Below are 144,179 nucleotides of genomic sequence, written 5' to 3' on the forward strand. Positions count from 1 at the left end.
AGTGAGAGGAAATTGACACAGGAGGTTAGATTAGCATGGTAATATTCTATGTTTAAAATTCAACTATAAATGACTTTGTAAATCATTGTGCCTTAATAAAAAATTTTAAAACATAAAGATAGAAAAGGTAAAAAATCCCCACTAAAGATGTTTCAAAGGTAACACAGACTCAATATGTCAAAATTAAACTACTTGTCTTGCTCTTGAAGACTGGGCTTACTTTACTGTATCTGTGAGTGGTGACTCCCACTCATTGAGTTATGCAAGCTCCAAACTAAGGGGTTATTTAGACACTTTCACCTCTCTCATACTCCACAACCTATCTATCACCATGTTCTGACAAGTCTGCTTCTTAAATGCCATTCAAATCTGCCCTCTTCTCTTCTTCTGCCTTCATTCCAACCATGCAGAGATCATAAATCCTCTGTCTCTGACTTCTGCAGGTCTCCGCTTATCCATTTTGATTTTATACAATCTGTTCTCTCCAGATCAGCCAAAAAAGATCATTTAAGATGCAAAGTTTGGGGCCAGAGCGATAGTACAGTGGATTTGCCCAGCACCAGCACATGCTTAAACCTGGTTCGATCCCTATTATATAACATTGAGTTGTCTTTGTTCCTCCTGCAGGGAGCTTAAGGTTTATTGAGCTACTTCCACAACAGTGCCCCTGAGGCACACCCAATTCTATCAAGCACTGATAATCTATATTGCTTTTCTTTTTCCTTTATGTCATTTGCATGGTTTATTTAGCAGTGTCCTATTACTACAGACATAGAAGAGAATTGATGCTACGCTTTCAAAACATGGGAGTTAATTGACTCCAAATAATATTTACTCCTGGGCATCCATCCATATTTATTTGACTAAAGCCTCAGTAGCCCTTATTTCCTAGCACTCCAAAAGCAGGGTGCCGACAAAGGAACTGGATGGGCCCAGGGCAAATGATAAGCTACCCTGGCATCAGAAAGGGACAAGCTAAGTGCCATAAGAAGTATAATAATTTAAGAGCATGGTCATGGGACAAATTCTGTCATTACCCAAAAAGAAGTAACTGAATAAGGACCTTCTGGGGTTAGGAAAGAGTAACTTGGCCTGAGGACTGTAGCCTGAGATATATAGCAATAAATCCCCAGGAAGAGCCAACCTTTAAGCTTAACATATATCTTACTGTGCTCATACAAAATCACTATAAATATTATCACTGTCAGTCACTGTCATCCCGTTGCTCATCGATTTGATCGAGTAGACACCAGTAATGTCTCCATTGTGAGACTTGTTGTTAAGACTTGTTGTTACTGTTTTTAGCATATTAAATACATCATGGGTGGCTTGCCAGGCTCTGCCCTGAGTGCAAGATACTTCAGTAGCTTGCTGGGCTCTCCAGGAGGGGCAGAGGAATCCAGCCCAGGTCAGCTGCGTGCAAGGCAAACGTCCTACCTGCTGTGTTATCGCTCCAGCCCATAAATATTATAAGAAGTAAATTTATATGATTGGTTAAATGGATTATTAGCTGAGGAAAGGAAAAAGCAATACACCTTAGATGGAATCCTGCCCTTGAGCAGATCTCCTAGTAATCTAGAGTGCTGAACCCTCAGATGAGATCTTGTCCTTGAGTTAATCTCCTAGAATTTCCCCTGATGTAGTGGCTTTACCTCTGCTTGTTGTTATGAAAATGTTCAACCCCACCTATGTGTACCTCCACCCTTCATGATTTCTATATAACTGTGCTGTAAGGGGATAGTGGGGACTATGAGAAAGAGAAGGACTAGGTGAGAACCAGAATGGAGTGAGGACTATGAGGACTGGACCATGACTAGAAGAAGAGGAATTTGAAGTATATAAGGGGACTAGGATGATGGAATATGATGACTGGGACTATGACCAAAACTATGACTATGTTTGTACTATAAGGGGAGAGATCGGACTACGCTGGGGAGGAGAGAGAAATAAACTGACTACCAACAAGCCTGGGGCCCAGGCCCTGTTTCTCCATTCCCCTGGTCCTTTATCAGTCTGTCATATGGGCTGGCCAGAGGAACAGTTCTTGACCATGGAATGCTCGAGTCACATGTGCCCATGTTTTTTCTTTGAAACTCACAGACCCCTAACACTATATAAGTCCCCCGAGACTGCTAAGAGTATCTATGAATGCAGAGCAAGGAGTAAGCCCCAAGCATGGACAGAGGTGGCATCTAAAGTAAAATAAAGAAATAATGGAAAGAGAACAAGCAGATAAAGCACCTTTCTTACATGTGGCTAACCCTAGTACTTCATATGCTCTCCTGAGCATGGAGGCAAGAATAGCCTCTGAGCACTATTGATATTCCCCCCTTCCCATTACAATTTAAAAAAAATAAATGTTAAATGCAAGTTTCTCCCTGGCATCTCTGCTGTTCTTAGGAATCAACCTAGGAACATGTGGGCTTTGCCTCACATCACTAACCTTCATACTGTCTCTGTCCTCCTCATTCTGTCCATCTACCTCTCCAGCCTCTCTTTCAAGCTTTTATTTTCTATCTGCCTGTTCCCCTGTCATGGGGTTTCTGTCCTTCACCCTGGAAGCTTTACTCAATGAAGCTTATTTCCAATTCACAGTTTTTGATGAATTCTTATTCAGTGTTAGCACAAAAGTATTTGTTAAGTCTTATTGTGATTTGAAGGGGGAATTCCTAAGTTAGATTTCCCACACACTCTTGGCTGAGTTTACTCAAATATCAGCATTCTAAGTAAAATAAAATGTCAGCACTATGGAACCTGAGAGATAGTACAGCAAGTAGGTACTTGCCTTGCAAGCAGAAGACCCAGGTTCAATGCCTAGCACCACAAATGATCCCCTGAGCCCACCGGGAGTGATTCCTGAGCACAGAGCCAAAAGTAAGCCCTGAGCACTGTTGGGAAAGGGCCCCAAAACAGAAATGAATAAATAAATAAATAAAACATCAACTTTATGATTAACAGAGCGCTTAGCAAAAGTAGATGAGACTTAGCTATACAGAATCATCAGTATCTACAACATATACAAATCATGCAGCCTAATTCACCTCATTGCCGCTGCACTAGAAAACTCCACAACCAAGCCCCTCACAGACTCACGTACTGAAGGAAGAATATGTGTTGTGCGAGGAGAGGAAAAAGGGATCAGACTGTGAGACTTTTACCACATAGTTTTCATTTTCTTTGCTGTGGGGAGGGGCATTTCCATTTGTGCTCAGGGCTCACTCTTGACAGTGCCCAGGGGACCACATGGTGGTACCAGAGATGGAAGCAGGGCTCAGTCTTGTGAAAGGCAAGTGACTTCACTCCTCTACTATCTCTCTGACCTGCTGCCACTATTCTTCACGGCCTTTCCCATATTTCACCCCTGAAAGGAATACGGTGAGGCCAGCTGTGTTGGAAAGATACAAAGCTTTGTTCTCATACAAAGCATAGGAGTGGATAAGAAGTGATCTATTCTTTTTTTTTTTTGCTTTTTGGGTCACACCCAGCGATGCTCAGGGGTTACTCCTGGCTTTGCACTCAGGAATTACTCCTGGCAGTGCTTGGGGGACCATATGGGATGCCGGGATCGAACCTGGGTCGGCCACGTGCAAGGCAAATGCCCTACCCGCTGTGCTATCACTCCGGCCCCAGAAGTGATCTATTCTTAACAAGTTATAAGCAGTTGTATATAGGGATAATTTAATGAATGAACATAGACCAGACATCCATCAAGTGCTAGGCATCACACTAATTATCACAGATTCAAAGACAAATAAGGAATTAGAACATTTACCAAATATTTGTAATACAGGTAGTTTTTGTTTTGTTTTGCTTTGGGGCCACACTGGCTCTACACTTAGGAATCACTCTTGGCAGTGCTCAGGAGTTCGTATGAATCAAACCTGGGTTGGCCATGTGCAAGGCAAGCACTCTACCTGCTGTTCTACTTCTCCGGCCCAGATATACCTAGTTCTTTTGTAAGTGCTTCATATTCATTTATCTACTATATTGAACCTATTAATATGTTTTCCTATTTAATTTGATTACTAATATAATTTATCTCTATGTAGCAAGCATTGCACTGTAGCACTGTCATCCCGTTGTTCATCAATTTGCTCGAGCTGGCACCAGTAATGTCTCCATTGTGAGACTTATTGTTACTGCTTTTGGCATATCGAATACGCTACAGGTAGCTTGCCAGGCTCTGCCATGCGGGAGGGATATTCAAGGTAGCTTGCCGGGATCTCTGAGAGGTATGGAGGAATTAAACCTGGGTTGACCATGTGCAAGGAAAACACCCTACCCACTGTGCTATCATTCCAGTCTATCTCTGTGTAATTTATTAAAATTTATATGCTATATTTGTATAGAGGTCTGTTTTATATTATAAGTAATATAAAGTCTTTATAATTTTTTAGCACTTGCTATACATTCAGAGTTTTACTCCCACAGTAAAACTCTGTGAGGTGTAAGCTGTGAGTCCTGACCTTCATATTTTTGTTCCACAGGACTGATGTGATGGAGAGTGTATGAGGAGATATTGTGCATACTCACCTCAGTCATTTCTCTTTCTTTTTTTTGCTTCTGCCTGCCCACAAAGAAGATGAATTCTTTGCCCTGCCTGAGTAGCACACTCAGTGGGGTAAATGAAGTTAAGTTTTATGAATTTCATTCTCTTTTTTTTTCAGTCAAAAACATCCTAGCAGGCCAATCAAAAACTTAAGTTCTCATACTGAGTAAAACTGTCATTGAGCATTAACTAAATGTGATTCTGCAAGATTCAGCCATTTATTTAAAAAATCTCTTTGTCCTCTGCATTATTTACATTTTTGATAAACAGCATTATAACTGATTTTGATTATTCTATTTTATTTACTTTTATTTTCGATTATTCTATTTTATTTACTTTTATTTTAAGTACTGAGATTTATAGTACTGCTAATAAGAGGATTCCATGCATCCAACATTCCTGCACCACAGCCTCTGCCAGAGTAGCTGCTCCCCTCTACCACTGTTTCAGGGTTCCTTCCCAATGCTCCCTCCACCAGTGGTTTTGGTCATTTACAAAAAATTATAGTGAATGTTCTTAAGGTTGTACGAAAAATGTCAAAGATGGACAAATCAATAGACTGTTGTGCTGAAAGATCAAATTAATTTAGGCAAATAGATGATATAATTAAGAAATTATTTGTCTGCTTTCTTTTAAACTAAATAAATTTTTTATGATATTTATACATTTTATTTTCATAAAGTAGTTCATAATAGCTCATTACAGATAGTAGTCAAACACCTACCCAACCAATGAGCATCTTTCCACCATAGTGTGAAGGTTGTTGATTTCAATTGGGGCCCATTTAAGCCTGTATAAGAGAATACAAGCAAGTATGTTAAAACCAAACACATGTGTGCTGCTTTAGATACATCAGTGGGCTAGAGTATAAGAGGTCCCGTTTGTGGCCTATACATTTGTGGCCACGCACTCCAGGAAATTCTGCATGGCTCTCTTCTGGGAGCTTTGTTTTATAGTCTCTGGATCTTGGCTGTTAATGAGATTACATGACGCTGGGGGAAGTTTGTGGGTGTGACTACCAAGCTATTGGAAAACTGGGGATCTGGGTGGAGGAGGCTCAGTCCCGATCCGAGCAGGCTTAGAGATCTCAGCCATGGGTTCCGCATACCTGGGTTCCTCTGTCGGTTCTTTCATGTGTGAGACTCATCATAGCATGTGAAGAGTAGCCTTGAGCATGGCTGTGGTTGGGTTCTGGATGTTTTCGGCAGTGGGGTTCTGCTTGTGGCAGGAAGGGCGACTCAACCCACACCCCTCTGAGGGGCCCCAGTGAAGATAGCCTGGCACAGGGCAGGAGATTCTGCCAAATGAAGTCTTTCAATCAGTATGATGACTCCTATGTCTGCAATGAGCAATAAATTTAAGCAGATGAGTTTTTTAAAAAGAAATTTTAACTTTTAGAAGCTATAGAAAAGCTCAATCAATGCAACAAAGAATTAGCAACCATGACCTTTTTGTCTTATTTGTTTCCAGTCCAAATGGGAAAAATAGAGGTTGTCTAGGCTGTAATAGAAATTAGAAGACTATCCAATTGCTCACAGAGAAAAATAAAACGTTCCCTAAGCATCTTTTGTTTCTTACAAAGATATTCCTTGCACATATGAATATACATGTAATATAGTCTCCATTTGCTTTTATTTTCACAAATAAAAGATCATGACATGCAACATTCTTTATCTTACTTTTTACAATTAATATTTCTCAGAAACTGGTGGAATAGTCAACTTTTGGGGCTTTGTTTTGTTTTTGGACCACACCCAGTAATGCTCAAGAGTTACTCCTGAATCTCCACTTAGGGATTGCTCCTGGTGTTGCTCAGTGGACCATATCCTTGGTCCATATGGGATGCCAGGGATTGAACTTGGCTTGGCCACATGCAAGGGAATTGTCTTACCCACTGTACTATTGCTCCAGCCCTGAAAAAGGTATGTTTTAAGTCTAACCAGAGAAAGTACTTCTTAGATGTCATGATGATAAAGTTCCAGAATGAATCACTCAAACTGGGAATATCAGTTTCAGCTCTTAAGACTGTTGGTACAACCAACACACAGACTGAAAGGGAGATTAGTGTGCAGGTATTTTATTGTGAAGTGCTCTTGGGATATACACCTCGGAAGAGATGGTGTATATCCCAAGGTAAGGGAGCAGAATGACATAGGAAATTGATAAGTTGCAGAGTAAGTTCAAAGGCTTCACTTACCCTTAGAGGAACTGATGTTAGAATGTCCCTGAGTCAGGAAAGAGTCCAGGCCTTTGCCCTCATACAACAATCAATCACTGCATGCATACAGCCCTGGACAGTGAGCCTGGGACTCTGCAGTGTCTCTTCATCTAAGACATTTACAGAGAAGGCCAACAGCTCAGGGTTATCTGTCAGTGGCATTTCAAAACCACTGGGGGAATGAGTTCATCCTGAAAGAAGATCAGAGCAGGGTATCTTAATATCTACCATTAAAGTCTTTGTGAACCATAAAGTTTAGTACTTAGGAGTGCAGATTTATAATACAAAGAGCTAATTTACAAGTGGTCCAGGAAAATATATTTTTGAGTGTGAGAGACGAAAAAAAGACAAAGCAAATTTACAAAATGCTAAACATGTATAGCTCTGAACAAAGAATATATGGTGTCTATAATAGAGTTCTTATTATTTTTCTAAGTCACTGGCTGGTGTGATCCAAAAAATTTTTAAAGAAGGGCAGGAACAATAGTACGTTTGGTCAGTCGTTTTTGCCTTGCATGTGACAAACCCAGGTTTGCTACCCAGCACCACTTATGGTTCCCCACTTCCCACCCATCATGATCCCTGAGAGCAGAGCGAGGAGAAGTCCTGAGCAGCGCTGAATGTGATCCAAACCTCTGCAAAAAAAAATTGAAAATAAAATTCTTTGTTATTAAAAAAAAGTATAAGTACAAAATAAATGCATTAGTTAAGAAGAGGATTGAAATAGATTTTTTTAGAAAATCAACAAAAACAAATGCTTAGGGGTATTCGCTTCTCTGAAGAGACTATAGAAATAGATTGTCTACTGGGAAACTGTCGGTAAACTAATACCATATTTAAAATATTAACTTTTCACAGAGAGGAAGGACTTTATCTCCAAGAGAACAAGATGGCATTTTAAAATTTGGGTTGATTACTGGAAACACTGCCTGGCCTAGAGATAAATATTAAATTATAAAATGGTCTCCTCGGGGAAATGGTGAAAGGCATCCTCCAAAATATTAAAAATTAAATCAGATAAAGCATTAGACAGGCTGATTGTAGGAAATGGTCCTGCTCTGTTTTATTTGGAAGGTGGTGGAAAAGGAGACTGGGAGGTTTATCGGGGCTTGTCTATTATTTATTCTACAGATCCTGCCAAGAAGCAAAGCCCACATGCTCCATTAAAATGGCTTATCTTCAGAGCAATTGCTGCTCTGAACTCAAGTTCTGAAGTGCCTAAAGAAACTAGTGGCTGTTTATCTTGGGGCAAGGGTATGTTTACTTTGATATTGAGGCCACACCGATTGTGCACCTTAACTCCTGTACTATCTCTCCAGTCCCCAGAAACAAGTGTTTTATTAGGGGTTAGAGGAAGGATTTGGGGGATCTACTCTGACACTTAAATCAGAGTCCCTGGAATCCTCAAAACCTGTACTGCCAAGATGCCTTTATTTTCTGTTTTCTCAACCACCTGAAGAGATGTGCATGTGACCTTAAGAAACACATCAAGATTGTTTTGTTTTGTTTTGTTCTGGAGCCATGCCTGGTGGTGCTCTGGGTTTATCCCTGTCTCTGTGCTAGGAATTACCTCTTGTGGGACTCAGTGCTCAGGAGAACATATGCAGTGCTGGGGATCAAACCAGGGTGGACTGCTGGCAAAGCACCCCTGTGCTATCTTTCCAACCCCCCAAACACATCAATATTTATCTGTGATGGTTATATTATGGTTCCAGAGTTACTTCTAAAGCTTAAGTTTCTTAGAGGCATGTATCTGAAACATGCTTCTGGGGTAACGTAGTTGGCTACACTTCATTATTTTATTTATTCCACTCTTTTTTTGATGAACAAAATTTTCCTTCTGCCAAGCAAGGATGAGGTGCCTGTAAGTGGAGCAGGGATATGACTATAAAAAAGGCATAGGAGGGTAGAGAGCCGCAGGGTCTGGCATTAACATTGACTATAATCTGAACAGTGCCATGGAGCACTAATCACAATAGAATTGGATATTCCCTCTTTCCAAAGAGTAATGTTCTAATAGTGGAAGAGAAGAGAAAAACTGGGTGGATAGATACATTAAAAACTTAATGAGGGGCTCTAAGGGCTGGAGAGCATGCATTGCATCCTGGAGGACTTGGTTCAATCTCTAGCAATGCATGGTCCATTGAGCACTACCTGGAAGCCACCTCCCAGTGTCAAATAGAAAATAGCCCCTGAGCATCATTAGGAATTGCCCCAAAACCAGCAATAACGAATAATAGTAACAATAATAAATAAAAATAATATAACCTCAAAATTTTGATAAACTATGTAGGAGGGGAAAAATCTGGTGAGAAACAGGAAGCAGCTAAGGTAGAGGTGCTTGAGGTGATGGAAGAGCCAAAGTCTGTTATAAATTGCATAGCCAGAGAAAGGGAAAATGGGATCAGAGAAGAATAAGGGACCAGAAGAATGGCAGGGGCTGAAACAGAAAAGTAGGGAGATCTATAAGATTTGAAATAGTGAGCAGGAGGTCTGCGAGTTAGACAGAACCCAGATCCTGTGTAGCCTCTTAAGCTACAGTAAGGTGTTTGGACCTAAGCATGCAGATGTTCCTTAGAGAAGAGCAAAAGTTATGATTTACATATGTAAAGAATCATTTCAGTGACTATCTGAAAAATGGACTTGAGAGGGGAAGAGCAGAAAGGCTACTTAGAAGCTATTGAATAAATTAAACCGATTGAGAAGGTAGCTAAGATTGGGCAGCAATAATGGAGATCTTAGACTTGTGGATTTATTTTTAATTTATTTGAGAGGGGTGTATATCCACTGGTGTTCAGGGATTGCTCCTGACTCTACACTCAGGAGTTATTCTTGGAGGAGCTCAGTAGACCCTATGGGATACCAGGAATCTAATCCCAGTTGGCTGCATGCTAGACAGGAGTCCTATTTGCTATACTATCACTCAGATCCCTTGGAATCAATTTTAAAAAGAGATTTGCTGTTAAATTAGTCATTATAAGGAGGTGGTGGTGAAAGAATATGGGAAATCAAGGCTGATTCCTACCTTTCAAATTGAGTAAATGGGCAGATGAATGGTGGTAATTTAATGAGATGAAAAATGTTGGAACTGAATAAGAGTAGGAACAGAAATGGAAGAGACATCAGTGGTACAGTGCATATGTTAGTCTGAAATGCTTATTATACATGAATCTACAAGTCTGGAGCCCCAGGGACAGAGTTGGACTAGAGACTTGGGTATCTTAAAGTTAGATTTTAAGCCTCAGTATAAGAGGTCGGCTAGAGAGAGAATGGGTATAGAATAGAAAAGAGGTTACAGGCTGAATGCCAAACATTCCAGGTTCAATTTAAAGGTCTGAAAGTTATCCCAACAAGAGAAGCAGAATAAAAAAGAGAAAAATCACAATTTCCAGACTCCAAAAAGAGTGGATACTTGGAAAGACTGAAGACTAGCATCTAATGCAGCTGGGAGGCAGAGTAAGAAGAGGATGAAAAAGGTGCCCTTGGCTATGCAACATGGAAATCATTGCTAATCAGTGGAATAGAGGAAAGAGAGACCCATGTGGTGTGTGAGTGTGTGTGTGTGTATGTGTGTGTGTGGTGAATTAAAAAGTCATATACAGTTGAGGAAGGAGAGGTCCTGCACATGGAATCAAATTTGTGTTTGAGGGAAACATAATAGTAAAATGGGTTGTGAAGCACACATGTGGTCAAGAAGGACTTTTTTTTTCCTTTAAAGAGGAGATGCTGAAATTTGTGTGAATAGTGATGATTATGACACAGAACTAAGTTCTAAAGAGAGAGGGAAGCCTGGGAGATAGAACAGGGGCTAAGGTGCTTGCCTTGCATGTGGTTGACCTCAGTTTGATCCCCAGCACTGCCAGGAGTGACTCCTGAGCACAAAGCTAAAGTCACCCTGGCACCACAAAGTGTGGTCAAAATCCCTAACTCCTAAAACAAAAACAAAAACAAATCCCTGAGGGATGGGAATCCCAAAAATAGTTAAATAGCTTATTTTTGTTTCTAATTGCTGAGGCCACCAGAGCCAAAACAGCGATGGTGTGGATCAAACCCAGGATGTTAAGCCTAAAAGACAGGTGCTCTACCACTTGAGCACCTCACCTGGCCTAGAGGGCTATCTTTCAATAGGGGCAGAAATACATTAACAAAATTCATAAGGGTCTCATTGAAGTTCAGAAAAAATTTGCAGTGACACCTCCCAGGCACCAGATGGTGATGTTCAGCTGTGGTCAGTTTTCTCTCACCTGAGAGCACCTTTCTTAGGAGCAAGTGGGGGTGGGATAAGGGAGTGCTTTTTGTTCACCCAAGTTGGACTGAGTTGGCCCCCTGGCAATTGAAATTGTAGGTGACTTTCTGGTTTGACTTTTTAAGTGGAACTGCATCTCCTGGCGAGGAAAGAATAGAGGGCTTGTGCATTTGAAGCTAGCATGCAGTTCGATACAAAGCACAAAGTGTAGGAATCACTTTTCAGGATGAGGGGTAAAAGTCATCAATACTTACTCCCCAAAAGAAAGGAGAAACCAGCCAGACAATTAAAAAAACACTGAAAACCAGAGAGGAATCCCGTGTGTTCATTAACCAGGAAACACTGACCGAGTCCGAATTCCTGCTCTGCCGTAGGACAGGGTGATGGCAGCTGCAGGAACTGGCCTCTTGGCCTGTAACCTTTCATGACTTATAAGTGGTGGCTGGAGTGTTCCCAGGCCATCTGACCCTCAGCAGCAGCTTGGGGCCAAGCAAATGGCATCTGCGCCATCTCCACTGGTTCTCCTACTGGGCCTCTGAATTTGCACTAGTTGTACTGAAATAATCTCTTCATCACATCCTTCCTTCCTTACATCCCGGCCCCAATCTGACCTCCTGGGAGGGCGTCCATCTGAGCAGCACAATAACCCAGCCCGCCCCACCCTCTCCTTGGCTGATAGTCATGGCATTTAACTACGTTCACATTCACGCACCACTTGACAGTATCTCCCTTGGGCCTTCCCACTTTTAAAAACTTGCCTTTCAACAATCCAATCCTATCACGTCTGATTTTGTTTGTTTGTTTATTTGTTTAGTTTTTGCTTTGGCAAAGGTGGTTCCTATTTCCTCGTGAATCTTTTAAAATTATCCCAGCTGAATAATATTAGGGGGATCTTGATTTTATTTTTAAGCAACTATCTTCCCCTTAATATAGTCCATAAATTTTATGTATACTGAGTTCTCCTCTATTTTAAAAAAGCATCATTGCTTCAGCTGCAGCTCCATTTTGACCATTCTACTTTTTGCCTTCCTCTTGCTGCTAATTTTCCCTTTTTCTTCTTTAAGCACTTTGAAGTTGGGCTGAGAGATAGTACAGTGGGTAAAGCACTTGTCTTGGCCACAGCCAACCTGCATTAAAACCCCAGCCCTCCGTACGATCTCCTGAGCCCTGTCAGGAGTGCTCCCTGACTACAGAGCCAGAGTATGCTCTGAGCACTGCCGGATATGCTCCCCCTCCCCCCCTCAAATAAATAAACTATTCAGAGCCTCTCTCTGGAAAATTCTTACTGTGTCTTCTGCAAGGTGAAACAGATCTTTGCCAGTCCTCGTGTTCTTGAGTCACTATTTTGCTGAACTTTCCTATATCACTTAATACACTGATCACCCTTCCCTTCTGGAAACGCTCTCTTTCTTGCTCTTTTTCTTTGTCCTTTGGCTTGCCCCACACTGGTCTAACCTGATTCCTTTTGCACCTGTGACCCTTTCTTCTCTATTGCCTCACATGACTCTTCTTCCTGCTTCTGTCTTTGGAGAGTAGAAAGATCAGTCTCATCTGGGAACCCAAGCCATTCGTAAAAGGCTCCTTCCTGATTTCTCTTTGTGATCTGATCCTCCTTCAAAATTATCCGGTTTATTTTTCTAATACACCGTAAGTGTTTCTACTGAGCTACATAACTTTAATCCCAACTTTAATGTTTATTTTTTAAATGTCTCATCTTGGGGGACCGGAGAAATAATACAGTCAGCAGGGTGTTTGCCTTACAAATGGTTGACCTAGGTTTGATCCCTAGCAATGCATATGGTCTCCTTAGCCCCTCTAGGAGTGATTCCTGAGCACAAAGGTAGGGTGATCCCCCACTCCACACAAAAAAATGCAAAATAAAATAGAATGAGCCAGAGAGATAACTCAAAGGACTGGAGGACATGCTTTCCATATGGAAACACGGGTTTGATCCCTAGCATTGGATAATACCCTAAGCATCACCAATCCTAGGGTCAGGAGTAGTGCCCAGGCACTGACAGGTGTAGCCCAAGAGAAAAACCAAAAAATTTAAAAGTCCCATCTTTCCATTGTTCTCTAAAATCAGTTCCTCTCAACTTCTGTTTTCCAGTGTTGTAGCTTCATTGTTTTACAACTTGCCCAAGTATAACATTTTGAAGTATTTATGCTCTTCCTTTGCCAGATGTAGGTTTTTAATTTTTATATTTATTTATTTATTTGCTTTTTGGGTCACACCTGGCTATGCACAGGGGTTACTCCTGGCTCTGCACTCAGGAATTATTCCTGGAAGTATTAGGGGACCATATAGGATGCTGGAAATCGGACCGGGGTCTGCTGCATGTAAGGCAAATGCCCTACCCGCTGTACTATTGCTCCAGCCCCAGATGTAGGTTTTAATCCCGGTTCTCCTAAATACTGGTGGTATGGCTTAGAACACATTAAATAGCCAACCTGAACAGCAGTCATCTCATTAAAATAATAAGAATAATAGTAAGGGTTGTTATGGGAAATAGTTAAAATGCCCTGTATAGCACTTTGAAGATAAAAAGTGTTCCAACACTAAGGAACCAAAGTGATTATACAGTGGGCAGGGCACTTGCCTTGCCCCAGCATCCCATATGATCCCCCAAGTCCTTTTAGGGCTGATCCCTGAATACAGAGCCAGGAGTTATCCCTGACCACTGCCAGGTGTGGCCGAAAAACAAACAAAAGTTTGTTGTAACACTTTTTTTTTCTTTTTTCTTTTTGGGTCACACCCAGTGATGCACAGGGGTTAGTTACTCCTGGATCATGCACTCAGGAATTACTCTTGGTGGTGCTCGGGGAACCGTATGGGACACTGGGAATCGAACCCAGGTCGGCCGTGTGCAAGGCAAACGCCCTACCAGCTGTGCTATCATTCCAGTCCGCTGTTGTAACACTTTTGTTAGCAATTCTTCTGAATTCCTCACAACAGCATTCTGATGATGATGATGATGATGATGATGATGATGATGATGATGATATTTGGTTTTTTGGGCCCCAACTAGTGATGTTCAGGGCTTACTCCTGGCTCTATTGTCAGGGATCACACCTGGTGGTACTCAGGACATCATATGAGGTGCCAAGGATCAAATCAGGACCAGCCATGTATAGGGCAAACTCCCTACCCACTATCTCTTTGGCCAAACAGCCCTCTTACCTATTACTTATCTTATCAATCATAGGTTTATTTCCCTCATATCTAAAATATGAATAGATTCCAAATCAATTTTCTGTATTCTAGCCTCTATCGCTTTCAATTCATCATTGTAGATTTTTGCCCAATTAATCGTTTTTGAGCATTGTTTTCTATGATGTTACTCCTAAGCTCCAACTTTTTTCAGTGTGGTGGGGTGGGGAGGTGCACATCTGGATGTGCTCAGGGCTTATACTCCTGGCTCTGCACACACTTAGTGTTGAACTGTGATAACTCTGTGTATTCTAGATACAAGTAACTTAAAAGAGATATTATTTGAAACTATTTCTCCTCTGCTTAACAGTTTGATGCTGTCTTTTGACATATGATTAATTTTGATAGTCATATCAAAATTTTGTATGTACATATCAAAATACTGTATATCATATCAGTATTTTGTCACTTTCGCTTTCCTGTCTTATTGTTTTTGTTTGGGGACTACATCTGGCTGTGTTCAGGGCTTACTCCTGGCTATGTGTTCCAGGGTCATTTCTGGGTGTGCTCAGGAGACAAATGTGATGCAAGGGACCAAACACAAGTAGTCTTACCAATAGTACTATCACTCTGGTCCCTGCTTTGCTGTTTCAACTAAGAAGACACTATTGCCTAATCCAAGGTCACAGACATTTTCCCAGGAGAATTTTATAAGTTTCAGATTTTACGTTTAGGCTTGTGATCCACTTCAAATTAATTTTCCATGTGTGACAAAAGATGAGGTGTTAAGTTCATTCTTTTTGCATGTGGATTTTAAGTCATCTGCATAAGATAAACATTCCTTTATAGCTTGCAACCATGTGCTTCTGTCTTCATATCTGTTTCAGTATCATGCACCATGCTAAGCACTCAAATAGTTACCTTTTTCATGTGAGTATGTGTAAATATTTCATTTTTTTGTCAAAGGCCAGGCATTTCACAAGACTACATGATGTTTAAATTTATAAGTCAAAGGAATTTTGAAAATATGCCACCTGCTATGATTTCTTGCAAAAACTTTCCATAATCTAGAGCAGCAAATACAAGTGGTATGTATCTTTTTCTTTGAAGCAGAGATTTCATTGTTATCTTAGGGACCTGTAAAACAGCCTCTGCCTTAAAAATCTTGCTTCTCGTTTGCCTGTCCTTTTATTGCTTTTCACAATCAAAGCCCACTTCTATCTATAAAGTCACCGTTGCAACCTCCCTTCTCATTTCTAGTTCATTTCCCAGGCTCCTTGATTTCTACCTATTTTGTAAGTTTACAGTATGTTCCCAAATAAGCAGAGAATCCTGCTCACCTGGTATTTGGCAGGAATAATTCATTGCACTTCATCTTGTTAGACTCACATTATTTTTAAATCTTTCTCTCCCAACCAACTTCTCTCTTTCTCTCTCTCTCTCTCTCTCTCTCTCTCTCTCTCTCTCTCTCTCTCACACACACACACACACACACACACAAACATATAACCTTTTTATTATTATATTTGCTTACTTCCTATCTTTTTCTATCAAACCCTGAGTTATTTTGTATTAACCTTTAAGAAACATAAAACACTATTTAAGTAGGCTCAGAGAAAACACTGAAATCAACCTGGGGCTTACCAAGCCAGCAGGCTGCATTTGACGGCAGATCTGTGAGGTATCATTTGGTCTAAATCGAAGCCCAGTTCTTGGTACCTTATTTGGATATTGCTGCTTTCAGTGCTTGAGCTGTTCTTCCAAACAGTGGAGCTCTCTGCTACTTTTCAGTATGATGTAAGTACCACAAGGATTGCATTGTCTTAGAGGTTTTCTGGGGGAATTCTATATAAGATTTCACATTTGAATATGCTGAAAAACATTAAGCAGGATGTTAACATTAAGAAATGCACTTGAAGGTCTCATTTGAACAACTAGAAAAAGAATTTTAGTTTCAGAGATTTGAGTGTTACCTGTTTAATTTTCAAAACCAGTGAAAGCTTCGAATACTCAAATAAAGGTCTGTCAGCAGTCATTCTACTCTGATCTGTTCCTCTAATGTTACCTAAGGAAAGGTCTCTGCCTTCCTGTGCTTTTTACTGTCCAAAAAACAAACTGCCAGTCTTCTAAAGCTGGTCAGATTCCTTCAAAAGCTGAGCATCAAGTTATAGCAATGTTAAGAAATGGGGCTATCGGGCTGGAGCGATGGTACAGTGGGTAGGGCATTTTCCTTGCATGTGGTCGACCCGGGTTTGATTCCCAGCATCCCATATGGTCCCCTGACCACCTCCAGGAGTAATTCCTGAATGCAAAGCCAGGAGTAACCTCTGTGCATCACTGGGTGTGACCCAAAAAGAAAAAAAATGGGGCTATTCTTTACAGCAGTAAAAATTCTTTGTCATCTTTAAATGTAGGGAAACTTAACATAAAATGGGCTATGATTGTAGGCACTATGGTGAGAAATTGTTCAGAAAATAATTCACTGGAAATTGGGCAAAGAGAAAGAATGAAACTGAGTATTGAAAGGGTACCTGAGACATGACAGTTGGCATACTTGTCTGAATGGAAGGAAATATTCAGAGAGCGCATGGTATTTCTGGTTCTATAAAAGCATATTTGAGAAGCTGTGGTTATTTGGAGCTTAGTGGGGCACTTTCGTAGGTCCTTAAATGTGCAATTCTTAGCTTTGTTCCTTGTGTCATTCATGTTATAGTTTATTTTGGGGTGCTTAGTGGAGCACTTTTGTAGATCTTTCAGTGTGCAATTCTTAGCTTCATTCCTTGCTTCATGTTATAGTTTATTTTGGGGTATCAGGACTTAAACCCAGGGCCTCAGTCTACAAAGCACCCGCTCTTCCACTGAGCAACATTCTCTGCCTGGCTTCATTTCAGATCTTGCTTCTTCCACTTCTGCCTTCTGTTTCTGGTTTAGTACTATTCACAACGAAAGCGATCTCAAAAATCATACAATTTTCCTGACATTTGTATTGACATGGTACAAATTAGTTCTCATTTTTTTTCAGTGCCAAACTATGTAAATTTGTGAACAACACAAAGAATTCAAAGTCCCTGCTCTAAAAGAACTCACATTTTAGTTGAGGGTATTAAGGCAAGCATGCGTGTGCATACACACCCCTGAAAATTTGCCAGGAGTCCAGTAGCTATTCTATCAGTTGTATGTATCATTGTAAATGTAATGACACACAAGAGAAACTGAGGTGTTGGATACTATTCAAAGCTAGGAAAGTCCTGAATACAAAGCTTTGGAACTCATAGAAAAGAAAGAAGAAACACAATCCCTATGATGTTAATAAAGACAACTTAACATTTTGGCTTATTTCCTTCCACTTTTTTTCTCTGGATATTTAAAACCAGTAAGTTTTGGGGCCGGAGCGATAGCACAGCGGGTAGGGCGTTCACCTTGCATGCGGCCGACCCGGGTTTGATCCCGGCATCCCATATGGTCCCCCAAGCACTGCCAGGAGTAATTCCTGAGTGCAAAGCCAGGAGTGACCCCTGAGCATCGCTGGGTGTGACCCCTAAAAAAAGCAAAAAAAAAAAAAAACAAAACCCAGTAAGTTTGTGGCTTCACAATTCTATCTACAATGTTTTATTTACATTGTTGGTGGTGGGGGCAGCAAGGCAGGTTTGGGTCACACTCACTGGTGCTTAGGATTTTCTCTGAGCTGTAATCCTGGATGAAACTGGGGTTGTTTGCATGCAAGGCCAGCGCCTTACCCCTTATACTATCTCTCCAGCAGTATTTTAATGTTAGTAAGCAATGTCCTGTTTTACTTAATATGGTTTTTTTTGGATTATTTTTAACAGCACTGCACTCACACATGCAGTCCTGTTTGACTTTGCTTCAATAACTAGAACTTCCAGGAGCAGAAATAGTGAGGGGGTGGAAAGACTAGAGACAGAAGCATCAATTTCTCCATGATGACTAGCTGAAAAGACTGTCTTGGTGGTTTTCCCTATTTCTTTAGTGCCAAACCTCTGGCTTCTGGCTAAATTTCTCTGCTTTCCTTTCATTCCTTCAGGGGACCCACCCCTTTCTTGAGGCCTCTAACCCTGTTTCCCAATTGTATTGTGGAACAAAGGCTTTATTTGCCCTGTGGGATTCTCTTCCAAGCAATTGCGGCAGTTCAAGCAGTTTGAGTTTTTAAATGGGTCTTTTATGGGTCTTGGGCTCCTATACGTTTTGAGCCGCACATTTATTTAGGAGCCCTTAGTAGCTTGATATTTGCGAAAGGAGCCTCATCCACGGAATTGCAGAGTGGGCGCTGAAGTAAAAGGGGAAGAAGGAGATGGGGAGTGTTCTCCATCACTAGGTCGCTAGCTGCGGGTACCGTTCTTCAGCATTTCCTCGTTACCTGCGGGCATCATTCCAGAGCTATTAAAATTCCTTCAAGGTGTGGTTAGGGTGCGGTGGAGGTTGTAGATCCATGCAAATGCATCAGCATCCAGTTAGTTCTACGTTGCACCACCGAAAACCCGACACATACGTCTGAAGAGCTGGAGAGGCCGGAGAAAAAGTTTGAATCAAACTCATCGCGCGGATTTTTTATTTTCTCTCCGATGTAAAGAAGAGCATCGTAGGGCGCACTGGCCTCTCGCCGGAGTTCCCGAATGGGTTAAGAGCGACGGGCAAACTCCTGGGAGTCCGGTAGGAGTTGCCGATTGCGCCGGACATTGCTGGCAAAGCAAGTTTTGTGGTTCGCCTCCCTCGGCGTGTTCTCATTCTTGGGTGGGATGTTCGTGAAGGCTGGGCACAGAGGGCTTCCCTCCTCCGCCCCCCCCCCCCGCAGTGTTCCAGTCCCCAATTCCGCTCTCCAGCTTCCGGAGTGCGGCACCTCTCACCGCCCCGGGAATTTTGGACTCGCTCCCGGATTAGGGAAGGGGCGGAGGGCGTGGGGTGAGGGGACACACGCGCGCGCGCGCACACACACGCACACATACACGCACACACACGACTTTGTTCCCTGCAAACGACCTTGCCCCGGGAATTTCCTGTGGCCCGTTTCTCATGGACAGCCTCCCCACCCCTCCTCCTCCGGGGCTGGAAGCCCAGGCGCCCACTGCCGGGGACCCGCGCGGGAGACCAGCGCCCGGCCGCTCCCCCGACAGCGCCCCGGCGGGGAGGCCGCCAGCCCGCGCTCCCCTCGCTCCCCCTCCTCAGGTCCCGCCGCCGAGAGCCCGGATGTTGGATGCAATCCCGACGCCGGGTCCTTCATTTCCATAAAAGGGCAGCGGTTCGGCGGGACCGAGATTGCCGCCGCCGCGGGCGTCCCCCGCCGGGCCCGCAAGGCTCCCACCCTCCACGCGCGCGCGCTGCCCGCTCCCCGCCCCCCCCCCGTCCCCGCCAGGCCCGGGACCCGCGCGCCGCCCCCCCTCCCCGCCCCCGGCCCGGAGCGCGGCCCCGACTGGGACTGGGCGAGCGGGGGGAAGGGTAGGGGAGGGGACGGGCCAGGCCGACCCGCTGCGGGCCGCTCGGAGGGGCGGAGGAGGAGGGAGCGGGAGCAGGCGCGCCCTGGCGGAGCCGCACTCGGACTCTGGGGGCGGGGAGAGAGGGGTGGAGCGCCGGGAGAAAGGCGAGGGGCCGTGACGACCGGACTCCATTAGCCGCTCGGGCCGGGAGGCAGCTGGTCGTGGGCTGAGGAGGGAGACGACGACGCGGACGCCCCCCGCCCCGCCGCCGCAGCCGCCGCCGCCGCCGTCGCCGCCCCGCGCCTGTTGCCCAGCCAGCTCCGGGGCGGGAGTACGAGGAGCGCGCGGTGAGGGGCCCGGGGTCCGTGAGGGGGGTGGGGGTTCCGGGGGGCCGGGATGGGGGGAGGAATGCGCCACCCCACCCCACCCCACCCCCGCCGGCGGCGGCTCCCCGGCCGGCAGGTGAAGCCCGCGGCGGTCCGCTAGGCGGGCGCCGCGCGCGGGGCGAAGCGGAGGGGCCCGGCGCGCCGGCCGGGAAGGGGCGCGGGGGCCCGGATCCCGCGCGCACCCCCGCCGGGCTGCCCCCCGCGTCCCACCCCGCGCGCGGCCGCGCCGCCTCGCCGAGTGCGGTGGGATCTGCCGGCCTCTGGGGGAGTGACGCTTGACGAGGGCCATTTCCTCCGTGCTCGCAGGAAGGAGCCATGGCTCTGGACGGGATAAGGATGCCAGATGGCTGCTACGCGGACGGGACGTGGGAACTGAGCGTCCATGTGACGGACCTGAACCGCGATGTCACCTTAAGGGTGACCGGGGAGGTGCACATCGGAGGGGTGATGTTGAAGTTGGTGGAAAAACTCGGTGAGTAGCATCGCCCGCCAGACTGAGGGACTGGAGGGAGTGGAGGGAAGGAGGGGAGTGGGGGGGTGGGGGTGGGGGGGAGGGGTAGAATTTTTTGGAAGTCCTGGTTGGCATCCGCAAATTCTCTCCGACTTTACATAGACGTGGTCAGTGTTTATGCAAATAAGCCCGTTCCGCTTAGCATCTTGCTTTCTCTTATTCACTTTGGAATTTTCAGAATGTCCCGTAATGATTTCCAAGCTCCGAAATCTAACCTTAATTGAGCAATTATCCGGGAAATCCTCACATATGTTTTTTCTTACCTTTAGCGGCATTTAAAAAACCGGGAAAAGCTGCGCAATTAACAATTGTTAAGCGAGGCGGTTACAGAGCTTGTGATTTCAACAATTACTTATTAGTGTAATGTTTGATATAGAGGATGATAGGAAATCTATTTAAGCTTCTGGAAGATGTGCGTCTTCTGGCGCCAATTGGGGGGTTCTATAACTGTTACTAGTACGTGATGGAGGGTATTAAAATGTTCCAGTCATTCTCCGTTTCGAGGGGTGGGGCAGTGTTTGACTATCTTTAGTGCATGCTTTAGGTAAGCTATTTCAGTCATTCCTGTTTGTATTAGTAACAAAGCAATGAACAAAATTTGTGTTAAAAAGCTCGTTTAAAATTTATCGTTAAACTGATATTAGGTGAACAGTATTTGGGTACCAGAACACAGTGCATTGATTTAAAACGAACTCAGTTTTAAGTAAATGGGGCATCAAACAATATGAAGGGCGAGAGAAATTTGCAGCGCACGTTTTGTGATGAATGAACCCGTAGTTATCTACAAGGATCAATAAAGTGTTTCAGTCCGTGATTTTATTCAGAGGACCGTTTACTAGAGCTTCAGTATGTCGTGCCTTTTTTTTTTTTTAAAGTGTTCTTCAGTTTGGGGGTGGGGGCGAGTAGAGAGGCAGCTGTTTATTAGAAAATAGATTTGTTACGGGGGAATTGTTGTAGTCCTACTGTATCAACTTACTGAAATAGTGACCTATGCAATTTGCAGAGAGTAAGTGGTAAGTTTACTTTGTATCCCTGTGGGGAGTTTAATTATTGAAAGGCCCGAAGAAGCTCCTTACAAGGTAGCCTCCTCCTCAAGACTGTGTTTGATTCTCTGAGACAGTCCAGGGGAGTACAACTTTGAAAATAAAGTTTGACTTTATTAAGGATCAATTTTAAAAAAAATCTGACTTGATTACATCGGTCACTTTGGAAAATATTGCTGTCTTTTTTGTCCAGCATTAGTGTGTGATTAGTTCAGAAACTGTTGTCAAATATAACTTCATATTTTATTTTCAAAGGAAGATCATATGGTTAAGGAATTTCTTTATAAGGTCATAAATGAACCATATTGATTCAATAGTCTCAATAGGAGGTCTTTTTGCTGTTAGGAGCTGTTGAAGGAGACAATTTGTAGTTCTGAAAAGCTTTATCTAATGAATAAATAATGACATCTATATTTATATCACATTGGTTAGAACTGTTTATTACAGAATCATAGGCATAAGTTGAAATACAGAAAATAAACTACTTGTAGACACAATCAATACTAATTTTAAGTCCCCATATCCTTAATCTTTCAGTGTTGGTAATTTTTAAATGTTTAATGCAATGAGAAGCTGTCTAGTGTGGCACCATGATTTGATCCTTTAATATTTTGAATTATACAGAGAAAGTACTTTTTCAGCATAATAATGACTTATTTGCTAAAGGAAGAGTCAAAACAATTTTTTGCTTTATTTTATGATGGACACTTTAAATGGCCAAATATTTCATTATTTGGAAAGTAATTGAAGGAGAAATTCAGCGAGGCAGTATTTACAACTTACAAACTATGCTAGCCAAATCAGAACTTTTATCATTCTTCAGGGTTGCTTCAGATTGGGATGAAGCCCTGAGTTGTGTCTCTGGAGGTATCAAAGGGCCAACTAGATGGTTGCTTGTCAGCAGCAACTCAAGTAGGTGGAGGTAGCTTTTAGAGTCTCCATAGTTAAGAGATGGTTAAAGTGGTTATGAGGGAAAGGATACGATGACACAGGCCCTCATGTCTCGAGATTACAGAGCCCCCTTTTGGGAAAAGTTAGTTACAATTATTTCAGAACAGAAGGTGCTGTATTTACCTGGATCTTCAAAGTTCAGTGCCTCTCTAGTAAAACCCATATTCTCATAGAATGTCAAACATTTTTTTAAGGCTGTGTTTCCCTAAAATCAGTTTTAGCAGTTATTTCCACGGGATTGATAGTTTTCTTTGATGATTCCGGCTCTCAAACATTGTATAAAAACTTGTGTGTGCCCATGTGAAATTTTTCTGGGAAGAGGTTTGTGATCTTTAATTTTCTCAGAGGTCTTTGATCAAAAAGGTGTTAGGATGGAATTCTTTGGCTCAACTCTGGAGGCTGATGGGACAGTATTCATCCGAGACTTAGAAATTTTAAACATTAACTTAAAACAATTAATCTTTCTTAGTATGTGTTAAGTTTTCTTAGTATATGTTAACAACATATTTGTATTTTAGAATTTTATAGAACCAGAGCAATAGTACAGATGAGTAGGGCGCTGGCCTTGCATGCCGCAGATCCGGGTCCCATTTCCAGCATCCCATATGTTCCCCAAAGCACCGCTGGGGTGATCCCTGGAAATAGAGCCAAGAGCAAGTCATGAGCACCCCTAAGTGTGGCCCCCTTCCCTAAAAAGAGACCCTTACAAAGAAATTTGATACTTAAGGTTACTAAGCAATGATCCTTAATTAAAAGATTTTAAAGTTCCCATTTAAATCTAGTATAAACGATATTTGTCATTCTGTAAAAATCTTTTAAAACAGTCTGTGGCATGAAGAATCCTTTAAAGGCTTTAAAGTGTTATATTCTGATTATCATTGAAACTTCTTGCTCCCGTGATTTAGTCAAAGCTGATACTAGGCAGATAGTCTCAGCATTTTTTCTTTCAGTGTTTGTACTAAATTCTGCAAATAAAAATGTTCTTACTTTCTTTAATCTCTAAAGCCTGGATCTAGAGTGTTAAATGTATTTAACATTGAGAATTTATTGTACTTTTGTAATCTAGTGTGGTATCTTTTTTTTGGTTCTAGAGAAGAGTTTAAACATCAGTAGAATTATAAAATAAGACACACATTTAAAAACTTTTTTTAAAATTAACAAAATTGGGAATTCCAATTTTGTAGAATTCCCTAATACTCTTGTGGAGATGATCAGGAAGTATTAAAACTTTCACTGAGAACTATTCAGAGGTAAGGTAACTTTGTGGATATAGAATACCAAAGAGATGTTTTATTTTACTGTTTTGCTACTGTGTTATAAAAAAAATCTCAAAAAATTTTCTGTGTGCAATTGGAAGTTTTTTTATATTGTTTGGAAAATAAGAGAAAAAATATGCACATTGGGAGACTCAGGAATAACTAAAGACAAAATATGTAGAGTTGACTTTTAAAAATGAATCGAGCACTTTCAGTGTTTACTTAAAATATGTTGTGATTAAGAACATGAGAACTGGTAGGAAGTAGGAAACATACTACCTGAGGGAATTGGGAGATCTGTCAGGAGGGATCAAGGACTGTGGTGGGGAAGGATCAAACTGGAGGAGGAGGAGGTGGTGCTGAAAGGTGGTAAAGTATTAGTATGAACCCTATTTGCAACAGTGCTATAAGCTACAATGCGAAAACTTACATGTTTTTAATTAAAACGTCTGCATTGAAGAGGCAGATTGGTAGGTGGGAGGCAAAGGGGGCAAAGGCGAAGGGTGTTGGGAATTGATGGAGGGGAAGTGGACCCCAGTGAAGGGATTGGTGTTGAAACAATGTATGCTTGAAACACAACCATGAATAACTGTAATTTCAGTTGACTAAAAAAAAAATGGCAATTAGGCAACATGATTTGGATATGAACCAAAAAAATAAATGTTAGAAATTTTTTTAAAAGTGTATTGTGATCTTGCCATTATAATGAAAGAGTACATTTATTGGTATTAGGTGGTTTGTTTTATTTTTGGTTTTGGAGCCATACCAGGTGGTGCTCAGGGTTTACTCCTGGCAAATAAAAAAAATGATTTATTTGCATTGCTCAGGGGATATATGGAGTGCCAGGAATCCAAACTGGGTTGGCCACATACAAGGCGAGTGCCTTAGCTTCTGTACTATCTCTCTGGACCACATTTATTTTTATTAGAATTGCATAGTAGAATTAAACTAGTTTGTGAAATAACATGACAAAAAAGGAAATAAAATTGTATATTTTACTTTAGTTGCATTCTACAGATGTGCAAAGTACCTGGTTTCTCCTTTTGAAGTTCCCAAAATGCCTTTAGTTGAGAAACAGATAAAGCTCTCTTACATTTGGTACTTTGTTATACAGAACTGCCTTAAATACTGGGATCAAAGCTTGGCAAGATGTAGGCATTGAGAGAGGCCTGTGTAACTGGAGTGCTGCCTTCTTAGTCCTGTAGGTCTCCAAGGGGGGCATGATTATTTAGTGGAATAGTGTCTATACTGTTGGAGCCTGAATTGGAAAGTTTAGGGTTGAATTCTTGGAAATAAAATGTCTACATGATGTGGCCTTACTTCATTCATAGTAAAATATGTTGGTTAGAAGAAACTTAAAACAATCTTTTGGAATGGGAGGAAGAGAAATAGATCAGAGGACTGCTTGAAATGCTGTTTTTCGTGCAAGAAACCAGGGTTTGAGTCTTGGTACTGTATGATATCCTGAGCACTGGGGGACATGCCCCAAAATCTTTGGAATGGGATAGAATAAACAGTGGTGAAAAAATGAATTGAATGTTAAATACATATTGTCTGATAACAGGTGTGTTTTGTATTTAGAAAACTCTGATCTCTGGGAACTGGATGTTGAATTTTGTCTGTTCCATTGCAAATTTTAAGCCAAGAAAAGTAAAAAGGACATTATATAAATTCTACTAAAAATGTCATAGTGTTTTGTAAAGTATGTGTTACCCCTAAGGTATATTTTTAGATGTATTCCTTTATTTTGTTTCTTTGGTCCACACCTGGCAGTGCTCAGGGCTTGCCCCTGGCTCCACTTTCAGGGATTACTCCTGGCAGGGCTGTGATGGTGGATAGTTGGAACCGAGATTGGCCCAAATTAGCCCACATGCAAAGCAAGCACCCTGACTGCGTAAAACTATCTCTCTAGGCCAAGATGTATTATATTTTGTATGTTGCCTTGGTTTCGTACTGGTTTTTTTGTTTTGTTTTGTTTTTAATCAGCAAATACTATTTGATTCAAACCAGAGTTAATTTGTTTGCATCTTGTTTTTTGGGCCATTCTTTTTGTGGGGCTTGGAACCATATGTTGTGCAGATGCAAGGCAAGCACCCTACACACTGTACCATCTTTCTGGCCCCTATCTTGTTGGAAATGTTTGGAAATTTTCAGGTATTGAATAAAATTTTAAGGATGTTATTTTCCTTTTTTAAAAAAAATTTATTGATTCACCGTGAGATATAGTTACAAGCTTTTATGTCTGGATTACAATCACACAATGATCAAACACCCATCCCTCCACCAGTGCACATTCCCCACTACCAATATCCCGAGTATACCCCACCTCTCCCTCCCTCCCACTGCCTCCATGGCAGACAGTATTCCCCATACTCTTTCTATTTTGGGGCATTATGGTTTGCAATGCAGATACCGAGAGGTTATCATGTTTGGTCATTTATCTACTTTGGGCACACATCTCCCATCTTGACCAAGTCCTCCAATCATCATTTTCTTAATGATCCCTTCTATATTCCACTGTCCTCTCCCCGCCCGCTCATGAGGCAGGTTTCCAACTATGGAGCAGTCTTCCTGATCCTTCTATCTACTGTCCTTGGGTGTCGGTCTCGTGTTATGTTATTTTATACTCCACAAATGAGTGCAGTCCTTCTATATCTGTCCCTCTCTTTCTGACTCATTTTACAATAGCATGATACTCTCCACGTCTATCCACTTATAAGCAAATTTCATGACTTCATCTCTCTTAACAGCTGCATAGTATTCCATTGTGTAGATGTACCAAAGTTTCTTTAACCAGTCATCTGTTCTTGGGCACTTGGGTTGTTTCCAGATTTTGATTACTGTGAACAGTGCTGCATATTTTACTTTTTAATCTTTAATTCTTTATCTTTTGAAATTTTAAACTCTAAACTCAATAATTCAAGTGAACCCTATATAATCTTTACCTAGATAAACAGTTAGCATTTTCCCATTTCTCACATCATTTTTAACCATTTGAGCAAGTCACAGGCATCATACCCTTCTATTTCGATACACCTAAAATATGTATCACTTAAGAGTAAGGGCTTTAACATACTGTTTTACAGTGATCAAATTAATGAAATTTAACATTGGTACAATATTGTTGTCTAATAATTATTTGTATTCAAATTTACCAGTTGGTCTGAAGTAATGGTCTTTGTTTTGTTCCATCTATAGTTGGTCCATATTTAGTTACCACTAAATTTGGTTAATTTCTTAGCCTAGAATATACAGAATGGCTGCCTAGCCAGGACCCACGGGATATTATGGTTTGTTAATATTATGTTAATGTATATGTAAAATTATAATGCCTGTTTCCAGATTACATACTACCCTATAGAACAATTCCTTAGTCTTTGTTTTTCAAGATTTTTTTTTTTATCTTGTTTTATTTTTTTGGTCCAACCTGACAGTTCTCAGGGCTTATTCCCAGTGGTGCTCAGGGAACTCTAGGGAGTGCTGGGATCTAATCATGGTAGGCTGCATTCAAGGCATGTGCCCTACCCTACTATATTCTCTCTGTGCCCTGTTTTTTAATTAATTAATTAATTAATTAATTTTGTCTTCTTGGGTCACACCTGGTGATGCTCAGGGATTACTTACTCCTGTCTCTGCACTCAAGAAGAACTCCTGGCAGTACTCGGGGGACCATATAGGATCCAGGAGGATTAAACCTGGATAGATAACATGCAAGGCAAATGCCGCTATACTTACTGCTCCGGCCCCTCTTTTTTTTTTTTTTTTAATTTTATTTTATCACCATGTGGAAAGCTACAAAGTTCTCAGGTTTATGTCTCAGTTATACCATATTCAAACACCATCCCTTCACCAGTGCCCATATTCCACCACCAAAATCCCCGGTATACCCCCTGCCCCCCACCCCAACTGTATAACTGATGAATTTCACTTCATTTTCTCTTCACCTTGATTACGTTCCATATTTCAACACAAAACTCACTATTGTTGTGGGAATTATACCCCCAAACAAGATAACCCTATTAAGGAAGCATTTGATAATTAGTTTTCCATTAAAAGATTGTATGTTTTCAGGTTTTAGAAAAGGTTGCGTGTCCGTGTTAGCGGCCGCGCGGCTCGGATGTGTCCCAGTCCCGAATCCCGGAGGCGTGTTAGTTGCTGCTCAGTGTCGCTAGAGCTCCATCTGGAGAAGATGTGCTGGCTGCACCTCCTCCTTCCAGCTCCCCGGTGTTGTTGGCCCCAATTCGGGTCCGGAGCATTTTCCAGGCCGCGTTGCTCACCAGAATGCCTGGCCGCTTCTCTGTTCAATGTGGCAAGATGGCCCCCTCCTTTTTTTTTTTTTTTAAATGATAGTGTTATCAATGAGAGATTTACTTCAGAATGTTTTTATAGGTTCCCCCCCCATACTTTTACTTAAAGTTTAGCTATTAGATAAGGTACTGATAACAGTTTGAGATATCTACATCGGGGTAGGATTCCCATGTTGACTCTCTTCAGAGTATAGTAGATGTTACAATAGATGGGCAGGGTAGTAAAAAAACAACTTTCTGGCCCTACACTTTATTGGTTTGTGTGATCATGAACGATTTGCCTTACTTAGCAGGCTTTAACATTTCTAAAATGGAAATGAAAGATCTGGAGAGACAGTACGGCATGTAAATTATCTTGCCTGTGGCTGACCTGAGTTCAGTCCTTAACTCTGCTTATGGTCTCTGAGTACTACAAGGAGTGATTCCTGATGAAAGAGCCTGAAGTAAGTAAGTTCTGAGCACTGTGAAGTATGGCCCAAAAATGTGTTTAAAAGAAAGAAAAAACTTTTTGATAGGTTTTGTTGAGATATAAAATAGTATGTAAACCACCTTATGCTATACGATGTTTATTTTCATCTTAGCATTTAAAATGTTTCTGAATATATTTAACTAGGAAAAAACCAAGGATTTTGTTTTGACAACATGTAATCAAGTCACTTAACTTCATTAGGTTGCATTTTTGTATCTTCAGTGGAGAAATTGTGCTCTCAGAAAGAGCCTAGTTTGAAACTGGTTTGTGTTATTACCCGCTAAAGGACAAGAAAAATAGCTGTCATTCCACCTTCCCTCACTTTCAGATACACACCTGCCTCTGTAATGTGCAAGGAGCTATTTAACTGTTGTTTCTGAGATTTCTAAAATGGAATGGACCAGTAAGTGGATGATGGTATTCCAGAGATTTGAAAAATTTATAACCATGACAGCTTCAGTAGTAAATTAATTCTCTTTTTCTTTTTTGCCTTATCTTTCTTTCCTTCTTTCTTTCTTTCTTTCTTTCTTTCTTTCTTTCTTTCTTTCTTTCTTTCTTTCTTTCTTTCTTTCTTTCTTTCTTTCTTTTCTCTCTCTCTCTTTCTCTCTTTCTTTCTTTCTTTCTTTCTTTCTTTCTTTCTTTCTTTCTTTCTTTCTTTCTTTCTTTCTTTCTTTCTTTCTTTCTTTCTTTCTTTCTCCTTCTCTTTCTTTCTTCCTTCCTTCCTCTCTTCCTTCCTTCCTCTCTTCCTTCCTCCCTTCCTTCCTTCCTCCCTTCCTTCCTTCCTTCCTTCCTTCCTTCCTTCCTTCCTTCCTTCCTTCCTTCCTTCCTTCCTTCCTTCCTTCCTTCCTTCCTTCCTTCCTTTCTTAAATTTTATTGAATCACCGTGAGATAGTTACAAGCTTTCATGTTTGGGTTACAATTCTTAATATATTTCATAAGAGCAATATTTTTATTCAATTATAATAAAGGAATGATACAACTGTATTCCTAGGCATATGAAAACATTGATCCAATAGAAACTAATAAAAGTGATTTCAGAAAAGCTACTGTGAACAATATTTTATTATTTTTTTTCTTTTTGGGTCACACCCGGTGATGCACAGGGGTTACTCCTGGCTCTGCACTCAGGAATTACTCCTGGTGGTGCTCAGGGGACCATATGGGATGCTGGGATTCGAACCCGGGTTGGCCTCGTGCAAGACAAACGCCCTACCTGCTGTACTATCAGTCCAGCCCCCTAATTGCTTTTTAACACAGATATACAGTCACAAAAAATTACCACAAGTAAAAATATTGAACTTTTCTAATACTTCAAAAAGTTTACTTGTTTTTCTTTTTAATCACCCCATGCCATAGCCACAACTTGTGAAAGTCATTGAAGCCTTTGGTTTTTGCTTTTTAATTTTCGTTACTTTTTGGGCCACACCCAGTGATGTTAAGGCGTTAGTCCTGGCTCTGCACTCTGGAATTATTCCTAGTGATGCTCGGGGGACCATATGAGATGTCAGGGATTGAACTCAGGTCTGCAGTTTGCAAGGCAAGTGCCCTTACCCACTATACTATCACTCCAGCCCCAGAGCTGCCTTTTTCATTAGTGGAACTATACTTACATGGTTTAAAGTCTTGTTTCTTTGATTTAGCATAATATATTTTATTTAAAATAATTGTTTTAGCATAATTTTTAAATCCATATGTGTTTGTGTATTGGTGGTTTTTATTGCTGAGTCTGTTATATAGAATGTGTGCCAGAATTAATGTCTGTTGAGGGCATTTGTGTTTCCAGGTTGGGGAGATTATGAATAGGTCTTCTCTAAACATTCTTGTGAATATGTATTTTCTTTTCTCGTTGATGACTACCTATGAGTAAGATTGCTGGGTGGTAGTATTCTAAGTATATGCTTAAATTTTTAGAAGCTGCCAAACATTTCCAAACTTCGGTATCATTTTGCATTCGCACACTATGAGAACTAAAACCAAAAAAAGCTGTGTGAGAGTTTCAGTTGTCTTGAGCCCTGCCCCAGCCACTGGTTTTGTCAGGCTTTTTCTTTAAATTGCTTCTCTGATAATTAGCATGCAGTGATAGCTTATGATTTTAATTCACACTTCCCTAATGAAGTTGAAATTTTCTAAAATTTTTATTTATTTATTTTTGGTTCTTGGTTTTTTGGGTTTGACTTGGGGGTCACGCCTGACTCTGCTTAGGGATTACTCCTGATGGGCTGGGGATCAAATTTGAGTGTAAGGGCCAAGGCCACTGTACTGTCTCCATCCTCCGATGTCAGGAAGTATTTGCATGTGCTTATTATGCCATTGGGGTATTTTTTGTTTTGCAGTCTCCCATCCCTCCCCTTTGTTGATGACAATGTGATGACCAGGACCTGTGCAGTGTGCCTGACAGTGGTGTTTGCAGTTTTTCAGCTGTTGATGCTTACCCCAGGGTTGCCCCTTGGGCTATGGTGCTTGTGAGATTTGTCTCCTCTTACATGACTTGAACGTTTAATTAAAGCACTCAAGTTGAGGTTGTGGTAGAACTCAGACTTCTTGGCCAGTGTGCTCACACTAAGCGTTAGTTGTGCGTGCTGGGGGGTTGTACTCCTTTTTTGTATTGCTTACACATACCTGCTGTAATGTGACTGGCAGCCACTTGTGCTGGGGACCACAGATTGCAGAGTTGCCAGGTTCAAACAGCTGTCTGCGCCACTCTTGGCATGTATATAACACTTAGGATTTGAGCACATGACCATATATTTGCTTGCAGGGCAGGCACTGAGCCATGGTGCTGTTTCTCTAGGCCCTTAAATGTCTTCTAAATAAAGTGTCTTCATAAGGTTCTGCCTGTTTCTTTTTTATGTTTTGTTGTTTTCTTAGTTGCTTTTAACTTTTCATAATTTTAGACATAAATCCAGTATGTGGCTTGTCTTTTTTTTTTGCTTTTTGCATCACACCTGGCGATGCACAGAGGTTACTCCTGGCTTTGCACTCGGGAATTACTCCTGGCGGTGCTCAAGGGACCATGTGGAATGCTGGGAATCGAACCCGGTTCGGCCTTGTGCAAGGCAAACGCCCTTCCCGCTGTGCTATTGCTCCAGCCCCGCATCTTTTTTTTTTTTAGTTGGGGAGAGTATAGAGCCACACCAGGCAGGGCAGTTCCTCAGGGGTCACTACTAACAGTGCTTGAGGGACCATATAGCTACAGAAATCAAACCAGGGTCAGCTGCAGGCAAGGCGAGTACCTTCACTTCAGTGTTGTGTCTCTGGCCTTAAGTTATATCTTTCAATGTTTTATTTTTAATGATTCTGTTTCTAAGTGAATTTCTGTTTATAGAAGAAGATAAGTTGTACGTGATCCAAATGAGAGGTTTAATTTAGATTTCTTTTCCTTTTTGTCAGTTTTCAGACTCCGTTTCCTGCTATCTTTCCATGTACTTAGGGACCAATCAGCTTTAATGAATCTTTGGAATGAACTTTGTGCAGTTTTCAAGGTTAGGAACGGAAAGCCTCCAGCTCAGAGGATGTGACATCTGGTTTTAGAATCTATAGTGAATCTTTTCTTGGATATTTAACAACACTATTTCATCTTATGCTGTAACTAAAACACAAGTATTTTAAGGGTCAATTGTAATTCCAAATCATCAGTGCAATGATTTTGATATCTTTTTTTTCTTAATGGAACACTTTAGCTTATAAATAAAACATCAAAAAAGTGCCAGAATTATTGATTGTAGATGAAAATGTCTGTTGGACATTTGCCTCCCAGCTTAATGCTCCTTAATGTGGTTACTGGTTTAGATTTAAGAATTTTATAACCTTCAGAATTAAAAATAACTGAAATAGTGCAAGAAACTGCCAAATTAATTTTAAAAGTTTCATGCAGAGTGTGAGGAGTTCTGTGGCCATGATAGACTGTTGTGGTGGAGCAGAGGCCTGTGTTTGTGGTGGGCAGCCTACTGTGTGACTGTCCTGGTTAGTCTAACTTTATGCCATGGGACCTGTGCCTGTTTCTGGCTGCTCTAAAATGGGGATAATAGCAATTGCTTTATTTTGGAATTTCAATAAAGGAGTATGTTAATATCACATGTGAAGAGCTTATAGTACCCTGTGTAATTATAGAGTAATGATGATATGGTCCAGGTTCTTTTAGTAAGATGTATTGTTCTTTTACTGCATTTTTTTCCCTTTCTGGTTTTTGGGGCTATACCCGGCTATGCTCAGGGCTTAGTCCTGGCTCTGCGCACTGAGATCACACCTGGTAGGACTCAGGGGATTGTACAGGGTTCCATGGATTGAACCCGGGTTGGCCACTTGCAAGCCAAACACCCCATTCTCTATACTATCTATCCGTAGTCAAAGAAAGTGTCTTTTATAAAGGCAAGCACTTCTTCTGTATGTAGAAATGTATTTCAATTTTGTTGTGCTATCTCTTGTTATTATTGGTAGTATAAAATATAATGATGTTTCAAAAGAAGTAGATTTTATTCTCTAGTATAAATGAATTATAAACTATGCTAAAGTGGATTGTATTAGATAATTTTATATTCTGTTTTAATCAGATACCTTCACTAAATGATGAGTTGGGGTGGGGGGGAATGGGAGTGGAAAAGTGAATTTTTTTAGTATTTAGAACTTAGTTGAAGATATCACTATGTAGATAAAACTTTGGCATGCTATTTTAACCACTCTGAATAGTTTTATTTTATTTATTTATTTTTTGAGATGGGGCTGAGTCACACCTAACAGAGCTCAGGGCCTATTCCTGACTTTGTACTCAGGAGTCACCCTAAGAGGTGCATGGGGGATCATATGTGGTGCCAGGAATTTGAACCAGTGTTGGTGGGATGTAAAGCATGGGCCTTAGCCCCTGTACTCTCAGGCCCTAAGCACTCTTGAATTTTCTTTCTCATGTAAGGAACCTTAGTTTGCTACATAGTCCTTGGAGATAATGTAAAAGCTAAGTATGGCATTATTGGCATAACCATAGTAATATGGTTGACACTGTATAAAATTTTATCTGTTATCTTTCAAATAATATGAAAACCTATAGCATAAATTTGAATTGTAGATTGAAGCATTAATATTTTTCTTTTTATTCATTACATTTCACTGTGTAATCACTGTGGAATTTGTGCCATTTTGGGGGCAGAAAAATGGGGTGCAGTTATTTCAACAATTGTATGAAACCTTACTTTTAGGTGGTAGTAACTGGTGTTACTTTAGAAACAGTGAAGTGGTTATGCAGTGGTGATGATTAGTTGATGAAAAAACCATATTTCTTTGCACAGTCTCACAGATTTTATGCCAGTTTTTTTCCCTCCAAAATGGGGTGACCATTATGTGACATTTTGGGTATGGGACTTCCAAGTGATGCTCAGGAAGCCTAAAGACCTGTGATGCTAGGTATCACTCTAGCCACCCTAGGGGTGCTTCTGTACCTCCAGAGCTATACTAGATGATGCTCAGAAGGCTAAGTGGGGGCAGGGAGCATACATGGCTCAGTTCATACCTAATATATACTGTCTCTTTGCCTCTTAAAAAAATAATGTGCTGGTATTACTTAAAAAAATTATTACTGGCTGGAGCAGTAAGTAGTACAGTGGGTAGGCCACTTTCCTTGCACATAGCTGACCTGGGTTCAATACCTGGCATCCCATATGGTTCCCCAAGCACCACCAGGAGTAATTCCTGATTGCAGAGCCAGGAGTAACCCGTGAGCACTGCCAGGTGGGGTCCAAATATTAAAAAAATATATTACTAAATACCATTATATTTAATAATAGTTACTAAACTATTGTCACTGTCACTGTCATCCCGTTGTTCATCGATTTGCTCGAGCAGGCACCAGTAACGTCTCCATTGTGAGACTTTGTTACTGTTTTTGGCATATCGAATACACCATGGGTAGCTTGCCAGGCTCTGCCCTGTGGACAGTATACTCTGAGCAGCTTGCCCGGCTCTCCAACAGGGAAGGAGGAATCGAACCTGGGTCGGCTGCATGCAAGGCAAATGCCCTACCCACTGTGCTGTCAGTCCAGTCCTACTAAACTATTACTATAAATAAATCATTTATTACTAATCTTTGGTGCAAGAGTAGAATACACAGAATACTTGTGGATGTATGTAAAATCAGGTAGTCTTAAGTTGATGCACAGCATCTCTTTGTGAGAGTTTAGGGAAAATTTTTCTGGTTAAAAAATGGTTAACACCAGTTAACATTGATTTGTGCTTTTAGTGGGTAAGTAACATTATACTTAAGAAAAGTTACTTCAGTGTTGCAAAATTAGACTAAAAAATGTCATTTTTGTGTTTGAAGAATCTGCATGACCATCATTGGTTTTATCTGATACACCATCCTCAGCACCACTCGGTGTTTACTTTGTCGTTTTCTAAGTGTGTCATCTTCATAATAGTGGATTGGAAATTCCTATTTTTTTGAAACTTTTATTGACTGTTCTGTGTTGTTCAGGATCCGAAGTCTTACATCTCTCATGTGCATAATGGTGCCAAGGATGGGCACTTAATGTTTCCAGCAAGTGTCAGTTGATGATTTTCTACATGAGTAGGAACAATTCAAGTGGTCTTTAAAGGCTTGTTTTTATAAAAATCCAGTGGCTGCAGGATAGATGTTAGGCCCCCAGGAATAACTACCTGCTCTGCCTGATTTTTCTGGGGAAATTGCTTCATTTCCTTCATGATGTGATCTTGGAAACTTTCTAAAATGAGAAGATAGTGAATGAAATGTCTATCTTTGGCAAATGAACAGTACAGTTTCACTAGAGGGGGAAGATGGGAGTCTTTGGGCATACTCATGGCCTTTGTGAAGACATTTGGCTGAGTGCAGTGGTAGTTAATACTGCAGCACTCTAAACAAACATGCAAGTCATCTTTCAGAAATAGATTGACATTGTGGGTGAGCTGAGAATTCTAGGTTTATGGCTTACAATATGGGAGAGGATATGCACGTTCATGTGCCTGTGGAAAGTATCTTTGTTTGTTTGTTTGTTTGATTTTGGATCATACCTGGTGGTGCTTAGGCTTACTCCTGACTTTGTGATCAAGGATCACTCCTGATAGGGTTTGGGGGACATATGAGGTCTGGCATCAAACCTGGTTGACTGTGTGAAAGGCAAACGCACCCCACCCACTGTACTCTCCAGTCCCTGCTATTTCCTTTTTTTGTTTGTTTGTTTTGGGACCACATCATCTGGCAGTGCTGGGGCTAGAACCATGTTGTGTGCAAGGCAAAAGCCTTCCCCCTGTACTATTTTTCAGGCTTCTGTTTATCCTTTTAAGCAGAATGAAACCGTTCAATGGTGACACAATAACAGCTCATAAATCAGGTGAGTTTGTTTTGTTTTGTTTTGTTTTCTGAAGAAACAGGGTACAATGATGATTCTATTCTGGCCACCAGCAGTTTTGTGGTGAAATCTGGTAGTCAGTTTTGTTGTACTAGTCCTTTCCTCATCTACCTAATATTAAAATGAGAGCCTAAAGAATGATATGACGGCATGAAGAAATGAACTAGAACTCATTCTTTACTTGCACTCAATCTTTGGAGCAAGACAGTCTTATCTTAAGTAAGAACTATAGGGACTGGAAAAATAGTACAGCAGATAGGGCACTTGCCTTGCACACAGCCCACCAGGTTCAATCCCTAGCATCCTATATGGTCCAATGAGCACTGCCAAGAGTGATTTCTGAGTGCAGAGTCAGGAGTAACCCTCGAGCTTTGCCAGGTGTGGCCCCCAAACCAATAAGTAAATGAACAACTAAGAGCTATGTTATGAAACAGTAGTAGAAATATGTTGATATTTGAAATATTTCTGGATGTTTAGAAGAATTTCACCAAGTCTATAATGAAGGATTTCTGATGGAAATTAAGCTGAGAGCTAAGGGTGGATTAGGAAGTAGCCAGAAGAGTAGTAGAGTTGGTTAGCATGGGATGGATAAAAAGATTGGGAGAAGGTGAGAAGTTCCTACCTGAGAGAAGCAACATGAGAGGGTGGTCCTTGGAGGAACTCAGAGAAGTCTAATGATGGAGGAGCAGTTTTGAGAACTAGTGACTTGATAGGCTTAAGGAATTAAGCAGATGCTTCAAGTGCTTTTTGTAAACCAAATGAAAAGGTTTAATTTTTTCCTAGAATTATGAGATGCCATTTTTTTAAACAGGGAGAGACATAGTTCTACAAATTTGAAGTTCATCTGATATATATATATATATATATATATATATATTTGTTAATAACATAAGATAAAGGCAATAATGAGGCTTTGGATCCCAAGATATTTTTAGTACTCTGCACTCCGGTTCCATATCAGAATTTATTAGTACTTTTAAAAATAATTTTAAATGTCAAAGTCGGTAAAAATAATGCTGTGTCATTCTTTTTGTATGCTAGAAAATTACTTTTTATCTAAGTAGCTACTTCCCTAGCTACTGCCTTGATCACATTTAAAAGAAAAAAAATCACTGTTTCTGTAAGGCAAATACTAAGTGATAAGTTCAGCCCTGGTTTTATTCTCTTAGAATTTGTCAGATGTTAACATTAGATCACTCTGAGTCTAGCGTTCTAGGAACTAAGCCAAGTTGAACCAAATTAGTAGTAAAGTTTGAGTATAAAAGCACCCTCCCTGTGCAAATGAATAATTGCATACCTTCTCTTTGTGTATATTCTGTAATTGCACTCCTAGCTTATGTGATCTGATAAAGCTTTCAGCTGATTGGACTTAATATCCTTTTGTATTAGTAAATTGAAATAGACTTCTTATATTGAGTTTGTATCTCCAAAAGGGGCTTTTTAAAATTTAGTTGATTATACTTGGTTTTGACATTTTAATGAGTGAATGTTTCAGTGATGTATGGGGGAAAAAATACCCATTTGTCATGATTCAGTGCTAGAATGAGGTGCTGTTTGGACTTTGCTGTACTGGGGACCATTCAGGACTTCTAGGACTATACCTTGCTGCTCAGGAGGCAATATTGTGCCAGGGATTGAACCTAGGTTGATCTAACCCTTGTACTATCTCCCAATTTGTCTCTGTTTACCAGTTCTATTTCCAAATGTTTTAGATAATTAGTGGGTCTATCTGCTTTAGACATATGAACCTACTTATAATCTAAAATCAAGTAGGATACTTAATTTGAAATATGTCAGCAGTTTGGACATGATGTAATGTGTTGAAGCAGCTTATAGTTTCTAGCAGATTAGAAACATTTTATTTGTGGAGGGTGCCACACACGACAGTGCTCAGGGCTTGCTCCTGGCTCTGCTCTCAGGATCACTCCTGGACTGCACAACTAACTGTATAGGGTGCTGGGGATTCAACCCAGGCTGGCCTCAAGCAAGACAAGCTCCCTACCAATTGTACTATTGCCTGTCCTGAAGTATTTTTTTTTCTTTTTGGGTAACACCTAGCAATGCCCAGGGGTTACTCCTGGCTCTACACTCAGGAATTACTCCTGGCAGTGCTTGGGTGACCGTATGGCATGCTGGGAATCGAACCCGGATTGGATGCGTGCAAAGCAAACACCCTACCCACTGTGCTATGGCTCCAGCCCCAGGTCCTGAAGTATTTTTTTTTCTAATGTTGGATTTCTTTATTTTCTCCATGGTAAGGTCAATTTTCTGAAAGTTACCAAGGTTAAGAAGTTTAATTCAAGCAGGACAACTTAAAGAAATTCACAAAAATATGGAACGCATCATGAATTTGCGTGTCATGCTTGCGCAGGGGCCATGCTAATCTTCTCTATCATTTCGATTTTAGTATATGTGATGCCGAAGTGAGCCGAAGTATTTTTTAGGGTGACAAACAACTTGAAATCATCAGTGTTGTATGTAGTTTCAGTACTCGTGTTTCATCTCTCACTGTTTAGTTAATTAACACTTGTCATTCAAAAGCTTGGTCACATTTTAGTTGCCACCATACTTTAGCTATGAATAATTCTATAAAGTACTAATTTAGCTTCTAGCTCTTTATTCTGCTGTTCAGTGTGTAAATGACAAGGGAAGCTTATGATCAGTTATCAGTCATCACTTTTAAAAAATTACATTTGTGATTGGACTCTGGCTATATGTATTACTGGTCATGCATAGGTAGTATGTAAAGTGTGTAGCTGTGTTGTCTCATCTCCCACTAAAAATTTGTGATGAGACAGTTTTCATATGTGGATAATTGAGAGAGGGGATTAGCCAACAATGATAAATATGCAGAAATAGAAAGTGATAATGCTACCAGAGAGATTTGTATTAAATGTAAATGGAATTATAGAAATAATTGGAATATAGGTGCTGCTACTATTTTAAGAGACAAGGTATGCAGCCAAAGGAATGCCATGAAGATAGATTTGCTGACATAAAAAATATGTGGAGAATGATGTGATACAAGGATGAAACTGCCCCAGAGGAATCAATGTGAGCAGAAAACTGCATTTTAAGGGAGCACTCGGACTTTATGACTTTAAAGGATGAAGGTTAAAATGTTGCAAATTTATTCAAACTAGAAGAGAGTGGGACAGTATACTGAGAAGTAGGCAAACACTAAACTACTATTGATGTTTTTTTTTAATGTTTCTATTTTGAATTTCAGTGCACAAAAGAGTTTCACTTTTTAAAAAAAATTTTATTGAATCACTGTGAGATAGTTACAAGCTTTCATGTTTGGGTTACAATCACACAATGATCAAGCACCCATCCCTCCACCAGTGCACATTCCCCCCCACCAATATCCCTGTTATACCCCCCCTTTCCTACCCTCCCCTTGCCTCCATGGCAGACAATATATCCCAAACTCTCTCTGTACTTTTGGGCATTATAGCTTGCAACACATTTACCCAATACCCATCTGATAAGGGATTAATAGCCAGTTTCACTGTTTCTTTAAAAAGATTTTTTTCCTGTGTACTTAAAGCTGGCTGTAAGAGTTTTAAATGTCTGACACAAACTTTCATTGTAGAATAACTAATTTTCCACATTATTAAGTTATTTTTGCATGTTGCCTGCACATTACAGATACTTTTGGGTCATTGTATCACTGTCATCCCGTTGTTCGTGGATTTCCTTGAGTGGGCAGCAGTAATGTCTCCATTGTGTGACTTGTTGTTACTGTTTTGACATATCAAATATACCACAGGTAGTTTGTCAGGCTCTGCTGTGCGGCAAAAATATTCTCGGTATCAATTTAATTCTGTTTGTCTGACCCTCAGCTCTGCCTTTAAAATGCAAGACAAAAAAGATCAAAGACCTCAAAGAGAGATAGTACAGCAGTAGGCCAACCCAGGTTCAATCTCTGGCACCCCAAAAGGTCCCTGAGCAATCCCAGAACCAGAAATAATCTGAGTACCACAAAGTGTGTCTCCCCTCACTCCTCCAAAAAAGCATGGAAATCAAGATCAGAGACCCTTACTATAGTGGAGGAAGTTGCATAAAATACAGTGAAGTATGATATATGTAGGGCTGGAGCCATAGCACAGCGGGTAGGGTGTTTGCCTTGCACGTGGCCGACTGAGGTTTGATTCCTCCGCCCCTCTTGGAGAGCCCAGCAAGCTACCGAGAGTATCTCGCCCGCACGGCAGAGCCTGGCAAGCTACCCCTGGCATATTTGATATGTCAAAAACAGTAACAATAAGTCTCACGATGGAGATGTTACTGGTGCCCACTTGAGCAAATCGATGAGCAATGGGATGACAGTGATACAGTGATGATATATAAGGTATACCTAACTGCTTTGACAAAAGGGTCAGTGAAGACTTGGAAACAGTCATATTTTAGCAGATTTTGTTCTTTTTAAACTCATTTGACTAGGAATATGATGCACTGGTAAAGAGTGTGCCTAATGTGTGAGAGAGACGTGGGTTTGATCCCTGGCATCACAAAAAAATGAAATATCAAAAACAAACAAACAAACAAACAAACTCCAAAAAAAAAAAAAAACCCTGGTGTTAATAGTATGTGTAGGCCAGGGCATGGGTGTTGTGTGTGTGTGTGTGTGTGTGTAGGCCAGATCATGAGCAAAATGGAACACAGATGATTATAAAAAATATTTATATAACTTAAGAGGTTGTAAACCAGTTCAGTGAAGGATAGATTGGGAAAGTTTTTAATTTTAAGTGGAGCAGTAAAATGATTGAGCTTTCATTTTAAAAGTTAGTTTTGTAAAAAATGAAATCATGTTCCTAAGGAAAGAGATTTTGAAAAATTTAGGGGAGAAATAGTAAAATAGGACTTAGAAGGATCAATCCAGTATAAAAGACTCAAGTATTAGATTAATATAATTACTGAATAGTATGATCTTGATATAGTCTTCCTTTGTTGGATGGGGTAGGTGATAGAATAGGGGACTTGTACTGTTACAAAATATTTGCATGGTTATTGTCAGTGTTTTCTTGTTTCCATTTTATTAACAAGGAAATGTTAACCGAACTAGACTTGGGACTTACTAAAAGCAATCTCTATTGTTTATAATTATGAAAAATTAGGAGTGTTTTTTCTGGTCCACTAATAATCATATATACTTAAGTGTCCTAGATGATAATGACAAATAGAATGCACTGCTGAAAATTCTGTGGCGGTCTGTCACTGTAGATTGAATCCATAAGAGGATTTTAGAAAAAGATTAATTCTGGGGATTGGGAATGTAGTTCAGTGGTAGAGAACATGCGCTGCAAGTAATAGGCTTTAGATGTCATCCCTGGTACACTCTCATTTTCCCCTGCCACTCTCATGCCCTGACTCCCATTTAAAAAAAAAAAATCATTTAAAAAAACTCTGGGCCCTCTTTGTTTTGGCCTTGGAACCACACCCAGCTGTGCTGGCTCTGTGCTCAGGGATTACTCCTAATAGGGTGGAGGACCATGTTAAGTGCCTTATGCCCTGTACTGTTTCTCCACATTCTCCTCTACACAGTTTTTTATTAATTTATTTTGTTCTTTTTGGGCCACACCTGGCAGTACTCAGGGCTTACTCCTGGCTCTGAGCTCAGGGACCATTCCTGGCAGGCTCGGGGAACCATATGGGATACTGGGGATCTAACCTGGGTCAGCCGCGGGAAATGCAAAGCCCCTATCTGCTGTGCTATTGCTCCAGCCCCTTTTTCTCAACAGTCTTGAACAAGGAAGAGAGAAAGGACTAGGAAGGGTTTGTGATTATTTTAACATTGATAAAATAGTACTTGGAGAGATGTATCCAACTTAAAAGGTTGATAACATGTTCTGTGATAATAAAAAAATCTAGTAAAAAAAAAGTACTTTTTTTAGATAGTTTTTTTTTTCACCAAGCAGTTTTTTCTTTGTGATAGTTGTTTTCTTTGGTAGTGGTAGATTCAGTTTACTTTGGCATATCAATACATGATTCATTTAGTTAAAGAGCAGTAAAACCATAGCATTTTGAATTTATTGTTCACAATATCCATTGTTGCTGAACAGGGGAGAAAAGGAGTTGCACTTGTGGCTTGGATGGAGATTGAACCCACGACTTTGGCGTTATTAGCACCACGCTCTAACCAACTGAGCTAACTGGCCACTCCAGGTTTGATTACTCCATCCCTCTAGGAGAGCCCAGCAAGCTACCGAGAGTATCCCGCCGCATGGCAGAGCCTGGCAAGCTACCTGTGGTGTATTCGATATGCCAAAAACAGTAACAAGTCTCACAATGGAGACGTTACTGGTGCCCGCTGGAGAAAAATCGATGAACAAGGGCATGACAGTGCTACAGTGCTACAGTATCCATTGTTAAAGTAGCTGAAAACATACATGATTAGAATATTACTTCACATTTGATGTTTGAAGAGTAAGCTAATGCGAGTCTGTATATTGCTTCTAGGCAGGGCATCCTAAGGCTAGATCCTCCCTCACCTGAGTTAGGATTTCTATAGTCCAGTTCTTAATTTTTTAGGCTCTATCATGAATAGCCTCTTAATGATGAACTAATGAATCTGTGGGAAGCATGGGGTCCATTTTTCAAAAATAGACATTTCACAGAGACATAGAATAGTTTGAGTGACTGTCTCACCCGTGTTCTAGATGGTGCAAAGACCACAGCTGTTGCCAGGACAAGGTTTCAGTGTTCCTTGGGAGGTAGTGTTTGCTTACTTTGGGCAGAGCTGTGTCTGCCTAAATCAGTTTGTGAGCACACTCCCCCCCTCACCCCCGTGTTTATATTTCTGCTTATAAGGCATTAGGTAAGAAAACAACTAAGGAGCTGTAGTGATAGCACAGTGGGTAAGGAATTTGCCTTGAACGCGGCCAACCCGGGTTCGATTCCCAGCATCCCATATGGTCCCAGGAGCACCACCAGGAATAATTCCTGAGTGCATGAGCAGGAATAACCCCTGTGCATTGCCAAAAAGCAAAAAAAAAAAAAAAAGAAAAAGAAAAAGAAAAAAAAGAAAAGAAAAGAAAAAAGAAGAAGAAAAAAAGAAAACAACTGAAATTTCCAAGTTTATAATAGTATTTTTTTTTAGGGGGGGCATTGGGGGCCTGGGGGAGGTTTGGCCCATGCCCAATTATGCTCCTGATTCTGAATCAGACTGGGGTCAGCTGCAGCGAGGCAAGTGCTCTACCCACTGAATCTCTCTCCAGCCTCATTCATTCTAACAATATCTTTATTTTATTTTATTTTATTGAAGCACTGTGATTTACAAAGTTTTCCTAGTTGGATTTTAGGCAGAATATTCCAGATTTGATCCTGCCACCAGTATCAACTTCCCATCACCAGTGTTCCCAGGTTCCCTCTCCTCTCTTCCCACACTCAGTCTGCCATTTTAACCAGCACCTTTTTAAGTTTGGTTGTTAAAATTTTGGGTCTCATGATTTCAGTGTTATTGACTATGTGTTAGAATACTTAAGATCTACTATTCCTTAACATCGCCGATGTACACTGAATGCCATATCCCCTGTTTCTTCTCATCAGTCTCTCCACCCCATTTTATTTCTTTTCTTCTCCCTATACTCTGGGACGGAGGTGATCTAGGCATCTCCTTTTAAACTATTGCATCTTCTCATCCATTTATTCTAAATGCTACATATAAGTGATGCCATCCTGTGTTTATCCTTATTTCTAGCTTATTTTCATTTACATTTTCCTCCAGTTCCATCCATTTTGCAGCAAATTGTCTGATTCCTTATAGTTACATAATATTCCATTGTGTATTACCACATCTTCGTGATCCACTACCTGTTGTTGTTTGTGAACACAGTTTTAATACTCAGTCTTAGCTATCAGATTCCTGTGAGAACTAGAGTCTGAACACAACTAGGCCACTGGAATGTGGAAGTCTCCAGTAATTCACTTACCCCACCCTGGCGGGCCTGAGACTATGTCTCTTTTCTTGTTTACATGAGTCTGGTGGCATCCCTGTGAGACTGAAGCAGTAAATGCACAAACTGAGGAAGTCAGGATGATGGAAAGTTTCTTTCAGATCACACCAGAATTTTATAAAATTTACTATACTACCCATTTGTCTTCCAAGATTGCTTAAAATCTACCCCCGAGGAGACCTTCAAATCTGAGGTAGAGAAGGGAATGAAACAATATCTTGTGAATATCTCACTTCTCCTTGGTCTTTCTGGCAAGGAGCTGTAAGTGTTTCTACTTCATTTCATCTAAATAAATTTCCTTATATATACCCAGTCTTATCTTCTTGATCACAAGTACTTCCTTTAAGGAATGTACAGATAGGGGCTGGGGAGATAGCTGGAAGGGAGTGTATGCTTTGTGTGCAGGCCCAGAATCTGCTTCCAGGCACTGCACACTCATTCCACCACTGGGTGTGCCCCTAGAGACCCCCAAAGTACTGCTGGGGAGCTTCCTCCTTCCTGAGAAATGTAGAGAAATGTAGAAGATAATCTAAGAAACTTTCTATAAAGTACAAATTTTAACACTACTTCAAACTTATTTTATATTGGTTAGTGAAGAGTTACATAAAGATGCCATTTCTAAAACTCTACTGATCTGTATCCATGCCCTAGTTTGGGTAGGGGAGGGGGGCTGTAGATAGCTCAGTGGCCAAAAGTAGTTGCCTTGCAAGGTTGAGGGCCATGAGCCCATGAGTTCATGTCCTGGTACGACTCTTTGTGTTTGGATACAATCCATCCTTGTAGCTGTGCTGTTTGGGATCTGTAGTCCTACAAACGTGTGTGATCTACACAATTGTTTACCAGAATACTCTAATCAGGTATGTGACCACCAGCAAACACTGCAGCCGAGTGTGAGAGCACCAGAGCCAAGAGCCAAGAGCAGTCTTTGGTTATTGCAGTGACAGTAATAGGAAAGGAAGTAAGTTCCCAAAAAACCCCTAATAAACAAAACTCAAACCCCAAAACAAAACAAAAAAACCGCAAAGAAAAGAAATCCTAGCTTGTATTTATATTAACTTTATTATCGTTAACTGAGTTATATGACCTCTGTTCTTTGGTTTTTCTGATCTCTAAAACTGGAATTATAAAAGTATTTATCACTTAACATTTTTATAACCATTAATGCGAAGGTTAAGCACTAATGGTGCATATTAAATGTTAATAAACAAATTTTAGTATGCCTATTCAGTTCTCAAACTAGCTTTTTTCTTCAGCTTCCAATTGTAATCAGTATTCTGATTCTAATTTAGATCTGACCCCTCATTACCCTCTTCTGCTTCTTTGTTATGTCTGATCTTGCCGAGAGCATTATGGTGCATTTCTTCCTGCCAGGCTCTGCATTTCTCTGGTTCATTCTCCATTATCCCTTCATTTCACCTCTATAAAAATAAGTCTGAGAGCCTCTATTGTCAATAGTATAGTTACTAGGAGCACATTTTACAACTCCTACATAAGACCCAGGCAGAGTGTCACTCTTTTTCAGAACCTAGTGAATCTTTCACATTTAAAATAATATTCTATGATGTGATTTGTTCTCTTTTTAGCTCATTTTACTTGTCCATGCCCATTGCTTGGTCTCCTGAGTGCTTCTCGGATGGATATCCTTAAATTAATAATTTCAGAGTCCCATGGGCTAGTTTGGCATCTGAAATATGATAAATGTTGAATTTATTAATTCATTTGTTGATTATATAACCAAAGAAAGTTCTGTTTATCCATTTTGCTTCCTCTTTCCCTTTTTTATGGTTTTAATGAAAAGGCAAAAGATAAGAATAAATGAGGGGGATATTCAGCATCTTCATATCTGAAATTAAAAGGAATTTGTGGGAAGAAAAACCCAGAAGGGTGACTAAGGAGTTCCTGAGAGCAAAAGGCTAAGTGATTGAGTAGTGAAATTAATATCTAATGTCCTTTATATTTCTGTAAATATTAGGGATGACATTAATGATAATCTAAAAAATTCTTTAAGCATTAGTTTTATTTGTAGACATGGCCTTTATACCTTATTGACAATAACATCTCATTAGAAACATTAGAAGCGTTGTTTTTTCATTTCAGAAATTGAAGGGAAGGCAGAAACCTTGTCAGTAGCTTAGTAAAATAAAGAAATCATGGTTTGAGACAGCACAGTATAGCTGGGAGGAAGGGGGCAGGTCGATTCCTGCAGGATGTAGAAAGACAACAAGGAGCCTGTGGTACATGTGTTAGCAGCAGGCCCGAGTCACAGGCACAGCTCTGCCCCTCCAGCCTGCACTCACAGGCGCCACTGTTTGCTGCTTTCCTTACATTTCAAATTGAAATGTTATTCATCTCTTCTCAAAACACTTTGCTATATCATCTGGATGGTGTAATGCTTTGGGTGATATTTGATTTGGAGCCTAATTTTTAAATAATGTTTCTTTGTAGTGAATCTGAATTGTAAGACTTACAAATAAACTTTTGGAATAGTCATTTCCCACAATACAGATACAGCGGGTAGGGCATTTGCCTTGCATGAGGCCGACCTGGGTTCGATTCCTCAGCCCCTCTCAGAGAGCACGGCAAGCTACTGAGAGTATCCAGCCTGCACGGCAGAGGCTGGCAAGCTCCTCGTGCCGTATTCAATATGCCAAAAACAGTAATAACAAGTCTCACAATGGAGACGTCACTGGTGCCCATTTGAGCAAATTCATGAACAATGGGATGACAGTGCTACAGTGAAGTGCTACAGGGATGCTCTCCATCAAAAGAATTTATTCTTTGTAGATGATAAGAGAATGAAGCTAAAATCTTTTGGTTTGAATTTTTTTTTAGGGGGGTTTTCTGAGTCTCTGCTATACGTCTGGTTAATACTAAAGCATTTTTAGTTATGAAAAATTAAGAACATACCATGAGTTTTTTTTAAGCACAGCTAATCTTACATTATTTTTCTTCATTATTTTAGAATTGCTTGATTTTTGGAATGAATATTTTCTTGGAGTGATAAAAAATCTTAAAATTTTTTTTCTGGGAAGTCTCAGCCACATCTAACAATTCTCGGCTTACTCCTGACTCTGTGCTCTTGGTCATTGTTGGGCAGTGTTTGGAGTAGGGATTGAACCAGGGTCAGCAGCATGCAAGGTAGACACCTTAACCCCTGTATTATATTACTGGCCCAAGATCTTTACAGTTTTCAGCAGGATTCTTTGGGGGGCAGGAAATAGTGTGTGGGGGTTATTCCTGGCTCTATACTCAGGAATATACTCTCAGAAGTGCTCAGTGGACCATATGAAATGACAGTGCTTGATCCCGTATCAGACACATGCAAGGCAAGCACCTTACTTTACTGTACTATCTCTATGACTTTAGGAAGATTCTTGTACCAAACATTATATGTCAGATATTATGCTCAGAAATATGATGGTGATCCAATTAGAGATTGTCTTTAAATTCTAGTAGGGAAGAAATCTACCTCTTACTCCAGTGAACAACAAACAGAACAGATATAAATTTTGCTAAGTAATACCACAGCATATTGAAATGAGGGATGTAGATGTCTTGTTAGGGTGGTTAAGAAAGGCTTCTTTGAGAGCATGGAATATAAAGAAAAATTTGAAAGATGATAAGGAATCGACATCTAAAGAGTGGAATAAAATGTTCAAAGCTAGAGAGTCAGGAAAAAGCTTACCTGTTTATTAGTTCTTGGAACAAAAAGGAGGTAAATATGGCTGAAGCAGAGGGGGACAAAGGATAAAACCAGAGGAGTGGATGTGACCTTTTGTGTGGGACCTTACAAATTATGTTGGGACATTTGAATTTTATACCACACGTTGATTGGAGCTGTTAAAGGATTTTCAGAGGAGGAATGACAGGATAGTGTTAAATACATCACTTTGACTCTAAGGTAGGAAATACAGAATGGAATCAAGGAGTCCTGTAGTCAGTGGAAGAGATGATGGTGCCCTGAAATAAGGTGGTGCCAGTGGAGATAGACATGGAGATTTTTGGATTAAGACCTGAGAATTTGCTGACAGATCAGGCAGCTGTACTGGGTTGATGGTTAGTGCTATTTAGTAACAGTAAGGATAGGAGAAAAGTGGAATAGGCTTTAGATGTACAGGGATATCTAATCCCCTTGCACTGTAATGGGCTTTGCGTACACTATCAGTTTTACAGATTACAGATTAAAGGTAATTTAATTTGCATACACTGTCAGTTTTACAGATTACAGATTAAAGGTGTGGGACAGTGCTGTATCAAGCAAGTCTGATTTGTACCATTTTTGCAGTAGCATGTGCTTATTTCATGTCTTTGTCACATTTTGATAATTCTAGCATGATTTAATTTTTTTAATAGTTATGTATATTTTGGGAGGCTGATGTTGGGGTGAAGTGATAGCACAGCAGGTAGGGTGTTTGCCTTGCACGCGGCCGACCTGGGTTCAATTCCTCTGCCCCTCTCAGAGTGCCCAGCAAGCTACCGAGAGTATTTTGCTCGCATGGCAGAGCCTGGCAAGCTACCCGTGGTGTATTCAATATTCGAAAAACAGTAACAAGTCTCAAATGGTGCCCGCTCAAGCAAATTGATGAGCAGTGGGATGACAGTGATACAGTGATGTTGGGGTACTTGGGTTCTACTCCCAGCTCTGTTTGGGGATTGCTCCCACAGTGCTCAGGGGACCATTTGGTGCATGTTGGGAATGGAACCCAGATTTCCTGCATGCAACACATTGAGCTGTGTATCCAGCTACTGCTATTTTATCTTTAATGTTAATCTGTTATCAGTGATATTTGATGTTGCTGTTACAGTTGTTTTGCAGTACCACTAATCATCCATAGGAGATGGAGAATTTGATCTATAAATGTATGTAATGACTGCTGAATTTACTGGCTGTAGCTCTTCATCTTGTTCTCCTCGTGCATATTATTCCTTGGGACAACTATATTGAAATTAAACCAATGAGGAATCCTGCTTTGGAGACACCCTCTTCTCATGCCATAAGAGGTTTCCTGCCTCTTTCCCTTTTTTTCTCCTTTTTTCTTCCCTTCCTAAATAAAATATTTTCTGAATTAAAGAGAAAAAAAGAAGATAGACCAATGGATAACCCTATAATAATTTTAAAGTGTTCAAATGAAAGAAAGAGGTGTATAGAATGGTTCTCACTTCAAGTCTGAAGATAGAAATGTTCAGACTTAGCAAAGAAGATAGGTCAAGACAGAGAAAAGCTGAAAGCTAGCTTCTCTGCGTTAGTTGTAAAGTTGAGAATACAAAGGGAAGGAAATTTAAAGCGTGACTGTAGTGAACACATGACTGATAAGAAACAAAATAGTCTTATTACTGATATGGGGACAGTTTGATTGGATAGAAGATTAAACTAGCCACACTGTCACTTGAACTTAACCTAAGAACAAGACCCAAACTCTTCAGTTGTATGAAGGCTGAGAGATAAGAAATAGTTCAGAGGAAAAGTTTGAAGCTTGCAGAGGTTTAAGGATAGAAGGTATCTCCATTACATTACAGGGTAAAGCAGTAAATGCTGAGTTAGAGGCTGTAGAAAATTATCTGTGAGGGGTAGCTGCAATATTGATGAAGGGAGCTGCACTCAGCCACAGATTTCCAGTGTAGATGAAATGGCCTTCTTTTGGAAGGTGCTGCCTAGGACTTTCATAGTAGAGAAAAGTCACTCACTGCCTGGTTTCAAATGATAACTGAACTTTCTTTTAGGGATTAATGCTGCTGGCGAGTTGCTTTTGCAGTTTGTGCTCATTTATCATTCTGAAAACCCTGTGGTTCTTGAGAATTAATACCAGAGCTATACTGTGTTCATAAATGGAATAACAAAGCCTGGATGACAGCATAGCTATTTACAGTATAATTTCCTGAGGTTTTTTGTCTGTGGTTTAGACAGTGCACTCACTACTCAGGGGCTACTCCTGGCGCTGTGCTGCAATCAGTGCTGCTGGTGTTCTGGGGAATGAGGTAGCGCTGGAGGATGGAGGATAAAATCCAGACCAGTTGCTCCAACTTGTTGAACTAACTCTCTGATCCCAGTATTTCTTTGTATTTTAAGCTCACTGTTGAGATACACTGCTAAGGAAAAAAGTGATCTTTCAAATATTTCTGACCACTGGCAATGGACCTGCTCATCTAAGATCTCTGGAATAATTTTAAATTAATTATTTTTTTAAAAATTAATTTAAATTATTAATTAAATTACAAAATTAAGAAAGGAGATTAATATTGCTCTCATGGCACACCGTCACAGCATTCATGCTGCAGCTGGAAGTATGGGTTTTTTTTCCCCCCAGATCTTTTATTATTCTATTTATTTTGGTTGTTTTCCATTTTTTAAAAAAATTTATTTTATGGACTGTGGGTGACAGTACTGTGAACAATAGGGTTTCGTGCAAAGCACCTTCCTGTACCATACCCACCACCACAGTTCCCTTCCGTTCACCCCTTTTCTCTTCCCTCTGGTAAATGTTGTACTGAAGACCAGTTCTTAGTTTCTGTTGCCTTTGGGTATTTGTTATATCCCTATTTTGCTTCTTTATATCCCAGTTATGAGAAAGATCATTCTGTTTCTGTCTCTCACTTTCTGACTAACTTCACACAACATGATACTCTCCATACCCATCCATGTAGCAGCAAAAGATGTGATTTTATCTTTTTGTTTAAGCTGGGTAGTATGCCATGGTATATACATATCATCGTTTCTTTATCCAGTTATTTGTTCTTGGGCACTTGGATTGTTTACAGACTTTGGCTACTGTGAATAGTGCTGTAATGAACATAAGGACAAATGTCTCTTATGAGTAGAGGATTTGGGAGCTTGAGGTAGATGCCAAGAAACAGGATTGCTAGTCATATAAAAGTTTGATTTCTAGTTTTTTGAGTGGTGTTCAATACTGTTTTCCCAAAAGCCTGAATCACTCAGCAGTCCAACTAACAATGAATGAAGGACCCCTTTCCCCCACATCTATGCCAGCACTGGTTGTCTTTTGTTCTTTGTGATCGGTGCTAGTCTTACTGGTGTGAAATGATATCTCATTGTTTGTTGTTTTGATTTGGATTTCCCTGATGATAAGTGATGCAGAGTATTTTTTTATATGTTTCTTGACCATTTGTGTATCTTTTTTTAGAACATTTCTGTTCATTTCCTGTCTCCATTTTTTGATGGTTTTGAGTGCTTTTATCTTTAAAGTTCTACCAGTGCTTTATAATCTTTGATGTTAACCCTTTACTAGATGAGTAGTAGGCAGATATTTTCTCCCATTCTGTGGGGTGTCTTCTTATTCTGGTCATCACTTCTATTAGGGACAGTATCTTTTTAATTTGATGTAATTTCCTCAGGTATATAGAGAGTTAATCTTCTATAAGGAAGCAAAAAATTTGAAGTGAAGCAAGTAAAACCTCTTTAAAGGGAAAACTGGTCAGTCACATGTAAGGAAATAAATTCAGTTTCCTTTTTAATACCATGCATAAAAGTCAAATCAAAATAGATTAAAGACCTCCATATCTTGACTTGAATCCATAAATTATATTGAGGAAAACAGGCACAACTCTCAATGTCATTGAAGCTTAGAGACATCTTCCAGGCTTCAATGCCATTGACCAAACAATCAGAAGTAAAGATAGACAAATGGGACTACATCAAATCAAAGAGTTCTGTAATTTTTGTGGTGTGAGAGATCAAATGCAGGACGTTATACATGTGAGGTTTGTGCTCAGCAGTTGCTGACCCACATCATAGGTCTCCAAGTTTTACTTACTATCTAGGAAATACATTTCCTGTGTCACTTTTAAGTACAGAGCAGGAATAGCCCTAAGCACTGGTGAGTCTAACCCAAACTCCATCTTTCCTCCACCCCCCACCCCATAAAGGAAAGAGATACATTTTGGGATCTAGAAAGATAATACAGGAATTAAGGTATATGCCTTGGATACCGCCAACCTTGGTTCAATCCCTATAATATATGGTTACCTGGACACTACTGGGTTTAACCCTGGAGGCCCCAAGACCCACTGAGAAGTACCTGGGTAATTACTGGGCCACAGAACCCAAGCAGCACTGAATCCTAGATTCTCACTTTGAAACACCAGTCCAGTTGACAGAGAATTGCTGGAAGGAGCCCCTGCAGCTCATAACATAGCTTGGAAGTCCCCCCACCCCAGCACCACCCAAATACATTCTATATTGTTGTAGTTGTCACAGATAGTGACTTCTCTGATGCATTTGGCAGGGTCTCTTGAAAACCTTCTAGAGTGGATTCACTGTTTTAGATGTCATCATGAACATTTGTGGGCCAAATATGCAGCCTTGTGGTAGGTCATTTGCCTTATATATTTGAGACCTGGTTTAATCACCAGCATCATACACACGCAAATATTGACATAATTGTGTCAATATTTGACACAATTTGACACTAGGGAAGTGACTTGGAGCACTGGAGTATATGCCTTGCATGCTGAGATCTCAGTGCATGCCACAGCTATCCTATCTTTCCATCTCCAGTAACATATCACACTTCCTCTTCTAGCTGCACCTGAGTGGCTTGGTGGTACCTACCAGCTCTGGGCATGGATATCATCACATTTCAGTGTTGCTGGAAGTGTTTTTCCACCCCCTCAAACCCAGAACTCTCAGAAGCTTCAAATGATTAAAAAAAATTGTTTTGTGGGAGAAGATCAAAATGTCAAATGAATAGAAGTTTGGGAGAAGTTGATTCCAAGTCTCATAAATGATGAGAGATTCAAGCCTTCACTGGGGGAAGTAACTGCAAATGTGGTAGAAATTGCAGGAGAACTAGAATTAGAAGCCTTGGGCTGGAGGGATAGCACAGCAGGTAGGACATTTGCCTTGCACGCAGCTGACCCAGGCTCAGTCCTCCTGGCATTCTATATGGTCCCCCAAGTACCACCAAGAACAATTCCTGAGTGCAGAGCCAGGAGTAACCCCTGAGCATCACTGGGTGTGACTCAAAAAAGCTAAATAAATAAATAAGTGGAGCCTGGTGATATGACTAAATAGGTGCAATCTCCTAACACTTTGGTTCTTCTGGATGAACAGAAGAAATGGTTTTTGAAATGGAAACCACTCTCAGTGAAGATGCTGGAGAAAGCAGAGGATTTAGAATACTACCTAGGGACAGGGATGAAAAAGTGGCAGGGGTTGAGAGGACTGGCTCTAGTTTTGGCTGAAGGTCTTCTTTCAGTTTCCCATGTTACAGAGAAATCTTTTATGAAGGGAAGAGTGAATAGCCAGCATCAGACTTAATTATTACCATAGTTAAGGAATTGCTACATCTACACCATCCTTCAGCAACCAGCGCCCTCATCACTCATCGGCATTGAGGCAAGAGCTCCATTGGAAAAAGATTATGACTCACTGAAGGCTTAGTTGATCATTAGCATTTTTAAGCAGTGAAATATTTTTGAATTAAAAATCTGTATACTGGCTTTCCAGAGAACACTATTTCACGATTACATGAAAGTATAGTGTACACCTCTTTTCTCTCAGAGACTAAAACATTCATTTGACTTTCTTGTTGATACTTGCTTTGTTGAGGTGGTCTGAAACTGAATTCAGTATCTCCAAAGTGTGCCTCTATTGAGTTCTCTCTGTGTGAGAGAGGTGTGACACAGGGAGCAGGATGTATAAACTGGTAATCTAAGCAGAAAATTGGGCTGTGTTTTAAATTAGGAAGGTGACAGATGCCATATAAAGCCATGGGAATGCATAGACTCCTTAGGAAGCTCATGTAATGAGAGCAAAGCATGTTGGTTCTTGAAAGTAAGAAGGGCCACAGAAACAAGATTATGGGAATGGTTTTTGATAAATAGGAAGAGAGAGACAAAACTTTCCAAGCAGTGCTTGGGGTCCTAAGGACCATTCCAGGTGATACTAGGTTGATAGTCCCTGCTAGGGCCTGAGGATGTAGTACTACTTGGACTTGGTAGTGCTAGGGAAACTGTGAGGTGCTGGGGATCAAAACCTGGTACTGTCTTCCCAACCTTGAGAGATACCTCTTTTATCATAATATAAATGAGAGTTACAATGTAAAGATTTTTTTTTGTATTTATTGTAGTGGAATCCATGATTATCTGAGGAGGAGGGTTCTTATGAATTTGAGGAAGACTGAATGAGACATTTGAAGTGGAGTGGTGGAGAGAAAAACCGTAGAATTGCTAAGTAGTATGTTGGCTCCTATTGAATATAAGGTTAGAGTATTGTTTTACTTGACCTGGGTAGATTGAAGAGGGGAAAGTCCTCTAAGTTTGTTAGATGAGAAAATAGGTGGTATAGATTAATGGTGTGTATAGGTGGTGTAGGTAAATGGTGGGGGGCCTTGAAAGTTATCTTGAGGGTTGGCACAACACTGCCCTCTGATGTAAATGGGTCTTGCTAGGTCTTGTGTGGCTTGCTGCTTTCTGTTGTATCAGGACAGCTAAGCTTTGTAGCTTAGTTCATTCAAATTAGGATTAAAGTATACTATTAGCAAAGAAAGCTGCACTGTACTGTAGCACTGTCATGCTGTTGTTCATCATTTGCTTGAGCGGGCACCAGTAATTTCTCCATTGTGAGGCTTGTTACTGTTTTTGGCATATTGAATACTCCACAGGTAGCTTGCCAGGCTCTGCTGTGCGGGCTGGATACTCTCGGTAGCTTGCCGGACTCTCCAGGAGGGACGGAAAAATCAAACCTGCTAAGAATTTTAATTATTGGGGGGGCACATCTGGTGGCACTTTACAATCCATTAAGAACTAAATTGAATATTCTAATAGTTAAGCTGTCTTTGGGGCTTAAGAGGATACTAAAGGAAGGAAACATCAGAAAATATTAGCTATAAAAATGTCTGCCTTGCAAGTGTGAGACTGAGTTCTATCCATGGTACCACCCATCGCTTTTTGAATTTGAGGAGTATTCTATTATAGTCAAAGGAAGACATTTTTGTTGATTTGGATATTATTTTAGCCATTTGTAATTTTTTTTCTTTTTGGGTCACACCCAATAATGCTCAGGAGTTACTCCTGGCTCTGCACTCAAGAATTATTCCTGGCGGTGCTTGGAGGACCATATAGGATGCTGGGGATTGAACCCCAGTTGGCCGTGTGCAAGGCAAATGCCCTACTCACTGTACTATTGCTCTGGCTCCGCCATTTATAATTTTAATGATACAAATTTGAGTGCCTATTAGGTACATTTTGTTTTATTTTAATATGCAACAGAGTTCAGAGTTACTGGATTTGTTAGCTAAAGGAGGAAAAACAGCATAATTCTTTACAGAATTCTAGCAAAATGTTTTGGAAAAACTAAAATTTTTAACAAACTTAGCATAAGAAGTAAGACCTTGGTTAACTGTAATAAACTGTTACCTAAGGAGGTTTTTTTTTGCTTGGTTGGTTTTGGACCACACCCAGCAGTGCTCAGGGCTTTACTCCTGGATTTGCACTCAACTATCACTCCTGGCAAGACACAGGGACCCATACTGGGTGCTGGGGGTTGAACCTGGGTGGGCCACCTGTGAGACAAGTGCCTTGTGCTTTACCTACTCTCTCTGGCCCTTCCTAAGTAGTTCTTAACTTCTAAAAATTATTAAACAGAATTTCATTTAAAAAATTTTTTTAAATGTTTTAATTTTTTAAATTTTTTTAATTTTTAAAAAAATTTTATTCTTTTATTGTAAACAGAATTTCAAACAATGAATTTTTCTTCCCCCAAAAGGGAAAATTGAAAATGATTTCATAATAGAATCACCATCCCCTTAGATTTTTCTGAGAAATTTTATATTTTATGTTGCTTCTGAAATTCTAAAGACAATTTAAAAACTTCAGTAAAACCAAATTAAAGGAAGTTACACTGTAACTGGAACATAACTGAAAGTCATGCACTGGAAATTTTGACTATCTGGTTATGTTAAATAGGGTGTATCATTTAAGTTATTTTGTAATACTGATGAAAAGAAGTCAACTTTGGTGGTGATTTGGTGATTGCTATGGCAAGTCCTAGATTGATTAACCATGAGTGTGTTTCTTCAGTTATCCAATGCTGTATTTGGAAACTTAAGACTGCCTTTCTGGGGAAGAATCAAAAGGCAGAAAAGTGTGGTTAGAACATGGCTCAGGGCCCACATTGTGATACAAAGGAGAGACAACCTAAAGCTTTTTGGAATATGTAATGCATGAAACTTTAATATGAGTTTCTTTATGATATTTAATACCATATAAGAAAAAGAAATCGTTATTTAGTAATGCAAATTTTTTTGTTTGTTATTAATCATTTATGAACATACTATCTTTTTTATGTGGTTGTGGTGATGTTAGTGATTGAATCCATGGTCACATACACAAGAAATGCACTATACCGCTTAGTTATATACTCAGCCCCTTTATTATCCTTTAACAGCATAATTTTTTGTTTTGATTTTTGTAAAAGCCATACCTAGTGGTGGGTGGCAATCCAGTCATTTCTGGCAGTGCTGGGCTCAGAGGTGCTGGGATGGTGGTATGCAGTTCTGGAAGGAGTTTCTACCACTTGAGTCATATCCCAGATCCTCAGCATAATACTTTCATGTTTGTACTCAGTCTTTAGCAAGAGGGATACATAAATATGGACATTGATATCTGAAATATGCTGGTTGTGCAGTGTTTATACAAGTTGCAGTTGTGTAATGTGTTGTGGTTTAACTTGCTGCTGTAGAGACAGGCTGTGCTTGTATCGAGTATGCAGTACACTCCACAACGTATTTTCAAGAGCGAATGCATTGAGACATACAACTTCACACATTCATATGTGCAATTCATGTAGTTAAATACTTGTTTTTGATGTGGAGTTAGTTCCCTCTTATGATTGCTTAGGTAAACGATTCTCTACTGGTGTGCCTTCAGCTTTCTTAGACTTTGATTAGTATATAAAATTTGTTTTTGCAATTCTGAATAGAATTGATTTATTTTTGTGATACGCTGAATGGAGTCAGTTGTTGGATTTCCTGTGGAAGTAGTAGACTTTTTAAAATAATATACAATTATTATGGCAGTAGCAAAGGAAGATTTTTCTAGAAAGTAGAAAAACATTGTCTTGCATCTTTATGAGAAGTATATCAAGTCTCATAGGTTTTGAAGTAACACTGAGACACAGTAGCTCTCTGTGGAAGAGCAGTCACGTTTTAAATTCCAAGTGTGTTCTCAGCTTTACAAGGATCATTCCAGTTGCTTTTTAAGTAGTTCTGTAATAGCTTTCTCTTCTTACAAAGAAAACTAAAGGGGCCAGGGACATAGCTCAAAGGGGTAAGCACATGTTTTGCATGCAGGAGCCCCAGGACTCCTAGCATAGTCAACTGAGCATCAATTTTCTCAAAGCTCTAGCAAGAAAAAAACAAACAAAACAAAAGACACCTAAAGTACTCTTTGGATTTAGCATCCGTTTCTTTCTTTTCTATTCCCCTGTATAGATACTGAATATTTCTGTACTCCTTTGGTGCTTCTCACCATCCAACAGCTCTTGTAATTCAAACTTTCATCATCTCTACTACCCCATGAACTTCTTGCAGGGACTCTTAATTTTACTCATGCACATTTCTGTCCCTGCCATTCTTTAAAATTATCAGAGTTTGAAACAGATCAAACTGTTTAAATTTCCAGGCCCACTCCCAGAGTGGTTTGGGCCAGTTCCATGCAGTGTATTTGAAAAGTTGCTTGGATACTTCTAGTGTCAAACAATGTGAAAAACCACTACTTTAGTGGATTCTTGCATAGTCATAGGAAAATTGACATAACTGTGCGAACTACAAGGCACTGATGTCATCTATTAATTTTTTTTCACTTTGGTGTTAATTGTATTGGCTTTCTTCAAAGATGGCATAACTTAGTTCTCATTACTGTATCTCTGACACTGGAATGGTGCCTTCTTAGACATTGTATATTTTCAACTGATACTGAATGCCTAATGAATATTATATAGATACCGTTCTTGCTCTGTGGTAGTGATAATCCCATCATTAATGTTGGTTAGGTTTGCTGACATTTTGAGTCTTTAAGAATGCTATCAAAAAATAAAGAATGCAACCAAAATCTTTACTGTTTGAACATCTTAGGCTTCCACTGTCAATCATTACATTCTGTGACACTGCTTTACTCTCAGAAGATACTTCGTGATTTTCTGGTTGCTTAGAAAATACACTAGTAACCCTGGCAATCTTTTTCTGGTGCCTTGCTTGTGCTGTTGTATTCCCGCCCCCTGCCCCAATATTGTTACTTACCTGCTATTTTCTTTTTTTGTTTTCTGTTTTGTTTTGAGCCCCACCTAGCAGTGCTCAGGGTTTACTCCTGGTGGGGATCTGGAGATTGAATCTGGGGTGGTCACATACAGGGCACCTGTATATGGATCATATGCCCTTCCTGCCTGTTTATTCTCAGTGTATGAAGTGAGCAGCTCTTCTGGTGTGAAAAACCAGAGCAGATTGATGGGGAGGGTCAGATTTTAATGGGGAAGATAGACACATTAGTGAAAGTAACTGATTTTGAGGTCAGAGTTTGAATATGTGAAAAAGAGATTTTATGACATCAGGATTGCACAAAGGTATTTAGGTATTTTGTAGAAGTCTACATGGCAAGCCTTTTGAGCTTTATAGGTTTTTAGGTGTCTCTCACAATTATTTTACTCTGTTTTATTGCAGAAGCAGTCATAGGGATAGTATGAATAAATGAATGTGACTCTGTTCCATAAAACTATTTATAGACACTGAAATTAAAATTTTATGGAAGGATTATATAAAACAGTATTTGTTAAATACTCCCAACTGTCTTAAGTATTAAACATGTTTTACATATTTTCAAGGACCAACTAATTATAATTTAAAAAATCAAACCACTATAATCAAATGGCTATATATGTTGTATATATGTTTTAGGTATATATTCTTGGGGAAAGAATAAGAGCCCTTGGGATTGATCCCTATCAAGCTTCCCACCTCATGCCTCCCCAAAGGCTCACAGTTCGTTTTAGCTGGTGGGCCATACAAACACAGATAGAAACAGCATTTGCTGCTTCCGACTTAAAGTAATGGCATTTGCGTGCTGTTTGGATTTCAGAAGTCCGTTCTTGACTGGTATTTCTTTTCACATTCCCCATAGAGAAAACTCTTCTTCAGACTTAGCTACTCATCTCCTTATCAGATTGGAGTCTTAGCCCTTGTGATTTAGTGCCTAAATTGCTAGTCCACATTGTTTGAGTCTTTCTTGTATTATGTCTTTACAACATTGCTTTCTGACCTGATAGGACTACAAAACAGCTGGTTTGTGTTTGTTTCAATAAACATTTCTTTGAAACTTGTAACAGATGCTGTTAAGATTCCCTTCCCCATTGCAATTCACCAGCAGCTATGGAACATAGATCTGCTTACATGCTGACAGCTTCTCTGCCTGAGTACAGAGTATACAACCCTGTGTAGGGCAGCCAGGAAATGGCAGAGAATTAATTGACCCTCCAGGCAAGCCTCAACCAAGGAAGTGGATAGAAGAGACCAGCTTTCTCTTTCCTTAGTGTGACATACCTAAGGCATTTATGTGGTTCCTCAGAGGCTCAGCTAGCAGGACTAGGTTCCAGTTATCTGTAGGAGTTAAGCTGTTAATAGACTTTCTGTCTTCTTTCTCACTTTTCCCTCAGGCATGCTTCCTGGAATCTCTCTCCCCTCCTCCCCCACTCCCCTTTAAGGTACTTGCATTTGAATTCTTATCTCAGAATTGCCTTTTGAAAGAACCCAAATGATTTAAGTCATTGTTCACAGTAATAAATAGCTTACTATTATCATGACCACACCAGCACCTTTCCCTACATCCCCACTCACTGGTACTATATTTCATAACTTCCTTTATGATTGACACTAGTTGTAGAGTATAACAGAAGTCAGTGGACTAGGGTTTCTGGGAAATAAAATATTACTTATCTACCTGTGGCTAATTCATTTTAGCTAGATTAACCCTACCTGGTTACTAGGGTTTTTTGTAAGTTATCTTTCTCTGCTGTGGTCATCCGTAACATATGTGACAATATGCCTTATAACATGTGAAAAGGTTTCAATTCTGGTTATCTGATGTGAGCTAGATCAAATGTATTTATTATTTCTAAAAATTGATTCTGTGCTGAGAAAGAATTTAAGGGTGCCAGAGCGATAGTACATGTGGGATCATGCTTTGCATGCAGCTGACCCAGGTTTGATCCCCTGTCCCCCATATAGTCCCCTAAGCCCTGCCAGGAATGATTCCTGAGCACAGAGCTAAGAGTAACAGTAGTTACCCTTCAGCATTTCCATTATGCCCCCATGTGCCCCCCCCCCACTGCAACAAAGGAAAAAAGCACTTAGGGAATTAATACTGAATACATCATGTCCCAATTATGTGCCTAGTTACAGCACAGCAGTTTTATGTATTCATATCCCAATTATGTAACTAGTTACACCACAGCAGTTTCATGTATTTCTGTAATCAAACTTCAAATAAATGACTGGACTTCCCCAAGGCAGATACTAATATTTCAAAATGGGAATAAAATCACAAATAATTACATTCTTTCACGAAAGTTCTGACAGATTACATCACATATTTTTTGCTGAGCTGGGGTCTGACTCTAGAGCTTCACACATACGAGGCATGTGCTCTACTTTTGAGGCATATCCTAGACCCTAACTTTTTTTTTCTAATGTCTGGGGAATTAGAAGTCTTTTTCCACTTGAGGTGTTTTATATAATGATGTTCAATAATATTAAGTAAATTTCATGATTATAAAAGGTGTTTGTTAAGTAGTCACACAATGTGGTAATTTGAAGCTTTCATGTTGCAAGCTGTTGCTTAAAAATCGTTTTTAATTTACAGAAAACTCATAGAACATGTGTCCCTGTCACAGGTGTCCTTTCTACACAAAAGCCCTAAGATATAACAGTGTTCCTCATTTGGTTATGTGTAGGTTTGTGGTGAAGATGAGATGTGCCTCTGGAGAGCAGCTCATGAAGGAATTCTTTGGTTTGGAGCCTACTGGTCTGCAACCCACCTTTTTAACCTGTTTTTTTCCTATAAAAATTCCTTTCTGTGACCAAGCAGACAAATGGTTCTTTTGAGGATGTGTCTGCTACCGTTCCTGATTGCCAGTAAAGTTCTTTCTTTCTTGACTCATCCCCAAAAAAAAGTGCATTAGTTGGCCCTTGAACAGCTTGAATTGTAACTGCAGGGATGTATCCTTTTCCCCCTTTTTAAAAAGCTGTTTTTTTTTCTTTTCACCCTTAAGCCCTTTCCCTTTGTTGGTGACCAGGTGTCATTTCAGTTTTAGTACTTGCAGACAGTTGGTTGCAGGATGCCAGAGATCTCACAATCTTTCATAAACAACAGTAGAAGGGAAGGCCTGTTGGCCTACTGGTCTTTTTTTCCTAAACATTATAATTATTTAGAAAATTGTGTTTGGTGACCTCATTGTGTTGGCAGAGTCCAAAGGGTTATTTATTTATTTGCTTTTGCTTTTTGGGTCACACCCAGCTGTGCACAGGGTTACTCCTGGCTTTGCACTCAGGAATTACTCCTGGCGGTGCTTGGGGACCATATGGGATGCTGGGAATCAAACCTGTGTCGCCTTGTGCAAGGCAAACGCCCTACTCGCAGTACTATTGCTCCAGTCCCCAAAGGGTTATTTTATTCACCATTGTTACTTTGCTTTCTCTGTTCTTTTACATACCATGGATGAGTTAGGGTATTCAACATTTGTCCTTCTCCCTCTGACTTCACTTAACATGACACTTTTCTGATTACATCTAAGTTGTAGCAGACAGCAGAATTTTATCTTTTCTGTACACTGAGTAATATTCTATTGTGTATATGGGCAACAGCTTTCTTTATCCAATTATTTGTTGTGCATTGGGTTGTTTCCAGATCTTGGTTATTGTAAACAGCATGCAGTGAACATAGGTGTGAAATTATTTTTATATTAATGTTTTTGTATTCTTGGAATAATTGTCAGAGTGGAATCCCTGGAATGCCCCCAGGCCCCTTTTACACCTTCCCACTACTGCCAAAAAATGAAGCCTACAAACAACCAGTATCAGTGGAGATGTGGTGAGAAAATAATCTTCATCACCTGGGTTTAGCCTCCATGGAGGCTAAGAAATATGGAGGTTATTCTCTTTTTTAAAACACTATTCCTTAGTAGAAATAAGTACCAGGAGGTTGGCTCCATGGCTTGGAAGCTGGCCTCACATGCAGGGGGAAAAAGAAGTTCAGATAGAGAAGGGAACATAAAGTAAGCTCTGGTTGGAGGACCCGCTTGGGAGGGGAGATGCGTGCTGAAAGTAGACTATAGATTGAACACGATGGCCACTCAATACCCCTATTGCGGACCATAACACCCAAAAGGAGAGAGAGAGAACAAAAGGGAATGCCCTGCCACAGAGGCAGGGGGGAAGGCGGGGGGAGAAGGGGGATGGGATTGGGAGGTGGGAGGGATACTGGGTTCACTGTGGTAGAGAATGGACACTGGTGGAGGAAGGGGTGCTCGAACATTGTATGAGGGAAACTCAAGTATGAAAATGTGTAAATCTGTTACTGTACCCTCATGGTGACTCACTAATTAATTAAAATTAAATAAATAAATAAAATAAAACCCTATTCTTTAAAAAAAAAATATCCTAGGGACCAGAGTGATAGTACAGGTCTTAAGGTGCATACCTTACTTGTGGCTGACCCTGGTTCTATTTTGATATCGCTTAGTCTGCTAGACATCTATAGATATAGCCTTGGGTGCCCCCACACACTGATGGTTGAGTCTGTGGAAATTCCAAGGTGGCCCAGGGAATCCCCGATACTGTAGCACTGGATTCTTAGACCTTCTCATTAATCTACTGGCTTAGTTGACTGAGAATCATCAAGTGGGGCCTCCAGGGTTTCCTGATCACCATTTGGGAGGACCTTCCCCCCAAATTAAATTATTTTAGATTCTTGGTATAACATGTATATCATTTTAAAATTTTGTATTTTTATTAACACTAGCTGGAGTTAAGTTTTATTTTGCAAGCTTACTATCATGATCTACTTATCTGTGTATAGCCAGATTGTGTATGAATCACCTCCTTTGGTTCATTAATTAACTATTCTAGGCTGCTAATTTAATAGACAATATTGTTTTCTATTACACTTACGCCAAAATGTCTTGGTGAAAAGTTAGTGAGACTTTTTAAGTTACTCTTCTGGGATTGTAGTTGGGGCAATGTGTATGGTTGAAATGTAAGAAGTTTTTTTCATCTCAGACTGTAGAGTTTTACAGATGTGTTCTTTTACATACTCTTCTTCACTTGGCATACTGAATTTCATTCACTTTGTTTTCTCATCATTTTTACTGCTGCATACCACCTTGACATCCCTCTGTACCTCACAAACTTCAGCCTTATCACCTGCTTTATCATCAAAATATTGTCCATTCCTCAAGTTCAAAACCCTCCAGTTCCATTATTAATCCTTCTGATTCCAATCCACTGGGTTCTCTGTTTTCTGATGTCTTGGTTGGTCATGTTCTTCTCTATGTGCACTGAACCTGACCCAAGCATTTTTACTTACCCCCTGTAATTGAACTCAGCTATCTTGCATACTGTTTTTTCTAGGAGAGAAAGTTTTTTCCAGCTCTTTAGTATTTCTATGGTATGTATTACATAAGAGGCACTTAGTACTTTAAGGTATTAAATAACCAGTTAGTCTGCTGTTTTTAATTTCTTTCGAGGTAACACGTGAATATTTTTAAAAAGACATTTATTTGTTTTTTTAATAGATGTTAAAAAAGATTGGTCTGACCATGCGCTCTGGTGGGAAAAGAAGAGAACTTGGCTTCTGAAGACACACTGGACATTGGATAAGTATGGCATTCAGGCAGATGCTAAGCTTCAGTTCACGCCCCAGCACAAACTGCTCCGCCTGCAACTTCCCAACATGAAATATGTGAAGGTGAAAGTGAACTTCTCTGACCGAGTCTTCAAAGCTGTTTCAGACATCTGTAAGACTTTCAGTAAGTACCAAATGTATTTTTCATGAAGATGTAGAGTGTGTGTGTGTGTGTGTGTGTGTGTGTGAGTGAGTGAGGGGGGGGAGGAGGAAGGGAGGGAGAGAGCTGACATTTAACTTATCCTAAAGAATAGGAATGAGTGAGGTATATGGTGTTTTGTTGTTTTTTGTTCTTGTTGTTTGGTTGGTTGGTGGTTTGGCGGTGGGGCACATGTGGTGGTGCTCAGGGCTTACTGTGGGTCTGTGCTCAGGGATCTCTCCTGGCAATGCTGGGGTTAGCTGTAAGCTAGGTAAGCGGCTTGCTCCTTTCACTAAGTTTTCATGTTGATGTGAAACTTTCATTCTTAAGCTGTTTAAAGAAACCAGTTGGGTTAAGGTGGAAACTTATAAGAGTTGCTTTTCTTACTAGAAGTATATTAGCTACTTCTTACTATAAAATACTTCAGTCTGATTATTTTTATGAAAAGAAACACTTTTTTCAGAGAAATGTTGCATTTACAACATTTTCTTTGCATTGTCACTACTTGATTTTAGGAATTCAGCCAGATTGTGTCATTTCCTTCATTGAAGGCCTGACACAGCTCCTAAGGAAATGGCTATGAATGTTGTCTTCCTTAACCAATGTACAATCTGAAGTCTTGTAGTAATTCTATTTCTGAAGTGAGATCACTCTTGGCTGACCTAGTTATATCATATGACTGGAGATTTTTAGCCATCAGAGAAAATACAACTGTGACCAATACCACTGATCCATAACTATTCTGGACCATAGATGTAGAGAAAATATAGTGGGTATTGTTGTTCCTATTTTGACCTATTAAATCCGGAAATGCAATGGTTTTTTATCTTTAGTGCAATTTTAAGGGGGGGAAAACCCATAAAGGCACAAGGTATTATATTTTTATATATGGGGGGCTGGAGCGATAGCACAGCGGGTAGGGCGTTTGCCTTGCACGCGGCCGACCCGGGTTCGATCCCCGGCATCCCATATGGTCCCCCAAGCACTGCCAGGAGTAATTCCTGAGTGCAAAGCCAGGAGTTACCCCTGAGCATCGCTGGGTGTGACCCAAAAAGCAAAAAAAAAAAAAATTTTTATATAATATAAAATTTCCTAGTTACCATTGTTTAGAATTAATATTTTGTCATTTGTCAAACTTTTTTTTCTACCACTTGATATAGGCAAAGTTCTTGAGTCACAGTCTTTTAGATTTTCTCTAAATAATGTGACTATTGTCATAGGTTCAGTTTGTATCTTTTCAGTACTTCTAAAAATAATTAAACACATAAACATGAATATATTCATTCATGTATATTTATGTTCATGCATAGTATGATAATGTCATATTATGCCATTGTATTCTTAATGCAATTTTCCACATGCATGCAAGAATTTCTCTGGAGTATTTACCAAGATGTAGAATTGCTATGTCTGTCCACATAACTCATTTCACAGTATCCCACACTAGAATGACTTATCTGTTGCCTTCTGAAAATCTATGTGGCACATCATTATCATTCAGAGTTCATAGCTGTACCAGGGTTCACTCTTGATACTTCCCACTATTCTCATTACTGTGTTTTTTACCATGAATGATGGTTGTGTTTTCTTGTGCTCTTTTCTCATTTATTGATAACAGTCATACAATACTCTCCTTAATCTTTTGATGTGATGGATTATGTTTGTTAGTTGGTTTTTGGATGTTGAACCAATCTTTGCACACTTAGCATAATTTCCACTAGGTTGTAGTGTAAAATTTTTTATTCACCATTGAATAAGATATACTAATGTTTCATAGAAAATCTTACATGCAGATTTGTCTGTAGTTTTCTTGTAATATATTTGGTTTTGGTATTAGAGTAATGCTGGTCTTAGAGATTGAATTAGAATTCTCTGCTTCAGTTTTCTGAAAGGTAACTGTAGAAAATTAGTATAATTTGATTTTTTTTTCTTTTTTAGCTTTTGGGCCACACTGGGTAGTGCTCACGGGTTACTCCTGGGTCTGCACTCAGGAATCACTCCTGGTGATGCTTGGGGGACTATATAGGATTCCGGGGATCCAACCTGAGTCAGCTGTGTGAAAGTCAAGAATTCTACCTGCTGTACTATTGCTCTGGCACCCTTATAATTTCATTTTTAAATGTAGATAGGAAATAAATTTCTTGATGTGAGTCTTCACCATGATACTTTGACCATGACCTGTAAAATTAAAAATTAAATTTAACTAATTTAATTTTTATCTAATGTAACAAAATATAACATTAAACTAAAAATCATGCATAACTGAATGATCTAAATGAAAAATAAGTTATGGGATAGGAAAAAATGTAAATAATATAACTGATAGTAGGTTAATATCCAAAATATATGATCTTATAGAACTCAATAACAGAACAAAGGCAAACTCCAAAAATCCAGTTTAAAAAATGAGCATTTTTAAAAAAATTAATTTATTCTTTTATTGAATCACCATGTGGAAAGTTACAAAGTTTTCAGGTTTAAGTCTCAGTCATACAATAGTTGAACACCCATCCCTTCATTGAAGGGATGGTTGTTTCAGCATTGTATAACTGAGACTTAAGCCTGAATGCATTGTAATTTTCCACATGGTGATTCAATAAAAAAAAAAAACAACATTAAAAAAAAAGAAGAAAACAGATACTGGGACTGGGAGAAAGTTTAATGAGCTAGTGCAAATGCTTTGCATGTGGGAAACCCAGATTTCTATTCTGGCATGGTCTCCCAAGCACTGCCAGAAGCATCTCCCACACACTTACACACACACAGACACACACACACCAGAAAAGAAAATATAAAGAATCTTTATTTTGTCTCTTTACATATATGATACAAGCAAAAACAACTAAACTCATATTAAAAGAGATCGTATTTGCGGCTGCCGGGGGTGAAGAACTGTGGGTATTGGGGAAATTGGATGGTGATCAAAGGATATGCAGAACATGCTGTTAGGAAGCTGAGCAGATACTCTGGCCCTTCGTTTTCCACTTTTTATTTGGTAAGCTTTATCTTGGCATTCTTTTATAATTTAACTCAAGAAAATACTTCCATGTAATTATTAAGTGAAATGTTCATTTTAGTTGTCAGGGGCTTGTGAGGTAGCACAAATGTTAGAGCATATGTCTTGCTTGTGAGATAAGTCTGAGTTTGATCGTTGGTGTCATATACCCTCACCCAGCATCACTAGGTGTGACTGACCAGTGGCCTCCAGTACTACCAGCACGGACCCTATTTTTTTCTTGGTTTTTGGGACAGCAGTGCTCAGGAGTTATTCTTGGCTCTGGACTCAGTAACTACTCCTGGCAGTGCTTGGGGGACCATATGGGATGCCAGGGATTGATCCTGGGTCAGCCACGTGCAAAGCAAACACCCTTCCCCGCTCTACTATCTCTCCATCCTCGGAGCCCTATTTTTATAGAAAAGCATATTTGCTAGTTACTTTTGCCCTATGAAAGAGACACTGTTGGCAATATCTTTTGAAGTACTTAATATATTTCGACATGTAAATGAAGAGCAAATCTTTAATAAAAGGAAATGCAGGAGGATCTGGGGTGGGGGGAGGTTAGTACAGCTGTTAGGATACATGCTTAGCATGTGTCTGACCCAGGTTTAATTTCCATCACTACATGGCCCTCCACGAATCATAGGGTGCATTCTTGGAGGCCCCCAGCATCACTGGGATGGCCCAGATATGCCCAGTACAGCAGGCCCTGAGTAGCATCACATCTTTGAGCGAACTGGATGGCCTAGTTGGCTGAGAATCTCTGATGATGCCCCTGGACCTCATGAACACTCAGCCCCCACCTTCTATCACCAAAGAAAAGGAGATGATGGAAATAATTCTAAGTTATCTGGCCAACTATCTAAAGATGCTACTATAAAAGACCACATTCTGTGTTTAGGGCCATATAATAATAGGATTTATAATTTGGATCTAGTGAAAACTAGTGGCATTAGATACACAAATAATTCATTCACATTTTCTCTGTTTTATTTCTGTAAAGAAGAATCTGTTGGCGAGAGATAGAGAAGTGCTCAGTAGATGTGGAGCAGAATTCAGATTAACCTGTCTGAGAAGCATGCTTTCTACATCTGAGGTGCTTATAACCCCAGTTCTTGAGTTCACTGCATTCTTTTTGAAACTCTATGTTCCCTCTGATCTCTACTGCTCCTCAGAAGTTTTCATAGCTGTAAAAGACACCTCCATCCATGAGTCAAATACCAGAAACTTGGGAGTCCTCTTTACCACCATTGTGTCCCTCACCTGTGTGTCTGTCTCATCAATCATGTGGAAGTTTTAATTTTCGCCTCCAGGGTGTGTGTGTTGTGTATTAGCTTTTTTCATATCTTTCCAGCTCTACGTCTCTTATATTCCCCACCACTGTTCTCTCTCCCCTCGACTGTTCAGTAGCCTACTACATGGTACCCTTCATTCATTCTTGTTCTTTCCAGTACACTGTTCACATAGTAAGCAAGTTTTTAAAATCATCTTTCACCTAAGCAACAGATGGAGAGTTAAAAGTTTTATATATGATAAAACTGCTTTTATGGTCCATTTCTTTTCCCAAACAAACCCTAATCACATTCCTACCACTTTCATTTTTAGTAATTGTAAGTCATGTACTTGATACTGTCCTTCTCTGTTTTACCAGTTTTAGATATTTATTTTCTTTTACTCAGCTTTTAATTTCCCCTTTTATTGTAACAATTATGAATTTTGGCTAAATCAGTATCTATGTTTATTTTTTATTTATTTATTTTTTATTTTTTGCTTTTTGGATCACATCTGGCCATGTTCAGGGGTTACTGATTGGGCAGCCATGCAGTGCCCAGGATTAAATCCAAGTTCTTCAGACCAGGCATTTCTGATTGAATTTTTTTTTCTTTTTGGGTCACAACCAGTGATGCTCAGGGGTTACTTTGTGCTCAGGAATTGTTCCTGGAGGTGTTCAGGGGACCATATGGGATGGCCAGGATTGAACCCAGGTTACCCCATGCAAAGCAAATGTCTTATCCATTGTACTATCGCTCCAGCCCCTAACCTTTAATGTTTTAATTTAATTTTTGTTTTGGGGCCACACCCAGCTATGCTCAGGGCTTGTCCCTGTATCTATGTTTATATTATTGTAGCAAGACTAATATTTTTAGTTGCTTAACCAGAATCTGTAATTTTATATTTCCTACCTCTCGTGCCTCTGTGATTTAGTTGCTTGCTTTCAGACTATATATGTGACTGATTTTCTGCATCATGCATTCTTGGACAATAATTTGTTCTCTATTCCGTATTTTTCCTACTCAGATATTTTCTTGGGCACCTCCATTCTCATCCCCAATCTGGGGTAAATTCTTCTGGGCCAAGTGGTACAGTGATTTTCTTCATCGTTGTCCAAGGAAAATATTTTTTCATCTCAATAGTTGATCTTTTCGTTTTCCTCTGTTTATAGGGCCCTTGTTTTGGTGAACCTTAGCCTCCAATATTTTTTTTCCTATGGGAGCAAAAATCAGAGCCTGGCAAGCTCCCTGTGGCGTATTCGATATGCCAAAAACAGTAACAAGTCTTACAATGGGGATGTTACTGGTGCCTGCTTGAGCAAATCGATGAACAATGGGACGACAGTGCTACAGTGGTACCAAAAAAAGTGTGAATAAAAGAGAAATTTTTGAGATGTTCATATCTGAAAATGTTTTATTCTACTGTTTGATAGAATTGTTAAAAATTATTTTGAGACCAGAGAGATGGTGCAGTGGGCAAGACTCTTGCCTTGCATGCTGCCACCCTTGGGCACCCCATATGATCCCCTTAGCCCTACCAGTAGCAATCCCTGAAGCCAGGGGTAAGCCCTGAGCACCACCAGGTGTGTTCCAAAAACAAACAAAAAAATTATTATTATTATTATTACTATTATTTTAATCCTCGTGAGATAGTTACAAAGCTTTCTTGTTTGAGTTTCAGTCATACAATGATCGATCACTCAATCCTCCACCAGTGCACATCTTCTACCAACAAGGTCACCAGTGACCCCTCCCATCCCAGCCCTCCCCTAACCCCTATAGCAGACAATCTCTCCCATACTCTCTTTTGTATTGCTTATTATGAATAGTATAATAAGATGTCGCGCAGCTGCAAGAGTGACCAACCATGTGCTCCTGAAATCCTAAAATTTTAGATAATTAGGGTCTGGAGAAATCTCTGCAGTGAGCTGCTCCATTTGGAGATTTCTTTTGTGGAGATTCTCTGGATCGTGGCCATTAAGGAGCTTAAGTAGCAGCTATTGGCAGTTTGTGGGAGTGACCTCCAGGGTCCCATGGGGACAGAGGAGAGGGGCCGGGGAGGAGAAGGACCAGTCCATCCCCTATCCCTTGAGGCCTGGAGTTTGCCATCACTGAAGCCACGCACCTGCTCTTCTTACTGGGTTCTGGAAGTTGGGTTTTTAGGGAGCAAGTGGAGAGACAATACCTACCCCCATCTGAGGCACCCTGGTGAAGTTGGCTTGGCTCAAAGTCCGGAGGCATCTCTTCAGTGAGCTTCTCGGTTCAGAGATTCTTTTGTGTGCCTCTGGATCATGGCCCTTGTATTCATCTTTTTCAGAGAAATAAACTATTGGCATATGCCCTGTAGGGCACACCCACTTGTGTGCAACGTGCCACGATGCCAGCCCTAACTGTGGCCTTTGGTCTCTTTCGAGATTTGTGGGTCTCTGAAATAAGGCCAATAAATGGGCTTGCATAGCTGAGCCGGAGGTGGTTTGTGGATGTAGCTCCCACATACCTAACTTTTGGCCATTTAATTTCTTGGTAAACTTGGCCTTCAGCCAAAGGCACAGCAGCAATTTTGGGCTACCAGGAAGTCTGAAGGCACCATCAGGCTGCTGATGCACTCACCTGCAGGTACAGGTTGATCTGCTGGTGGCACCATTATACCCCAGGCTATTAGAGTCTTAATAATGTTCTTATTTCTTGTTGTTGCAATTATTTTTTAAGTAAAGTTTTATTGAGGTAGCATTGATTTTAAGTTTCTGGGGGTACAGCATTATAATTCATCATCTGTATACAGTGCATGTGACTACCACCAAAAATCTAGTCTTCATTTGTCTCCATATGTTGAGCCCCTTAGCCCATTTCACCATATTCAGGCCCCCTTTCCTACTGGCAACTACCAGATTTTCATATCAGTGAAATTATGTAGTGTTTGTCTTAATTTCATTGTGCCAGTTCACTTATCATAGTTGTGCAAATGGCAAAATTTCATTCTTTTGTGTGGCTGAGAAATAGTATTTGAATACATTGCTTGTTTATATGTATGCGTGTATGTGTATAAGCACAAATGCACCTAGTACACTATATTCATCCATCCATAGACATTTTGTTTTCCTTCCCATTCTCTCACCTCCTTCCTCCTCCCCTCCCCACTTTCTTTTAGTGTTTTGGCCACACCTGGCAGTGCTCAGGGGACAATATGGGACGCTGTAGTGTCTGTCTGGGTCCCTTATCTAACTTTCATCTTTCTTCTGTTGAACATTTTTATTGTGGCTATCATTTGAGTTTTCAGTGTTTTATATTTGTATCTGAATTCTTGTTACGCAGGTATTTATGAACACATTTGAGATTTATTTTGTGGATTTACTAAACCTCAACAAAATAATTTATAGAATTCTTCCCTGTCTTTGTTATTCATCGTATAGATATCATTGATATCTTGTTTATTTCTGAGAATTATAAATGGGTTTTTTTTGTTTTTATTTTTGCTTTTCGGATCACACCTGGCTATGCACAAGGGTTACTCCTAGCTCTGCACTCAGAAATTACTCCTAGCGGTGCTCAGGGGACCATATGGGATGCTGGGAATCGAACCCGGGTTGGTTGCATGCAAGGCAAACGCCCTACCCGCTGTGCTATCACTCTAGCCCCGAGAATTATAAATGTTTGTTTTGTTCTTCTGTTTTCTGCATTAACCTGTTTCCAGAAGTAGTTTCTTTTGTGTGTAGGAGGGGGCAGTGAAGGGGGCACACCCAGTGGTACTCAGGATTTACTCCAGGCTCTGTGCTTGGTGCTCAGGGAACTATGTGGTGCCAGGTATCAAACTATAGGCAGTTTGACTATATTGCCTTGCTATAGGCAAGGCAAAAATACCTTAACCTCTCTACAGTCTCTCCAACCCATGTTCTTTTTTTGTTTTTCTTCTCATTTGTTTCATTTCAGAAACTTTACAAATTCTCCATTGCTGCCTTAGCAAGTTAACATAAACTTAGTGGACTAAAAGCATAAGGAATCTATTATCTCACATTTTTTGTAGGTTAAAAATACAGATACTAGCATAGTTCAGCTGGTGAAGACTTCAGCTGGCTCTTCATTTCTCGCTCTTCATTTCTCAAGCCAAGAACAGCAAGTCCCATCTTTGTTACTCTGCTAATATATCTAACCTCTTCTCTTATGGCTCCTATTTCACCAAAGATGTCCTTCTTGATTCTTTGCCTTCCTGTCTGTTTAGATTTCATGTGATTACATTGCATCTCCTAAAATCAGCTGATTGGTAACCTTAATTCCACTTGCAAAGTCTCTTTGGAGCACCCCTAGATTAGTGTGTGATAGAAACAGGAAATTCAAGGAATGTTTCTAGAATTTTGCCTACCACAAAAGTCTTTCTCAATTGTCTGTCATTGTCTATTCATACATTTAAGAATTGGACTCTACAGGGCTGAAGTGATAGCACAGTGGGTAGGGCGTTTGCCTTGCACGCGGCCAACCCTGGTTCGATTCCCAGCATCCCATATGGTCCCCTGAGCATGGCCAGGGGTAATTCCTGAGTGCAGAGCCAGGAGTGACCCTTGAGCATTGCTGGGTGTGATCCAAAAAGAAAAAAAAAAAAAGAATTGGACTCTACAAATACCTACCGGGAAGCTGTGCATTAAATGAGTTTAGATCTCCCTTCTTTAGGTATTTAGACTTAGGGTAGCTAAATGTTAGCATCTAAAAGATCTTTTCCCCAGGGCTGTTCAGTTTCTTCTTATAAGGTATTCTAAATGGTTCTTGTTGAATAAGGAAAGATGGGTGGATGAGTGGACAAAAGCAGATGAAATTTACACAAATTGTATAAATAGATAAAACTTTTGAGTATGAAAGTGAAGATTGGCTGTATCCTTCATAGATCTCTTCTGAGTTGTAAGAGTTACATCTTTTTTTGTTTGTTTTTTATTTTGTTTGGGGGCTGGAGTGACAGCACAGCAGTAGGGCGTTTGCCTTTCATGAGGCCAACCCATGTTCAATTCTTCCACCCCTCTCAGAGAGCCCGGCAAGCTACTGAGAGTATTGCACTCACACGGCAGAGCCTGGCAAGCTACCCGTGACGTATTGGATATGCCAAGAACAGTAACAATAAGTCTCACAATGAGAGGTGTTACTGGTGCCCTCTCGAACAAATTGATGAGCAATGGGATGACAGTGACAGTGACAGTTTTGTTTGGGGTCACACTTGGCAGTAGTGCTCAGAGTTTATCCCTGACTATGCTTAGGGATTACAGAGCACAGAGGGGCACCATATGTGGTGCCAGGCACCAAACCAGGGTCAATTGCATGCAAGGCAACCATTTAACTATCCTTAACCACCATACAATCCTTCTTAATAACTGTACTGTCATTCTGGTTCCTCAATTTTTTTTTTTTTTACTTTAGGCACTGTGATTTATAATACTGGATTTCATGCATGCATAGTTGCAACAACACATCATGCACCAGATTGTTCATTCTCCTCCATCATAAAAACTTGCTTTAAAAATAAAATCTGAACGTTATTTTACCTGATAACCCTTCTGTGTGCCTTATTCCCATCATTCATTTTTAAAAATAATAGTATTATAGGCTATCTTTACTAGATTTGCTTTTTACTCATTGGCATATATAATATTCTTTCTCTTTTTGAGTTACACCTGGGGATTCTCAGAGGTTACTCCTGGCTCTGCACTCAGTAATTACTCCTTGTAGTGCTTGGGACACTATATGGGATGCCAGGGATCGAATCCGGGTCAGCCACATGCAAGGCAATGCCCTTACCCGCTGAATTATTGCTCCGGCCCTAGAATATTATTCTAATATAAAGAGGATCTTTGATTATTGTGTAATTACTCAAAAAGACTTATTATTGAATTATTAAGTTTAGCATAAATGTAAGAAGACATTTTACTGTGCTATGCCCACTTTTTAATGTATTTTTAATATAAACCTAGCTTTATTTCTTATGCTCTTCATCAGGCCTATATGTTAAATTTTGAAATTATTTTAATTTTTTTCCTGATAGAAGACAGAGTGAACAAAGAAGTCCTGGAATCTTTTATCAAAAAAGATAATTCTCCATGTGTGAAGGGAAATTGGTTTGCTCTTTTTTGTTGTTGAATGAAATAAAAATTACTTACTCACAGACTCCACTAGTTGTGAAGTCTAATGATTTTCCTAGTTTAATTGTTGAACCCTCCTGTCACTGGAGAAATAAGTCACTTTTAATTTATTTTTTCCTTTTTTGATTTTTGGGCCACATCTAGCAGTGCTTGGGCTTACTCCTGGCTCGGTACTCAGAATACTCCTGGACTCTGGGGACCATATTGGGTACTAGAGATGGAGCCCAGGTCAGGGGCAGGCGATACAAATTATTTGCCCAATGTACTATTTTTATACCCCGAAGATGCCATTTTCTCTCTCCTTTTTCTTTACACTACCAAGTTCTCAAGAAGTTGGAACCAGGATTACAGGTTTTTTTCTTAGTTACTATATATTTCACATACTGGTTATATTGTACATTACAGCGATTCAATATTTGTGTGTTGCAAATGAATTATGTCAGTAAGTGTATTTTCTGTCCATCATTTTATCTTTTGTAAAAAAAAAAAAGCAGCTAAGATTCCTGAACAGCTAAGAGTTTCTGTGAGTGTGATACAAGCTTGTATTTTTACTGTTGTTATTTTTAACTCCATGATCTACTCCCATTGGCAGATTTCATTGAGAGCGCCTTCATCTAGTTATATGAATGACCAAAAAGCTAGTTAGCAATGTTTATTCTTGCAGCGACATTAATAGCTGGTTTGTGAGCTGGACAGGAAATGACCTAGGACTAAATACTTTGGTGAATCAATCATGTTCAGTCAAGTAGATGAGACATAGCAGAAACTTTTGGGAGCCTCTTTTAAATTATGTCTTATTTTGTCCTGTTCTAATAAACTTAACTACGGTGAATATGACAGAAGCATGGCATTGCTCTCTTGCATGATTCATTTTGTGTCCTTTTATACTTTAAAAATTTTTTTACCATATGCCAGTAAACAATTTACTTTTGAACAATGAATGGGTAAAGATGACTAATACACTACCCCTTCGAAATACCAAGGCAGTGTGGACAATAACTAAATGTTCAGAGGCCTGGAATTTTCTAGTGCTTTTTTTGCTCCCTGCATGCCAGTGATGGAATTTAAATTCAAAAGTGCACTGAGAATTAAAAGTACAATTTGTAAGTCATTAGGTGTAGGTCTTAGTACATTAAGTCTTATTTGAAAAATTATCTAACTAAATTTTTTTTTAGCTGGGTGCTACACCCAGCAGTGCGCAGGCCTTACTCCTGGATCTGCACTTAGGTCTCACTCTTGGCTTGTTCAGGGGACCACGTAGGGTGTCAGGAATGGGACCCAGGTTGGCCAAATGCAAGGCAAGTGCCCTTCTTGCTGTACTAATGCTCCAGCCCTAGAAGTGATTTTATTCTCTTAGTAATGACTCACAAGAGATAGCTGAAATCTTTTGAGTTTCTGAATCTAACCATAACAATTAGTACTGATGAATCAACCACCCAAATTATGTCTGAAGCAAGGTGTCTTTATATGTTGCTATAGGAGAAGAAGAAAACCTTTGAGTTTAAATTGCATAAAGGGTATGCAATTTAAATTGCATAAAGGGTATGAGTTTAAATTGCATAAAGGGTATGCATTGCTTTGCTAACTTTAAGATAAATATTACTGAAGTTTTCCCTCAGCCCACCCCCCTTTTTTTTTTGTTTTTTGTTTTTGTTTTGTTTTGGGCCACACCCGGCAATGCTCAGGTGGTATTTCTGGCTCTGCACTCAGAAATCACTCCTGACAGGCTCTGGGACCTTGTAAGATGCTGGGGATCAAACCCAGGTCAGCTATGTATGTGCAAGACAAGTGCCCTCCCACTGTACTACTCGCTGGCTCCTCTGTCAGCCTTTTTTACTAGCCCGAAACTGTCAATATCCTGTCACTATATGTTTGTTATCATTTTTTGGAACTTTATTAATAAAATTACCTCATTACAGTTCCCCCTTTTCAACAGAGGAGAGATAATGTAAATTTTTCTCATAGATTTCTTCTGGTATAACTTTGAGATAGAGCCATTCATATTGTTTCTCCTGAAGAGTTTGTCCCGTTTTATGAGTAGTAATCTCACAGATGAAAATACCACGTTTTTTGTTTTTTCTTTGTGGGTCACACCCGGCAGTGCACAGGGGTTACTCCTAGCTTTGCACTCAGGAATTACTCCTGGCAGTGCTCAGGGGACCATATGGGATGCTGGGAATCGAACCCAGGTCGGCCGCATGCAAGGCAAACGCCCTACCCACTGTGCTATTGCTCCAGCGCTGAAAATATCTCGTTTTGTTTGTCATTTGGGTTCTTTTAAATTTGGATATATTAATAAAGCTATAATTAATGGAGCAATAGCACAGCGGGTAGGGCGTTTGCACTGCATGCGGCCAATCCGGGTTCGATTCCTCTTTCCCTCTCAGCGAGCCCAGCAAGCTACTGAGAGTATCCCACCCCCATGGCAGAGCCTGGCAAGCTACCTGTGGCATATTCAATATGCCAAAAACAGTAACAAGTCTCACAATGGAGACGTTACTGGTGCCTGCTCGAGCAAATCAGTGAACAACGGGACAACAGTGCTACAGTGCAATAAAGCTATTAAAGGCTGCTTTTTATTTTTTTTAAGTAATGAATTGTATGAGTTGGATGTTTACCTTTTTAAGATACTGCAAAATTGTTTTTGATTTGGGGATATACCTGGTGGTGTTCAGGGCTTATTCTTGGTTCTCCACTCAGAAATCACTCCTGTCAGGCTTGGGGGATCTTATGGGATGCTGGGAATTGAACCCAGGTTGGCCACATGAAAGGCAATGCAAGCACCCTACCCGCTGTACTATCCTCCAGCCCCTAAATGTATTTTTTTTAGTTACCTAATTTTACCAGTTTGGTAAAATATTCTTACCAGTTTGGTATGAGTTCTACATCCTCAGCAAAACTAGCTATTAATAGTTATAGAGCACTCTGATAGGTGTATAATGCTGTTGCATGGTTCTAATTTATATTTCCCTGGCTGTTAATTATAAGCATCTTGTCTCAGTATACTTAGCTATCCTTAAGATCTTTGCTTACCATAATGCCAGGGAGGAGGACGGGGAGAGGGAGGGAAGGGGAGAGTGGAGAGGCAAAAGGAGGGAGAGAGAAAGTAAGGGAGGGCGGGAAAGTGCCTGCCATAGAGGCAGTATAGGGGTGTGTGGGGGGCGATGATGGGAGGAAAACTGGGGACATTGGTGCTGGAGAACGTACACTGGTGGAGGGATGGGTGTTGGAACAGTATATGACTGAAATCTAATCATGAATAATTTTGTAAGGATCTATCTGAATGATTCAGTAAAAATAGTTTTTTGAAAAAAGATCTTTGCTTAATTTTCTCTTTTTCTCTGTGATCCACTTAGGATTAATTTTTTCTATATTGTGTTAGTGCTTTAAAGCGATATCTATGACTCTCATTGTTCAGCACTTTGAAAAAGTTTCCTTTTCCTTTCAAATTGGCATTGCGCTTTTGTCCAGAATAATTGATGACCTACACGTGGGTTTATTTCTGGTCCCTCTTTTCTGTTACATTCATGTAGATGTCTTATCCTTTAGCCAGTAATTGCAGTCTTTCCCCATACTCCTGGAGTGGTAGGGGAGAGAGGGAAAGAGGAATTTAAAAAATCCAGTTATGAGGGCTGGAGCAGGTAGGGCATTTGCCTTGCATGTGACCGACCTGGGTTCCATCCCCACCATGCCATACAGTCCTCTGAGCACCGCCAGGAGTAATTCCTGAGTGCAAAGCCAGGAGTGACTCCTGTGCATCACTGGGGGACCCAAAAAACAAAAAAAAGAGAAAAAAGTCCAGTTACTCTTTTTTTTTTTTTTTTTGGTGGGGAGAGTCACACCTGGTGATACTCAGGATTTATCTCCTGCTCTGCATTGAGGAATTACTCTGGGCAGTGCTCAGGGGACCATATGGGATGCTAGGAATCACCTTACTCACTGTGCTATCATTCTGGCCCTATTCTCACCCTTTGACTGTTTCACAATCTCATTTTCTTGCAAATTTTATATTTAACTTTTCAAATTTGTATTAAAAAAGAATTTGAAATTTAACCAATTCCATTGAAACCTTAGCTTACCTGAAGGAAGACTTAAATTGTTAATAATTTTTGGAATTTATGGGCATGGTATATAATGCATATAATATATAAATATGATATATTCATTTGAATTATCCAGTTCCTTTTATTAGTTTCATTTAATCTTTGAATTAGACTTCACATAAAAATGAGTAGGGTAAACACAGAGATATGTGCTTATTTTATTCATAAGAGAAGAGTTTGAATTAACTGAAATTTTAAATAAGAAATTATATATAAATAAGAATTCTATTACTTTCTGTATCCTAGTAAACTATTATCTTTCTACTTGGAGATAACTACATTTATTAGATAGTTATGAATTCAGAATATTTTGGTAAATTAAAAAAAAAATTTATTGGGGCTGGAGCAATAGCACAGCGGGTAGGGCGTTTGCCTTGCACGCGGCCAACCCAGGTTCAATTCCCAGCATCCCATATGGTTCCCTGAGCACTGCCAGGGGTAATTCCTGAGTGCAAAGCCAGGAGTAGCCCCTGTGAATCTCCAGGTGTGACCCAACAACCAAAAAAAATAGTTTTATTGAGGTAGCATGGATTATAAGAATGTAAATGTTTTAGGGATACAGTATAAGCACACCATGCTCAATAGATTTTCATCACCATCCATTGGACCCTTTCAGCCACCCTTCACTTCCCTTAGGGAATATACAGTTCTCTGGTCAGAGTCCAACATTATTTTTATCAGACATTATCTGTTCCCTTGCTTTGTTACTTCATATGAGTGAGATCACCCAATATTTATTTTGCTTAGAAGGATACTCTGGTTCTATCCATATTATAGCAAAAGGCAAGATTTCATCTTCACTTATAATAAACTAGTATCCATTGTGTATGTATACTACATCTTTATTATCTGTCGTTGAGTACATGGGTCATTTCTTGGTAGTAGCAAATGGCAACTCAAGGTGTATGTATATTTTCAAATTAGTGTTTTTGTGTTGTCTGAATAGATATCTAGGAGGAGAATTACTGGATTGTTAGATTAGTTTCTCAGATGCCATTCTTAAGTCTTACAAGGTATTAATACTTGGCAAATCATATACAGATGGAAATTACAAATTTAGAAATGGATTAATAGACATAGAATGTTTACATTTTGTTTTGTTTTGTACTGGAATAATTCAATTTTTGTCTTAACAGACATCAGACACCCTGAAGAACTTTCTCTCTTAAAGAAACCCCGAGATCCAACAAAGAAAAAAAAGAAAAAACTAGATGATCAGTCTGAAGATGAAGCACTTGAGTTAGAGGGACCTCTTATAACACCGGGATCAGGTGAGTCAAGACTCTGAGAGAGCCAAAACTGAGTATGAAAACCATGGATGGGTGAACTTTAGAAAGTGTACTTCAGGAGACTGGACAAGTGAAAAGAAATATTATTAGCATCTTTCAGCTCAACTATGAAATTACTACCAGAGTCTGTCCTAGACAGATCATTGTATCAGGTGTTAATAATTCAGTTGTGTCAATAAAGAGAAAGATTGGTTCTATACTCACCGAAAGTCTGTAAGCAATAGTACCTTAGGAGGCTCAGTTATTTGCTTTGTTAGACAGTAGTATTTAGTTCTTTTTTGCTAAGTTCTGTGAAAAAACATTACTATTCAAGAAATTGTTACTTCCATCAGGTCACTTAAAACCTTTTAGCTTCACATATGCTGGTCCTGTACCTCTCTAATTGTTTTGCTTGCCTAACTGCTATGGTGATGACTTCCAAAACTGTAATAGTGGAGAAAAGTTTTATATGACAAAACGAAACTTGGACTACCATAAAAAGACAGCCTGCTGAATGGAAGGACATAATTGCACACAGTACATCAGATAAGCAATTAATGTCAAAGATACATAATGCACTCACAAAACATAGAAACAGAAAATCCAATAACACCATTAAAAAACGGGGAGAAGAGATGAACAGACATTTTCATAAAGAGGACATTAGGATGGCCAGTAGACAGAAGTGGTCATCATTAGGCAAACACAATGAGAAACCCACCTCTTATCAGCGAGAGAGGCCTATATCAAAAAGCCTGGAGAAACAATGTTAGCAGGGACGTGTTGGAAAAAAGGAAACTTTAGTCACTAGTGGTGAAAGGGAATGTTTGGTTTGGCCTCACTGGAAAACAGAATGGAGATTTCTCAAAAACTAGTAATAGAACATGTATACCTATATTCACAGCAGTGCTGAGTATAATAGTTCACATATGGAAACAACCCAAATGTCCGATGATAGATGAATAAAGATGGAATCTTGCAGTTTACTTGCTACTTGGATCGATGTGGAATAACTGTGTTAAACAAAATAAATCAGAGGAAGGACAAGTTCTGGATGATCCCATTCAGCTGTGGTATATAGAAAATAAAACAAGGGAATAGACAATATCATGATAAAAGAAAAACAAACACCAGCATTGCTCCTAAATTACAAAATTTTATAAGTACTGGGGCGGGGAGTAGAAGGTGGGGTGGGAGGGTGAGGGGATGAGGGGAAAACAAAACCCCATCAATGTTAACAGTATTGTAAACATGTGACCTAAATGATTTTTTAATAAATAATTCAGAATGACAGTTATAAAGCAATTTCTGTTTTGTTAAAATACAGCAGGACTCTCAGCTAATAGCTGACATGGGTTTTTAAATATTTATAGCAGGCAGCCTGTGACTAGTGTTTGTAGAACTCTTATTTCTCCTGCTTAAAACTGTTAGGTTATTTTTTTCCATGTTTAGCAAACTCATATTTTATTGATTACTAAATATGCTGCTCTATTCTACCCTACATTATTTTTCTGCTTCACATGTTTTTAACAGAAGCTTGTTGGACTGAGACTTTATCACTGAACTGAGACTTTAAAGGAATTTAAAATGCACACAGCCTCTGACCTAGCTGTTAGAATTGGGAAATAAGTGCAGAAATGTTTGTTAGAAGCAGTGTTTGCAATAGCAGTGGTGACATCAAAAACAAAACTCTGAATAAATGTTCACAAACTTGGTAAATAAGTTATAATACCTTGGAGGCAGTGTGATTAGCTGTAGCTGGACTCTTGATTTATGACTTGGCCTGCAACTTCATAGCTCCTGACATTATGCAAGTTATTTAATCTTTCTGTACCTCAGCTTGCTCCTCTAAAATGAAAGTAATAGGGTTCTGGGAGTAGTAACTGGGCTATTCCCTTAGTGTCTAACAAGATTATTAACAATGACATGTAGAGTATACAAGTATAAGTAATTGAGGTTTTTGTATGTGACTGTCTATTAAATCTTGTATGATTTAGGGGAATGTATTTTCTATTTTAGAAAAATTTTAGAGAAAATTGTCAAATTCTAACTTTACTTAATTCTGAGTATAATTCATACTAGGACTGAATTTTGAATTTTCAGATATAGTAAAAGGTACATTCACTAGATCCTTTAACAGTAAGAAGATTCTGCCTAAATGATAGTATTTTTCACACTTATTTATATGTAAATTCTCTAGCAGAAGTTGTCTTTGGCAAGCTGAGCTGAAATTATGTTCTTGGTCATTTTAAATAAATGGGGACATGCAAGTTACCCTTTCACATGTGTTCTGTAACTTAGATTCTAGCTTTTTTTGGGTGTCAGGAGGGATATTGGGGATATTTTTGGTGGGGAAATGTATACTGGTGGAGAGATAGGTGTTGGAACATTGTATGACTGAAACCTGATTGAAAGCTTTATAACTGTATCTCATGGTGATTCAATAATAAAAAAAAAACGTGACTAGGGGTCAGGAGATGGACAGCAGTATAGCACATGCCTTACATGTGGGAGACCTGGGTTCAGTAGACACTGCAAAAAGGAAAAACCATCACTGCATATCTTTGTGTTGTTCTTTAAAGATTCATAAAAAGTGAATTTATAGCTCCCTTTGCTGCTTACTTATGTTAAGAATGTTCAGATTTTACGAATTGCATTTGTGTAAACATTGAAAGAACATATTTTAGGAACATAAGCTAAAATTTCCTTTGGTTAGCAAGAGACTTTTTCAAAAACCTTTGTGTTCTCTTCCTAGCCTAGGTCATGACAGCTAAAAAATCTTGCATTAACCCCACTTTTCCATATGCAGTGGTTTCTGTTGCTGCAGAAGGTAAGTGTGGGAAGTTAGAGAATAAAGAAGATAGTTCTGCGCATATTCCTAAATTTGGTCAGAAAACAGCCATTCTCTTTCCATCACCCATTAACGGTATGATACACATTTAAGTTTCTTTTTTAAAATTATGACTTATGAACAAAAAGTGGTCAGAATGAGGACTTGGAGGAGAGACATTTTTCACTTAATATTCTGAACTCTATTCTATGCATACTAAGCAATCACAAGATAAACATGTCTCCATATATAGCTAGGAAAAAAAATCCGTATTTTCTTTTCCCTATTTTCTTTTCAATCTTTTGTTTCTGTCTTCTATTGTTGCTTTCCTTTACCTTCTGAATTCCTTTCTTTCCTTTCCTATAGGCACTGATGTTCTTTACATTGGCCCTCTGAAAGGTGAGACTTTCCACAACTAAAACCAGAAAGTGTTGGTCTGTCTGCTTCAGCTGGATCTCTAACTTACCTTCTAAATCTCTTGAACTGATTCCCCCACGCCCCCACAAATTTCCACCAAATTAATTATCTTTCTTTTGCATTATTATTATGTGTTCTAATATAATGCGAGTAATGTTCACATTTTTAAAATAGGTAAAATCATGTACTAAAGCTTTTCTTTCAGAATGAAGCTTGAGCTTCACAATTGCTTTGTGTCATTATCAGCTTTTATTGTTGAAAATTAATACAATGCTTCATACTGAGGACGTATTTTTCATTGTTATCTATTAGGAAGCATATATTCAAGCCCAGGACTTTATAGTAAAACAATGACCCCCACTTACGATGCTCATGATGGAAGCCCCTTGTCACCGACTTCTGCTTGGTTTGGTGACAGTGCTTTGTCAGAAGGTAATCCTGGTATACTTGCTCTCAGCCAGCCAATCACATCTCCAGAAATCTTGGCAAAAATGTTCAAGCCTCAAGCTCTTCTTGATAAAGCAAAAATCAATCAAGGGTATGTTTTAAATTCTATGGATCATTGAAGAATTTCTTTATTAAACTTCAACTAGAAGTAGAAGTATTTTACTCACTGTCTTGCTTTGTTCCACTGCTCTTGTTAATTTATCCAGGTGGCTTGATTCTTCAAGATCTCTTATGGAACAAGATGTGAAGGAAAATGAAGCCTTGCTGCTCCGATTCAAGTATTACAGCTTTTTTGATTTGAATCCAAAGGTACCGAGGGTTTAGAGCGCTCTCGCTTTTTCCATTTGCTTTTCTGTTTTATTTGAAATGTAAGGAGTCATTTATCCACAGCAAGTCTTGATTGCTATGAACCTCTAAAACTTTAGACAAAGGTATTTATATTTTAAGTTTATTGTTTTGTTTGGTCAGAAACATAACTAAGCCTTTTCTTTTTTGAAAAAATATACTTTGAATTTTCAGTAATTTTTTTTTTAGTGCATCACCATGGGGAGTAATTTTTTTAAAGTTATTAGTTTGATACTACACAATTAGCCAAGTTTTAGATTCTTTTTATTTTTTTTACACTATATTATGAATTACTTTTCAGGGCCAGAGAATAGTACAGGAGTAAGGGTGCATACCTTGCATTGGGTTGATCCTGGTTCAATCCCCAGCACCATATGGTGCCCCAGGCAGTACTGGATGCCTGTAAGCACCACTGACTGTGGTCATGGACATCCCTGAGCACTGCCAGGATGGCTCAGTAACTTGGAAAATCCCCCATTGTATGGGTCTTAAGCAGCACAGTACCCTCAGGCACTCGCATTGAGTTACTGTCTTGGTTAGTTTAGCATCACCTGGAGGTCCCCCAAGCTTCTAAGCATTGCTTTAGAGGCAGGGGGAAAAACAAAAACAAAAGTTTTCCATTCCTTAAAAAAATTTTCTTAAGACTGTTCCTTCCTGTTTAATAGCCAAACACTGTATCATGTTTTCACTATTGAATGATTAGTGCCATTTGTACTACTGAAGGACTTTGCTTCTATGGTAAGATTTAAGTTTGGGACCAAAGAGAAAGTAGCAGCACTAGATTGCAGGCCCTAACACCAGACCAACATATGTTCTATACTGCCAGGCCAAGTATTGCTGGGAGTTACCCCAAAGCTTCTAAGCATTGCTGGGGGCTTGTCCCTACACCAAGTTAAGTCTTCTGTAAAAATCTAGAGTATTTTCTCCAGAAAACCCAGTAACTTAAATACTTGGATCTTTTGTGCCCCTCTCACCTCTAGAAGTGTATCTCATCCTTTTCATACCTAAATTTTGGTCTAGACTTTTATTGGTTAACCTATGAAATAATTACTATCACTATCACTGTCATCCCGTTGATCGTTGATTTGCTCAAGCAGGCCCAGTAACGTCTCCATTCATCCTAGCCCTGAGATTTTAACAAACTCTCTTTACTCTTCCTTCCCAATGGTGCTGCATTAGAGGCTCTTTCAGGGTCAGGAGAATGAGACCCATCATTGTTAATGTATTTGGCATATGAATATGCCATGGGAGCTTGCCAGGCTCTCCTATGTGGGCAGGAAGCTCTCAGTAGCTTGCCAGGTTCTCTGAGAGGGAGAACTAGGCTATAAGATGTTTGGGAGCTTGATTTTATAGTCTCTGGATGTTGGCCATTGCTGGGATTACATAGTGCTGGAGGCAGTTTGTGGGTGGGATTGCCTAGCTACTGGAAAATGGGGGATCTGGGCGTAAGAGGCCCAGTCCTGATCCAGGTAGGCTTGGAGATCTCAGCCCCAGGTCCCACACACCTGGGTTCCTCTGCTGGTTCCTTCATGCATGAGGCTCGTCCAAGCACGCGTGCGCGCGCACACACACACACACACACACACACACACACACACACACACACACACACACACACCCATGCTTAATGGGAGAAGTGAAATTAAATTAATTTCAGTATTTATCATATTTTACAAATTAAAATTGAATAAGAGAAAACAATGAGAAAATGCACATACTGTTTATAAGGTAATAAAAAAATCTGTAGACAAGATATGGGGGAATGTTGAATTCTAAAGTCAGTAGTTCTAAATATTTGCAATGGACATAGTCACTGGGAGAGTCGGCTAAGAAAAATTACTGAAGAATTCTTTCAAAAAATACTCTCAGTATTGGGGCTGGAGTGATAGCACAGCGGGTAGGGCGTTTGCCTTGCACGCAACCGACCCAGGTTCAATTCCCAGCATCCCATATGGTCCCCTGAGCACCGCCGGGGTAATTCCTGAGTGCAGAGCCAGGAGTAACCCCTGTGCATCGCCAGGTGTGACACAAAAAGCAAAAAAAAAAAAAAATACTCTCAGTAGTTTGTAAAACAAAATAAAAGAGAAAGGTAATTAATAGAAATAATTATTAAAATAATATTTGACAGATTTTGACACAAGTGATAGGATTTTTGTTTACTTTTCCCTTCTTATAAAAACTTTTTTAGTTTAAAGTTGAAAAATCTGGTTTCAAATATCTCTTTAATATTTAATATTTACTGTCACTAGAGGCTGAAAACTAGGGAATATTTACTGTTTGGAGAAAATAGCACTAAGGATGAAGTTTAAAATCTATCACACAATTTATAGAGTGTAGTGCCAGCAATTATATTTAATTATTAACTGATGAATGAAATAACCAGTCAGATGTAATGACTAGCTCATAAGGGGATTCAAAAAACCATATATATATATGTATATATATATATATACACACATATATATTCAGTAAAAAACTGTCAAAATGAACTTAGAAGTAAATAAAAATACTGGCTTCCACCCTAGTGGGGATATTAAGTAAATTTAACTTTCATTAGGAAAATACATTTGTGAATATATGGCTAAGAATGGGGCTGGAGTGATAGCACAGTGGTAGGGTCTTTGCCTTGCACATGGCCGACCCAGGTTCGATTCCTCCATCCCTCTCAGAGAGCCCGGCAAGCTACCAAGAGTATTTCACCCTCATGCAGAGCCTGGCAAGCTACCCATGGAATATTCAGTATGCCAAAAACAGTAGCTACAAGTCTCAAAATGGAGACGTTACTGGTGCCCGCTCAAGCAAATCGATGAGCAATGGGATGACAGTGACAGATAGCTGAGAACCTATATGAATTATATTGGTATGAGCAATTTACCATTTACAGTTGTAGGTACCTCAGAGAGAATAAAAGATACAGTGATTTTCATGTAATCAGATAACCAGGAAAGATGGATTGCTGAAGAATGCCTACTTTCCCACTAAAGACATCTAGTAATTTTTTTCCACTTCACTTTCTTTCAAAGGCTGGGGAAAATGCCCATCTCATGTTAGTGGTGGTGAAAGTATTATTGACACTGATCTTGATCAGGAAATTATTTAAACTTCTTTATATGGAATTTTAGGGCACTTTTCCTCTTCTCTCCCCTTGAATAGAAATTAATCATTTTCTAAATATATACATGTACATATATGTGAATACATATACATAAATATGAATCTATACACATATATGAATAATTAGCATTGAAATAATTGTAATTAGTAAATGATAAATGATTAGTAAATAACTAATTAGTAAAGTGCATATAGTAGAACTATTCAAAAAATCATTGAAATCTCTTTCTGGCCATACTGCATTATACTAACACTGTTTTGGGGGACATAATTACATTTGCTGGGAAGGCACTGTACCATAATATTCTAAAATAGTATTAAGAATATGATTTTTATTAATAAGACCAGATAATTCAGTAACTTTTAAGTATTTTCCACAGCATATGGTTTCTCTGTTGGATTCTTTTTTGTTTTTGCTCTTTGGGTTACACCCAGTGATGCTCAGGGGTTACTGTTGGTTCTACACTCAGAAATTACCCCTGGCGGTGCTAAGGGGACCATATGGGATTCTGGAAATCGAACCTGGGTCAGCCACGTGCAAGGCAAATGCCCTACCCACTGTGCTATTGCTCCAGCCCCTCTGTTGGATTCTTCACATAACTGTTTCTATGAGCCTGAACACTGGGTCTGATATAGCTGTTCACAGTGAGCAAGATGTTGCCCCTAATAACTTCGTATGACATTTTAGTGTGACTGGTTATAGTAACAATCCTGATATGCAGTTCTTTCTTACATTAGTGACTTCAAGTTGGGATTCACCTCCTTGGAAAATATATACAGAATATTTAAGTTTTAATATGACTTTGCCATATTTTATGTTACTTAAAATGAAAACTTCCATATTGGTATATATTGATAATATTGTGGGTATCTTTATTACTCAGTATTTTATAGAAAATAAAAATCTAAGAAAAAGTATGTTTATTTAAGGTGAATATTTTAATTTCTCAAACATTTTAATGCTCAGCATGATACATCGCAACTAATTGTGTCTCTTTTGCAGTATGATGCAATCAGAATCAATCAGCTTTACGAGCAGGCCAAATGGGCTATTCTTCTAGAAGAAATCGAATGCACAGAAGAAGAAATGATGATGTTCGCAGCTTTGCAGGTAGTGGGAAGTATCAATAATGGGAATTTTTGGGGGGAAAGAGTAGAAAATTATTTTTAAATATTAAAGAGGTCAATAATTCCAGTAGCATGTTGATATAGTGTTATTTTGTGTCACCTAAGTTTAGTGGAATACTTTATAATTACATTTCTGTATCCTGTAGGAGAAAAATTCCACTCCCATTCTCAGATTAGCTTAAATTAGTTCAAATCAGCTTAAATCGCTTCGTTTCCTCTTGAAATAAAATCTGTAAATTCATACTTCCAAGATAGCTGGGAACATAGCTTCATAATATTTAAGAAGCAGTTAAGAACTTTGTTTTAAAGGCATCTTTGAGAGCTGGAGCGATAGTCCAGCAGGTAGGGCATTTGCCTTGCACGAGGCTGACCCAGGTTTGATTCCCAGTATCCATATGGTCCCCCAAGCACCGCCAGGAGTAATTCCTGAGTGCAGAACCAGGAGTAACCCCAGAGCATCTCTGGGTGTGATGCAAAAAGAAAAAATAAAAGGCATCTTTGAGCCCACTGAGTAGACATTATGAACAAAGCTTGCCCCTTAGAACTGAAAAAAGTCTATGCACAAAAAGTTATTGTTGAAACTGAATGGTGATAGCAGACATGTCTAAGGAATACTGCAAGGATTTGATCCCTTTATGAATCTTGTGGTGGATGAATGTGTGAAGATGGCAACCGATAATATAGCAGTGGTGCCAATATAAAGAAATAGCATGTTAGAAGCCTTGGAGCAAGAGTATAGACAGTGATTGATTGCTCAGAAGTTAAAGAATTTAACAAGTTCCCATCATTTCATCTTTATAGTGATATAAAATTGGGTTATATACATTTTCTTGAATGTTTTGTTAAAATTTCTTTATATTAAAAAATACAGTTAACATTTTATTTCCTTAAAAAGCTTTTTATCCCCAATGTGATTCTTACACACTTATGACTTCAAAATTGTACTGACATTTGTTAAGTGTCCACTTCGTTTCAGCTAGCCCATTCTGATAAAATAACTTTAGGGTGTAACAAATTTGCATTCATCAAGACACGTAAGGTCTAATAACTAGATTATCCTTACATTTCAGATAGCTGAGTGTTCTAAGATTGTGGTGGAATTCTGGTTTCATCTAAACCCTGATAAAATTAATGTTCTTCAAATAAGAGAAGTACAAAATTGACATTCAGTTATGAAAAGCTTTCACAACTTGGTCTCATTTTCCTTAGAATACAAAAATTACACTACTTGGAACGTGTCCAGTAAACCCAGTCATTCTCCCTTCATTTCTCATTCCTAGGGGCTCCAGATTCTCATCACCTTCATGTTTCTTCTCCATATCTCAGTCTTCTGGTTCTCAGTTTCCCCTTTCATCCATCTGCCTCTACTGTCTCTGGGTTGCATTTCCCTTAGGCCTTCATTCACCTCAGGTATCTCTCTCTGTGCCATGGCCCCAGGGCCTCACGTCTCAGGGTTTCTGCATTCTCTGGGCTCCTCACTTCTTGCTGTGTGCCTCTTCACTGCTGCATTGCCATCTTCTAAGCATCTTGCCTTCTCTCTTCTGTCCTTACTAGCTCAGGTCCCTGGAACTCACTTCCTGTCCTGTCTGGTGGCCCCATGGCTGCCTCTCCACATTTTGGTGTTGATTTGCTTTGGGGAAGCAGGACTGGCTACAGTTGGGGATGGAACTGAATTCAAATGATACCCCTCTGAGTAAGCGTAGAGGATCCCTGAGGGATGCAGTTGAAGCCAACCGTTAGCATCTGGCCGAGAGTAAGCACGTTGGGCTTTGTAACACAACAGAATTAGTTCACCTATCTTCCAAGTATGCTGAAGCACCCAGAGAGATTTTCCAATGAAAATTAAAAAAAAAAAAAGCTCAGGTGTATGTTGATGAGAGAAGTTCACTTAAACAAAGCTCAGACATGGAAATCTTTGATGATAGAGGAAGTAATTTAATCGATTATTTTGCAGGGACTTTATCAACCTTCAGACTATCTGAAGATTTTCTTTAATTGAATTATGGAGGAGTATTTTGTTTTTGTAGCACTGTCATCCTGTTGTTCATTGATTTGCTTAAGCGGGCACCATAACATCTCCATTGTGAGACTTGTTGTTACTGTTTTTGGCATATCGAATATACCACGGGTAGCTTGCCAGGCTCTGCCATGCGGGCGGGATACTCTTGGTAGCTTACTGGGCTCTCTAAGAGGGACGGAGGAATCGAACCCTGGTCGGCGGAGTGCAAGGCAAACGCTCTAGCTGCTGTGCTATCACTCCAGTCTAAAGAGAAATAGAATAAGTGTAATACTTCTAAATTTTAGGTTTGAGAATTTCACTTACAGTTTTTCATTTTACTCTGTGTAGAATTCAATGCCATTTGGGACTCCACTAAGGTCTCTCTTAATCCAGTTCATCTCTTGAGCAATGTCACAAATCTATAGGTTATCATCTGTATTGAATATGATGTGTCTCATTATAAGCTTTTATCCATTTACCTCTCTGTTTTTTCCTTCCTACTAATTTTTCTTCTATTTTCTTCTGTTTTAACTCCCCCTGGACTACTTGCTATTCTTTAAACATGTTAAATACATGTCAGGGCTTTGCCTTTGTTGCTCTTTGAACTTTACTTGGAAAGATACGTGTGGTTTTTTCCTGTGAATTTAATAGTTTTTTTTTTCACTTAACTGTATCACATCAGTAATTCTTAATCTGGGATTTAAAATTTAAAAAATGAAACAAAAAATCAAACTAGTTCAGATTTACTATAGATCTTATTGACTTCCCTGGGTTAATTTTTTTTTTTTTTTTTTTTTTTACTGTAGCACAGCAGGTAGGGCATTTGCCTTGCATGCAGCCAACCCAGGTTCGATCCTCTGTCCCTCTCAGAGAGCCCGGCAAGCTACCAAGAGTATCTCGCCCGCACGGCAGAACCTGGCAAGCTACTTGTGGCATATTTAATATGCCAAAAACAGTAACAAGTTTCACAGTGGAGAGTTTACTGGTGCCTACTCGAGCAAATCGATGAGCAACGGGATGACAGTGTTTTTGATAGTCCTTCATGACTTTCTACCCTACATCTTTCTTGTTTAAAATAGGGACTCATTTAACTTGTCCCTTGCTAGTTACATCATAATATACATTAAAATACATAGAATAAAATACATAGGTAGGTTTTATTATGTAGTATTTAATATGTGTGTATATATATTTTTTTAAAGAAAATTTTAAAAACCTGTTAAGATGGATACTTAACAGTGCCTTGCACTTGTAGTAGGTGCTGAAGGAGTTGATACTAAGTTGTCTTTTCACAGACATGGGATGATTCTGCAGCATTCTTCCATTTGTTTTACAGCAACTATTTCATTTCTGTGCTTTAGAAAACTCAGAATCCACAGTTTTATTTGTGTAGACTGAAGGTCCCAAGCCCAGATCTCTTGGACCATTTTAAAATCCAAAATTAGTAAGACTTTTTGATCACAGATCACCTAAGTTACTGAAGCCTTCTCAAAAACCAACTCAGAGTATCTAGGGAGCCATCTAGAACTAGAGAAGAGAACCTCTCCTTTCCAAGGAGAGGTTTATATGTTTTATTTCATATATGGCTTACCAACTTGTTGAACTTGGGGCCTCTGATTCCTTGTGTGAAATCAGTTTACTGTAGGTATAAGTAGTTATTCAAAGTAATTCAAGTAAGGAACTATGGATGAAAAGATAAATTCAGTAGTAACACTGTTTTTAAAGCATTTAGGTACAGCTATGTATTGTTATAGTAAATTGGTCTCATGCACCTTTGAAAGCAAACCTGGATATTATGAGTAGTTCCATTCCTAACTAGGGTTCCTTCGTGTAATCAATGGCACTTTCTGCTTCAGAACCACCTGTGGTATTTAGTAAAAATGCATACCCAGATTTGCTCAGTCAAAATTTAGGATTGAACCTGAAAAATCTGTATTTTTTTATGTTTCTATGTCTATATGGGTCTCATTTCAGCATAGCTGAAAGTTGAAAGTATAGCCAGGGACCAGTCATGATTCACTAAATATTAGATAAGAACATTATAATTACCCTCAAAAATATTTGTTGAATATTTATTTAAATAAGTGATTTAAAATCTGTGTTGCTATATATAAAATCTAAAGTTTAGCATCAAAAGCTAATGGTTAGCATTTGTTCTAAGTTATTCAGCTTAGTATACTTAAAATTATGCTTTGTTATTCTGTACCCAAAGGTGTTTCTCTACACATCAAAGTAGTTATCACACACAATGTGTATGTGTGTGTGTGTTTATTCATCTGTGTGTTTATTCACACATATGCATAATATAGACTATTATTCTTATGTAAACATCATCTCATGACTTTAGCACTGAATTGAAGATGGGGAAAAAGTAGTTTTACCTCTCAACTTAAAAATGAATAGCGGTCTTTCCGTTTCTCGGTAATGAGAGTAATATTTGGTAGCCAGTGTTAATACATACTCTTTTATTTCAATACTTGTTGGTACTAGACCCTGTTCTTGATATAGGGAGTATTGCATTAGAAAAAGAAGAAAAAACTCGGCTTGTTTTGATCTTAGCAGAAGGTGCATAAACTCTGTGTTCAGGAATCTCCCAAACTCTGTATGCACAGGGTTGTTATTATTATTACTATTTTGGCTAATGGATAGACCGGCAGTACCCAAGGGACGTTCTTGGTTGGCTCAGGTGACCATATTGGATGCTGGGGATTGATGCAGGTCCGCCACATGCAAGGCAGCACTACTGCTGTATTATCTCTCCAACGCCACGATAATTATTTTTATTATCTGGTTAAGACATTAGTTTCAGGAGCTAATTTCATGATCCAATGTCCTCTATTATTCTTGTCATTTCCAATTCCTGCATTCTGTCTTATCAACTTGGGTAATTAAAAAGCATTCATTTTAAAGTTGGAACAATCATTTAAATGCTGTTTTTGGTTTCAGTATCATATTAATAAACTGTCAATCATGACATCCGAAAATCATTTGAACAACAGTGACAAGGAAGTCGATGAAGTTGATGCTGCTCTTTCAGACCTGGAGATTACTTTGGAAGGGGGTAAAACATCAACAATTTTGGTAAATGTCTTTACCTACTGTTTTAGTTTTCCATTGATGGTTGCCCTTTTTTTGAATTTGGTTTCTCCTGAAGTGTTTGGGAATGTAGAGAAATAATGCTTTAGAGAATTAAGATGTCCATTTTGCAGAAGTTCAAGGACAGTCACTAAAGTATTATTGTTCTAGTTCGTAAAACTTCCTACATGATGAAGATAAATGTTCTGATATGCCGCCTATACTCTTAAGAGAAGGGGTAAGAGAGATAGTATATTGTAGGATAACATGGGTTTGTCCTTTCAGCCTTGCCACAGGGATCTTAGTTTACCTTAGAGCAATGGCCTTTCTGTATGGACACAGGAAGACAGTTAATATTGTGCTTTGTAACTTGGGAGCTGATTGACTCCAATAATATTTATTCCTGGGCATCTGCTTTCTCGACTCAGTTGCCCTTAGTTCCTAGCACCCCAAAAGCATGGTCCCGACGAGGGACAGAATGGACCCAGGGCAAGCTGTGAGCTACCCTGGCATCTAAATGGGCCAGACCAAAGCGCCACAATACTCAACTATAAGTTGAGAACATGGTCATAGACAAATGCTGTCATGATCCAAAAGTAAGGACGAGACTAGGTCCCTGCTGGGGTTAGGAAGACTAACCTGACCTGAGGACTGTGGTCTAGAAAATATAGTGAGATGTCCTCAGAAAGAAGCAAATTTTAAGTTTGGTACATCTCTTACTATGCTCATACAGAATGACATTGCTAGAAATATTTGAAGTAGATTTACTACAACTATTTAAGTGGTCTTTTTAATGTATTTAAGTAGTCTTTTTGGATCATGACAGCATTTGTCTATGACCATGTTCTCAACTTATAGTTGAGTACTGTGGCACTTTGTCCTGGCCCATTTTGATGCCAGGGTAGCTCACAGCTGCCCTGGATCCATTCCGTCCCTCGTCGGGATCATGCTTTTGGGGTGCTAGGAACTAAGGGCAACTGAGTCGAGAAAGCAGATGCCCAGGAGTAAATATTATTGGAGTCAATCAGCTCCCAAGTTATAAAGCATAATATTTAACTGTCTTCCTGTGTCCATACGGAAAGGCCATTGCTCTAAGGTAAACTAAGTTCCCTATGGCAAGGCTGAAAGGACAAATCCAATGTTATCCTACAGTATATAAGGCTATTGCCTTGCAAGTAACAATTGTGGGTTTAATCCCCAGCACTGCATATAGTTCCTTGAGCATAGATGGGTTTGCCACTCTGCACCCCCCCCCAAAAAAAAAAGAAAAAAGTAAAACAAAAAATTAGTCTCAGGACAATTTTCAAATGTTAAGTTTTGTTTTAAAGCTTAGGAATTAAGACTTTAATTAAGACTTTTTTTTTTTTTTTTTTGCTTTTTGGGTCACACCTGGCAATGCACAGAGGTTACTCCTGGCTGCGCACTCAGGAACCACCCCTGGCGGTGCTCAGGGGACCATATGGGATGCTGGGATTCAAACCCGGGTTGACAGGTGCAAGGCAAACGCCCTACCCGCTGTGTTATCACTCCAGCCCCAGGAATTAAGACTTTTATGATTTACATTGTGCTTGGAGATACCAGAGCCACCACGTGGAGGATTCCTAGTCCTCACACATATACGGCATGTGCTCCACCACTGGAGCCACATTCTTGCTTCTACAGGCAGTTTTGGATGTATAAATTGCAGTTTTACTATCATTTTATTAGGTTTTTTATGCATTTAAAATTGTTGTTTTAGCGGCTAGAGCAGTAGTACAGTGGGTAGGGCATTTACCTTGCCTGGATTTGATCCTCAGCATCCCTCTGGGCCCTTTGCAGGAATGATTCTTGAGTTCAGAGCCATGGGTAACCCCAAAACAACAAGGGCTGGAGCGATAGCACAGCGGGTAGGGCATTTGCCTTGCGCGCGGCTGACCCAGGTTCAATTCCCAGCATCCCATATGGTCCCCTGAGCACCGCCAGGAGTAATTCCCAAGTGCAGAGCCAGGAGTTACCCCTGTGCATTGCTGGGTGTGACCCAAAAAGCAAAAAAGAATAAAACAACAACAAAAAAGTTTTGTATTATATATTATGCCTATACTTTTTAAATGCTTGTAATATGTAATTTTGACCTATGAGGGTTTTAAAGTTCAAGAAAAAACATTCTTAATTTAATTCTTTCCTAGGGTGACATCACTTCCATTCCTGAACTTGCTGACTATATTAAAGTTTTCAAGTAAGTACAAGAAATACTGAATATTATGAATCATAAATGTCAGTTTTTACAGTCATGATCACATTATTGAAATTTATTTTTATTACTATGAAATGTATGCTGAAACACAAATTAGACAAACATTAAATTATACAAGGGAAAATAACCATCTTCACCAGATTAAAATCATAGTACTTATTAAGTTGTTTTATCTGATAAAACATTTTTCTTAAGGGAGGGAGAAAAGAAGATTGTGTAACCTAAGTTGCATCATGTAGATCTGAAATATACAGTGGCCTGTCAGTACAAAGCATCCTCTAGGTGAAAGTACATAATGCTATTACTGACAGAGATTACTTGGTGTTCAGAAACCCAGATTCTGTTGAATTCATTTGTGCTTGGGGTCTTTCATAATAAGGCTCCAGTTTACATATCTACACTTTTAAAGTCAGTGTAGTCATAGTTCACAGAATCAAAAGAGCTAGACATTAGGAATAGGAGAAAGAGAAAAGGAGATGATAGAGAATGTAAGCATAAGGCCATTTTTTGAATAAACTATTAACAGCTAATCCCATAACCGCTCGCATATGTAACATTTCTAAGAGCATGATGCCACATGCTTGCTGCCTAAACTTCCACCCCCTTTTCTCCTTTTATACATTGTTTTAACCTACTTTTATTTTTCCTTGTCTGTTATTTTTTATGACTTCCCTGTTTTCTTCCTGTTGGAATAGCAAGCTTAAGTCATTGTTGAAATACATCCCTAGTGAGATGGCTAACTTATCTCACTTGGGTCATGTCAGGTAAACTTGCTTATTTAGAGAACGTTCAAAGCTAGCCTTGCAGGGAATTAGGGGACCCAGGAACTCTCCAGTTTTTCACATTTCCTTCAACATTCTTTTCCTATCCTTTCCATGTGACCAGCTAATGATAGAGATAGCTACAACTGACAGAAATACTAGTGTAGGCCCTGCTGCCTTTTTCTTCTACTCACAAGAGGCACACCATATGAGGTTTCCCTGAGTAGAGTGAAAAAGAAGGAACAAATCCTGTAAAGGTGACAATGACTGTAACACGCTGCCAGAGGAATTGAATCAGTATATGTAAAATATACCTCAGGCCTTTTATGTTGTAATGTTGCTGTTAAAATACAGCATTTACAAAGCTGTTTTTTTTTTTAATTTCTATTTGACACATAGGCCAAAAAAGCTGACTCTAAAAGGTTACAAACAATATTGGTGTACCTTTAAAGATACATCGATTTCTTGTTACAAGAGCAAAGAAGAATCCAGTGGCACTCCAGCTCATCAAATGAACCTCCGAGGTAAGGAAAACTGTCAATGAATACCGTTGATAGGGGGCCGGAGCGATAGCACAGCGGGTAGGGCGTTTGCCTTGCACACGGCCGACCCGGGTTCGATCCCCGGCATCCCATATGGTCCCCCAAGCACCGCCAGGAGTAATTCCTGAGTGCAGAGCCAGGAGTAACCCCTGAGCATCGCTGGGTGTGACCCAAAAAGCAAAAAAAAAAAATAAATAAAAATAAAAAAAATACCGTTGATAGTGGGATCTTAGGAAAATATTTTTTATCTTAGTTCTTCCACAAGTTTGCTCATTCAATTCCATGAAGATACTTTCTTGTAATCTTTGGGTAATGACCTATACTTGAAGTATGCAGTTTTCTTTTCTTGCTTGTTACTAAGTAGATTTTTTATTTTGGCAGTGTGATTTTTTCCTTGTTTTGCAAGAGCCATTTGCTTGTCTGTTTCATATTGTTTCCTCTTTATCCGTGGTGTAGTTCTCCTTGCAGGGCTGTTAGGCCTTAGGCAGCACTCAGGGAATCATCTGTGGTGCTGGAAATCAATGTAGGGTTGGCTGAATGCAAGGCAAGACACGCTCTATACTGTTTCGCTGTCCATGCTCCCAGGTTTTTGTCTTTCCTTCTTCATCAGTATACTTCTCTTCCTGACCTTCACTGCTGACAGTTTGTATCAAGTCCCCATTCTCTTGGTTTTCCAACTCAGGATTGAGGTAGCTGGTACCTGCTGTGCCTTATAAGTTTGTCATCCTTACCAGTACCCCTTTCTCGGTACATTTTTTTATCACATTTAGCATAACTGACTCAACTAAGCTCCTGTGATAGTCCTAGAATATTCCAAGCTGTCTAGAACCAGGGGCTGGTATAGTGCTAGACCTTATCCTGCTCACTGTTGTTCACTGTGGCACGCTAGCTTCCTGTAGCTGGGCTGAATCTGACTCCTTTTTTTACCATGCAGGTCAGTAGAGCTCCAAATCCTGTCTCACTTTCATGACATTTTCTGCAGGATCCTTTAAAAAAGTTATTGTTTAATGTTCTGATGTAGGCACCATGATTTACAAAGCTGTTAATTATAATGTTTTAGGCATACAATGCTCCATCTTCCAACCCATCACCAGTGTCAGCGTCCCTCACGAATTCTATGGGTTCTTGACACTGTCCCTTCATCTTTCATCCAATTGATGCACTCTGTCATGTGGTAGGATAATTTTCTCTCCAGGTTGATTAAGTTCATCTGCAGTTGGAGGTCATCACTGCAAGACTGTTAGCTGATACTGCAGATTTTTGATGAGCCTGCCACTTGTAATGACACGATTCATAAAACTGCCTGGCTCAATTCCAGTTTAGATAGCGCTGGGGATTTTCTAGATCCTTCTAAGAAACTGCACCCCTGAGAATACTCTCTAACTGTGAACTTTATACTCTTGGTAATCAGTATGCCTGGTGGAAGATGTCAGATATATTTTCTTCCTGTTTTATGTTCCTTTACTGAGAAATCACTTTCCCCAAAGAGATTTAGATTCACATAGACTTGAATTGCCAAGTAAAGGATTGGGCAGCAGTATAGAGAAACGCATGAACTACTTCCAATTTTTGAAACTACAACTACAGAAGTACGTTACTGGTTTCCTACTTTCTTAATTGTAGCAAGGATGGTAATTCCCTTCACAGGCCAGTTCTAAGGAAAATTAGCATTCAGTGTTCCCTCTCTTTTATTTTGGAGGAGTCTTCTTTCCAGCAGTGCTTGGAGTCGATGAAGTGCTGGAGATTGATTTCAGGGTCTTACACATATAAGGCATGCTTTCCAAATCTTTGACCTATGTCTCTCTTTTGGGTTACACTTTTCATCACTGTCTCTGTTATCCTGTTGCTCATCGGTTTGCTTGAGCGGGCACCAGTATAATGTCTCCACTGTGAGACTTGTTGAGTAATTATTTGTTGAGTAATTATATATCAAATACACCATGGTAGCTTGCCAGGCTCTGCTGGGCTCTCCGAGAAGGGTACATTTTTCATACAATTTATTATTACATATGTAAAGCAATATGAGTTTATAATGAATTAAAAATACTGAGTACACAAATACAGGAATGTCTTCTATGGTCTGTATTCTTAATCTTTTTGGTACTAATGTAAATTACGTTGCTTTTTTGGGAGCAGGAGGGGGTAGCACAGCTGGCTGAACTCAGGGATCACTCCTCATGAGTTTCAGGGGACCATATGGGATGCCAGGGATGGAAGGCAAGCTTCCTACCCACTGTACTGACCAGGTCTAAAGCAGTGCTCTTTAAGTATATTTTGTCCAAATTCCACCTTGTCTTCCTTCTGCCAAGTAATCATCTGAACTGTTTCTTTCTACACAGTGTGAAAAAGAAAATCCTATGTCCTGTTATTTTCATGTATGGAAATTTTCTGAAATTTGTTCTAAAGTTTTAATTAGGTTCACTGTCTTTCTCTATAAGTCACAAGTTCAGTTTCAAAGACCTGTATTATTATTTCATTATAGCATTCCTGTGTATTTTCATAGTTGCCTGAGACCAATTTAGATGATCCAGACTTGAGACTTATATTCTAGTTCCTGTCTTCTCAGTCTCTTTTACGTCATAACCTCCCTATGTGGCAGAGCTGTCAAGACCTTATCCTACCCCTCTGAAGTCCTCCCAAAGGAGCATTTTCCTAGCATAGTGCACTGGAAAGCTAAGGCTAGCCAACCTATCAAGTGGCTCAGTTCTGCTCTGCCACTGAACAAGCTCCATTGTTTTTGAAAAATAGCTTATGTGGATATCAATGTCATCCTTGGATCAGATTCTCTCTGAACTCTTAAAAGATTTAAAATTCAGGCTGGGACAATATTAAAGTTAGTAGGGCACTTGCCTGCACAGAGTCAACCCTGGTTCTATTCCCTATACCATATATGACACCCTAAGTTATAAAACAAAACAGTATCACTATCACTATCATCCCATTGTTCATCGGTTTGCTCGAATGGGTGCCAGTAATGTCTCCATTCATCCTAACCCTGAGATTTTAGCAGTCTCTCTTTACTCGTCCTTCCCAATGGTGCTGCATTGGAGGATCTTTCAGGGTCACGGGAATGAGACCCATCATTGTTACTGTTTTTGGCATATTGCATATGCCATAGGGAGCTTGCCAGGTTCTCTGAGAGGGAGAACTAGGCTATAAGATGTCGCGCAGCAACTTCCGGGAGCTTGGCTGTCTAGTCTCTGGATGTTGGCTCTTCATGGGATTACAAGGCTGCCGGAGGCAGTCTGTGGGTGTGACTGCCTAACTACTGGAAAATGGGGGATTTGGGTGGAGGAGACCCAGTCCCAATCCGAGTAGGCTTGGAGATCTCAGCCCTGGGTTCCTTCTGCCGGTTCCTTCATGTATGAGGTTCATCCAAGTGTGTGGAGATTGGCCTTGAGCATGGTTGTGGCTGGGTTCCAGAGGTCGGCTGCCAGGGCTCTGCTTGGAGTTGGGAGGGAAACTCAACCTGCCCCCCCCCAAGGGGCCCCGTGAAGACAGCCAGGGGCAGGAGACTCTGCACAAAACAAAAATGTAAATTTCAGAGTTCTGAAAAAATTACTAATTGAAAACCTAGCATACAAATTTTGCTATGTATCAAGAAACATGAGCAAGAAAAAAATTACAGTTCTATGCCTCAAAATGCTCTTAGCATATTAGGGGGATAAAGTTACAATTCACGCAATACTTAAAAAAATAGTAGCATTAATGGTGCACTTTACTCAGGGATTGGGTGCACTCCAGCTATAGGTATGTAATCTCTCTTTTATGGCATGCCACCATGGGAAATGTCAAGTCCCTCTTTAGGACCCTTTTTACTTTTTGTCCTTTCATCTTCCTGCCCACTCCCCCTTCCTTCCTACATTCTCTTTAGTATCTTTCTTCAAAAAGTTGTTTTACTTAAAAAATAAATAAATGACAGGTAGGGACAGAGGGGTAATGGTATTCGCTTTGCATGCCTCTGACCAAAGTTTGATCCCTGGCTCCAAATGGTCCCCTGAGCGCACTGCTGGAAGCAACACTGGAACACAGAGCCAGGAGTAGATGTGGCTAAAATAAATTAAAAAAAAAAAACCTTTAATGTCAAAAGAAGGCGCTAAGTGATGATAGAGAGAAGTAACGGGCTTAATAGCATAAATAAGGTTAAATTTAAAATCCCAAAGTGGAAAGTTGCTGAAAAAGTTTTCTAGACAGAGATTAGTGTACAGAAATCAGCAACCAGAAATTTTGTGCTGCTGAGATGTAGAATTTAAGGAAAGGTGATAGTTTCTTGAATATCAGTCTTACAAGCACAAGAAAGAATAGCACAAAAAATCTAATTCTCGGCAGAAATTAGAGGGTAAAAATAGTACAGAGATTGTTTTTAAAATCAATGACACTGAAGTGTCACTGAAAGATTGTTACCATGAAAATGATTGGCTCTGTCATCACGAATCACGAAAATCACGAAATCCCATTGATCGTCGAATTTCTTGAGCGGTCTCAGTAACCTCTCCATTCGTCCTATCCCTGAGACTTTAGAAGCCTCTCTATACTCGGCCTTCCCAATGATGCCACATTGGAGGCTCTTTCAGGGTCAGGAGAATGAGATCCAGCTTGTTACTGGCTTTGGCATATGGATACACCATGGGAAGCTTTCGAGGCTCTCCCATGTGGGCAGGAAACTCTCAGTAGCTTGCTGGTTTCTCCCAGAGGGAGAAGTAGGTTATAAGATATCTTCTGGGAGCTTGCTTTTAAGTCTCTGGATGTTGGCCGTTGATGGGATTATACACACCTGGGTTCCTCTGCAGGTACCTTCATGCACGAGGCTCGTCCGAATGTGTGGAGAGGGGCCTTGAGCATGGCTGTGGCTAGGTTCTGGTGGTCTTCGGCCACTGGGAGCTCTGCTAGGGGTGGGGAGGGAAGCTGGAGCCCATTCGCTCCAAGGGGCCCCGGGGAAGACAGCCAGGCATGCGGGCAAGAGACTCTACATCACTCTCTGTCATATACTGACTATAAGATCACTTGTCATCCCGTTGATCTTCGATTTGCTTGAGCAGGTGCCAGTAACGTCTCCATTAGTCTCTGTCGAGTGCTAGTATAGCCCAGTGGTATCTGCTCACTCCAAAAACACGAAGAGACTCAAACCTTTCATTCAGGGTTTTGACAAAGAAGTCTGACTATCTCATAGTGGGTGGCCATGTGGTCTTTTGACGTTCCGTGGACTATAAGACAGAGAAATATTTTGGAATAATATTAGGAAACTTCTGCAACAGTAATTATCCAAATTAAGATTATCAAAATGAATGGAGAAAGAAGTGTGAATTGAATACATACTGAGGGAGTCCAGTTAATAGGCTAAGAATTATAGAAGGGACTAGCATTGTGTACAGTTGTGAAGTGGGGTGATACAGATGGGAATGTACATAAACTGATACTGCAGAGAAAAGTGATTTTTAAGAAAAAAAATCTTTCTATACTGAAATACAGTTACAAAATTGTTCATCACTGGGTTTCACCAGTGTACATTTCCCACCACTAATGTCCCCAGTTTCTCTCCTGCACCCCCCACCTGCCTCTGACAGATACTAACCTGGTTTTAATTTTGAATGTTTTATATTAGAAATAAACTGAAGACTGCTGGATAACATTAGAGCCCCATGCTGACACAGTAGTCACCAGAGATCATGTAAATATATCATTATATGAGAAAACTAAGGACATGACCCTAAAGAACCCATATTTAAGAGAGAGACAATCAGATTATAGGAAAGGAGCTTAAAAATAAAACAACAAAAACCAGTATAAGGAGATTATGGAAATGAGGTATGATGAAAGTTAAGGCAAAACTTTTTGAAAAATAAAATAAAGGAGCAATAGTCCAGCAGGTAGGGTGTTTGCTTTGCACATAGCTGACCCGGGTTCTGTCCCTGGCATCCCATATGGTCCCGCAGAGCACTGCCAGAAATAATTCCTGAGTGTAGAAACAAGAGTAACCCCTGAGCATCACCAGGTGTAGCCCAAAAAGAAAAAATAAAAAAGATAAAGGTTGATAAACCTCCATAGGAGATAGTGGCCTCCATGAAATACAAATCCAAGAGATTTCAGTGGCAATAACAAAAGAAAAAAAGTTGAAGGAATTTTGTGTTTTAAGATCAGAGAAGCTTAAAGTTGTTCCTTCTGCATGGTAGATAAAATGTTCCATTCTCTAAAAGTACTGGACAGAAATTATTCTCTAATTTACAACACGAAAAGTATTTCAGATTTATGACAATCTTAACAGGAAAATTCAATGTTACGGAGCCATAAGTTGAGGATTACATGCATTTACAGGATTTCTTAGGAGTAACTTTGTACAAGTATTAGACATATATACATTTATAATTTTTTTAATACAGGATGTGAAGTTACCCCAGATGTAAACATTTCAGGCCAAAAATTTAACATTAAGCTCCTGATTCCTGTTGCTGAAGGCATGAATGAAATCTGGCTTCGTTGTGACAATGTAAGTTCTCCATTTTAAAGTATACCTTTTCTTTGATTCCTGTATTTTTACACACAAGACATAAGGTATGCTACTTTTCTTACCTCAGTATTCCTTTTCAACAGGAAAAACAGTACGCACACTGGATGGCAGCCTGCAGATTAGCCTCCAAAGGCAAGACTATGGCGGACAGCTCATATAATTTAGAAGTTCAGAATATTCTTTCCTTTCTGAAGATGCAGCATTTAAACCCAGATCCTCAGTTAATACCAGAGCAGATCACAACGGATATAAATCCTGAATGTTTGGTGTCCCCTCGGTATCTAAAAAAGTATAAAAACAAACAGGTACTTACTCATTTCACTTCATTTACTGTTTTCTGCTTATGTAAGTACTAAATTACTTTGGCCTCTTAGAAATTGTCTTAAACTGGTAATTTTTTAGTCTAACAATCCATTATGAAGTTAACAGCCTCCTGTCAGTATAATAGGTCTTTAACATTTTTAAAAAATATGTTTTAGTAGGATAGTTGTGGAATGATAGGGAGCATATTTATTCTAGAACACTTATAATCACTCTGTTGAAACATTCTATTAAATATATTCCTTCAGAAAATTGAACATATTCCTTAATTCATAGTTTTATTCTACTTTTTAATCACATTTATTTAAGCTCAGGCAGCATTTTCCAACAAAATCTTGAATGTTAAAATTGAGTTTTTTAGTTTTGGAAATAAATTTTACAAGGATATAAATAGTTTACTTTTTGAAACTTGTCTTTTCTGAGTATTAGTTAAGACAAAGTTAGTGTCAGTTTTCATTGAAATTCACTGCTTTTGGTTCACTCTGTTTAGAATTCCCTCCGTGGATAGTAATGCCATAAAAGGATTGCTCTTTAGGAAAATGCTTCTTCAGTACAACATAAAAGGTCCTTTGGAAGGGAATTGCGCTTGGGATAGCCCCCAGTACTCTCTACACCAAACATCATGCCATAAAAGGAAAAGCTTCAGTTTGAGGAGGGAGCACTTAAGAACTTTAAAATAAATATTTCATTATTATCTGGTTTCATTTTTATCTTTGTGGAGAAATAACTTTAAAATACACTGCAAAGACTCAGAGAATTACCCCAAACTCTTAAACTTAACCTTAAATATGTTTATCATGTGGGTATAAGATAACTTAGCCAGAAATGTTGAGAAATTTTCGTCGCCAAGTGTTTTAAGTTTTAGTTAGATGTTGTGTAAGCTACGTGGAAAAGTGTTTATCCCACAGTCCTATGACGTGGGAGTAGTACGGAATGGAGGAAATGTGGCCCTGGGGAGCTGTGGAATGTAGATTATAAGTTAAAAAGGGAAAGTGAATCAAGTACTAATTTCATTTTTTTATTCTTAGTTTAATGAATATGCTCAAATCTTAGCTATTTTACCATACTGGTACTGGGGGGAAGAGGGGAATCTTAAAAGATTTATAATAATGAAGGCTGCCAAATGTTGGTTTAGTTCCCAAAGATACGTATTATTTTCTCAGAAGCCTTTAAAATTGTGGTTTTCATCTTTAAAAGTAGTTTTCTATCCCTAAATTGTCAGCTGCAGATACTTTTGAGTTTGAGGTGCTGTTAGGTAAAGGTTTAGTTGCTGTTGTGTCAGATGTTGTGTTAATCATTGGACAAGGTGCTTAGTAATTATTAATCGAATGGCTTTTGGGAGTCAGGCCATGGGTACGGAGGGCTACCTATCCCTATCGGGAATTAAGGTCATGTTTTTTTGTGGGTCCATCAACATAGCTTTAAATTATCTATTTTAGTTCTACCATGTTATGAGTATATTTTAAAGTGGGTTTTTACATTCTAAACAAAAGTTTTCTTTTATCCTTGTTATTTCAAATTGTAATAAACTATTTTTATAGCCAACATTCCTAGTGTAGTGTATGGCATCTTTTTATTTTCCTTTCCAGGAAAAAGGATGCAAAAAACAGATGGTAACTGCTTTTCCTTGTATAAATAAACAGTATGGTCACTTATTTTATGCCTTCAGCATTTCTGAAAAGCAGTGCATGGGTCATATTATCTGCCGAGTGTGAAAAGATATAAAAGCCTTAAGATATTAATTTTGATTTTTTTACTAAAATAATATACTTTACCCTAACTAGTAATAGTGGGTACAGAGGTGGGGAGTGGTATTTGCTCTTATTTTCTCCTTATAAATGTCTACTCTTAATTCTAGTAACACTTAACCATCTAAATTCATGGAGTGTTTTTCAGTATAGAAAGTAATTGCTGCTTCCTCATTTTCATTTCCATGCTTGCATTTACTTTGCTTGATTTCCATCTAAAGTGGTTTTTTGCATGGTTTTTGGCTAGAATTTTGGTTTGCAGGTTACCGCAACTTTTCTTTGCTTCATTGCCATTTTTTCTGATTGCTTTTTTTTCTGCTTCCTTTTTCTTTCCTCGCATTGCCATCTACAGCCAGGCTATATAAGAGATTTGGTAAGTTCTTTATATTTATGAAAAAAAGGGAAAAATACTTAAACCTTAAAACGTTAACCATCATCCCCTTTATGGATTAATTTCCTTCTGCCCTTCTACTCCATGTGGGAATACTTCCCAGAAGAGTATATTATAAATTAAAATGAATTTATATTTATTTAAATTCTTTAAAGTCTTTCAAAGAAATCATTCCAAGTACGTTTTAAAGATAAGAAATATTACTGCTAGAAAATTATATTCCAGGTATTCATGCTGATTTATATCATACTACTGAATTAAAAATTCATCATGTGAGAATTAGAATATGCCATTTTAGAGTAGCAGCATCACCTTTGTATGCTTGAAATATACCCCCAGGTTGTCCCCCAGTGCTCCTAATAGCACTATTTATTTCTTGATATGAAAATTGAAATTAGGAGACTATGATATATAGGGCCAGAGGATAGTGCCCAACCTGAATTCAGTCCTTGGTGCCACAGGGCCTGAGTAATAACATATCCTTGGACCTTCCACACTGCATTGCCCACCTGGTTGGTCAAGTATACCAGAGTAGCTCTTTCAGAAAAAGAGCATCACATATTGAAATTTAAATTTTTCCAAATACAGCTTCAGATATTTTCTACTTCCAACATGGTGGTAATACGTGATCTGCATTTGTGCACAGGACATAAACTGTTAAAGTCTTTTGTATTCATTTCACCTACCAAGTAATAGTAAAGATGATGTTTAATTATGTTCAGATATCAGCAAGAATTTTGGAGGCCCATCAAAATGTAGCTCAGATGAGTCTAATTGAAGCCAAGATGAGGTTTATTCAAGCTTGGCAATCGTTACCAGAATTCGGCATCACACACTTTATTGCAAGGTACGTGGTTCTGCCTGTCACTTAAGTTTATACCTTAATCTGTGCCTTTTTATTTAATCTTGTACATGTAATTAAAAATTAAAGCTATCTGCCTTTCAACTGAAGCTCATTCACAGTAAATTTAAATTTTGGGATATAATTTCTATACTAATAAGTTTAGATTAAAAAAAATGTAAACCATAGGGCTGGAGCGATAGTACAGCAGGTAGGGCATTTGCTTTGCACGCAGTTGACCTGGGTTCGATTCCCAGCATCCCATATGGTCCTCTGAGCAATGCCAAGAGTAACCTCTGGGCATTGCTGGGTGTGACCCAAAAAGAAAAAAAAAATTCTAAACCATCTGACAGTGTACAAAAAGGCCAGCATGTCTCTCCACTCCTAAAATGTCTTTAAGCATTAATCTTTAATGTTACAGGTTCCAAGGAGGCAAAAAAGAAGAGCTTATTGGGATTGCATACAACCGACTGATTAGGATGGATGCCAGCACAGGCGATGCAGTTAAAACTTGGCGCTTCAGTAACATGAAACAGTGGAATGTAAATTGGGAAATAAAAATGGTAAGCCCATCACAATGTTGCTTGAATATAACCCTGCTAAAAACAAGTTAACTAAGAACTGAAAAGATTGGAGCTAAGGCAATACTACAACAGGCAGGGTGCTTGCCTTGCACAAGGCTAAACTGGGTTTGATTCCCAGTATTCCATATGGTGGCCTGAGCACTGCCAGGAGTCATTCTTGAGTGTAGAGCCAGGAATAAGCCCTGAATATTGCCAGGTGTGGCTCATCACCCCCACAAAAAGATAATTTGAAAAGATCTATATACATTTTGAGAGATTGTACCTTCTATATTTTTTCTGTAATTTTTTTTTTTGTGTGTGTGTGTATTGGTGCTTAGATTCAAACCCAGAGCTTCATACAACCAAAGCATGCATTCTACCATGGAGTTAGATCTCTGGGCCCTATACCAGTACTTTATATATAGAAAAGTGCTTGTCCATTCATTTCTCACTTAAATTTGTGTATTTTGGCTTTAGGCCCCATATGGGGTGCTAAGGATTGAGCCCAGGTCAGCCACGTGCAAGTCACGTACCTTACTGCTGAACTATCCAGTTCCCTAAACTTGTGTAATTTGTAACTAGCCCAGTCACTAAAATTCTAAAAATATAATGATCTGGATGCTTAGAATATTGCTTGATTTTAAGGCCAAATTCCTATAATGGAAAAAGTCTCATCAACACATAATAACAGCTGTTGATTGAATGTGAATGACTGCTCTGAGACAGTTATGACATTGGGTGTTTTACATTTGTCCTTGTTTCTAAACATCACCACAGCCCAATGAAATACATTATCTACTTGGCAAACAGGATTAAAAAATTTAATTTGAGGCCTGGGCCAGAGAGACAGTGCAGGGATTAAGACACTTGCCTTGCATGTAGCTGACTCCCCAAGCCTAAAACAAAATGGAGAGGTGTAAGGGCCTTCTTGACCTATGACCACACATTTAGTAATATTCTATCAAATGCATCTGTAGCTTTCTATCACCCTGCCTCCAGCCTCTATTTAAATGAACAGTCTCACTACTAAGTCTCTTGTTTTAGGATTATTTGGTTTGATATATCAGTTCCTACAATTTTAGAATCCTGTATTCTGAAGAATTCAATTGTGATACTGTAATGATACTTAAAGGTTCAGAATGTCACAGGAAGTAGGTTTTCTCCCAGGACTTAAGGAGAGACATTCATTCTCATTAATTGAAATAACAGATAATTTGGGAACTTAATGACCTAAACCCCTTGCATTCTGTCTTGCATTTCAGAACAGGAAAACTAAAAAGGAAACTTTTCTTATTCTCTTGGAATTGAAAGCATTACTAGGTTAGAATTTAAAGAGTGGATGATTTAACAACTCATGGGCAGTTTTACTGGGACTGAGAATTCTGTCTTTGTTCCAGGTCACCGTAGAGTTTGCAGATGAAGTACGATTGTCCTTCATTTGTACTGAAGTAGATTGCAAAGTGGTTCATGAATTCATCGGGGGCTACATATTTCTCTCAACGCGTGCAAAAGACCAAAATGAAAGTTTAGATGAAGAGATGTTCTACAAACTTACCAGTGGTTGGGTGTGAATACAAAAAATGTGTAATAAAACTCCATGGCCATAAGAATATTTAACTTTTAAAAGCTGTTTGTTATATGCTGCTTAATAAAAGTAAGCTTGAAATTTATCATTTTATCATGAAAACTTTTCTGCCTTACCAGACCAGTTAATATGTGCACTAACAAGCACTACTATTAATCTGCTATCATGATATAATATATGGACTTAAATATGGCACACATTCCTTAGGGCCATAAATTGAAAACAAGTAGTGGGCAAGCCAGGAACAAAAACATCACTGATTTAAGCTAGCCAAACTGTACGAAACTAAAGCCATCTATTTTAAAGCGATCCAGGGCTTAAACTATATGAATTCTATTTATCATGTTTAATGCATGTGTTTTAACGTATGTTTAATTTGACCTGTGTTTAAAATTAATCCTATTTTTGGTTGCCATTTGGTTCTCCCATCCCATATAAATCAGGCCTGCAGAAGATGCCTGATATTTAATAATGTCATTGTTTAACTTTGAAGGAAAATACTATTAGTCTGTTATTCTTGGTTTATGTTATTGTCCTAGAATAAGCATGTATGTATATTGTCTTTTGTTTTAATTTTTACACCATATTGTATTACAACACTTTTAGTATTCACCAGCATATTCACTGTCTGCCTAAAATATGCAACTTTTGCATTACAATATGAAGTAAAGGTCTATGAAGTATGCATTTTGTGTAACTAATGTACAAACACAAATTTTATAAAATTGTACAGTTTTTTAAAAACTACTCACAACTAGCAAATGGCTTAGATGTAGCATCTCTGCATTAATTAATGCCTTTAAGTATATAATGTGCAGTTTTAATATCTGCTAAATTAAGAATGACTTCATTACAGTCATGATTTGCCACAACGCCTTTAAATCTTAACTCCTGGACTGGCAGTGTTCTAGTCTGTTGCGCTACTACAATCTGCATTGGTGCTAGTCTGAAAATTCCTAGCTCACAAAAAGCCCAAAAGGGTGCCAGGGAGGGGTGGATTACCAGTATTGTCAAATAATCCATGGTTTAAAGTCTGTATAAATGCATTTTATTTTAAATAAAAACAAAATCTTTTATTTAATGCTTCTTTTTGTATTTCTTGTTTTTACTGTTTAGTATTGACTTCGTAGAAATGAACTTTGGGAAATGTTTTGCCTATATCTTATTTTATTATAACTTGCTATGTATCACCAGATAGTGTTTTATTTTGAGAAGCTCTCATTTCTCCTAACATAGATTACTGTGACAGAATTACTCCTGATTAAGCCCAATTTCATGTGAAAAATTAATTTGAAGGTAGAAAATTACTGAACATCAGTTTAGCCTGGCCAATTACCATAAGTATATTGAGAACTCTTATGTAATCTTACACAAAGCATGTTTTTGAATAAAGGGAATCGCTCATATAACCTAATACTGTGCTGAAAAACTGTACAGAGTGTATCAGTGTTCGTGATTGGAAATGGTGGCTGGAATTCATGACCATGGCTAGCATCACTAGAGGATGATACATCTTTAGCCAGGGAAAAGATCAAAATGAAGTATAATTTCTTCTACATGTGTTGCTTACACATATCAATCATATAGTCAGAGAATTCTGTCATAAATCAAGGGCCTTCTGTACTTAAAACAACTCAAAACTCAATGATTGTCAGAATCATTGTTCTAAATAAAAATATGACTGATGAATAGATATTGTTGGCATAGGCAGAATGTATTTTAACAGCAAAATAGCCCTCGGTTTGACCACACATTAATAATAGATTTTGTTCCTTCTTGTTACTGCTGTCATATCTGTCAGTCTCAAAACTTCAATCCTGGACTTTCTCGTTTACCTCTTGCATTTAATCCTGATGTTTATTTCTGTTGATTTTTTTCCTTCATGCAACCTCGTGTCTGATGTCACTGTTTCAGCATCACCTGAACTCAGGTCTTTATCCTATGCCCTCAAGGAGGCAGTGGCCTAAAGCCAATTTTGGATCTCATTCACCATGGCTTTTCTTCATACGCTAGACCAGTTCACTGTGAGCCCTGCTTCAAAATTTAAGAGTTCCTTCCATTAAAAAATATTTTTGATAATAGATTCCTTTTCATCAGCTTAAGTCCAGGCCATCACCTTGTATAGCATTTGTTAAAAGCTTTAAACTACATTTGGACTATCATGCTGGAGTCCATTATAGTAGTGTCGTTGCCTTTACACAAAAATGTTTGTTGCTGTTTTTCTTTCTTTGTTGGTTCACCTCACTGCACACATCCCACCCCCCTTCCCCACCTCCCCTGATTTTGAGATTAATTCAACCCCAGCATAGCAGGGCCAGTATTTTTTTTTTAATTTTATGAATCACTGTGGGTAGGGCGTTCGCCTTGTACGTGGCCAACCTGGGTTCGATTCCTCCACCCCTCTCGGAGAGCCCAGCAAGCTACCGGGAGTATCTTGCCCGTACGGTAGAGCCTGGCAAGCTACCCGTGGCATATTTGATATGTCAAGAACAGTAACAAGTCTCGCAATGGAGATGTTACTGGTGCCCGCTCGAGCAAATCAATGAGCAATGGGATGACAGTGACAGTGACAGTGATGAATCACTGTGAGATAGTTACAAGCTTTCATGTTTGGGTTACAGTCACACAGTGATCAAATATCCATCCCTCCATCAGTGCACATTCCCCACCACCAATATCCCCAGTATACCCCCCTTTCCACCTTCCCTCTCCCTCCATGGCAGACAATATTCCCCATACTCTCTCTCTACTTTTGGGCATTATGGCTTGCAACACAGACACTGAGAGGTCATCATGTTTGGTCCATTATCTACTTTCAGCACACATCTCTCATCCCAACTGATTCTTCCAGCCATCATTTTCTTAGTGATCCCTTATCTGTTCCATCTGCCTTCTCCCCTCTGCTCCTGAAGCAGGCTTCCAGCTATGGGGCAATCCTCCTGGCCAGCAGGGCCAGTATTTAGCACTGCTGGTTCCCAGTTGTATATAATGTAAAACCAAAGTACCCAGTCAAGTGCTGGCCCTTGCTCTATGGTTTGCTTCTGAGCTTTCTTTTCATCTTACTTCCCAATAGTCTTACACATTTCTGCCAACTGAGCTGCTCACTGTCTTCACACATACTTTACATCTGCCCATCTCCATGTTATTTTTTAAGTCAGGGAGATAGTCTTCCCTGAATCCTCTAGTTTCTAGCTTTCCAAATCTAATGTTTCGAGCGTTTTACAACTTTTACACTGAATTTAAGTGTTTTTTTTTCTTCCATAAATACTTTTAAGCTTTCCTGAAATAAAGAATTTCCTCTTCTGAACTACCATTACTTTGGTCCTTTCTTTGAGCAGATGGTATGGGACTGGGGGGTTGGGGGGTTGTTCCCAAGCAGAGCTGGGGGCCACTGCAGAAATACTTGGTCCAATCTGCCAGATGGGTCAATGTTTAAAGACCCTGAGGCTGCAGTGCTTTGTTGGGCTTCAGTGACTGGGAACATCAAGTCCATCTCAGAGGTACTTGGGGGACCTCTGGAGTTATACCCAGCTCTGCCTGTATAGCTTGCAGTACTGGGGACTAAACCGAGGTGCTACACATTCAAAGAATGCATCCCGAACCCCTGGGCTATCTTCCCAGTCCCTCTTTCATTAAAATTGAAGAGCAACTATCCATAAGACCATGTGTGTCTTATTACCCCTAATTTTTTTTCTCAAGGACTGAGTCACACTCATGGTTTGTACTAAGGTTGTGGACACAATTTAATGTTAAAATATAACTGGTTATGATGGAAATGAATTATTTGAACTTACAGCCTTGACACAGGCTGTAAATATGGAGGAAATGAAGTTTTTGCATGCCATTTGCATTTAGAATCATGCTATGAACTTTCACATACATTAAATTTTCTATTTCCCAGACTTTATAGATGAGACTCAAGCCAAGTAGCCTAGTTACACTCACAGCTACAGTGTCAGGGCAGTTTGTGGAACTCCAGTCCAGCAGTATTAACAAACCATGAAATTTGAGGAACTATCTTAGTAGCATCTTCTGTACTGAGATATCACAGGTCCGTGGGAAAAAACTACTGGCAAGGACTTCCTTCAGAAACTAGTTCCTGCTCTTCGTGGCTCAATTTTATATGGACACGAAGGCCCTGAGGACAGGAAACCAAAAAGCTCCCTTCTGACACTTGTTTCTCTTGTTCAAGCAGGTTAGACACCTACTGGAAGCTCGTGGTATAGTTAATCAGTAACCTTGATACAAATGATTTTGTATAAAATCTTGAACTTAAAAAGGAGAGACCTAGAGAAGTAAGCTTGCATTTTTTTGTTTTAAGCTTTATCGAGATGTAACTGAAATAAGATTTTGATATATAACATGGAAATCTGATACGCCTGTAAGAAAGGATTATGAAAGGACTTCCCACTGGATAGCAAACCCATCCCCCAAGAGACTGGAACTCTGCAGAGGAAAGTTCCTCCTCTGATAGGAAAGATGCCACTTGCACTTCTTGGATTTTTTTCTCAGGCCAAAAGACAACAGTAAGGCTCACTACACTATCGCATTTCTTAGATCATAGCTTTTTTTTAAAAAAAAAAGTTAAAAATCTTAGTTATCCTGGCCCCTAATTTACCTGGGAAAGTAACAAAATATTCAAAGTACCCAACTGTATCTATGTTGAACATAGCAGTGTCCCAGTAAAATATTGGTTTCTTTTTTTTAACTCAAAACATTGTCTGATGCCCAAGAATGTATCCATAGTGTATGCCTTTCATACCCATTTCTGTACCCTCTGATTCAGTTGTACACAGACTATTTTCAAACTACTTGAAATATGGCTACATCTTCCGGGGATCCAGAAGGTAATCAGTTAGACCTTTCTGAAGCTCACCCTTGGTGACAAAGGATCTCCGCTAGTCCTGAACTCTCCTAAATATATTGCCCCACTCAGCTGCCCCCTATGCTCTGCTTAATTCTAAGACACTGCTTAAAACCCACTGCCACCCCCAAAAAGTTCGAGTAGTTATTTCCAATGGTGAATTTATTTTAAAAAGATAAGGATGAATTGACTCTGAGCACAAACTTTAGTAGACAGGGTACAATAAGTCAGTCCAGTTATCTTTACATAGTAACATCCAGGAAGAAGTTGTTTACTGAAGAGTTCTGTGCTCTTCAATAAATTAACTGCCTTTATCTATCTGAATTGCTTTAGTTTGGCAGCTAGAGAATGGGGGAGGTGGGAGAGTCAGTGACAGGAAATGGGGAATTTTCAGTTTGGATAAGAGGAATGAAATTCTCAAGTGGATCATAGAGCCACCCAGAACAGGAAAAGAGTAGCAAAAAAGTTGGGGGAGGGAGGAACGTATCTGGTGACCTTATATCCCACTGTACTGAATCCTCTCTTGCTTTTTTCTGCTTTATTTAATAAACAACACAAAGTTTCCCAGGCTGAATGTGTACATTAAAATTCTCTATTCCCATAGGAAAGAGCACACAGTGCACCACACATGCACACACACACACACACACACACACACACACACACACACACCAGTTGTTTCCCATTTTATATTTGTGCATGGGGCTATGTCTTACTAAAAATTACAAGCACTTAAAATAATTTAAGACCATTAGTTCATAAGATCTAATTATAGTCTCATGTGGCTTCGCCGGAGAGGCATTATCTGTATTACTGCTCAGGGAAGTGGGCCAAGTTCAATGTTTATTAAATTTGTGACCAAAACAGCACAACCAACCAAATATGTTTAACATATCTGTGTGAATATGGTTTGTGGACTGCATGAACAAGAAAACACTCAATATAAGCACAAATTCTCAAAGCAAATCTAAATTTTGTGAACTTTACTTTGTGATCAAGTAACATTCAAGAAAACCTTTCTAATTGTAAATCTGATTAGCTCTTAGAAGAAACATTTCGAAAACAGACCAAATCTATTCTGTTCGAGGATAGGAAAGGGCCAAGAATAGCCAAAACTCTCAAAGAACCAAAGGCTAGAGGACTAGCTTTAGCAGATGCCAGAGTCCAAACACCCAGAAACTCACGCACAGACATGACGACAGCACTGCAAACCTGGACACGACAGAAATGCTCCCCAGAGCATGCTGTTGCCGGTCACCTCAAGGAAACAAGGCTGGTCCACTACCCCATGTGTATGTGGTGATCCATGTCAGTTCCAAGTAGATTAAAGACTTAATTGTGGAAAAAAGTGAAACCTTTAACAGGACCTAAGGGAGCAGTTATATGACACTGAAATATATTTATGTAGTAAGAAACAAAAAGTGCAGACCAATTATTAAAATGAGAAGTAAAGGGTACTATCAAGTGCAAAAAGGCAAATCAGGAAAAGAGATTTACCACACACAATTGACAAAGGATTCACATATGGAATCTTAACACATGTTCACATATCAAGCTAATAGAAAAATGGACAAATCATGGGAATGAAAGAAAACCTGAAATGGTCACTAAATCTGTCAAAACTTTTCCAATTCACTTGTAGTCTAGAGAATGAAAAAGAGCATTTAAAATAAAATTCAAGTAGCATCATATAAAAATTACAGCGTCCAATATAATGTTAAGTATTTACTGGCCAGGTTGCAGAACCATTCGAATACTTATTGTTGGTAGTACTATAAATTAGATCACAGCATTTCAGAAATGTTTTGTCATCATCTAGTGAAATTAAAAATGCATCCTCTAGCAATTTCACTCTTAAGGATGTATATAACCCGAAGAAATACACATCCAAAGCAGAAAACACACAGGACAAGATACACGGCAGAACTACTTCTAATAGAAAAAAAGAAACCACTGTGTAGACATACTACACAGCAGATGCCCAGTTGTGTAAAACAGAATCAAAATAACAGGTAGTCAATTCCAATATACAAAATGATGTGCATGAATCTCAACCTAATATTGAACCAAACATCTAGCTACAGAATGTATAGTATACTAAAGTTTTGTTCTAAAAGTGACTGTGGTCTCATAGAAGGAAGCAAGGAAGCAGTCCTGCTCTTGAGAGCAGTCACTGTCCGCTGGGCCTGGACTGGATCAGCACAGGAGTCTGGCCTCTGTTGTCAATGAATCACTAATTGGCTGTCTGTTTGGCAGCCCTGGTTAAGAAGGATAGAGTCCGGGGTCAGGGGTTCAGTCCCCTTGCAATCCAGTTGCCTGTTCACAGGCTGTATCATTATTCTAAAATTGTGTGGGTTAATTAAGAGGCACTGGAAAAAGATGAAGAGATCTATGCTCAATTAGAAAATCAACTCTTAAGTTCAAAGCTCTAGTCAGTAAACAAATAACAGCATTATTACTCATAAGCAATTGCGAAGACATCAACTGAAATCTTACCAGAAACCATAGAATTAGGGGCTGGAGAGAAAATTCAATGACTGAGCATATGCTTTGCATGCAGGAGGCCTGGGTTCCATCCCTGGTACCACAGAGACCCCTGAGCACTGCCTGGAGTTACCCCTGAGCACTGAGTTAGGACTAGTCCCTGAGCACTGCTGGGTGTAGTCCTCCCCCCAAATGTCTAAATAACAGCAAAACTTGACACTGTCTTGCTGTCTACTTAAATAATAAAGGCATCACTTTATTTTTTGATCCTGTCTTCACTAAGGGTTGGCTTTACAAGATAGGAAATATGAAAACGACGTTGGTTCTCGAGAAATTAGTCTTTCACTGAAAGTGCTTTATAAATGTGTGAACAGGAGGTGAATGGGATAGGAACAATTAAAAATGAAACACTGCTATGGAGCTGAACATATCTGTGAAAATGTATAAAATCTACTTTGGCTAGCTTGTTTTTAAAATGTCCCTGCAAGAACTGAGTGTTAAAAGTAGGTAAAGGAATACACATGATAACCTTTCAGCACCTGTATTGCAAACCATACTGCCCCCCCCGACAAAAAAAAGGAAAGAGAGAAAGAGGAGAGAGAGGAGAGGGGGGAGAGGAGAGAGAGAGAGAGAGAGAGAGATAGAAAAGAAAAGTTCCTGCCCTAGAGGCAGGCAGGGGTGGAAAGGCAGGAGAAAAATTGGGAATATTGGTGGTGGGAAATGTATACTGGTAAAGGGACAGGTATTGGAGCATTATATGACTGAAACCCAATCATGAACAACTTTGTAACTGTGCATCTCGCTTTGAGTCAATAAAAATTAAATAAATTAATAAAGTTATGGAGTTGTGATGCTAAGCCCTGGAACTTCCATAAGATTGCAAACCAGTGATAAATAATAATATAAATAGTAATCAAAAATAAAGTATCGACTTCAAAATAAAAAAACAAAAATGTCCCTGGCTTATGGAGAAAGTATGAGCCAGATTAGGTATCAGACTGTGCCAGAATAAGGAGTTATTATAGGTAAATGGGCATTATTAAGAAAATTTGTTGATCAGTGAAAACCAGCTCAGGGCAGCTTAAGAATGGAAAAATCAAGTAGTCTTGTGGACCAAAAGGGACACTGGTAAGATTTTCCTCCAAGGGAATCTACCGAAAAGCCACCATTAGCAGCGGCAGGTCACAGTGCCAGCTGATCAGTGCTGACCATGGGGGGAAGGAGGCCAGAAATCACTTCAACAGGAAAGAAACTTCCCTGGAGAGAGCAAAGAACAGGTAGCAAAGAGGAGGCTGCTGCTGAAGTTATCTTGATCGCTCAGGTTTCTGACTTTTATTTCTAAACTTAAGCCCAGAGAATTCAGTACACAGCCAGTATGTCCTATGGGCCATTTGGAAACGCCTCCAGCTCAGGTGTTCTCAGAAGAGCTCTGGCCATCTCACGCTTAACAGGAAGTTTCTGTCTGATTGGCCCCGAGTCTTCTTTCCACGCTCCATGTACTTGCCATCTGGCAGTACTTTAGAAACTTCCTTTTCATTTCTCATAAATTTTGTTGAAAGCAACCACATAATGAAGAGTAAATGCCTTCTACTTATTCTGAGCAGGAAGCCGGAACTCGGTCCCTTCCTTGTAATGCCCTATCCAGACCTTGCTGTGCCACAGATGGCGGTCGGCACTGTGAACTTGACTCCTTCCACATGCCCAGAATTCCTCTTACGAAGATCTATTCAGAGAGCAGGAGACAGATGTTTTCTTTACTCCTCACTGCTTAAGACAAATCTGTGGAATGTGGAACGTCCAGAGCTATTTTATTTGAGGCAAACAACATGAATCAACAATGTTTCCTTTCGTCCCAAGAATTGCTTGAGATCATTAGTATGTTGATCTCTAAGCAAAGATGATTTCTAACCTATGAGGCTGGACTATAAACCTATGAGGCTGAACTATGAGGCTGGACTCAGAATATTTATATTCTGAGAAAATGCCCTAAGAAGTTTTCTTCCAGAAAAGCCTAGAGGGGCTGGAACAATAGTATAGCAGGTAGGGCATTTGCCTTGCACGTGGTCTACTCCGGTTCGATCCCAGCATCCCGTATGTCCCCCCAAGCACAGCCAGGAGTAATTTCTGACTACAGAGCCAGGAGTAACCCCTGAGCATTGCTGGGTGGGAGCCAAAAAAAAAAAGAAAGAAAAAGAAAATCCTAGATTTTTCCATCTCTGCAGAACTATCTAAAGAGGGAGAGGGCATATATTAGTTGTTTGATGCATAATTAACTGAGTTCTGTCTCTAAATAAAAGGTCATGAATCACTGGAGGCTACCAGTCCACCTTTTCCAAGAAATCCAATTATATACCCACTGCATGCAGGCGAGAGAAGTCACAGAGTTTACTAGCCTCTTTTATTTATTTAATTATTTATTTTAGAAAGTTAAGATTCATTACATTCAATATTCCAATACTAATACCACCAGCCGTGCACCTTCCCAAGGGTTTACTAGCCTCTTGAGAAAGGGACAGAATTTACTTGTCTTGAACTGCTGGAGACCAAAGCAGGTTGCTGGGAGGTAGAAAGTAAGGAATTCTTATCTTTTCCATAAACTGAATATTCTGAGTCAACAGATGGAAGGGAATATGAAAGACTGTTCTCATCGTAGATGTCGCTTGAAAAAGTTGATCTATGTCACATGACTGGGATCAACTGCTGAGTGAGTGATGGAGGTGATAAGTGCTCATGAGTCATAGAATGTGCAGGTCAGAGCAGCCCAGACAGCTTTGTGGTCAAGCAGATACCAGCAGGGTCTTGAGGGATGAGAAAGAAAGCCTGGGGGTGAGGGGTAGCACGAAGGCAGAAGGCTTGAAGGCAAGATTCCAGTGAGTCAGCGAGAATGTCCTAGTCCTTGTATGAGGAAATAGTAGGTGCCCAATAAACATTGGTGAAAACCTAAAAGAAATTGTTTAAAGAAACTAAAATCAAACGTTTAATTTCATAGCCCTGTGTTTTGTTGTGTGTTACAAATACTGCATTTTTCTGCTGGAGGAAAAGGCAGCTCAGATAGAGAAAGGAACACCAAGTAAAGGATGTTGGGAGGACCCATTCAGGTTGAAAGATGCGTGCCAAAAGTAGACTATAGACCGAACATCATGGCCGCTCAATACCTCTATTGCAAACCACAACACCCAAAAGGAGAGAGGGAGCAAAAGAGAGGTGGGGTGGGGTGAAGGGGACGGGGTGGGGGTGGTGGAAGGGATGCTGGGACCATTGGTGGTGGAAAATGGGCACTGGTGAAGGGATGGGTATTCGATCATTATATGACTGAAACGCAAGCACGAAACTTTGTAAGTCTGTAACTGTACCTCACAGTGACTCACTAATAAAAAAAAAATACTGCATGTTTCACACATTGAAGGTATGGGGCACCCGAGATCAGTAAGTCTATTGATGCCATTTTTCAAAAGTTTGTGCTTCACTTCATGTCTCTGTTTTGTGTTTTGTCAATTCTTGCAACATTTCCAATTCATTAATATTATATCTATTGTGTCATCCATAGTACTTAATTTACTATAGTTATTGGAGGCATCAGGAACCAGAGCCAGATGAGACAGTAAACTTAAAAAATGTTCGTGTTTTAAATTGCTGAATCTACCACTTCCTGCCCTATCCTTAAATCTCTTGGTTCCCTGAGACACAACAGTGTTAGATCAGGCCAACTAATAGCATGACAATAGTTCACGTGGAAAGATGACACATCTTTCACTTTAACCAAAATTTAGAAGTGATGAAACTTAGTGAAGGCATGACAAAGTTGATATGGGTCTCAAACTAAGCCTTTTATGCCAGCTGGATAAACTGTGAATGTAAAAACCAAAGACAGACACAGAATATTAAGAGCAACATCAAAAAAGGAATTTTCCTACAAAGGAAAGCCCATAAGATTCACAACAGATCTATCAAATAAGACTCTGATCTAGAAGGGATTGGAAGGATATAATACAAAAACTCAGTGAAATGAATATATCACCTAGAATACTCTATCCAGCTACATCATCATTTAGATTTGAAGGAAATGATACAGAGCTTCATGGACAGGCAACAGTTTAGGGAATTCATAGCCTTGAAACTAGTTTTGCAAGAAGCCTTAAAGGAACTTTATTAATGGACAAGAAAAACTTCCCAGCATGTGGCACTGGCTATGGTACTCATTCATGGCCTTTATGGTTGTCCTCTATAAATTAAGAAAGGTATTTTGGGCTGGAGCAATAGAATGCTTACCTTGAAGAGAATTAAGAAAATTTAAAGGAGGAAATCTGAACTAAGTGAGTTCTATCCTAAGTAAGGGAATATTGGCTTTATTTTAGAAAATATTACATGACAGAGACTGCTTAAGTGTCTGCATTAATAAGTAAAAGGCTGTAATAAAATTTCTATGGGTAAGGCTGGAGAGAGAGTACAGCAGACCCAATCCCTGGCACCCCATATGGTATCCCAACCCCCGCCAGGAGTGATTCCTGAACACAGAGCCAGGACTAAGCCCTGAGCATAGATGGGTTATGACCCCCCCAAAATAAATCCCAGAAAAAAAGGGGGAAAAGTTATGTTTAGTCTAGTCCACAATGTTCCTTGAATTTATATAGCTCTAAAAAAAAGTTTAGTTTTTGAAAAAAAAAAAAAGAAAAACCTTTTATAAGTTATAATTGTGAAGACTTTTAGATTATCTCTGTTCATCTGTATGTGTCTGGGTGTCACCACCTACACACATACAAACTACACATATACACACATACAAAGTATCTATCTGATATGTGGAGGTAGGGAGAGAAACACAGTATGAGAACAACAAATGGTCAAAGTCATCAGAACTGAAGATTTTTGTCTATCTTACATGGGAGAGGGGTTGAGAGGAGCTTTGGAGACACTGGTGGAGGGAAGAGGAATTAGAATGATGTATCCATGAAAAGTGTGATTAACACTATTGTAAACCCTGGCACCTCAATAAAAATGGTTTTAAAAAGTAAAATAAATTATAGCTTAAGTAAAAAAAAAATGGAAAAAGATAAACCAAAAAGTCTCCAAAGGACAAACACAGAAGGAGAGAGTAATAAGAATAGAAAAGAGACATCATAATAAAACCTACCAACCTTAAGATAGAGAAGGGACTAGTGTGACAATGATAATAATGATCACACTGGACAAGAACTGAATGTTAAAAGTAGGTAAAGGGATATAAATGACAACCTTTCAGTATCTGTATTGCAAACCACAATTCCCAAAAGGTGTTGGGGGGAAGAGAGAGAGTGAGAAAGAGAGAGTGAGAGACAGACAGACAGAGACCGAGAGATAGAGAGACAGAGAGAGTGCCATAGAGACAGGCTGGGGGGGTGGTGGGAGGGAAATTAGAGACACTGGTGCGGGGAAATGTATACTGGTGGAGGGACAGGAGTTGGAAAACAATGCTGAAATCTAATCATGAACAGCTTTGTAAGGGTCTATCTCACAGTGATTGAACTAAAAAAATATTTAATTAAAAAATAAATAAAAATAAGACCTACCAAACTTAGGTAATCATGGAGAAGCAAGTTTAATATATCAAAAAAGAGCTATAAGGAAAAAAAAGAGCTACAAGGTTTGGGGTGATAGCTCAAAGTGCATGCCAAGCATATCCTGGGTCCTAACTGGGATTCCTGGTATAACACAGTCCCCAAGCAATGTTGCCATGGCATGGGTGGTTCCCCACAACCACTGGGTCTAAGTAGTACTGTCAGTTCTGAGCACCAACTATAAGGCCCACAATGCCAGACCAAGTATTGCTGGGAGTGGTCCCTACCCTTCTGAGCACTGGCTGGGGAGCCTCTGACCTCAAAAGAGTTACAAGAACACCAGGAATATTTCACCAAAGAGTAAAGGTAATTATAATTTTCCAAAAAATATACTGAGCTAGGGGCTGGAGCAATAGCACAGCGGGTAGGGCGTTTGCCTTGCATGCAGCCGACCCGGTTTCGATTCCCAGCATCCCATATGGTCCCCTGAGCACCGCCAGGAGTAACTCCTGAGTGCAAAGCCAAGAGGTAAGCCCTGTGCATTGCCGGGTGTGACCCCAAAAAAAAAAGCAAAAAATATATATATACTGAGCTAAAAAAGTACATGGAAGAACATTCAATCTAACATGGAAAACATAAAAATATTTCACCTCACAGGGTAAAGATTAAGAGTGGCCCAAGGAGGTGAATTAGAGGGCCAGAGAACATGCTTTGCATGTGTAAGGCCCAGGTACAATCCTCAGCACTGCACGCCTGTCCCCCACCCTCACCTCATGATTGCCATCATTGCTAGCACTGACATGCTAGCCCCCAAACACTGTCAGGCTCGGGGGCTACCATCTTTCATGGTCCCTGCATGAAAAGCAAAGATGACAAATTAAAAAAAAACAAATTGAAGATAAAAGTACACCACTAACTCAAATAAAAGAAGAGAAAGAAATAAGACAGAATGAAAGGAAAAAGTCTATGAGAATTATCAGATAAATGGCAAGGGTGAACAGGTAAACCAGAAGGCACAGAGAATGAGAAGAAAGCAGAGAGCAGAGTCAGAGGAACAATAGTCGACAATTCCCAAACCTACAGAAAGAAATGCAGATGTTAGGGAAGCTGAGGAAATACCTGGATATTTTTTTAAATCCAAAATTACCTATACCAAGAGAAAGGAAAAATAATGCAGGCTTCTAGGAAGAAGAAAAAAGTACCATAAAAAGGCATCTGTACCTGGTTTTCATTATACTTTTCAGTAAAACCCCTATCAGCAAGAATGGAATACCATATTCACACTACTATTTTTTTTCTAAAGTCAAGAATATTTTAATATGTCAGGGCCAGAGAGATAGTACAGCAGATAGGGCATTTGCCTTGCACTCAGCCAACCTGGATTTGATCCCCAGAATCCCATATGATTCCCTGAATACCACCAAAAGTAAGCCCTGAGCATTGTTAGATATGGCCCCAAAGCAAACAAAAAGAATACTTAACTTGTAAAAGTATCATTCAAATATGATAGAGAAATAAATCTTTTTTTTGGACAAAAGCTTACAGAGTTTACCAATACAAAACCTACTCTAAAAGAAAGCTTGAACGTTCTTCTACATTAAAAGAAAACAGAAAAGAATACAAAAACTTGAGTGAAGTGACAAATTACAACATAAAAAAAATAAAGAAAAATCATCTGAGGCAACAACAAAAAGATTAAAAGAAAGGAAGACATTAGTCAAGCCATGAGTCAATACCAGTGCAAAAAGGGCTCATCTGGATATAGAAAGCATGATAAAATTCCCATGGCAACCAAAAAACAAAAATTTAGGGCAAAGACCTTTAGAAGAAATAAATAGAGAAATGGTGAGAATCAGAAGGGTAGACCATCCACATTTAAAGAAAAAAACAAATGGGAGAAAAATAAGATAAATATAAAATCATGAAGCAAAGGATAGAAAGCTGGTAAATTTCACATATTAAAAATGATCCCAAAAGATAAAAAAAATTAAAAAAAGAAAAAATGATCCTAGTTACTGGCCTCACATACTGGGGGAAAAGGCAGCTCAGATAGAGAAGGGAAAACCAAGTAGAGGATGTTGGGAGGACCCATTCGGGTTCGAAGATGTGAACTAAAAGTAGACAATAGACCGAACATGAAAGCCACTCAATACCTCTATTACAAACTACAACACTCAATACCTCTATTACAAACTACAACACCCAAAAGGAGAGAGAACCTGCTGCAGAGGTAGGGTGGGGTGGTGAGAGGGATACTGGGATCATTGGTGGAGGTGAATAGGCACTGGTGGAGGGATGGGTAAAAGATCACTGTATGAGTGAAATGCAAACACAAAAGTTCGTAAGTTTGTAACTGTACATCACAGTGATTCTCTAATAAAAAATTTTAAAAAAATTAACTTCAAAAAAAAAAAAAAGGATCCCAGAGGCAAATAGCTTAAACTCAACAATAAATAGTCACAGAGTGACTAGATGAATTTTCCTTTTTCAGTAGGGGTATAACAAATACCCCAAGGCAATAGAAACCCTGGGTCTTGACAGGAAGCTTACCTCAGGGGAGGGACAAAGGAGAGTTAGGATGAGGTGGGAGGGCGGGGGAACTGGGACAGTGGAGGGAAGTGGTAACTGTGGGGTAGAGTGTGGTAAGGGACTGCATTATACATGAAACACATTAACAGTATTGCAAACCACAGGTGCCTAAAATAAGTAACAGGATCCATCTATATTATGCATGCAAGAATCTCACATCAGATTTAAAGACAAATACAGGCTTAGAATAAAACTTTGGAGCAAAGTGTTCCAAGCGAACAACACAGATAAAAGGCAGAAATTGCTATAATCTATTTGATAATAGACTTTCAATAGAAAAGGGAGTAAGAGAAAATATGGATGTAGTATTTTGACCAAGGGGTCAATTTATAGTCACCAGAGGTAGGAGAGCGCTTTATAGGCAGGAAGCCCAGCTGGGATTCCCGGCACTGCCTGGTTCCTAAGCACTGCCTGGTATGGCCCAAAAGCAAAAACCCAAACACAGAAAATAGTCATAAATATAGCATATTCCACATTTGAGTACTCAAATATACAAAACAATACCAGAAGACAAGGATTACATTGACAATCACACAAAAACTGTAGGGGAATCTCAACATAGCACTTGGGAGCAATGGACATGTCACAAGACCAAAACATTTTAACTACAGGGGCCAGAAGGACAGAATGGGGTTAAGAGGCATGCCTTCCTTACATGTGGGGAGGGTCCTGACTCTGTAGAGTGTGGCCCTGGGTGCCACATTATATACACTGACAAAGAACTAATTGCTAAAATATGAAGAGAACTCATACAACCTCTCAACAAAAAAAGCAGCTTTGTCAAAGAAAAAGAGGGGTCAGGGATTTCATGAGACATGAAAAGACATGTATTTTCATGAAAATACAAATACATCTGTATTTCCAAGGCGGAAATACAGATGGTCTCCACACATGGAAAAAAAAACTATATTTGTCTTTAAATCTGATGTGAGATTCTTTAACATCAATTATGAAAATGCAAATCCAAACCACACAAGAAGTCACCACCCTGCACCCAAGAGGATGGTCTAAAATTAAAAAGATAGGAGGGGCTGGAACAATAATAGTACAGTGGTTAGGGTGCTTGTCTTGCATGTGGCCAGCCTGGGTTTGATCCCAGGCATCCCATATGGTCCCCCAAATCTGCCAGGAGTGATTTCTGAGTGCAGAGCTTGGAGTAACCCCAGAGCATCACTGGGTAAAGCTCAAAACAAAAGATTAGAAACAAGTGTTGGCAAGTTTGTAGAGAAAAAAGGAACACTGTGTGCTGCAAAAGAGTAAGGAGATACTACTGTGAAAAAAAAAAAAGTTTCATAGGATCCAGCAACTCAATTCCTAAACATTTGTAGAATTTAAAAACCCCTATTTAAAAGGAAATTTGCAGCCCTTTGTTCATAATAGTATCAATCACAATAGCCAAAAATATGGAATCAGACTAAATATCCATACATAGATGCCTGGAAAACTGTGATCTCACACACACACACACACACACACACACACACACACACACACACACACACACACTACTACATAAGATGAATTAGGGACCACAGAGATAGTATAGTGGGCAGGGCACTTGCCAAAACAAACAAACAAAATAAAAAGAAAAAAACCAATGAAGTTTTTGTATCACTGTGTTCCCAAACCTAGAGAGCTTAAAAAAAATAAACATGAACATTTGAAAACAAAAACAAACAAACAAAAAGAGTAAATGTCTTTTGATAAAGTAGATGGAACTTGAAGTGAGTATACTAAGCAAAACAAGAAGTGAAAGACAATGAATGGTTTCTCATGCAGAAAATTAACTACTAAAGCAAATGAGATGTTAAAGAAACAAAAGTAATTCCTAGTCTTAGTTTAAAATACTGGTGGTGGGGCAGGAGCAATAGCACAGTGGGTAGAGCGTTAACCTTGCACATGGCCAACCCAGGTTCAATTCCCAGCATCCCATATGGTCCCCCGAGCACCACCAGGAGTAATTCCTGAGTGCATGAGCAAGGTGTAATCCCTGTGCATCGCCAGGTGTGACTCCCCCCTCCAAAAAAAAGCAAAATAAATGAATAGCGCTGTAGCACTATCCTCCCATTGTTCATCTGTTTGCTCAAGCGGGCACCAATAACGTCTCCATTGTGAGACTTGTCCTTACTGTTTTTGGCATATCGAATATGCCACGGGGAACTTGTCAAGCTCTGGCATGTGGGCAGGATACTCTCAGTAACTTGTCAGGCTCTCCAAGAGAGGCGGAGGAATCAAACTGGGTCAGCTGTGTGCAAGGCAAACACCCTACTCACTGCACTAAATAAATAAATAAAAATAAAACAAAATACTGGTGGTTACTAGAGGGAAAGGGAGGGGAGGTGAGCAAAGGAGGTCTTTTTGGTGGGGCAGTGGAGGAGGGAGTAGTGATAAAGGCATACATATAGAGGTGTGACACTGTGTTCGGAAATTTCATTATATTGTGAACCAAGTTGATAAATCAACAATTAAACAGTTTTAAATGACTAATGGGAGCCAGAGAGACAGCACAAGGGCTAAGGTACCGCATATGGTCCCTTAAGCCTTGCCAGGAGTGATCCCAGAGCACAGAGCCAGAAATAAAACTTGAGCATAACTGTCTGTGGCCTAAAAAATCCCAAACAACTAATTAATTTTTAGTGTTTGTTATCTTGGGGTCATCAGGAGTCCAGTGGTCCTACTTGTGGGCATTTAGAGTTGATTCATTCTTCTCATTCCCACCTCCAGGGACAGGCCACCCTGAGTATCATTGAAGAACTAACATTCCTGTCGAATGACATGTGAAATCTGCTAACTCTCAAATGGTAGAACTTTAAATATTGCTGTTAAAAGAAAACAACAAAGGACCAGAGAGAGCTCTGTGGACAGAGTGATCGCTATGTGTGCAGGAGGCCTGGGTTGGATCCCAGGCACAGCATGGTCCCCTGAGCACTTCACTGGGAGTAGTCTTTAAGCAGGACTGTGCACGGCTCCAAAACAAATGAAAAACAGGACAATATAAACTGTTACACTCACCTTACCCTTCAGTGACTGCTGCCCTGATCAGTCAATAGCCACCAACAGAAGACAAGACTTCCCACCAGCAAAAACATTCTGACTTGCAAAGGGTTCAAATGATGGTTAGCGTTTTTTTAAAATGGTCTTTATTTGTTTGTTTTGGGAGCCATACCTGGAGGTGCTTAGGGCTTACTCTGAAGGCTCAGAAATCACTCCTTGACAAGGCTCGGGACTATATGGGATGCCGAGTATCAAACACAGGTTGGCTGCATGAAGGCAAAAAGCCCTCCCCACTGTACTATTGCTCCGGTCCCAATGATTAGCATTTTTAAGTAATAAAATATTTTGCATTACGGTATGTACATTGTTTATTAGACACAATGCTATTGCATGTAAGAGATCACAGCTTGGTATAAACACAACTTTTACATGCACATGGAAACCAAAAAAATAATGTGACTCACTTTCTTGGAAAAGTCACATTATCACTGTGATCTGCAATGAAAACCCACACTATTTTTTTTTAATTTAAAGTAGGAGTACTGCTATTTATTCAGCCATTGATTAAGATGATTGAATTGGGCATGACCTCCACATTACTTCTTTTAGAAAATTTTTTTAATTGAATATCCATGAGATAGACCATTACAAAGCTGTTCATAATTGGGTTTCAGTCATACAATGATCCAGCACCCATCCCTCCATCAGTGTATATTTCCTACCACCAATGTTCCCTGTTTCCCTACCACCATCCCCTAACCTCCAGCCTCCCTCAATGGGAGGCACTTTTCTTCTTGCTCTCTCTCTCTCTCTCTCCTTTTCCTTTTGTGCACCACCGTTTGCCCACATTACTTCTGAAGTGCATCTGCATGCAGAGAAATCACAGGAAGTGATATGGCACGTGTGTGCGGTTACTCAAATGAAGCTATGTTTAGCCAACAATTTCAGACAGTCAGGGAAGCCAGAATGTGAGGGAGACAAACTGATCCAATTCATCCTGAAGCAATCACATGTAAAGCATTGATTATCGCCTTTCTTTAGTTTAGATATTATGTTTTTGAGACATAATATTTGCCATAATGTTTACCTAGGAGAAACAAAGGCAACAAAAAAAAACTAAAAGCGTTTCACAAAGGTACTAGATAAAGAAGCATAAGACATTAAAGCTTCCCAACCGATGAGATATCACAGTTGAAGAGCCATGGGAAGGCCACTTCCGTTTGAAAGATGTTCCTGACATTGCAGGATGAAGAGGCGGAGAAGCCCATGAGTGCACCCTCGCATCCTCAGGGGAGGATAAGGAGGAAGGAAAGAAATCACAGCCTTCCAGCAAGAGAGCCCCACCGTGGGAATGTTTCAGCTGAGTGGTGGGGGGTGAGCAAAAGACTCTGACCCCAGCAGATGTGCCTCAATCTATTTTCTAAAATGAAATTGACTGTGGTGCTCCAAGAAACTTCTGTAAAGAGATTTGGAATGACTATCACCATGAATAAACTGATAATGCAAACTCTTCTGGCAAATTAAAAGATAAACAAACAAACAAAAAAACCCCAACTAATCCATGACCAATAAAAAGAGACTGGCACAGCCTTTTCATCCAACAGGGTCCATGCTCATGATGTCATGAAGGCTTGTCTGACAATCCCTAGACAGAAGCACTGTAGCACTGTCATTCCCATTATTCATCAGTTTATTCGAGTGGGCACCAGTAACATCTCCACTGTGAGACTTGTTACTGTTTTTGGCATATTGAATATGCTACAGGGAGCTTGCCAGGCTCTGCCATGCGGGTGGGATACTCTCGGTAGCTTCTGGGCTCTCCGAGAGGGATAGAGGAATTGAACCCAGGTCAGCCACATGCAAGGCAAATGCCCTATCCACTGTGCTTTCGCTCTACAATCCCTAGATACTAATTATTTATTATTATTTACCGTCTGCCCTCCCCTCCTCAATACCTCCAGAAGTGGGGTATGAAGAAGGAGCTCAGTTTTACTATTTCTTGTATAAATAAGGGGACGAATACTAAGGACAAAGGAAGAGATTAGCCTTGGTAGAGGCGAAAGTTGCCCAAAATAAATAAATAAATAAATAAATAAATAAATAAATAAATAAATAAATAAGACACTCAAAGGAAACTTCCAAGCCTGAGATGAAACCAAGTGATACACTTGGATTTTTGTTAGCCAACTGAGGGTTATTTATTTTGCTATTTTTAAGCTCACACAAAACTCTTAGCCTTCTCTTCCTACTGTGAGCTGATTTCTGAAGTTAGAAAACAGAGCCAATTAAAATATCGGTCCAAACAAAACATGCCAAGCAGGTGCTCTCAAAATAATAATAAGAAAAAAATTAAGTTCAAACATAAAAAGCAAACAAAGGGAAAAAATGTCAGGATTGTCTGCATCTTGTGTTAAGAATTTAAAGACAGCCTGTGAAGAGCCAGTTTAGGTGCTCATTCTCAAGCTAAACACAAAACAGAGCTCACTGGCAAGGAAGGAAGGAATGCTTTTCCAGTTTCTTTTCCCCAAATCTTTTTTCCCCAACGTGACACAATTATGTGGATTCCCCAAGTATTGAAGTCAGTTACATTCCAATTAAACAGAAGAGGAATAGTTCAACGCCAAATAAGTAAAAATTTTAAAATCAATGCCATGTTTCCTCCATTAATAATAACTGATATTTACTTAGCAAAAATTTGGCTAAGCACTTTACAACATATTTTTATCTCACTGAAATGTCACAAAGCCTGAAGGACTGAAAGTGTGTAGAGAAACCACAGAATTTTTCTCATCACAAAAGTAATTATAAGCTCCATTAATATCAATCAGGAAAAGTATAACAATGATTAGTAACTCATGATCCACTCAATTAATTCACTATTTATATTTATAAAACAAGAACTTTTATAACGGAACAATTCAAAATGGTGAAATGCAACGTACTTCACACAACTGCAATGATTATCAATATCCTCCCATCGTTGCACTAGCTTCATCTTTATTCTCAGCTAATTAATTCCTTTCTAGCAGTTTTTGACATATACATATAATGAGTGCATTCAACTTCTCTGTATAATTTGAGAAAGATATGCATGCAACTCCTCCACTTTTCTCATGATTTAGAATATTTCTATGTCCCTCAGAAAGTGTCCTCATGTTCCTTTCCAGTCTTTACTGCCATTATCAGATAATCACTGTAACTGGATTTTTTTTTACCTTAAATTGGCTTTGTACTTCTAAAATTTCTATAAATGAAATTACACAGGTCTTGCTCTACTGTCTGATTTATATTTCCATTATGTTTCTGAGATTTACACAAGTTGTTAATTATATCAGTAGTTAGTCCTTGTATGAAAATTTGATTCATTCTCCTAGGGAACATAGTTAGGATGCTTACTTCAGGAGATACTCTAAATAAGTCTATTATGAACATTCTTGTGTGAGTTTCCAAAGAAAAGCATGGGGGCATGCGGGACTTGAGTGTCCGGTGGCCAAGAACATTCCCCTGGCCAGCCCACAGCGATGGAGGGACGAAGGACCAGGGAATGGAGAGACAGGACCTCAGGCTGCATAGTAGACAGCTTATTTCTCTCCCTTCCCCAGCATAGTCCGATCTCTTCCCTTACAGCACAATTGTAGTCGTAGTTTTGGTCACAGTCCCAGTCATCATAGCTCCATCATCCTACTCCTCAGTCTTCCTCTTTCTCCTAGTCATCCTCCTAGACTTCAAAATCCTCTACTGGTTCTTGTCTAGTCCTTATATTCCTCAACTTTCCCCTCTTATCCCTTATGGCATAGTTATATAGAAATCATAAAGGGTGGGGGTACACATACGTGGGGTTGAACATTGTCCTAACAACAAACAGAGGTAAAGACACTCCTTCAGGGGGAAGTTCTAAGAGATTAACTCAAGGGCAAGATCTCATCTGACGGTTCAGTACTCCAGATTACTAGGAGATCCACTCAAGAGCAGGGTTCCATCCAGGGTGTATTGCTTTCTCCTTTCCTCAGCTAAGTAATCATAGTCAATTTACTTCATATAATATTTCTAGTCATTTTGTATGAACATAGTAAGAGATATATTAACCTTAAAGGTTAGTTCTTCTGGGGGACTATCTCACTATATATATCCCAGACTACAGTCCTCAGGCCAAGTTACTCTTTCCTAACCCCAGCAGGGTCTTTATTCAGTTACTTCTTTTTAGGTCATGACAGAATTTGTCCCATGAACACGCTCTTAACTTATTATACTTCTTATAACACTTAGCTTGTCCCTTTCTGGTGCCAGGATAGTTTATAGCTTGCCCTGGGTCCATCCAGTCCCTTTGTCGGGACCCTGCTTTCGGAGTGCTAGGAACTAATGGCAACTGAGGTTTAAGTCAAGTAAATATGGATGGATGCCTAGGAGTAAATATTATTTGGAGTCAATTAACTCCCATGTTCCAAAAGCATAGTATCAACTGTCTTCCTGTGTCTAAACAAAAAGAACATTGCTAAATAAACCATACAAATGACATAAAGGAAAGAGCAAAGCAATATACAATTATTGGTGCTTGATGGAATTGGATGTGCTTCAATTGCACTTTTGTGAGAGTAGCTCAATAAACCTTAAGCTCCCTGCAGGAGGAGCAAGGACAATCAAATGATATCCAACATTCTTGTATGGCCTTTTTGTAAACACGTGGTTCATTTTTCTCAGGAGTGGAATTTCTAAGTCAAAGGGTAAGTGTATATTTGATTTTTATGAAACAACTAAAACTTTTACCAAAGCAGATGTATTATTTTCAACTCATACAAAGTTGCCTATAAAATTTGCCTATAGATTCACCAGCATTTGATATTGATAGTATTTTTAGTCCTAAAGAATGAACAATAATAGTTCACTGTAGATTTGTTAGGAGCCATGGCATCACCATGAGATGGCCTGGGGGAGGGACATGTCTCCAAACCAAACCCAGAAAGAACAGAGTGCCACAAAAAGAACCTCCTACTGCAACCAAAAGGACTCAAGCCAAAAGAAGTCAAAATAAGGCAAGCCTTCCGGAGCATTGAGCACACATCCAGAAAGAAGATACAATATAGACTCAGATCAGGCTGAGTCAACCTGGGAAACTTATGCCCTCCAAAGCCCCCAGCTAAAGGTCCACATGAAGAGTAGTGGTTTCAGTCCCTGGGCACTCTTTTTTGTCCAACTGCTTTCTACCCCACTCCCATCCCAACATCTAACATATATATCCTATAAATCTCTTGCTTGGATCGATACTATAATGTATCCAAAAACCATCTGTTCTTGGATAATTTCATGTTTGTGCAATCAAGAATGTTTATGGGCTGGGAGGGCTCCCCTGCCTATAACACGAATTTGCATTTCTAATAAATTGAAGGTCTTTTCATGTGTTTGCTGATTACTCATTTATCTTTGTGATGTGTTGGTTCAAGATTTCTATCTTCTTAAAAAGTGACTTTCTTGTGGAATCACAGAAATCTTTATATATTCTGACACAAGTTCTTTGTTAGATCTGATCTGCCACTGTCTCCTCCCAGATTCTGAAGTGCCTAACTCCCCACTATCAATTCATGAGTATTGAGTATACTTTTATGTTGCCTTTCTAAAGCTTTATGGCATTTGTTTTTAAATTTAACAATTTAAACCAGATTTCTCTGGCCTGCCATCATTGTTTCAGAAAAAAAAATGAGCATGCCCCTAGAAGTTAAAGAAACAGAAAAGGTCCCCCAACTGCACCTGAGACTATAAGTCCCCCTGGGTTGTTCCAGTAACCCCGGGGGTGGGTGGAACTGCCCACTTTGGGGAACACTCACCTGGGTTCATCTTTTATTGGGGGGTTACCTTGCAAATAGGACTCGAGGAGTTTGGGGACCAATCCTGGCAATTCACAGCCTGGCCATCTTTTCAATGTCAGGGCCCACTGATATAGTCCTAGAGACCACCTACGCCACCTCAGTGGTGCCCAGTGGCTTCTGGGCTGCATAGGAGGCCATGCGTGTCTGGGGATCAAACCTGGGTTGAGTTCATTCCTACCATGTGCCCTGTCTCTCTTTCTTTTACTTTTTGTTGTTATGTTTAGGCCACACCTGACAGTATTCAGGGTTTACTCCTGGCTCTGCCTGGACTCAGGAATTATTTCTGGCAAGGTTTGGGAACCATATGGGATGTGCCAGGTATTGAACCCAGGTCGGCTTCATACAAAGCAAGTGCCCTGACTGCTGTACTATGGCTCTGGCTCCCCACGGTTGATCTTTAACCAAGTTTTGTGAATGATGTGAGTATCTGATTGAGGTTGATTATTTTCTTTCTTCTCCCAAATATTATTACTTAATTATCCCTGCACATTTGTTGGAAACTCTCAAGATTCCCCACCAATTACTTTGCTTCTCTGACCAAAAATCAAATGACAATACAGAAAAATTTCTATTTCTGGACTCTAGTCTCTTCTTACATCACACTTTTCTTTTTTCTGCCTTTGCCATATGGTTTTGATTATAGTGACTTTATACTATAAATCTTGAGTCAGAGAACTAATGTCCGCAAAATTTATTCTTTCTAAAGATTGTTTTGGCAAGTCTAAATGTCCTCTTTGAATTTCCATATAGATTCATGAGCTGACTTTTTCCTACTTACTGGGATTTTTTTTTTTCAAGACTAAGCTTCTGTTTACCTGAAACAAAGTTAGTGTTTGTTTGCTTTGGGGTGACACCCAGCAGTGCTCTGGGCTTACTCCTAGCTCTGTGTTGAGCAATCACTCCTGAAGATGTTAAAATTGCTTTTTGCTAACAGGTAATAAAGATGATTTTGACTAAACCAGGAATACGGCTCAGTAGTAGAGTACATGCCTCACAAATGTGAGGCCCTGGATTCAATCCCCACCCCCACCCCCGAAAAAAAAAGGAAAAACTTATTTTTTTTACTAAAACTGAAGCTTAGGAGACATCATGTCAATCTTTAACAATAAAAATCCACATTCTACGGCCAGAGAGATAGTTCAATAGGTTAAGCACATACTCTGCATGCAGGAAACTAACATTCAATCCCTGGTACACTGAGCACTGCCAGGAATAGCCCTCCAGCACTGCCAGAATGTCCCCAAACCAAAAATAAATAAATAACTACTTGTTCTTAAAATGTACAAACAAAACTCTTAAAATATTCAATGCTCACCAAAGTCATCCAGCCTCTGCAACATAGTCTACATTTTAAATGTCTGCTATTTGAATATGTGCATGCATTACAAAATCAGGACAAATTCTTCTAAAGGTGTGGGGGTGGGTTAATAGAACTAATGGTGAGGGTTCCAATCCTCTAGTGAAATGGGTTTGGGCACTGGAGTTTTAAGACTTTATATCGAAGTCTTCAATGAAGACGCCGATAAACAGTACTTAAAAGAAAAACTGCAATTCTAGAAAAATGCATGCTAACGCCTTAAAATTAGCACCAAAGGGCTGGGTCCTGGGCAGGCACATCTCTGGATTACTCACACTCACTTCCACGGCCTCTCCCCGGGACAGCTGTGGAGGCAAAGTTTATCTTTAGATTCTTCCACTTCCCCTTCTGGGTCACCGTCCTCTCTTCTGGGATCATGAAATTGATGCCCCAAGCTCTCCAGGGTGGCAGTATACAAGGGGAGTCTTATTCTTAAAGCCATGATTCTCCCACCACTACTATCTTCACCCAGCCCCCTAGTAAAATGAACACTGAAGTTCCCTTCGAAGCTCATCCACAGAGGGGAAAGTTATGTTATAAATGAGTTTCACACTGGCATGGAAGTGACTAATAGTTTTTATTCTGAGCATGTTTGCTGGCACTCTACAAGTTCGTTATGCTTAAGGGACATGCTCAGATATAGAGAAGCTTAATCTCCAGGGTACCTAACAAAGAACATTGGAGCCCGAGCAGCACTGCCAGGTATGGCTTTTGAGCATAGCAACAACAAAGGAGAAGGGGAAGAAGGGGAAAAAGGAATAAGAAAGGTAGGGAGGAAAAGTGAGAAGGACAGGGTTTCCTAAAAGTGATTCAAATACCACCCGATTGATGAGTTCTTCATAGAGTCAACCAAGCCTTATCATCCCTGTCACTGTCACTGTCACCCCGTTGCTCATCAATTTACTTGAGCAGGTACCAGTAACGTCTCCATCATGAGACTTGTTGGTACTGTTTTTGATATATCGAATACACAACGGGTAGCTTGCCAGGCTCTCCGAGAGGGGCAAAGGAATCGAACCTGGGTCGGCTGCATGCAAGGCAAACGCCTTACCCACTGCGCTATTGCTCCAGCCCTTACCACCCCTAATAGAGGTAAAGACACTAATTACCTTGACTCTCAAGGAAAATTTGGGAAAAAAAAGACTGTGGCCAATGAATAAAGCTGTTAAGAGTTGCTTTACAGAACTCAGCATATTAGGGTAAGGGTGGAGGGGCATGGGACGTTGCTGAAGGGAAGCAGGTAATCTGATGGTAGGGGTGGTGTTAGAATAATGTATCCATGAAAGTATCATAGAATTGAAAAGTATGTTACATTAATATAAGTGGGGAGGAAATCCCATGGAAAATTGAAATGTAAATCTAAACAATAAGGCATGATTCTAAGAGTTTTCTCTTCTCAATGTAAAATAAAACTGAATAACTGAGAAGGCTGTGGAGATTAATCAATAGCAAAAAGGACATCTTTTCAATAAGTAGCACTGAGAAAACTGGGCCCACACCATATGCCAGACAGAAAAATAAATTCAAAATGTATCAGAGACTTGTGAAAGAGAAAACTCCTTAAAGGACACAGGTCAAAAAGCATTATGAAAATCAATTTGGCAATGAATTATTGATAGGGCAAAGAAACATTGAATACAAAAGATAATCAATTAGAGAACCCAAACTTTAAATTCTGTGTATCAAAGAATACTGACAAGAGTGTAAAAAAAATTAATTCAATTTTAAAGAGTGTAAGCAACCTACAGAATGGGGGGAAAAAAATCCTGTTATAGATCATATACCTGAGAAGCAATTTATACCCACACACAGACGCACGCGCACACACACACACACACACACACACACACACACACACTCCCAACTGAACAACAAAAAATAGAAAGGGGGAAAAGGACTTAAAGAACATTTCTCTAAGGAAATATACAAATGGCATGTAATCCAATCATCTGAGAATCACCAAACTTTTTTTGTTTTGTTTGTTTGGGCCTACACTCAGTGACCTCAGGGCATACTCCTGGCTCTGAGCTCAGGGATCACTCCTGGGGGTACTTGTGTGTTGGGTGAAGATATGTGTTGTGAAGAAGATATGTGAAGGTATGCGGATCATAGCCACACGCAAGGCAAGCACCTTTCCTCTACACTAGCTCTCTGGCCCTGCCAAGCCTTGTTAATCATTAAGGAAACAAATCAAAACCACAAGGAGATATCATTTCACACCATTAGGTTGGCCACTAAAAAGAATAAATAAATAACAAGTGTTGAAAAGATAGGAAGAAAATTAGCACTCTTGTGATTGCATTGCGAGGAGAAATGTGAAATGGTGTGACTAGTGTAGGAAACAGAGTTCCTCAAAAAATACAAAATAGAATGATCAAATGACACAGCAATCTCTTTTCTAGCATTTACCCCAAAAGAATTCAAAAGCAGGGAGACATTGAACAACAGCATTTATACAACCATGTTCATAAAAGTACTATTAAAAATAACCAAACCATTGGCACAACCCAAATGTTGTATGACAAATGAAATAATAAATGGCACGAGGTGAACATCTATATTGTGAATTAGTATTCAAAATCAAAACAGAAGAAAATCCTGATACATGTTATGAATGATATGGATGAACTTGAAAAACATTAATGCTAAGTGAAATAAGTCCACAAAAAGACAAATGCATTATTCCACTTCCCACAGCATCTAGAATATCTCACAGAGAACAAAAATTCAGAGAGACATAAAGGAGAATGGTGATCACCAGGATACAGGGGAGTGACAGATCAGGATAATGGAAAACGCTCTGGATTTGGATAGTAGGGAAATGTGGTTTGTTTCTTTCCTCTGCCTCTTTTGTTTGTTTTTGTGATAATTGGGGGGTTCATGTGTGTGGTCCCAGAGCTCCCATACTTACTGGGATGCTTGCACACATATTCACTAGAGATGAAACGCCTGCTTACACATCTTTTAGCTGTGTGGCTCACCATGGGGCTGGGCTGTGTCTCCCAGAGAGCAGAGCTGCCCAGACCTCACAGTCCATGTAGGCAGCACCAGGGGTCAAATTCTCGGCCTCATGCTTGTAAAGCAAGTGCTTTTGCTACTGACTCATCCCTCAGATGCAGTGTGGATTTATGACACTGAATCATATGCTGAAAAGAAGGTTAAAATGCCAAATTTTATGCTAGGTATATTTTATCATGATCAAGATAAACCAAAGAAGCAAATTATGTTCTGGTTTAAAAAATAAAATAAAATCGTTGAACCCATAAGGTTAAACCCTTTAAAAGCTAGAAAATGTGTGTGGGAGAGATAATACAGGGATTAAGGCACCTGACTTATATGCAACCACCCTCTATGCAGCCCTGGTTGGAATTCCCTGAGCACCATGGAGGTCATTCCTCTGTACAGAGCCATGAATAGCCCCTGACTACCACCCGGGTATGGCCCAAACTACGCCCTGCCCATTTAGTTTTTAGCACTGTTGCACTGTAGCACTGTCATCCCATTGCTCATCGATTTGCTCGAGCGGGCACCAGTAACATCTCCATTGCGAGACTTATTGTTACTGCTTTTGGCATATTGAATACGCCACAGGTAGCTTGCCAGGCTCTGTCATGCGGGCAGGATACTCTCCATAGCTTGCCGGGCTCTCTGAGAGGGACGGAGGAATCAAACCTGGGTTGGCCGCATGCAAGGCAAACGCCCTACCCACTGCACTATCGCTCCAGAATCTAAAGCTATAGAAATTGGTTGGAGAAAAGTACAGGGGCTTAAGGCACTTCCTTGCATGCAGTGATCTGGGTTCAATCCCCAGCACCATATATGGTCTCACAGACACTGACCAGAGTGATCCCTGAGCAGAGAGCCAAGAATAGCCCCTGATTACTAAAACACTAAAAACAAAGCTAGAAAATTTGATGATTACATCTGAACCTTCGTGGAAGAATGAAAGAGATATTATTCATGGTGATTTAAAGAGCAATGTCCGCAGCTGGGGAGACTGTATGAGGCAAGTTAGTCTCTGAGTACCACCAGGGGTATGGTGACCCATAGCACCAGGCACAGCCTTTGAGATCTCTGTGTGTGACCCAAACCTTACCACCACCACCAACAACAACAAATAGCAATGCCCAAAGCTTGAAAAGTGGTAGCAAGTCATGCAACTGCTAGACCCATTTCTTTTCTCCACATTAGACATGGTTGCTGTCTCTCAAACCCGAGGAAGCAGCTGACTCTGCAGGCAACATGGGCTGCTGCAGGGAAAGTCTGTGCTCAGAAGAGAAAACGCCCAGCAGGAGGGGGGTGGTGGACTGGAGCATGTCTGCAGGCATGACTCATTGCAGGAGCCTTCTCCTCGGGAGGAAGTGGGGCGAGGCCTCTCTGAATTCCATTTAGGTATATTAAGGGGTGGAAAACCACTCGAAGAAGCAGGAAGGCAGAGACCAGAACATTTCCGCTTAGCACACGACTGTTTTCTACATTCAGCCAATACAGACTCATTGACGGGGAAACAATTTATTCCCATTAGACAAGAGAATGGAGCCATAGCACAGTGGGTAGGGTGTTTTCCTTGCATGCAGCCAACCCAGGTTCGATTCCTCCGTCCCTCTCGGAGAGCCCGGCAAGCTACCGAGAGTATCCCGCCTGCATGGCAGAGCCTGGCAAGCTACCCGTGGTGTATTCTATATGCTAAAAACAGTAACAACAAGTCTCACAATGGAGACGTTACTGGTGCCCGCTCGAGCAAATCGATGAACAATGGGATGACAGTGCTACAGTGACAGTGTCACAGCAAAGTGGAGGTGGCCCTCACCAGTGAAAATCACTGCTTCCATTGGCATCACACTTGACCACCTGCATGGGCCATAGACAGTGTTTGAGAAGAGTGCCTGGAAACCTGTATCATCAGAAATGTGACAGTTTGCATTATTCAATTTTCCTTTAGCCCAGGGCCCCTGGGTTTCTAGAACAATTGGGAGTATCCTATCCATTTTTCTTAGTATATTTTATTTTTAACTTTCTGACCTTCATTTCAGGTTTGCAAACAGCTTTCTAAATGAGACTTATATTCAGATTTTTTACATAGAAACTTCCAGCCATCAATTTTTTCAAACGCACAAAAGAATGTTTCCATTTGTAAAAGCAGTATCTCCTACTTGAGGATTTTTTTGTGTGGGGGGAATACACCTGGCAATACTCAGGGATTACTCCTGGTGGTGCTCAGGGGACCATATGGGGTGCCAGGGATCAAACCCAACTTGGCAGTATGCAAGGCATCTTATCCACTGTTACCTCTCCAGCCCCTACTTGGGAATTTCTGACTGATAATTAGCTATTTAAATACTGACCATCCCTCCTCCCTAAAGGCTTACTTAATATTAATCCTTAAAAACAAACAACAAAAACCACATAGCTAAGTTACTTTCATGGGTCACCAGAATACACCTTTAAATAAATACTTCATTTAAAAATATTCTTGTAGTTCAGAAGTCTCTTTTAATTGTGTTATTTCTGCTGTTATCCAAGGATGTTTTTCTAAAGTATGTCATAAACCATCTCTACACTCATCTGCAGCAAAAGCCATGCCAAGACAGTGAGTCAGCCTGAGGGAAGATGTTACATGATACAGTAGATGACTTCCATTTCTGGAATAAAAGGTACCATGACAGTGATTTTAACCAAATCATCTGACAGTGCATAAAACTGTATCTCAGTGTGAAGAATGCCCTTTCTTAGTTATATGTATTACATCCTGGGAGCCTGTGTTCCCAACTAGCTATTTGTTATTGTCTGTTTTTAGGCATCAAATGAGTTTTCCCCATCAATATTTTCAGATAAACTGTTAATCAAATTTTCTCTTCTAATTTTTATTTATTATTTTATTTGTTATTTATTTTGCTTTTTGGGTCACACCCAGCGATGCACAGGGGTTACTCCTGGCTCATGCACTTAGGAATCACTCCTGGAGGTGCTTGGGGGACCATACAGGATGCTGGGAATCGAACCTGGGTTGGCTGCGTGCAAGGCAAATGGCCTACTCCCTGTGCTATCACTCCAGCCCCTCTTCTATTTTTTAAAAGAGTTTATTATAAACTGTATCTAGCTTAATTATATATTTATTTATTTATTTATTTGGGAGGACCACACCCAGCAGTGCTCAGAGCTTATTGCTGGCTCTGAACTCAGGGATCGCTCCTGGCAGGGCTCAGGAGACCATAGAAGTATGCCAGGGATCAAACCCAGGTCAGTCGTGTATAAGGCAAATACCCTACCTGCTGTATTATCATTATAGTTCCCTAATTTTTTTTTAATGCAAGATTGGGCTGGCTATGTAGCTCAGTGGTGAAGCACAAGCCTTTCACACATGAGATCTGGGGTTGATCCCCAACACTGGGCTAGGAGAAAAAAAGCTTAGTTTTTCTCTTATATTGTGACTTAATACATATTAAGAAAAATCTGGTACTAATTCCTTAGTTCAGGTCTAATTCAGAATAATTCTAAAATTCAGAATAAGCTCTTAGTCATAGAACTTCAGATGCAAAATCTGTTTTAGGACTTGCTGTGCCCAGGCAAGGAGGAAAGCCTAGATTAGAGAACAATGGCACCATCAAGTTGATTTAGTCAGACATTATTAGGCCGTGTGTTTCATATCCAGCAGTCTGTGTGATAAGACCAAGTAGGAAAATTACGCCTCATGTTGATTTATCTCTGGCTCTGAGTGTTGTTAAAACTAGCATTAGCTAAACAATCAAGTTTTCAAGAAAGTTTCCTTCAAAATTGATGGCACCTATGTCATACAGGGCAAATAACAACTGTGGAAATGTTCTAGATTTAAAAAAACATGACAACTTGTTCTGATACTAAAAGAAAAATGCTTTAAAGCACAGCAGTATAAATGGAACACAAATTATGAAGTGCATGTATTATATTAATATTAAATTTGCGGCAGGGATAGCACATCGGATTGGGCGTTTGCCTTGAACGCAGCTGACCTGAGTTTGGTTCCTCCTTCCCTCTCAGAGAGTCCGGCAAGCTACCGAGAGTATCTTGCTCACACGGCAGAGCCTGGCAAGCTACCCATGGCATATTCAATATGCCAAAAACAGTAACAACAAGTCTCACAATGGAAACGTTACTGGTACCCGCTCAAGCAAAATCGATGAGCAATGGGATGACAGTGACAGTGTTTTAAATTTGCTTCAATAGATAAGTACTGAAGTAGAAAGAGATTATCTTTATTATTAGGCAGTTAAGATTTATAGTGTATATAATTTATTCACGTGGTTCTGCAAAATAAAAATTGTGTGTATGTACAGGGAGAGAAGCAGAGTGGCCAGTGCCCACAAGGATAAAGCAAATGGGCAAGTGAAACAAGGCCAGAGGATGGTAAATGGTTTTTGGTTTTATTTTGGTGCTATTCTTAGTCTTCTTATATTTCTAAAAGCTTGAAATTATTCCTGAATTAGAAGAAAAAAGAAAGGTTGGGGTTAAGATGCTTGCCTTCACCACAGGGTGAAACCCTGCTTCTATCCCTGGCATCATATATGGTTGTAGGAGCATCCTCAAAAGTGAACCCTGAGCACAGAGTAGTCATTCAGGACTGAGGGTACACCCAAGTACATCCACACTCCCCCCACCAAAGATCAACACATTTGAGTTAAGAATGATCTAAAATAGAGAAAATGAATGACAACCAATGTTCATTATGTGTCTCTAAGACCTGCAACTTGATAACACAGTGAAAGAATTTTTTTTTTTTAGGAAATATACAAAAATGATGTATCTTTGTGGACTGAAGAGATAGTATAGCGGGTAGGTCACTGTATTTTCATGTGGCAGACCTGGGTTTAATGCCTGGCACTCCACATGATCCCCTGGGCCCCAACAGGAGTGACGGCTGAGTGCAGAAAGAGGAGTAAACCCTGATTGCACTGGGTGTGGTACCAAAACAAAATACGAAACAGAGCTACAAAATTGAAATCTTGGTTTCGTGTTTTCTAATTGTCTAATTATTTAAATATGTGGGACACTTGCTTGCCTTTAATATGAAAGCTGCAGAACTCAACTTTTGAAATTCAGTATTTTTTAAGTCTTCAAAACTTTTTGGTCATTTGAGACTTGGTTATAGATCTATTGCTTTATGGCTGTCGTGGTTTTCTTAATTGAAAATCCAAGCAGAATTTAAACAGAGACTCTAATTGCTATATCTAATTGCTCAGAAAGTTTAAAACATTATTACTTCATTTAACTTAAATACAACTTTTAAAAATAATGAGTCCCAGATGGACAGGAAGTCGCCATTAGGGCAGCTGGAGTTAAAAGCAGCTTATGTTATTAAAGAAGCCCTTTAAAAAAGAAAATCTCAGATTAATCCATGTAAACTTTCCAAACTGCGTGTGTAAATTCAATCTTAAATTAGCAGACTTTGGTACCCCAGGTCTTTCATTTCTTTGTTAGCATAAACAGCTCTTCTGTGTATGAGAAACAAATTTTGTGTCTCTCTTGAAGACATCAAACCCTTATTAAGATCTGCAGTAGGTAATGTGAGTCAATGGGGGCTCCCAGGGAAGTCGCCTATTAATTTTGCATGTGGGAAGGGAGCACAGCTTGCTTTGTGTGCATTAATAATAAGCATTAATTCATTCAACAATTATTTATTACATGTCTTCTAAATGCTAAGCTTTAATTGAGGGGTGGCTCTGTCCACATGAGTGGAGTAGGTTGGTCACTGAAGACAGTTGAACATGCGCAGGGGAAATTTGGCTGGGAGCCTTCCCAGGTGCTTGGCATGGGGGTGGCTAGGGGCAGGGGCGGTGGGAGCACCTGCTCAGGGCCCTCCTGCAAGTGACAGGCCCTGGAGATGACAGTGGCCAGGCTTCAGCAACTCAAAAACCAGCATCTACCAAACACAGAGGTAACACCGGACACTCATCCTCTTCTCAAAATTGTCTCCCCTCTATTTTTCTGAGGTTTCCCCACTGCCTCCTCCTTTCCTGCCCACCCTGACCTTGACCCTGTGTCAAGGTCAGGACTTCCCAGGCCTCTCCAGACTTTCAGTCGGACTAACTTGATGTGTGCAGACTGGAGGTCTTTCTACTTCTTTTTTTTTTTTTTTTTTTTTTTTGCTTTTTGGGTCACACCCAGCAATGCACAGGGGTTACTCCTGGTTCTACACTCAGGAATTACCCCTGGCAGTGCTCAGGGGACCATATAGGATGCTGGGATTTGAACCTGGGTCAGCTTGGGTTGGCCGCGTGCAAGGCAAGCGCCCTACCCGCTGTGCTATTGCTCCAGCCCCCTGGAGGTCTTTCTACTTCTTGAGATGTGTTCCTAAAGCATTTGGGTGGCCCTCAAGAGCCAAAGTTATACTCAATATCATTGGAGTTGGTATTTGGGGATGAAATGCCCTGTTCATGGTCCCCTCAAACCTTATACGGAGTCACCTATGTATCAGATCTATTTATTTATTTATTTATTTATTTATTGGCTTTTTTGGGTCACACCTGGCAATGAACAGGGGCCACTCCTGGCTCTGCACTCAGGAATTACCCCTGGCAGAGCTCAGGGGACCATATGGGATGCTGGGAATCGAACCCAGATCGGCCGCGTGCAAGGTAAATGCCCTACCCCCTGTGCTATCTCTCCAGCCCCTGTATCAGATCTATTTCAAGGCAATTCCTGAACAGGGAGGGGTGGGAAACTGTTACACTAGAGTACAATTAACATTTCTCCCTACAAAAATAAAGACTACCCACTCATATGAATGCTGTACCTTCTAGATACATTCATGGCTGCAGGAGAAACAAAGATATTATTTACATTCAGGAGCCACTACCCATCCCAACTTCAACGGAATAACTAATGAAACAGAAGCCCTCCAACAGTGGCCTTGCCTCTGGGATCTGAAAGCAAACTTGAAGGCCCATGGCCCAGGGGAGTTCTTGTACAAAGGGACACTGCAGGCTGAACATTTCCGTTTATTTCAGGGATCATAAATGTATGGGAGCTCTGTAACCCGGGCTTTCCTCCAC

The 144,179-nt window shown here is 39.6% G+C and overlaps 1 protein-coding gene, 1 non-coding gene and 1 pseudogene across 5 annotated transcripts; 2 read left to right on the forward strand and 1 right to left on the reverse strand.

Annotated features, from left to right (window-relative positions):
- Nucleotides 1-19,683: 19,683 nt before the first annotated feature.
- Nucleotides 19,684-109,549, forward strand: FERMT2 (FERM domain containing kindlin 2). Of its 4 annotated transcripts, XM_055130800.1 has the most exons (17): nucleotides 19,687-19,940; nucleotides 20,286-20,451; nucleotides 63,619-63,852; nucleotides 79,492-79,626; nucleotides 82,820-82,852; nucleotides 83,183-83,408; nucleotides 83,524-83,626; nucleotides 87,780-87,887; nucleotides 92,850-92,984; nucleotides 95,144-95,193; nucleotides 96,372-96,496; nucleotides 102,892-102,998; nucleotides 103,103-103,324; nucleotides 105,441-105,461; nucleotides 106,202-106,326; nucleotides 106,742-106,883; nucleotides 108,281-109,549. In XM_055130800.1, the coding sequence occupies exons 2-17, from the start codon at nucleotides 20,295-20,297 to the stop codon at nucleotides 108,452-108,454; spliced, it is 2,097 nt and encodes a 698-aa protein (XP_054986775.1). In that variant the 5' UTR covers nucleotides 19,687-19,940; nucleotides 20,286-20,294; the 3' UTR covers nucleotides 108,455-109,549. The 4 variants fall into 4 exon arrangements, with proteins under 4 accessions (XP_054986777.1, XP_054986779.1, XP_054986775.1 ...); XM_055130802.1 differs by lacking the exon at nucleotides 82,820-82,852 and having other exon boundaries at nucleotides 19,684-19,940; XM_055130801.1 differs by lacking the exon at nucleotides 105,441-105,461 and having other exon boundaries at nucleotides 19,689-19,940.
- On the reverse strand, nucleotides 38,195-38,297 carry LOC129403857 (U6 spliceosomal RNA). Its single transcript, XR_008629516.1, has one exon. It is a non-coding gene; the product is annotated as a U6 spliceosomal RNA (small nuclear RNA).
- Nucleotides 88,425-88,650, forward strand: LOC129403321 (small nuclear ribonucleoprotein G-like; annotated as a pseudogene).
- Nucleotides 109,550-144,179: the final 34,630 nt, after the last annotated feature.

The sequence above is a fragment of the Sorex araneus genome, chromosome 3 (assembly GCF_027595985.1).
Source record: "Sorex araneus isolate mSorAra2 chromosome 3, mSorAra2.pri, whole genome shotgun sequence".
In the NCBI taxonomy this organism is placed as follows: Eukaryota; Metazoa; Chordata; class Mammalia; order Eulipotyphla; family Soricidae; genus Sorex; species Sorex araneus.

Excerpts from the sequence above, each read along its gene's own strand:
- FERMT2 (XM_055130800.1), top strand. The coding sequence starts at position 20,295 with ATGGCTCTGGACGGGATAAGGATGCCAGATGGCTGCTACGCGGACGGG. Across the intron at positions 20,452-63,618 it reads GAAGTTGGTGGAAAAACTCG|ATGTTAAAAAAGATTGGTCT; the intron begins GTGAGTAGCATC and ends TTTTTTTAATAG. Across the intron at positions 82,853-83,182 it reads TTACATTGGCCCTCTGAAAG|GAAGCATATATTCAAGCCCA; the intron begins GTGAGACTTTCC and ends GTTATCTATTAG.